Raw genomic sequence first — 144,179 nt, 5'->3', positions numbered from 1 at the left:
TTACGTCAAGTGCGGGATCCTTAATTGTCATACACTGTGTTGGTGTCTGAACTATTGGCTTTGTCATGTCTAATGTGCGATTCTGAGCAGTCTGTTTAGCTGTTTTGTCAGCTAAATCATTGCCTTGAGAAATGGTATCAGTAACCTTCGTGTGTGCTTTACATTTCATAATCGATATAGCAGTGGGTAGATGTATTGCATCTAACAAAGCATGAATGAGGGGCCCGTGCTGAATGTGGGCACCATGGGACGTTAAATAACCTCTCTCTCGCCACAGCACGCCGAAGTCGTGTACAACTCCGAATGCATAACGTGAGTCAGTGTATACATTAACTTTCTTATTTGTGGCTTGAATACAGGCTTGCGTTAGAGCAATAAGTTCTGCTGCTTGGGCTGACAGAGTATCTATACAATGTGTCTCAATAACTTCAGTGTCTGTTGTGACTGCATACGCGGCCACTAAGTCTCCTGTACTTGTTCTCATGCACGATCCGTCTACATACAACGTCAGGTCTGGATCTAACAATGGAACGTCTGTCAAGTCTTGTCTAGGTTTCGTCTTTATTTCAATGATTTCAACACAATCATGAGCTAGTGGGTCTGTTCCAATTACAGGTAATAGTGTAGCAGGATTCAATGTATTACACCGTCGGATCTCTATGTGTGGTTGAAACAATGTCAGTTCATAACCGGTAAGTCTTGCTATGGTCAAGTGTTGTGTTTGTGTTCGGTTCACAAGAACCTCTACTGCATGTGGTACTTGAACTGTCAATGGGTGTCCTAATACTATGGCATCGCTTTGTCTGATTGCTAAAGCTGTCGCTGCCACTGATTTCAGGCATGCAGGCAAAGCCTGAGCTACGGGATCTAATGTACTGGAAAAATAAGCACATGGCTTGCATGATCCTGCTTGATCCTGAGTGAGTACTGACAAGGCAGTACCTTCGCGTTCTGTAACAAAGAGTGTAAAAGGTTTGCTATAACATGGTGTTGCTAAAACAGGTGCTTGACATAAAGCTTTCTTTAAGCTTTCAAAAGCTTGTGTATGTTCCTGAGTCCAAGGGAGAACAGTCGATGTGGCTGCCTCCTGTGTGGTTAACTGAATGAGTGGTTTTGCTAGAAATGCGTACTGAGGGATCCACTGCCTACAATATGAAGTGAGGCCTATGAAAGCCCGCACCTCCTTCTGTGTCTGGGGTATTGACATGTTAGCAATTAACTGAATGCGATCTGGTGTAAGCTGCCTTCCCTCCTTGGACAGCGAGTGACCAAGATAAATAACTCGCTGAACACAGAATTGCAGCTTAGAAGGGGACACCTTGTGCCCCTTGTCGGCTAGGAAATGTAAAACTGTCAGAGAAGCCTTTTCACATTCTGGCTCGCTTCTTGCGGTGATCAGCAGATCATCGACATATTGAAGCAGTGCAGTATTGACTGGCATGTGGATACTGTCAAGTTCTCGTTTCAGTGCTTGGCTGTAGATGCTGGGGCTTTCCGTAAATCCTTGGGGAGCGCGTGAGAATTTAAAACTGCGCCCATTTAAACTGAATCCGAACAAGTATTGGCTTTCCGGATCTATTGGGACGCTGAAAAAGGCATTCTTGAGATCAATTACAGTAAAGAATGTTGCTTCGGAATCAATTGCTGTCAACAATGATGATATATCAGGGACCACAGGGAATTGTGGTACAATACACTTGTTTAGTTCACGCAAATCAATAACCAATCGGTATACTGGTGGAGCAGTAGGATCAGTTCGTTTAAGAATCGGAATTATCGGTGAATTACATACATTGGAGTCTGTTTCTACAACTACTCCTTGGGCAATTAGCTCATCAATGATTTTCAACAAAGCCACTACAGCATCATGCGGTAACTTGTATTGTCGCATTCGTGGTAGTACCACTCCTGCTTTCAATGTAACTCGATAGGGTGTAATGTTCATGCAGCCAACATCCGTAGGGCCTTGTGCCCATAGATGTACTGGTAAAGTCTGTAGTCGGGGATCCATGTCTCTGGACACATAGTGACCTTTAAAATCACGTAAAAACAACCTTACTCCTTCCGGAGAACAACATATTATGGCTCCTAGTGCTTTCAAGAGTTTTAATTCCTAACAGATTTTCTGGGCATGATTTAGTAAGCAATAAATCTGTAGTTCGTGTCAAAGGTCCTATCGTAAGTGGTAGAGGCTGTGATACTTCATTAACAATAGGTTTTCCCGAAAAACCAAGGGAAACATTTTGAGAGCCTGAGAGGGGTGCCCCTGGAACTTCACTACGTTTTATGGTTGTTCGACTTGCCCCTGTATCGAGTAAGAATTTTCTATCTTGACCTAATAATTCACTATGTACATAAGGTCCTTCTTGATCTACAGGAATCTCGATAAGCGGTAAGTCAACTTCCCTCTCTAGGCTGGTTCATGCGTAACGCTGATACTCAGGGTATTCATACTGTGCAGTCTGATACATTTGTCGTGTTGTGGTTTGTGTGGCAGTAGCAGGCAACGGTGGTGCAGCTGGCACAAACTGTATGGGTTGCTGTGAGGCTGGCATGGACTGTTGCTGAACTGGCATGGACTGTCCATGCTGCATAGCTCCTTGTTCATTCTGATCTTGTCTAACTAATCGTGGTCTCTCTTTTGCAATACCTGTAGCTATATTACGTTTCAGGACTGGGCAATCGTGTACATAATGGCCTAGTTGTTTACAGTAATTGCAGGTTCCTTTTACAGGAACTGCAGAATCACCAGAATGTGTCACACCCTTTTTGTGACCATCTGCTGGTACTGTCTGAGAAACTAGCATTTTCATTTTTGTATCCTTCATGCGTCTATGCTCGTGTTCTTGTTTATCCCTAATTCTATTGTGATGATACTGTAACATTTGTAGCATTTGCGACGGAGTGTTACTTTGCCAGGTACTCTCGAATTTCAATATTCTATTCTTTACTGGAGGTAATGCATTTTCCACTAATTTTGTCACAAATAAATGTGGATATGAATCACTACTTGCTTTTATACCACTATTTATACCAAAACATTTTTCAAATCGAGCATAATAATCGCTTGTGTCTTCATCTTGCTTTTGTTTACAGGCTGTGATTGCACCCCAATCTTCCTTTTTTGTAGTTAATAAACGTGGCAGTACCTGTACTAGTAAACCTGGTAACAGTTTAACTTTATCCCCGAGCCCCGAACCTGCAGTTCGGCTCCTTTCTTCCTCTGCTAATGCTGTCCAGTCTATCTTTTGGTCTCCCACTTCCCACTCTTTTTCTTTCAGTTTTTCATATATGCCAGCAGGCAAAAGCACCTTTAATATCGTCATAATATCAGGAAAGGTGTACTCTCCCATCAGTAACATGTCTTTAATTTCTCGGTGGAAACCCGCTGGGTCTTTGTCATGACTAGGTACTACTTTTTTCATTTCTAATAATTCCATTTTTGATATGGGTGTGTAAACAAATACACGGTGAAACTCATTGTCTTCGCCTTTTATTGGGTGCACTTCTCGTAGGGGATTTTGTCTATCCATATAGTACGGCGCTCTTTCTCTGTGGGGCAGCGAGAGAGAATCCGGACTTACAAAAAGGACATACTGCTTACGTGACACTAATATCTCTTTAATTAGCTTGTTACTAGAACCTCTCCATCTGTTCGTGAGTAGTTCCGTTAATATATCAGGTAAAGGACCAGGGTCAGCATGTTGGCTCTTATATAATATGAGGAGTTGCTGAATCATATATATTCCAGCTAAACGTTGTTCATCTGTACTGAGGTTAAAAAACGTGTGTGCTACGGTCTCATCACCGTATTTTTCAGGACTGTCAATCCAGTGAACGGCTGATCTGGCTAATTCTTGCTCATCCATGGAATCGAGGAGGTGGTAACCTCTTCGTTCTCGTAGTATTTTATCTGCGGCTTGAAACGAATGTTCAGGAGATTTCAGATTTATTACAGGCGTCGGATACGTTCTGCTATTATTTGGACATACAGAGTGTATGGGATCAGAAAAACATCTAGTATTTTCACAAGATCTTCCTCTGCCTACATAGGCTATGGTCTCTGACTGTCTTGCGGAATTCCCTGATTCGGACACTTCATCTTGCTCAAACTCGTCTGTTCCCAATCTTTCTTCATGAATACGCTCTATTTCTTTACGGATTTTTCGGCACATGGCTATTATACAATTTTGCTTATCGTGTCTCCCTTCTGATATATTCTGACTCCATTTTGTAAGAATAAGCATTGCATTCGGGTCTACCCCCGGACGATCTTGATTTCTGATTACACAGTTTATGAGGAAACGTAACAGTTCCCCCTGTATCTCTACTTTCTGGAATTCCATAGCTCTGTTAATACATCCTGGATCTCGTCCTGTTTGAACAAAATGATATATGTTATCTAGATGCGTAGTCATCCCTGGTAACCTTGCTAAATATTCTGCGGCTCGCCTGATACGTAATGATGCCAGGACCATTTCGTCCTCTTTACCAACCACTGGGTCATATCTACAATTTACAAGGAGTTCCTTAAGCGTACGTTCATTTACGAATTTAGGTGTACGTGAATGCGCTGACTCTTGAAAAACAAGTTTATTTATTCTAGGTGGTGTAAAAGTACTGCTAGCACCTCCCGTGGCCCCATCTGGGGCGTCGGGTGTGAAAGGATTCGTTGAACGTGACACAGCAACTATAGGTGTCGATACCCCTATAGGATCGACTGCGGAGACAGATGCGGAAACAGATGTGCTTGCCGAAGCTTGTATCGGAACTTGCTGTTGCACGGGGACAGATACCTGATCCTGACGTTGAACCCCTCCGCCAGACGGTCTATGTGGTGTGGCGTTAGCATACTCGGGAGCTGCATCGTCTAGATATGAGGAAAGAAAAACATCTTCTGCGGTTCTGGGATGCCCCTTTGGATGTACCTTAATTGGAAATAATGGGGGTGGCAAGTCTTTTGGCATCTCTGTAACAGCCTTAGGTAGTCCTTCGGCTAGAAGGGGATACATACCATTCATAAGAGCATTTCTTTGTCTATTCACTTGTTCTGATTTCACTCGGATACCTTCCTCAATTAATAGATTTTTTTGAACTTTATTTGAACTTTCTTTACTCCTCTCTTCTTGTCTACGTGCTTTTTCTGTTCGTCTATGAGATTCTTTACGCCATAACTCAACAGCGTCTTTCTGTGACTGTCTGACCTTTCTTTTCCATAACTCTTCCTCCACTTTCATGATGCACTCTGCATCCCAGGTTCCCGCTATGGGCCACCTTTGACTTTCCGGTAATCCTTTGGTATAATCTACCCATAGATCAAGAAACAATATGGCATCTAAGCCATGTTTATGGTACATAAAATGCCCTGGGGTGTCCCTAGGAGGAATAGGAACTGCTTCTTCAAGCACCCCTTTTCTGGTAGTAATCTGTCTTAACTTCGAGAAGAGCGGCATATTGACAACTGATCTGATACTTACTCTTGAATTTTCTTAATACGAAAAACACCATAAATGAACAGTGAACAATGAACAGTCATTCATACCACAATATGCAAGACATTTCTGAATACTTTAAACATTAAACATTAAACATTATAACAATGATCGACAATGATGACAGTCTGCCTAACTAATCACCACGCTGAATTCTTGACAATAACTGAATACTTCGGAATACTTGATATACTGCTAAACAGTACATATACACTGCTAAACAGTGCAGACCGGATTTGTGTACCCAAATCCGTCTTGACCGGCACAACCTATGTGCGCGTCAACACGCCTCCCCGGCGATGGTACTCACCGAGTAGCTCCTTGAAACGGAAGGCCTCAGAGAATGGACAGGACTCGATAACTGCGGACATCGGACCCTCTGGACGTCGGGATTTCGGAAAACCTGGTGGGCCTCTGTATACCTCGGATCTTGCTCTCTCAGCTAGGCTCTGGTCGGGATACTTCGCACTTCTCACCGCCTCGTCTGGGTTGATCGCAGCCTCAGTCGCCCCCGCTTGACCGGAGGGAGCTTACAGGAAATCCTGCTGGTACGCGTTTATGGTCCGTCCAGCTGTGGCAGGAGACCGGGCCTGCAACGCACCGCCGGCGCGTGAGATGAGAAAGTGTCCCTGTTCGGGCGCCATTATGTGGTAAATAAAAATACCGGACTGAATTTCATACGGAATCTTAAAATAAAGTAAATAGCTCAAAATACAAGAGGCAGAATCCTTGGTATAAGAGGTTTTCTAATGGGCTTTATTCCATTCAAAATGGCCGACTCGAGTCGCGGCCTTCAGGTTCCGTCACCACGAGGGTTCAGGAAGTGAAGTACAATAATTTATTAACAGACATGTATTTTTATAATAAGTACATTACAATGAAACGAATGTAGAAGGCGTAACATTTGATAAGAAAAGTGACAAAACAGTGACATAATCGAAACTAGGCGTAATAAGGAATAAAAGAAACATGATTGGTTAGAATTATCAGACATAGGTGGATCTATAAGATAATACTTGGCATAGATGCGCGCGCGGCAGCATGACGTGTAATTGACGTGCAACTAGGGGGTGAAGGGGACTTGACATTTAGCTCTACATGTGGAGACGAGAAGTCTGGGGGTCAAGTCAACCTAATCCCAAATCATATCTAACATCCTATGTTTAAAGAACTATGTTATCCACAAGGAAGAGACTCTCGGACAGAATCTATTCTATACTGACTGTGTACGTGTACAAGCGTCTAAGTGTCTATATGAGATGCGAGGGATAGAAAACTTTCCATGGCAACAGGGCTATGAATCACTTGCAGGAGGACGGAAAGGCTGAGTCCTTTGCTTGTGAGCTAAAGGAAATGTTTACCTAAATCACTGGACAGGAATGCATCGGCTGAAGAGCAAAATAGATAATTCGAAGGTGAAATACAACTTCTTGGCAGACAGGCGAAAACTGGCCGAGGCAGGCACCGTTAGCTGCACAGGGAGTAGGACAAAGTTCATGGATACAGATGCGAGCTCAAGCTGAAGCTGTCAGAGACAGAGAGCAGGGAAAGGCTTGAGGACAGAATCGGGCCTACTTGCCTGAACTGTAAAAATGAAGTAACTTAGCCATATAAAGTCGGTGGCCTTTCATACTTAGGAATCGAATATCCAGCCCATTGATGGCGGATCTGACAGAGAACATGTCGACGGTAGACACACATATGTTTGCGTCTTAGAAACTGGAACTGGAGGGAACATACATGTACTTGTAACATGCATATAGAACCGTTGGGGTCCAAGATAGGGGACATAACTGATCAGGAAAATCCACATTTCCACAGTAACACCAATCAATGTAACAATTTAACATAGGGAGCACTTGCACTGTGGCACTGATCAGCAGTGGCACAGTGCCCAAAGCAATAATCCAGCAAAAACATCGTAAACAGAGGAGGCAAACAGAAGAAAATGGAGGAGAGACTCATGCCAATGATGCCAGGTCTAACACGTGTCCCCTCCAGCTGAAATGTGGGGAGAACTACCCTTCACCCAGGGAGTCCTCATCACTAAGGCGGAAAAATCTGGACAGACCATCAGCATTGGCGTGATCTGTACCAGGGCGGTGTTCCACCGTAAAGTCCATCCCCTGTAGGGAAATGGACCACCTCAACAGCTTTGGGTTCTCACCCCTCATCTGCATTAACCATCTGAGGGGCCTGTGGTCTGTCTGAACCCGGAAGTGAGTCCCAAACAGGTAGGGTCTTAGCTTCTTCAGCGCCCAGACCACAGCAAATGCCTCACGCTCTATCGCACTCCACCTTTGTTCCCTGGGAAGTAACCTCCGGCTGATGAAGGCTACAGGTAAGTCTCGGCCCTCCTCATTCATCTGTGCTAGAACAGCCCCCACACCATGCTCTGAAGCGTCTGTCTGAACAATGAATTCTTTTGAAAAGTCGGGTGCCTGGAGGACCGGTGCTGTACACATTGCAGTTTTCAGGGTGTCAAAGGCGTTCTGACAGGCGTCAGTCCAGATCACAAGTCTCGGCTGCTTCCTGGAAGTCAGCGAGGTCAAGGGGTGCACAATGTTGCCATACCCCTTGACAAACCTCCTGTAGTAACCCGTGAGACCCAAGAAGGCTCTCACCTGAGTCTGGGTTTTGGGCGGTTCCCAAGCCAGGATGGTATCTATCTTGGGTTGCAGGGGGGCCACCTTGCCGCTCCCTACTTGGTGCCCCAAGTACACCACTGAACCCTGCCCAATCTGGCACTTACTAGCCTTGATTGTGAGGCCTGCTCTGCGCAGGGCCAACAACACTTCCTGGAGGTGGCGCAAGTGTTCCTCCCAGCTGGCGCTGAACACTGCTATATCGTCCAGGTAGGCGGCGCTGAAATCTTCCAGCCCGGCCAATACCTGGTTAACCAACCTCTGGAATGTGGCAGGGGCATTCTTCATCCCAAAGGGCATCACACGGAACTGGTAGTGCCCATCTGGTGTGGAGAATGCAGACCTCTCTTTTGCCCCATCAGTCAAGGCGATCTGCCAGTACCCAGACGTTAGATCAAACGTACTAAGGTACCAGGCAGCCCCCAACCGATCGATGAGCTCATCAGCTCTGGGGATGGGGTGCGCGTCAGTCTTGGTGACCGAATTGAGTCCTCGGTAATCCACACAGAACCGAAGTTCTGGTGAAGCACCAGGCGCCGCAGCCTTTGGGACCAAGACCACTGGGCTGGCCCAAGGACTGCTAGAGGACTCAACCACCCCTAAGGCAAACATCTTGGAGACCTCCTCCTTGATATATGCTCTGACCTTTTCAGTCACCCTGTAGGCCTTGTGCCTCACAGGAGTGCTGTCCCCAGTGTCCACATCATGGACACACCACTGAGTGACACCAGGGATTAAGGAGAACAGATCAGGGAATTGTACCAACAGCTGGCGACAATCTTGCTGCTGCTCAGGGGTCAGTGTGTCAGAGAGGACAACACCATCCACTGACCCATCTTTTTCTTTTGCACACAGGAGGTCAGGAAGAGGCTCACTCTCCTCCTCCATCCCAGCATCTGTGGCAAGGAGCATGCCCACTTCGGACCTTTCTAAGTGGGGCTTTAACCGGTTGACATGCAGGACCCTTAAGGGGTTCCTGGGAGACTTCAAGTCCACCAAGTAGGTGACATCGCTCTTTTTCTCCACAACCTCAAATGGTCCAGTCCACCTGTCCTTGAGCGCACAAGGTTCCACAGGGGCCATGACCCAAACTTTCTGACCAGGTTGAAGCTCAACCAGAGTGGCATTCTGATCGTACCACCGCTTCATCTCTTCCTGGCTGGCCTCCAGATTGGCCTGAGCAAGATCTCTGAAGCGCCGAGTCTGGTTCCTAAAGGCCAGCATGTAACTATATACATCCTGGGGAGGTTTCCTGGGAGATTGCTCCCAGCCTTCTTTGACCAGACTCAAAGGTCCTCTTACCGGGTGACCATACAAAAGCTCAAAGGGGCTGAACCCTAGAGACTTCTGGGGCACCTCACGGTAAGCAAACAGCAGGCATGGCAAGAGGACGTCCCATTTACGCCTCATTGGTTCTTCAAGACCCATGATCATGCCTTTTAGGGTCCGGTTGAATCTCTCAACCAGCCCATTACCTTGAGGGTGGTAAGGAGTGGTAAACTTGTAGGTTACCCCACACTCCTTCCACAGAGACTTCATATAATTCGAAATGAAGTTGGTGCCCCGGTCTGACACCACCTCTCTGGGGAACCCCATGCGGGAGAAAACACCCATCAGTGCCCGTCCCACCACGGGGGCCGTCACTGTTCGGAGAGGGATGGCTTCCGGGTACCGGGTGGCATGGTCCACCAAGACCAGGATGAACCTGTTGCCCATGGCTGTCTTGGGGTCCAGTGGCCCCACAATGTCAATTCCCACTCGCTCAAAGGGGGTACTGACGACGGGAAAAGGTTGGAGGGGAGCCTTCTGCTTCCGCCCACTTTTCCCACTTGCCTGGCAAGTTTGACAGGTCCTACAATGGATATCTGAATCCCTTCTCATCTGGGGCCAATAAAAATGGGTGACAAGCCTGTCATAGGTCTTGTCCTGCCCCAGATGTCCAGCTAACGGAACGTCATGAGCCAACCCCAGTAGGAAGGCTCTGAAGCGCTGGGGTACCACCAGCACACGGGCTGACCCAGGTTCAGCAGCCTTAGGCTCGCTATACAGGAGGTCGTTCTCCCAGTAGACCCAATGTGATCCTGACTGATCACCTGTCGTTTGGGCTGAGGCCTGCTGCCTCATACCCACAAGAGAAGGGCACACTTTCTGTTCAGCACAAAATTCCTCCCTGGAGGGACCACCATCCTGCTGCCAATGGGTCAGCTCGGGCAGGTCTCCCAGTTCGGCCACTTGTTCTCCTGTCGGTTCCAGGGCATCCCCCTCAGGGTCTGCTCCCTCCTGGACCGCGGGAATGATGGGGGACGGTTTCCCGCGCCCCCTGCCCCTTCTCTTCACGGTTGGGACCTGGGCCATACTTTCAGGCTCCAGGGCCCCATCAACACCCTTACTGACTGACATGGACCGGGTGGTCGCACACACCCACTCAGGCAGACCCAACATTTCCAGATGCGATTTTCTCTCCACCTTAGCCCAAGGGGAGTCCTCCAAATCATTGCCCAAGAGACAATCAACAGGCATGGCGGGCCTCACAGCAACCTGAAGAGTACCTGAGACCCCCCCCACTCAAAGGGAACTTGAGCTACCTCACACTGACTCTGTGAGTTGTCAGCAGCTACAACGGGGTAGAATGCATGAGGGACCACCTGCTCTCTGGACACCAAGTGACACTTGACAGCTGTCACACTCGCTCCGGTGTCTCTGAGAGCTTCCACCCTATGGCCATTAATGGTCACCCACTGCCTATATTTCTTAGTGTTACTAGGCAGAGGGGTTGGAGGGACCATTTCCACGTCTCCTAAAGAGACCAGGGACATTTCTGCGGGACCCCACCCACCGGGGGCACCCATCTCATCCCCTCCCAGGGCTACACTCGCTACCTGACGAGGGGGTGCACGCGGCGGTGCATTCGAATCCTTCATGGGACACTGGGGATCATAATAACGGTGTCCCACCTGCTTACAGGCATAGCAGGTCATGGGGCCCCTGTGAACAGGTTTACCTGTCGGGGCCTCTGGCTTCTTTACAGGGGGAGGCTGGGAACCCTTCCCTTGGTTCCCTTGGGGACTACTTTGGGGCCCTTTCTGAAACTCCCTCTGTTTACCCCTGTCCCCCCCACTCTTCTGCTGGGGACCCTGCCCACCTTTGGCTGAGTCTCCCACTGGACCCTTCTGGACCCTGGTACTGACCCAGCGGTCCGCCTCCTCAGCAAGTTTTCTAGGGTTAGATATCTTGCTATCAACAAGGTGCTGGCGTAGCTCTGGAAAACAGTTATTAGACAAGTGCTCCCAAGCAAACAAATCATAAAGAGCATCATAACTATCAACCTTGCTACCCTTTATCCAACCATCCATGGTTCTGCAGAAAAAAGACACATATTCAACCCACGTAGTACCAGGCAACTTCTTACATTCTCTAAAGGTTTGTCGGTACTTTTCTGGAGTTAAGCCATATCTCAGCATTAAAGCATCTTTCATATGAGTATAAGACATCCTATCCTCCGCAGGAAGGCTCAACAAGGTATCTCTCCCTTCATTTGTAAAGCGGCTCCACAACCCCGTTCCCCAATCTTTCTCAGGGACCCGGTGGGCCAATAACGCTAACTCATATGCTTTAAACCATTGGCTAATATCTTCATTCTTACTGTAATCTTTGATCACATCTTTTGGAAAATAAAACCTACTTTCTGCAGGCACAGATGGAGTGCTGCCACCAGAGGGATTCAACTCTAAACTCTTAGTTTTAAGCTCCATCTCCCTCACCATCTTCTCACGTTCAAACGCTAATTTCTCTCTCTCAAAATCTAATCTTTTGCTCTCCATTTCAGCTTCTCTCTTGCTTCTTGCATTCTCTAATTCCAACTGCCCTCCTAATTTAAGTTTTGCCATTTCTAACTTGTACCCCCTCTCCTTCTCCCTGTCTTCTAATTCTTCGGGGGAAAGGCTCCTAGAGGACGCACTACTGCCTGGAGATGACACTGGCCCACCTGTGGGCTCTTCCTCTTCCTCTTCTTCTTCCTCTTCCGGTACCACCACCGGATCAGAGGGATTTCTGGCCTCTAACCAGGCCTTCAGCGCTTTGAGGAAGCCCTCTTTCTTTGAGACACCTGTGGTAGGAACTTTAAACTGCTTGCAAAATCCTTTTAGATCTTTTAGCGTGTAGGAATCTATCTTCTCCTTATCAAATTCCCCCACAACAATCTCCACAGGTGTAGTAGCTCCGGCATTCTCCATGTTCAAAACTGGCAGGGTTTAAAAAAATAAGCTCCAGGAAAGCGGAGAACAAAAATAGAATATCCTACCAAAAACAGATTGTGGCTGCGTTATGGTCTGCTTTCACTATGTAGCGTACACTAATCACTGCACATGAGTCATAAATGCAAAGTTCAAATCCCACCGCTGCCACCAATGTTAGAACCGGCGGTCTCTAGTTGGCAGAGGTATACACTTCTGACAAATAGGGACCAACCAACTCTAGTCAGGGAAAGGGGATTACACACTCAGATAACCCCTGCTACCCCCTCGGTAGCTTGGCAGAGCAGACAGGCTTATCTCAGAGGCAGTGTGTTAAGCATTTATGACCACATACAGTAATAAAGTGAATACACTACAGATGGACACGACACAGAAGTTATTATAAAAATAGTATTTTTATATAAGGCTTAGCACAAGACCAAATAACGACAAAAATATACCACAGTCTTAATAAATACTCTTTGGCAGGAAAAATAATAGTTCAAATAAGGTTTCTTCTGGGCAAATAGTTCTTTAGCAAAGTATTCTTCTGAGCACAGTTCTTTGGCAACAATGTAACCCCCACAGGAGTCACACGACGTCGAGTCTACAAGATTCCCAAGGTTCGGCGTCGACCGCGAGGAGCGCTACGTCGAGCCTGGAGTTGCAACAGACCCCACAAGTACAGTACCTTGAGAAACGAAGAAAACGATGATCAACGGCGTCGAGATGTCGGCGTCGAGGTCGGCGTCGATCGTGCCTCGGAGTCGGGTCAATCCGCAGCGGTGTCGAGGGATGTCGGGCCGGAGCAGCGCTCACGGCGTCGAGAAGGGTGTCGAGTCGATGCGATCAGCAGCGGCGTCAGGACGGGGTCGCTTGGAGGTAGAGCCGATACTCACTCCTCACTGGCGTCGATACCGGCGTCGAGACGGGGTCACTTGGAGCCGGGGCCGATACCCACTGCTCACTGGCGTTGCTGCTGGCGTCGAGACTGCAGATTTTCCCTTGTGTACTGGAAACAACACTTTCCAGCAATTCAGCAATTCAGTAGATGGTGAAGTCCTTTGGCCCTGTGACTTCAACAGGAGACTGGCACTCTTCCAGTCCTTGGAGATTTCCTAGCAAGTGTTCAGAGAGTACACACCAAGTTCCTCTCTCCGTGTTCCTTGGCAAAAATAAAGAAGCAGCTTTCAGGTTCCTCCACAGCAAAACAGCACTCTGGCAGAAAGGGGAGGCAAGTCCTTAGATCAGCAGGCTTCTTGTCCTTGGTACAGGTTTCCTTGTCAGAAGTGATCTGAGTTCTTGGTTCAGGGGTCCTTCTCTTATACCCCTTTTTCCCTTTGTTCCCTTTGTCCAAGCAGGGAGATTCCCACCATCTCAGGTTTGTTGTGGGTGTTGCCAGGCAGAGGCACCTGGCCTATTCACTGAGCAGGGCAGAGTCCTCAGCCGCCCAGCAGGAGGCGGAGCCAGTATTGTCACTGGCAGGAGCAGGGCTATCAGTCGCCCAGCAGGAGGCGGAGCCAGTATTGTGTCAGGCAGGGCAGGCTACTCTTCCCTCACTCTACGTGTAAACGCCCCATTCACCCCACACTGACTCACCCAGACCTCTGGAGCCACCCAGCCCCTGACACACACACCAAACCAGCAGAGACCGGTAGATAGTTGGACAAGAAAATAGCCACTTTCTAAAAGTGCTATTTTCAAACATAGAATTTAAAAACCATCCATCCTAAAGGGTGTGTTATTAAATTCTGAGTTCAGGGATACTAAACTCGACATGCTACCATGCTCCCTGAGTCAGATAGATTATAATGGAGTTAATAATCAGTCTGCCCAGTCTGGCCTATTGGAGGCAGGTAGCCCTTCAATAGTGAAAAACGAAAATGGCTGTAATTCACTATTAGGTCATGCCATACACATCAGGGCATGACCTACCTTTTACCAACAATGCACCCTGCCCTAGGGCCTACCATAGAGGTGTCTGAAATGTGGCAAAGTGAAGGTTTAGAGACTGGTAAGTAGGTTTCCTTACCAAGTCGACATGGCAGTCAGGGACTGCGCGCAGGCGCTGCGGTGGCAGGCCTGAGACACATTTTACACGCTGCTTCTGTGGGTGGCACAACCCGTACTGCAAGCCCACCAGCAGCAGTTAACTTACACGCCCTTGGCACACGCAGTGCACTAGACTAGGGTCTGAACAGTAAGTCAACCAAGCCAATCATGGTAACACCAATCAATGTAACAATTTAACATAGGGAGCACTTGCACTGTGGCACTGATCAGCAGTGGCACAGTGCCCAAAGCAATAATCCAGCAAAAACATCGTAAACAGAGGAGGCAAACAGAAAAAAATGGAGGAGAGACTCATGCCAATGATGCCAGGTCTAACACATACATAATTACCTAGAGCTGGTTTTAGAGCCATTAATAAGCATGAAATGAAATTAAATGAAATGAAAGAGCATTTGTAGAGTGCGATGGCTACCCTGAGACGTCCCAGCGCTATGTACAGTTGAGTGTGAATAGACGGAGAGAGGACCTAATCTGAGGTATTAAACAACAGTGTTAATAAGCATAATCAAATGAGAAAAAGGAAACAAGCTTTTTGTTCATGAGCCCAATTCTTATTTATATCCAAATTAATATTGTGTGTACTTTCTTCAGTCACTTTTCATAACCATTTGTATTCTCCTGGGTACCTTCAACACTTTCAACCTCTAGATGAAGGTATTAGAGATTTATTGATGTCTTTATATGTACAGGATCCTCAGTAGAGATAGTCTCCTTCCTTTTATACGTTTGTCAACATATTTATTTCAAATTAACAAATTCCATACCTCATTGTTTGACAGCTAATAAAAAATCTTTAATAATAGAAGTGTAACATTCACATTATGTGTGCTACTTAGTTATAGTGCTTAAGTGAGAAAAATGTAAGTATTGCTTTTTAGCAAAGCCACTGACTGACTGCACTAGAAAAGTACATAAGATAAGAGCAGATTATGTATTGCAAATGCTTGACACCGTAAATAATTTGAAATGAAAAAGCAAAGAAAGAAACTAAGATGTTCATAATTTTTGATTCTGAAGTTGAACTTCATCTTCAAGATCTTGACAATTCCTTATAAGAATATCTTCCAATGAATATGTACAGGTAAGTGCAGCTTAACATTGAAAATAATGACATTTTCTGCAGCAAAATCACATTCCTGATTCTCATAAAATGGTATTTAAATTTCACAATTTTTTTTATGAAACTGAAATGTTTATAAATTTGCTACCAATAGGGAGTTTGTGGGTATTCCAGGATGCGTCTATATGGTGAGCAGGCACAAAATTTCAAATATGTGGATATTCACTAAACCTTCCCTGCGTGGGGAAAAAAATTAAGAGCTTCAAAGTATAAATACTCTTTTGAATTCTAATTCCACATGCTACAATGGGAACCTTTTACTTTTTCACATGAGTAAACGGTTATGCCACTGAATGCTCCTTGGAATCCTTGCCTGTTGCAGATTCTGCAAAGAATTCAAAGTATGACCTGAGAATTGCTACAAAGTTGGTAATATTCCCTTCAAATGTAGCTGTAAGACTTAATTGCTCATTATGTTTCCTCCAATAATATGAGTTGGGTCTACTGTGCCACAGTGAGCAGATAGACCAAGTGTAGAGCTATTGCTGGAGTACCTTATTACTCAAACACTCTGACCAAAAAGACTCTCCAACTTCTTTATGATCGAAAGGGCGCACAGGGCGCCCTTTCGATCATAAGCCTGAGACCCCACGAGGACCATTATTATGACATGGATTGAGATGCCATCTTGTAGGCTACTTGAATGATGTTGGCAGGGCAATGTCAGCACCCCCAATATGGAGCACCAAGAGTAACAGTCGATCCAGGAATGACTTTAAGTGGGGGTGGACACACGCATTGTACACAGCGGGGTTATCCTGGATTTTCTAGACATTGCTGGAGGTGTGTCTGCTGGAGGTGTGTCTGCTTGTAAGTACACCCTAGGGGTGGAGGATTCCTTGCACTACAATGCGTCAGAGGCAGCACTGAACTGAACACTTAGGGCACTATTACAAGTCTGGCGTTTCGAGGACTGCCAGACTCGTGGTGGTGCGGTGGTGGCGGATCCAGCCACCACAGCACCGCTGGTCCGACCACCCAATTATGACTCGGGAAGTCAGACTGCGCTAGGACCGCCTGTTCCACCACGAAAGATGTAGGAGTGGCGGTCACAGGCCGCAATATGTTTGGCAGGACCGCCACGGTCCCACCAAGCATATTACCAGTTTCCTCTCAGCCAGGTTTCCCATGGTGGTTCCACCACCGTAGAAACCCTGGCAAAGGGGAAACGATGGGGGCCCTACAGGGCCTCCCTGTGCCTCAAACATATGTGGATGCACATACGGGGCTATAACATGTGTCCCACTGTGTGCATGCACATAGGTTCCTGCACAGCATGGACTTTCGAGTCCATGCCATGCAGGAGCCTTGTAGTGTGGTCCCATTGCAGTGCGTTATTTTAATTGCCCGCTGCCTTTAAAAGAGTCAATGCCATGGGACCACCACACTGTCCGCCTGCCAGAATACTCAAAAGTCGCAATCTGGCGGGTGGGCAGCGCAAGCTTCAGCAGAGAGGTGCTTTGCACTGGTGCGCCACCCGCCGCCAAAAACTCGTAATTAATACCTTAGTCAACTACTACCTTCTAAACTTGCTCATAGGGTACTATTGGATATGGAGAGGGATGTCATATTTTTGCTATGCTTTTTTTTCCTAAGTGGCTTAAGCCACACCTGTTACTCACTTCTGATGTTATTTCGGTGACAAGCACTCTGCATATTGGGGTGGTGAGCATTTTTGAGCATTCTTTGCATGGGGGTAGGAGGGGTAGTTGGATTATGCAACAGTTGTGGTTTTACTGTGTTTACAGATGTTTCTGTTTTGCTGGTTTACAGTGCTGCATGTCCTGGATGGGTGAGGGGGGTCCAGAGGAATGACAGGGGCCCTAGGCCTAGCTGCTTCCAGACTTACTATGGCCAGCAGTGAGAGACAATCACTCCCTTCCTCCTCTTTGAAACTGCCTTATGAGAAAAAGTTAAATGTCTTGAAGCGGAACATGAATGGGCTAGGGAGTAAAATCAAAAGGAGGATGATAATGCAATACCTGAAGTTGCATTCCCTAGAAGTAATACTCCTACAAGAGACCCATCTCAAGAGAAATAAATTCAAGGTTCTTGACAGGTATGGCTCTATACTAGGGGACAGGTATCATGTTTATAAAAATCTGTGCCCTTAACTTTACACCACACATGGTATGATTCCCCGGGCAGGTTTGTTGCACTGTCTGGCACCTGGGAGAACCTTGTCTTGAACATTTGTTTGGTGTATATGCCACTACGGCTACAGGCACAGACACTAGCCAACCTAGGCACGCTGATATTGGATAATCATGGGAGGCAACATAAATGCTGTTATTGACCCTGCAATACTTAAAATGCAGCAGACTGGCTTTGGCTGAGACAACCAGTCCCCTGTTGGCGTTCATGAGAGCCCTCAGGCTGGTGGACCTTTGGTGGGATCATAATCCGCTCAAACTCCAATACACTTACTTCTGGGAAACACACAACAGCCTTTGCAGGCTAGATCATCTCTTTACACAACACCTGCATGCACAGCGATTTCATAATGCCATGCATAAAGGGCGTTGTATATCCAATCATTCTCTGGTGGAGGTAACATACAAGAAGGTTATCAGGGGTAGGCACTCTTAATGATTGTGACAAGGAAGAGGAAGCAGTGAACCTCCTTCGAAACACTTGAACGTGACATACACAAACTTGAGCACTGTTTCCTTACCCAGGATGAGACGTACCTCAAGCACCTGCTCTGCCTTAGCCAGCACATGTTTTGAGGGGTGGCAGAGCAGGCGGCATGGGCACATACCTTAGCCACCCAACGACGACTATATGACTTGGAAATAAGGCTGGTAGATAACTAGAATGAATGGAGATACACAACCACTTGGGGAGACTATATGAAGCAGCAACAAAATTGCAGACATATTTGCAACCTAATATGAGATTTATATCTCCACTATGACACACAGGAACTGTGCAGAATTCCTTAAAGATGTCCATCTCCAGCCCCTGTCTGAGGAAAACAAGCCGGCCCTTGACAGTGATCTCATGGCATACGAAATAGCTACGGCGCTGCAAGGACTGCAGTCAGGAAAGACGGTGGGCACAAAAGGGCTGTCTATTGAACTTTATAAAAGCATGGCCAGTAAACTAGACAAGTACCCCCTGGGGATGTTTCATGAAGCTTTGGAGCAGGGATAGTTACTGTTAGATCAATGCACTGCAACCACAGTGGTGATTCCCAAGAAGAATAAGACTGACAGATTGCACATCCTAAAGGCCCATCTCCTTGCTCAATGTTGAGGCCAACATCCTGGCTAAGGTCTTAGCAACTAGGCTGGGGAGAGTAATCACCACAGTGATTCACCTGGACCAATCTGGATTCATGCTGTGCAGGGGTACCAGACTCAATCTGAGGCATCTGTATGGGGTGCTGTATATGAAACAAAACACTGACAGTGACCCAGCAGTGGTGATGTCATTAGATGCAAGAATTACATTTGATAATATGGAATGGACCTACTTATTTATAGTTCTTGAATGTCTTGGCTATGTCCTGAAATATTGTGGCTGGGTTAAGCTCCTATACGATAGGCACATGGCCAGGGTCAACAACACACTGTTGCTACCCTTTGAACTTCATGAGGGGCACAAGTCAGGGCTGTCCATTATCACCGATGGTTTTTGTGCTGGCCCTTGCGCCCTTGCCAGTCTGGGTACATCAGGACCCCCTAATACAAGGTGTCTTTGGTCGGGGGACTAGGAGGAAAGCATATCCTTATAGACAGTTGACATACTGCTGTAACTCCTGCAGCCCGCCCTGTCAATCGACAGGGTGCTGCAGATATTCAGCACCTTTGGAGTCCATGCTGGTTACTGCATCAATTGTGATAAATCCTGCATTTTCCCACTGGGGGGGAAGAGTGTCTGTCTTGGTCCTGGCCCTAAGGATCTGTATCCCTTTAGCATGGGAGGGCTTTACCGACTTAGGCATTTATGTTGCTCGGGAGGGCACAGATTAAAAAAAAAAGAAACCTCTTTGTCATCCTAGCCTGGGTTCTGCTATGACATTACCCATTGGAGGTCTCTGCCACTGTCTTTGAATGGTAAGGCTGCTTTCTTTAAGATGATGGCACTGCTACAATTCCTATTCATTCTTCAGATACCTCAGGCCTTCTTCTGCAGCGTATGTCAAGAGGTCCGTCTGCTTCTTTGAGACAGTGGTGGGTCTCGGATAGCTCTCGATAATCTCCAAAAGGGGTGCATGACAGTGGCCTGGCTATTCCAGATCTCCTTAAAGCTTATTGTTCGACCCAACTAATAGTGATAAATGACTGGGTTTATGCGAACCAACAGGATCCAGCAATACGGGCCGATATAGACTCAATGGGACTGAGGAGATATCCAGGACTATGGTACAGATGTGGATGGAGATACAAACTCCCAACCCACACATGGACGGTGATTGATGTGTGGACAAAAGCAACAACATTTTTAGGATGGGCGGGAAAATTGACAGAACAGACCTCCCCTGTATGATAGCAACCAACTTAACAAAGTGGGGGATTGGAGGGATTCTCTAGGTGGAGTCTCCTGGTCACAGACAGTCTTGAACACTTAATGAGAGGGTCCACTCTCCTGATGTTTGAGGTTTTGCAAAAAGAGTAAAGCCAAGCAGATACAGAGCACTATCAATATTTGCAGGTGACGCCCTAAGGGTACAAATACCAGGAGAAGAGGAAGTGACAGTAATTGGCTCCTTTGGAAGATAAACCTCGCCTAGATCTGATGCAGGAGAAAGTCCTCTCCCTTTACTACAAAAAGATCTTAAACAATGCTCCTGATGCCGTAGGTGGGCTGCGCGACAAGTGGAGTACAGATCTACGGGAACTAGATGATGGTGAGTGGACAGAGGCTTTACAGGGACCATGAATCATTCCAATACACACATGTTTTCAACTTGTACAGATCTGCATACTACACAGATCCTACTACGGTAAGACATTGCTACACAGGATTTGGAGGGGAAGCTCCCCCCTTCACTTGAGAGGTTGTGGGAAGGAAGGCACCTCTCTTCATACCATATGGAAATGCCCTGTTATACAGGAATCTTGGGAGGCGGTAACACAGGTGATGTCAGGGGTCCTAAGCCTGAGGGTCTCTTCAAATGCCAAATGGCTTGTTCTTCACATATACGGGGAACCTGACTGGTCCAAATACCCAACGCTGTGGTTGGGGGTGGGATGGGGGTAGCAGAACAGAATGTGGCATGATGCTGCTGATCCCCTATGTCTCCAATAATTGCTGTTTGGGAGAGGGACCTGGACTGGTGCCAACAGGCAGAGAAAGTGGTCTGCCAGTGTTGGGGCTGCCCCCCAAAATGGGCAAAGTTGTGGGGAAGCTTGAATGAATATTGTAGGGGTGGGGGTCTCCAGATGCAGGTGAAATGGGTGGATGCACTAACTGCCCTAGATAGATGGCTGGGCTGTGTATGTATGTCGATCTCTATGGCTCCGATCTCCTAATGGCAACCAACCATATACCAATATGTGTTAAGTACTATGCCTCTCTTCTCTACTGGACAATTGCACTGTGTTTTAAAGACTTGTCATGAAATAGATACAAAGCTTTTTTTTTAAAGAGAGATGGTGAGCCAGTTGGCTTGATATGCAGCGGTGCTTGCCATGAATCATGGTTCGTATATGAATTAGATAGTCATATTCATTCTCTGACCATATAAGGCAACTTGGTTAAAGAGCACAATTGTATGCTGGTGACACACATTACAATATTAAGGTGATTAAGAGTGCCCTCTCCTTTACATTCAGACGTAATTATTTATTGAAGTGAATTATTTCAAGGATGGGGCAAAACGTTTGTAAATGCAATACCAGCAAGAAGCATCTACTTCTGACTGGAGATAAAACCAAGCAACGTCACACTCTTCCAAACCAGCATGCACTCTCCACCAAGCCTGGTAGCTCCCACAAAGGCCACTACAGTCTTCTTTGACCACCAGGTAACAAAAAAAAAATTGGGTCGGTTTATGTTTCTAACTGCTCTAGGTGTTAAGAATAGAAATTGAGAGTCAGACACCTTAAGAGAGACTTTGAAAGCCACCCTGTGCTGTTACATTTGAACTATAATGCTATAATGCTTTAATGTCCCCAGGGCTATAATAATGTTTGGGCTACAAGCACTTTACAAATAAAATACAATTAATTCCAATTCTTGTGTGTATTTGATTTGAAAAGATCCATCGAATTAAAAGTTAGTTTCTCATTAATATCTTGGAAAGTAAATGCAGTTGACAGGGTAAAAACAATATATTTCTTCCTAAAGTATTATTTGTCATGTATGCTGCAGCCCACAAAAGCCAAATTTTCAGGATCTCACTCTATAATAAGTAGAATTGTTGGCTTGCTGTTACAATTGGAGATAGAGGCGGTAGAATGAGAAGCTACAACATCATAGAAAAATATTAAAGAAAATAATAAAACACATTTAAATCAATAATTAAAAGGGCTACATAAAGACTGGAATCATGTTAAAGATCAGCAAAGATATTTGTAATCTATAATTCTATTTTCCATTTTCACGATCTATACCTCATTCAACAAATGACCTATGCAGCAATAGGCATTAATGTTTGCAAACAAAGGCTTAACAAGACATAATACATTCATTATAAACTGATAGCCATATGTTGCCATTCAAAGAGGCAATGTCTTTAGCCATTGCAAGATATCCTTCATTATTAATGTAACACCAAAGGTGAAAAGACCAGAGGCAGGCCAAAATCTAAGATAACACTCATTTAAGTACAGTGTTTTATGGTTTACACGGTTGTAAAAAACATATTCAGGGTGTAAATAACATGGGTTGACAGTTTAAGAAGGAAAAAAGCCACCCTGTGTGTTAAAATTCCTAAAAATGTGAAATATATCAAAACTGTGATAAATTACTCATAAGTCACACCTGTTCAATATTTAATAATAGCAACCTGCTGTTGATCTATTTGTCTTATGCACTCTATTCTGTACCATCACTATGTAAAATCAAATGCGATTCAACATTACTGTAAGAAGTAGTACCATTGCTTGAAAAGCACAACCCGGGCCACATCTCTATCCATATTAATTTAAGAAAATTTAATTTTTGTAATAATTTTGAGGGTCTATGACTGAACATATCTTTGTGAAAGTGGTAAGTCCGTAATTGTATTTCTTTGGTATGGATCTGATTAGAACGAGAAGAAAATGTTTAAGAGTTTGTAATCTTTCATAAAAAACAAAAGTCTTCCTGTTGATGATTTTCATCAAGAAAAAGTGTCTAAATCTTGCCCTTAGAATGAAAGGATCATTGGACTTTGGAGCAAACCCTTTACGTAATTAATTTGAATATCCTTAAAGATGAATGGTATTCGTTTTTGTATTTGCTTCAGAATTGTCAATAAAACACAAATACAATTCTTCTTTTGGTTATAATTCTTCAGTTTCGTTGCTGATGGGCAGATTGTAATTGAAGATAGCACATACACATTAATAAACAGATTGGGGAAATTAAGTTTTTGTCTTACTATAAGAACCTTATGACGTATGTACTTGTAGCGAATGATTCTTAAAACATTTTAAATTTTAAGTCGAATTGTGCAAGAAAGGTTGAAATTCTGTATGTAAAAGTCAATTCTTGAGTTAGGAAATTCGGTGGTTTCAGATTTCTCTGGGCAGTGCTGTCCTGAAAGCAACCATTCAGCCACAAGTGGAATTTTTCGTGCATGTAAGATGCAGGATAGAACAGGTGGGGCTGCAAGTGTGGGAGACATAAAACCCATCTAGAGAGAGTCACAAAACTATCTGCATTAGTAAGTGTAGCTTACACATCCACCTAGCCTTTCTGAGCGTAAAACCACATTTGAAATTCCATAAAGTTGTTTTTCAACTTGAAAAAGGATTTTACTCACACAAACACTTAAGTGTAAGTAAATCTACTGCTAACAGAAGGCTTTTCTGGAGTTGAAAGGCCCTGAAACTGTGGGCCCAGCCACTATATGTAATAATCAGAGATTTGCTTATATCAGTGGTGGAGGAAATCCCTTTCCAGGGTAAGAATAGCCAGAGAACACCCTCAAACCTGCTTCAAGGGGTTTTCTTCAAGGTTAGACATAGTTTTCCAACTGAGAAAAGTAGTAAACAAAAGGTTGGCACGTTCTCACCCTCAGGAATTTGATCAGATACACATAACTATATATTCTCATGTCAAAATGCAAATCAGAGAGGGATTTCAAGTGTGCTCCTGGGAAAATTGTGAAAGTCACAGTTGCCTAGTCATTGTCCTTAGATCCTTTCTCTAAACAAATGAGGATATATATCTTCAGGAGTAGATTGAGACTATTTTGTGACTCTGATATCCAGTTTTTAAGGTGGACGACATTTCCCATTTAAACTAACCATAAGCTTGCAGATGTTCATGTTTTTGACGTTGTGAAAATTACACACAAACCTCTTTCAAAATTTCAATTGTAGATTCTCTGTCTTATTACTCCCGTTCAAAAACATTGTTAGAAGGGATGAAACTTCACAGGTCCTATGTGGACACTGAGCTGCTGACAATTCGGACTTCTTTGTAAATGAGGTCTGATTTCTACTTACACAGTTTTTTCTTTCGTTTTTTTCTATTACTGGTACAACTTTTATATAAAAATAATGCTGTTGAGTGACCACTTCGGATCCCTTTAGCATGGCCAAGTAAAAGTGAGTTATCGCGGAGCCGGAGTAAATCATTTTTCACAAGGGGTGTTTTAATGAGACAAGTCTTGTAAGGCAGTCAACTCTAATGTATTCTCGAGCCCTTAAAAAAAGATTTGTTTTTTGGTCTTTCCATCATTTTATATAAGGTGCTTTGAGGCAATTACATAAAAGTATGGGTGAGGAATTTCACAAAGATTTACAAATATTGTGAATTTATAGGGCTGGATTCCATTCTGTGAGCAAATGTTTGTGCACAGCAGTAATAAAAGGAGTCATATTTGTTTGCAGTAAAAACATATAGACCCATATTTACAAACGCTTTGTGCTGGGTCTGAGTCACAAAAGCTCACATGCATTCCTGTGAAACCACCCATGGATTTTGAGGCAAATTCCTATATACTATCATATCGGAGGCAAGAATTACAAGAAGGAATGTTTTCATTTTTTCTAATTGTTCTTGTTATGTGTGCGGCATTGTACAGTACTCTTACAAAGTGATGGCACATGGCGGCCAAAGTGAGCTAGCACTAAGGAGAGAAAAATGCACCCTATTTTAGCAGTATTCTTTCTCAGGGGTGGAACTCGCTCAATTTAGCTCCATGGAATTTCGCAGAGTTGCAGAAAAACTCCACAAGATTCCAAAGAGTTCTGCTAATGGGCAGAAATAGGCATGTCATGTTGCTTTTGCTTGGAGCCTGCTCCATGCAAAACAAAGTGAGCACAAAGCAGCGCTCCAGAGGTCGCAGCTACTCAAGTTGATTTTGCTGCCGCTCGAGTAGATTTTTTACTTGAGCTGCAGCCTTCTGACTGTGAACGACCACCAGCGTTGGAAACATCCTGCGAGATGCCCAAAAATCATGCTAGGGGACATCAAATCACACCCAGCAATTTACTGTTTTGGCAAGTGCGTGTGAAAAAATTCCACCACACAGCCATTGGCGGAATTTGGCCAGAACTCTGCATTACAAGAGTAACATGGAGCCTCCATAATTCCGCCAATTCCATCAGCGGAACAGAATATTTCACACACGCCTCTCTCCGCTTGACGCAAGACATCGTGCATCTTTGGTTGCTGTGCCGCATTGCATCAAATATTAGTAGATATGGGCTATACTATAGCCACAAAATCTGCCCAATCTGTGGAGGACAGGCAGAGTCTGTGAAACAGAAACTGCTTTAGTTGGCAGTTCATAAAACATTGGCACTTCGGAAATAGTTTCTTATTTTAATGCTAAAGTGCTGCTCTTCAATGAATGCGAAAAACTTGTGTTTTCGACGTATAATATTTTTGGTGTTCATTTGGTAATTCGGCATGAGAACTAGAGATGTCCTCCAGTAGCAGAACTATTTAATGAATTCTAAAGTAAAATAGCTAAGCATCAGCTGCACTATAACTTCCAAGAAGTTGTGCAAAGCACAGGAAACTATTTCACACCCAAGTCATTGCTGCAGTTAATTTTGTTCTCAGATATTTCCATCTAGTCTATAAACCGACCCCCGAAGACTGAAAACGAGGACTGTCAATACACCCCAAAACATATGCGGCAAGGTATGAAAAGCACAAACCTCACCGCAATGTTTGACATGCAGGATCGATGCGGCATGCCTTACGTCCATTAAATACGCACACGCCCCCTAGAGAAACTGCACGTGCAGGTGTGCAGGTGGCCTATGATCATATTATCAATGAGATGAACACCGTGAAACATGGTCGCTGCGGCAGGACATTGTGTTCAGATGATCTTAAGAAAATACGGACCACTGGCCCCGTTTCTAGAGCCTGAAATAAATACCTGTGCATTCTCCAGAGTCGGGTTGCACGTGCGTGCCTGGAGAGACGCAGAGGGCAGGATGCTGTTCCCAAATAGCTGAGGGCAAAGCTTCATTTCCTCCCCACTTCATGCAGTGAAAGGGATTTTCCTTTCTTCTTCACCACCTATAACCTTAATAGTTGTCAGATTATGCTTTGTATCCGCGTTACATTCTCTCTGGCTCTCGCGGTGCATTACATGGGCTTGTCCCAAAGGGAAGTAGCTGTTCTATGAATGCTGTATCCAAGAGTTCGTAGCTGCCTGAGACTCGTTTCTATGCGCTATAGCCATTCCATCACTTCAGTCAACAGATGTACCGAAATACAGCTTCTTGTAGATATTCGATGAAACTTTGCAAAAAATTCAAACTTTTAGCATCACTCAAAAATATCTCTGTGTTTACTTCTCTGAAGTCGAGTTTTTGAAACTGATGTTCGTAAATACCGATGCGGATAAAAATGTCTGTAATTCAGAAATTTGAGTTCGTCAAATTGCATTAAAGTAGATACTTGAATATAGTTTAACATTTTCTGTCTTTGGTATTTGACTGTTTTAGAAAAGCCGTTTCATTTATTAAAACAAAATAAATACAAGTAAAAAATAAAGAATACATTTCTAAGAAAATCCAATGATAAGACCAGTACATTTTCCATAATGTGGAAAATGTTGAAAATTGACAGATGTTATGTGCACATTTCAGAAGCCTAATAAAAATATAATTACATTCTCCGGTAAGGGTCAGGTGTACAAACGTTGCATAAGTACAAACCCCATAGTGACATGCTCACTGCCATCAATGACTACTCAGCAGACATGTATGCAGCAGATATAATCACTGTTTGGCCCTAATAACCTGATGCAAACTTTATTACAGAGATCACACTGATCTCCACCCAAGTCCTTGACATCCTGGTTCTATAGGATTGAAACATGCTGCACCTCGACTAGTATATTTATTCACTGTTCCTCGGGGGACGCACACGTCAGCTTCAACAAACCTTTGACACTTTACATTCCTCTCCTGACACTGGATGTTATTGCCACATCCGACATCACACTTCATCTTGGTACCAACAACTCACCAGCACCAACCAAGCATGGAGCTCCGAGATCTCCCAATCATCGCAGCAGGCTCCACCATTCATACACAAATATCGTCCTCCATGACTTCAGTCTTCGAGACAAAATGTACACTGAGACAAAGAAGAATACCCTTTTCATCCTGTTTGCCACCTGTTGTATCCAAAATTTCATCTCAAAGGCCACACTTACCGGTGGCCCGCAATGTAAGTCAAATAATGAGCAGTTGGCAACGTAGAAGGTTCAAGCGTTTATTGGCCAGACAGAAAACTCTACATAGAGGAGCCTCATTGATCCTCACCCAGGAGGTGCGCCGAGGAAGACTGCTGGCTCCTTGACAAACTCATACTTTTATACATTACAGCGCAACATACAAAGCCTTACAAGTGGAAAAGTACCAGCCCGTCCAGGCGCTCCTAATGAGCTCATCCTATATCTAGTTTCAGCGATACAAAAAGGTTACTATCTTTAAGAATAGAAGGTCGGCCGGGTGACTCCCTTCTCGTCCCAGGTTCAGAAGGAATTTTGCTTGGTACTCCCTTTTAGCAAATGTGACCTTGCTTCTCGGTCGTAAATACAATTCAGCCTGTCTTCTAAAACTGGTGTGTGCTAAATGAGGGAAATACGGGCTCAGAGAACCACGTGATCGTAGTTCCTACGCTAAAAGAGAGTTAAGGGCCAAGATGGCCGCGGTCCTGTTTTCGGCCCTTTTCGTCGTACTAACTTATAATGACGAAGAGGGGCCTTATTACGGGACTAAATCAAATAAGCTAATTTTAGTTACGCTATGCTAATCATATATTTTAATTTGAATCCTACAGAACGGTCCTTTTAGCATAGTGTAGCTAAAATAAAAAAATGACTATTCCTCAAAAATGCCCTCATCTATTTGCATAATATCATGAATTTCTTTCTGAGTCATCTGGGCATTAGCTTGAGCATGGGTAGGTGGGGACTTAGGTATTGCAGAGCGAAATTGGGTGGCACAATAGGAACAACAAGAGGACCGCACTGGATACAAATACAGCAGGTAAAAAGGAAACCCACTATACCCAATAGGACCATGAATAGTTTCCACCCCCAAGTAGTCAGGATGTCCCAGAACCAGGTTGACAGGGACCAGGTACCGGTCTCCGTATGGATTACCGATGCCAGTCGGTGGAGTTTCTGAATGGCTAAATGAACCGAAGGGGCGGAGTCAGGTATATATACACAACAGGAGCTCCCGATCACCCGGCATGCTCCTCCGCGATCGGCCAATATGACATCTAGAACAAGACGATTTCGAAGGGTCACAAGCCGGGTCGCCTGAAGCTCAACAGTGATATTAGTCAATATCCCGGCAGTGGTATTGACCACTCCTTCCACCACCCTGGACAGCCTCCTAATTTCCTTACTAGTTAGGATAGGGCCCCATATAGGTAGGACCCCTTTCATAATATCTACGAAGTGTTGGGCCGGGGTATCTGTTTGATCAGTGACATCATTATCAGTGGACGTGGATAACAGACTTCTTTTGTTCAGTGAATGGGACTTGTGATAATCTGATGGGGCAATATAAACAGGAGGATAGAGGAAGGACAGATAACACCTGCCTGACCATCCCCTGGGAAGCCAGGTATAAGCATTTTCCCCACATACGAAATATATGTTCGGGGGAGTCAATATTGGCGGACTACTAAAAGTCCGTAATCGATAAGTGTAATTGCATCTGCTAAATCCCACGAACAAATGGCCGGCACCCTGGATACAAAAGGAGGATGACGTATTTAATACAGGGACGGGTATAATCTTGTCTTCTGAGACATTGCGTTCCTGAAAATATCTGAAGTATTCAGTAAAATTGAAGGATACAAAATCTAATATCTCATCCCTTAGCCAAGTATCATTCTCATGGTCCATGTACACATTCATGCAGGCTGTTGGGTCTAAAGTGCCGTCAGTACCCTCTGCATTTGGAGTGAACCCCTGATGCCTCTCTATGTAGGCCAAGATTAAGTCATAATCTTTTTCTGAGAATCGATGTGCGTCTACAGTATAATGCTCGTATATCATAGACAACAATCTAAACCAAGCTTCACAGCTCCCTAAATGTGACAACGGCATTGAAATAAACAAAACATGTTTATGCATTACTGAAGGGAGGAGGCCACATACCCAGCAATCGGTAACATTCGTGGAACTGTGGGTTTGATGTAACATTTCTATGAAGGCATTTTGTACATAAGTCTGGCGATGCCTCTCTTTGTGAGGGGCCAAAGTCTGAAAATGGTGTTCCTTAGGAGTGGGGGTAGATAACACCAGGGTATGGACTGGGTGGCGGAATTCTAGATAAATTAACAATCCTAAACACAATAGAAATGACACAGTTATTATAGAAATAAACACAATTTTAGCACGCAAACTCCATGCTGAAAACATTGGTAAATATGGGTATCTAGGGCGAGGGATTATGGGACATTCTTCTTCAAGGGCAAAACGAGCAATGGGATACATTCTCACTAAAAGTCCAGTTCTAAGCTCGGGAAACAAAAAAAATTTACAGGCAGTCCAATCTGCCGGAGGGTGCTTCTTTCCTGTGTCCGTGTTAGAGCCTCACAGGCAGACTCTTAGCATTCCAAACAGTAAAAACATAAAATATAAAAATCAAGGGTGCAAAAACTTCTCGTGTGGGAGCTGCACTTGACGCAACTCTGGTCGAAGAGGAAGGTCACCTGGGCCCCCTTTACTATTAGTGTCTCTACCTTCTTTCTGAACAGGGCTATCACTTAAAGTTCCACGCCCTCCACGAGTTCAGTCCAGGGTTCATATGATCCCTAGGTCCCTTAGTTTAGACTTCACCTTTTATTGTAGGCCGGACCGAGGGATCTCATTCCGTTTGCGGGGCCGCAGGTGGTATCGAGTGTGACCAGGGGTTTCAGGATTCATGAACAAGATGGGCACAGTGGGATCAGATAAGGAACAAGGTGTGTGGCCCTCCTGGTCACGCGTTTGGTCCCCAGGCAGGGCCTTATCTGCCACAGCTGACCCCGAACTTATGGCCCTCTCTCCCTGCCCTTCCGTTTCTCCGTGGGCTTCGGGGGAGGGTGACTCTTCGGTGTCGTGCTCACCTTTGTGTCGTACATTTTCCTCCTGGTCCTGACAATCCTCGGGCAAGGGAAGCGGGACACACTTCAAATGGGAAACATGAATCCAATGCTGTCTCCCTTCGACCTTTACCACCGTCCTTGTGGCCAGAAGCACTTGATGTGGCCGGGTCCAGCGGGGTTCCAAGCTCGACTTCCGCTGATAGTTCCGAATTAGGACCCACTGACCTGGTTCGATGCTGTGTCCGGGGCCCTCCGGCAGAGGCTGCAGTACTGCTGAAATCTGTTGGTGGATAGAACGGAGATCTTTAGTTAACGCATAGAGGTAGTCGGCTAACATAGGATACTCAATATCCCTGAATGACTTGAGCCGGGGCACCCCCCCATACATTGGCAGGTCTCCCAAAAACCACCTCGTAAGGGGAAATCCCACTCCGAGAATGAGGGGTCGTTCTTGCAGACAACAGGGCCAATGGTAATAGATCAGGCCATTTCAAGCCGGTCGTGTCCTGTAGTTTGGCTAATTTTAACTTCAGGATCCCATTATATTTTTCAACTAGGCCTGCCGATTGAGGGTGCCGCGCGGCGTGGAACTTCTGTCGTATTGACAAACCCTTACATACATGTTGAACTAAATTGGCATTAAAGTGTGTCCCATTATCACTCCAAATTACTCGTGGTAACCCATATCGGGGAAAGAACTCCTTTATTAAGGCTCTCGCAGTTGCTATAGCTGTGTTTTCTCTAGTGGGGTACGCTTCTACCCATTTACTGAAGGTACAGACTACAACCAGAACGTATTTGAGGTTGTTAACCCGTTCCAGCTGTATATAGTCCATTTGGAGTACCTCGAAAGGCAAGGTGGGTGGGTCAAAACTACGCGACAGAACAGGAGTACCACCCCCTGGGTTATGCTGAAGGCAGACCATACAATGCTGGACCACATTCCTGGCCGTTTTTTGGATATTGGTATCGTACCATACAGGGTCCAACATTGCACACATGCCTCGTACCCCGACGTGGGCGGGACCATGTGCCATGGCCACCACCGCATTTACAAATGCATTCGGTAGTAGCCATCTGCATTTTTCTGACAGGTCCGTCCAACACCCATTCTCGTCTAACCGCCCCACCTGCTCCCGCCAATACTGCAGTTCCTCTGGGGTGACCTCCTGTTGCAATTCTTTCACACTATCTACAGTGTTTCGAAAAATGTCTGCTTCTACCAGCCTTCTGCACTGACTAACCACAAACATGGAGGTGGTATCGGACTGGGCAGTTTCTTTAGCAATCTTATCTGCAAAAGCATTTCCCCTCCCGACATCATCAGTTACAGCCTTATGGGCGCTACATTTTACAATAGCAAGGGCTTCGGGCAAAGGTAGTGCAGCCAGCAGTCGCTCGACCAATTGTCCATTCTTTATCTTTTCACCATGGGATGTAAGAAATCCTCGTTCTGCCCACAACCTCCCAAAACTATGGGCTACACCGAAAGTGTATTGGCTATCGGTGTAGACATTCAGCCTCAATCCCTTACCCAATTCACACGCCCTCAGTAGTACAATTAATTCAGCCGCTTGGGCTGAATGATATGGTACTTTGGCCGTCTCGACCACGGTCTGCAAGGTAGTGATTGCATAAGCCGCAACCGTAGTACCGTTGGGCAATCTAAAACATGAGCCATCAACATACAATTCCCCTTGGGGTTCAGATAAAAGGGTGTCTGTTAGATCTATCCGGCCCTTTGTTTCTTCTTCAGTCCGAAATATGCAATCATGTACATCCTGGCCACTTTCTCCTGAGGGGAGGGGTAGCAACGTGGCAGGATTCAGAGTGACGCATCTTTTGATCGTTATGTGAGGTGCAAACAGGGTCAATTCGTACCCCGTAAGACGCGCACTGGTTAAGTGCTGCGTCTGTGTCCTGTTTAACAATACGTCCACAGCGTGTGGTACCATCACTGTGAGATCCGTATTTAGGACTAGCCCTTCCAATTGCCTGATCGCCACCGCTACAGCGGCCGTGGCTCTTAGGCAGCTGGGAAGCGCTCTGGCGACATTGTCCAAAACCGCCGAAAAATTTGCACAGGGTCTTTGCTTACCTCCAAAGTCCTGTGTTAACACTGAAAGCGAACAACCGTCCACCTCATGCACGTAGAGCACAAAAGGCTTCCGGTAGTCTGGGGTGCCAAGCACAGGAGCAGAACATAAAGCAGCCTTCAAAGAAATAAAAGCCATTTGACACTCATCAGTCCAGGGTAGGGGTTCATGCACATCTTTGGTGATTAGATACAAGAAAGGTTTAGTGATAAGGGAGTAGTTAGGGATCCATTGGCGACAGTAAGAGGTTATACCAAGCAAAGCACGGACATCACGTTGCGTGCGAGGAACAGACATGTTAGTAATGGATGCAATACGCTCCGAGGTCAATCACCTTCCCTCCTTCGACAGGAGATGACCGAGATAGGTCACCTCCGGTCGACAATATTGGAATTTTGACAATGACACCTTGTTACCATGTTGTGCCAGATGCTGTAGTAAATCCACTGTTGCCGTTCGGCAGCCCTCCTCAGTATCAGAGGCCACCAGGAGATCATCAACATACTGGAGTAATACATTACCTGGCGGCAAGCTCAACGTGTCTAGTATCTTTTTCAGTGCCTGACTATAAATACTGGGGCTTTCTGTAAACCCCTGGGGGGCGCGACAGAATCTGAAGATACGGCCCCCCAATGAGAAGCAGAAAAGATAGCGGCTATCTGGATGTATGGGGATACTAAAGAAGGCATTCTTTAAATCTATGACTGAAAAAATTGTGCAGTTGGAGGAATCATCGTCAAGATGGAATTAATATCAGGTACCACAGGGTACTGGGGTACCACGATCTTATTGATCTCTCATAGGTCAATCACAAATCGATAAGTATCAGCATAATCAGGAGTCGGTTGTACCGGGGCTCGCTTAAGAACCGGAAGAATAGGGCTATTACACGTGTTAGAGGCCGTTTCTTCCACCACTCCGGTCTTAATCAAATCATGAATGATAGCCATTAAAGCTCGTTCCCCAGCAGGGGCAATTTTATACTGGGGAATTTTCGGCAACTTGGCGTTCTGCTTTAGGGTAATCGATACTGGGGAAATTTGCAAATGGCCAACATCGGTGTCTCCAGTCGCCCAGAGGGTTTTCGGGATGCACGCCAGTTCTGGTGGTAGAGATTCTGTTTTAGATAAGCTTTGCGTGGAGAGGGGTGAAGGGTCTTTTATGGTCAGGTAAACCCCCTCCGGGGAACAATAGATGCGAGCATGCAATCTTTTCAATATGTCCATGCCTAGAAGGTTCTCTCCACACTGGGAGGTCAAAAGGAAAGGTGAATTTATTGATACTGACCCCAGGGTAAGGGGAACCGGTTGTGAGATGGGGCTTACCACCGGACTTCCAGAAAACCCCACAGACACATTATTCTGGCCAGACAGAGCAGCCCCCGGGACTAGGGCACGTGAAACAGAACTGTTCATGGCCCCTGTGTCAACTAGGAACTTACCTGATGCGTTCAGTAATCGTGCATGGACATAAGGTCCAGCTTGATCAATTGGAATCGACACCTGCCCCTGACTCTGTCTTTGGCTGTCCTATGCTTGAGAATAACCTGATCCCTCGCCTGTCATATAATCATCATTGTAATACTGCTTCCCTTGACCGTGATCAAAACAGTTCTGACCCGTCTCACCTGTCGCCGAATGCTCTGGTCTCGTAGATCCCCCTCGCTGTCCACCAAAACGTCCCCTTCCTCGACCTCTCGGAACACTGTTCTGTTCATATAATAACGGACACTGGGCTCGCCAATGCCCCTCCTGCTTACAGAAGGCACATTGATTTATGCCCAAGTCGGTCCGTCCTGTCGTCTGCGCCGGACCCGCCCCTCTTGGAGCAAAATTCTGCGACCCTCGCCCTCTTCCCCGTCCTCTCTCTACTTGCTGTAACAATACTCGAGTCTTCAAGTCCTTCGACTTCTTTTCTGTCCTGTCCTTGCTTTCATTCTCACGATGTTCATAGTATTGGGCCATACTCAATATTGTCAAAGGGGTAGTAGTTGTCCAGGTGCTTTCAGCAGCCTGTAATCGAGCCGATACCTCCGGCAGCAGATTGGTCACGAATCGATTTACAAACAAACGTACCCCTCCTTCAGTGGCCAGGTCCTGTCCACTGAAGTCAATGAAAACTCCCTCAAATCTCGTAAAGAAATCTGATACACTCTCATCCTTCTTCTGCTTGGAGGCCGTCAGCTTATCCCAATCCACTTTTCGAGGAGGGATCAGTGAATGCATATAAGTTATTATCCTATCAGGAAGGGCCAGTATTTCCGCCCGGGGTTTATTCCCTGGTTTACGATCTCTATCCCATTCCCGTAACTGTTCCCAAGTTCCCACCAAATTCGGTTGCATGGTCTTGATCATGTACCTGGCGCCAAATGTCCACCGGTACTAATAAAGCGAAGAATAGTTCAATGTCCGCCAACGTCATTACTGCGGAGGAAGCCGCTTCAGTAAGCTCTTTGTAATACGCGGTAGGATTCTTCCTGGGATCTGGTAATTGACTTTTTAGTGACAACACCTCACTTCGTTTCCAGGGGGTATACACCCATTGTTCCTGGAAACGCGCCTCCACTCTGGGACGAGTAACTACCCCGAGGGCGTCTACCACTTCCGTAACTTCTGGATGGTAGATGGGGTGTACTTCCCGCATAGGGTACTGGGATAGCCCCGTAGGATTAGCCGACTGCAGACGGGTTCTATACGCCACCAGGGTTTGCACATTCCCATACACTTCTTCTGGGGTAAGGCGGGATTTATGGGCTTGCGTGACGATATCGTATAATATGGCTGGGGCCCTTCCCTCCGTGTGTGTCTGCTCCCATAATGATATAAGGCGGTTCGCCATATGTTCTAATGCATGCTGCTGCATTACCGGCTCGTAATCTCTCATGGTGCTCCAAATATCTGATAATGAATAAATGGGTTGCCGCATCCATTGGGATGCCTGTACAGCAATAGTGTCTTTCTCTTCGGTTCCCAAAGCCGAACGAGTAAACAACCTTTTACCCTCAGCTAAGGTGACCGGACGCATCGGAGTGGTAGCAGCTGCTACTGGCGTAGTACTCGCGGAGGAGGAGGGCAGGACAGAAGGGGAAGTCATTGACCCGGATGGCAGCTGTGTTGTCCCAGCTGCTGCGGCAGTTAACAGTGCTGGTAACATAGTAATCACCTCCGACACGGATGTGGACAGTCGGGAGAGTTCTGTCAAAGGAGAGGAACTGGGGGGAGCCGGAGGGGCTGAGGCCCCCGAGGTTCCTAAGGACGCAGCCGTGGCCGGAGCCGAGACTCCGGTCACCTCCGGATACAGCCGTTGAGGCACATAAGGGGGCGGTGGCCGTATATCCAATAAGTCTTCTATCTCATCTTCAGCATTGGGTCGAGTCACATAACTCTTATCTACCTTCAATCGGAATTCACGGTTCATACAGTCTATTCCCTTTTCTGCTCGAGACCTATCATAAGCTATGGCCTTCTGAGTCACATTCTGTCCTGCCTTAGCCCTGGATTGCTTTTCCTCCCTTATCCGCCGCTGCTTGGACTCTTTCAGCCACGAACCCAGGGCATCAAACATAGCCTGGCGGCTACGCCTGGAGAACAGTTGTTCCTGTAAGAAAGCAATCTTTTTCTCATCAAACGAGCCAGTCTTTGGCCATTGCAATTCTTCGTTACTTTTAGTATATTTATGCCACAGAGTACAGAACAATAAAGGGTTAATTCCATGCTTCACATACATATAGTGGCTAGGACTGCCTTCCAGCGGGGCAGGCTGACTCTCAGCCAGCCGAGAGTCACCTGTCCGACAGCAACAGCTAAAACATTTCAACTTACTAAAACAAGGCATGGTGATTGGTTCAATACAGACACAAATAACATAAACCACAACCAAGGGTTACAACTCTTACCACCACCGTCAGTGAGCCAGTCTCACACTAATCCGTAATGTTTCCAACAATAGACATGCCCGACTACACCACAGATCCGCTCACTGCCTTCCTGGTTCACCACTGAGGCCTGTCCCGGGGAGGTCTGTGCCTCACCGCGGGTATGTCTCGTGGCTACCCAGCTCGGGTCGTGAGTCTCCCAGGTGCAATCGGGCTACATTCTGCGCGCGGTTTATCAAATCAGAAAAAAGGGCCCATCAAATCGTACCAACTGTACATGTACTTTCAAATCAATGCCCAGCCATACCATTCGGGCTTCAAATCAACAGTGGCACCGCTCTCCAGCGCCTGCCTCAAAACCAATGCACCGCCCTAGAGCCTGTGCTTCAAATACAACTACACGCTCTACCTCGCGTGCTTCAAAATCAAAACGGGCACTGCTTATACTCAGTGCTTCAAATCAAAATTCTACTCACCGGGTGCACCCTGGTATGAATGTCCGTTCTTCGCTGCCAACTCCTCTCGACCAACACGGTCCGTTTCTTGGGTTGAGCCCGTAGGACCCCGGTGAAGGGTGACTAGCAGCAGAGGGCATCCCACTCGAGCGTGCGGAGCGAAACCCTCGAGCTCGTTCTCCGCCCGCCCGGCTAAGACGCCCTCGAACCTACCACCCGATTACGGGGGAGGTCAGGCCCTATCACGGGGTCTCTTCGTGGTCGCCAACTGTTGTATCCAAAATTTCATCTCAAGGGCCACACTTACCGGTGGCCCGCAATGTAAGTCAAATAATGAGCAGTTGGCAACGTAGAAGGTTCAAGCGTTTATTGGCCAGACAGAAAACTCTACATAGAGGAGCCTCATCGATCCTCACCCAGGAGGTGCGCCGAGGAAGACTGCTGGCTCCTTGACAAACTCATACTTTTATACATTACAGCGCAACATACAAAGCCTTACAAGTGGAAAAGTACCAGCCCGTCCAGGCGCTCCTAATGAGCTCATCCTATATCTAGTTTCAGCGATACAAAAAGGTTACTATCTTTAAGAATAGAAGGTCGGCCGGGTGACTCCCTTCTCGTCCCAGGTTCAGAAGGAATTTTGCTTGGTACTCCCTTTTAGCAGATGTGACCTTGCTTCTCGGTCGTAAATACAATTCAGCCTGTCTTCTAAAACTGGTGTGTGCTAAATGAGGGAAATACAGGCTCAGAGAACCTCGTGATCGTAGTTCCTACGCTAAAAGAGAGTTAAGGGCCAAGATGGCCGCGGTCCTGTTTTCGGCCCTTTTCGTCGTACTAACTTATAATGACGAAGAGGGGCCTTATTACGGGACTAAATCAAATAAGCTAATTTTAGTTACGCTATGCTAATCATATATTTTAATTTGAATCCTACACACCAGCCACACTATCTTACACATTAAAGCAAATCTCCTGGACTTCATCTGCACCACTTTGTCAAAATTCACCTCCCATCTACCACAACTCATTTAATAGACTGGCTGTTGGACCCCCTGTTGGCATTAGGACCACTGCTAACCAGTGATTGTGCTCTCCCCTTTAAACATAGTAAAACGTTGTCACACTCTTGCCTTAACTATTTGGTGCCTGCAGCATTTTTCTGGGTCACATGGCTTGCTGTAGTTGGTATTTGGGCTTTGTGTACTCCTCCCAGACAGCCACACAATAAAGGGTCTAGTTGTTGGCAGGATGGGCATCCTTAATTGAAATGATGGGAGTTTACGGCGCCTAGATCCTACGTGGCCCACAGTGTTCCATTGGAGCGCTGGGTCTGCGATCTGGCCAAATTTTTCACGGATAAAATAAAATCTATCCAGGACTCTTTCCCAGTGAGGTCTGTGGAGGTGTGTTCCAGTCTGATGGCTGGACTGTCCTTCCCGCCCGCGCAGGGTGCGGTTTTTGCTGAGTTTCCTCCTGTCTCGGCCGATGCTTCTCTTGCTCTACTGACCAACCTTAAATCGGGCTCACCATTGGATTCTTGTCCTGCCAAATTTTTGGCCAAGATGGCGGCCGTGGTTAACCCACTAGTCAACCCTTTGGTGAATCTTTCCCTGAGGGAGGGGAGGGTTCCAGTGCCATGGAAAAGAGCTATGGTGATCCCCCTCCTCAAAAAGCCTGGGTTGGACTCGGAGGTCTTGGCCAATTATAGGCCGATTTCCCTTTTGCCGGCCTTGGCTAAGATCACAGAGAAGCATGTACATGGTGTTCTCTCCAGCTTTCTCGAATCCAATGATTTGTTCCATCCATCGCAGTCCGGTTTCCGTCCTAATTTAAGCACGGAGACGGCACTGCTGGAAGTGTCGGAAATCATCAGGGAGACACTGGATTCTGGAGGAAGGGTCATGCTCGTCATGCTGGATTTGTCGGCGGCCTTTGACACCGTCCCCCATGAGGTGCTCCTCTCCAGACTTTATGACATCGGTCTGAGGGGGACGGTGTTCAATTGGTTTACATCTTTTCTCGAAGGCCGCCGACAAACGGTCTGGGCCTCTCCGAGCTCCGCCGAGATGTCGCCATTGGGAGTCGGTGTTCCACAGGGTTCTGTGTTGAGCCCGACTCTCTTTAACATCTTTATGACACCTTTGGCGGCACTGGTGGAGTCCTCTGGGGCCCGGATCGTATCCTACGCTGATGACACTCAACTGCTTTTCACGTGTGGGAAAGGCCAGGCTTTTGATGGAGAGAACATCCGGGGTTGCTTGGAGTTGGTCTTTGGCTGGTTCCAGCGAAACGGCCTTAAGGCAAACTCCAGTAAATCGGAGGTGCTGTTCTTCGGCTGCTCTCTGGACCCTGATTGGCAGGCCTGGTGGCCATTAGGTATGGATTGCCCTGTCCAGGCATCGCTTGTGGCTAAGAATCTGGGAGTGAAGGTTGACAATAATTTGTCACTGAGCTCACATATTTCTGGCCTGGTGGGTACCTGCTTTGGTATGCTTAAGATGCTCCGGAAGTTCCTGCCTTTACTCTCAGAAGAGCACAGAAAAATCACTGTGCAAGCCTTGATAGGCTCGAGATTGGACTATGCGAACGTCCTTTATGTAGGTCTTCCGGAATATCTGGTTCAGCGGCTGCAGGTTGTGCAGAACTCCGCGGCCCGGGCCATCTTTGGCCTTCATAGGCGAGCGAGAGCCTCGGGTCTGGTGCGATCGCTTCATTGGTTACCTATCCGGAAGTGGATTATGTTTAAAGCACTGACCCTGGCGCATAAAGCGCTATTTGGCACAGGAGCGAGGTATCTACAGCAGAGATTGTCTTTCTATCGCCCAGTTAGATCGCTGCAGTCGGAATCTTTGTTTCTCGCGGTGGTTCCTCGGGTGAGGAAGGCCCACACTGGGGGTCGCTCTTTTCGTTTGAGGGCCCCGCAGTTGTGGAACTCTTTGCCTTTGGACCTACGGTCCTCTTCTTCTCTCCTTCTGTTTAGGAAGAGCCTCAAGACGTGGCTTTTTAACCTGTAGGGTGTCTTTGTCTTTTTTTTGTCTTTTTTTCTTTAGTCTGTTTTTATGCTTTCGGTTTTACTGAGCTGCCTCGATAAAGCGCCGGGACACTCCACGGAGTAGCCGTGTGCTATAGAAATAAAAGTTTAACATAACATAACATAACATAACATAACATAACATGATGGGGGGGGCGCAAAGCTTTCACCTGTCACACTTGCACTTGAGAGGCACTGCCTCAGCTCACACACAAAGGACTTCACATTACCCTATTGCACCTGCAGACAGTCTGGAACCTGGGTGGGTGGGCAGGACATTGTAGACACCTCTGTATGTGGAAAATCCAGACGTTTCATCCACTTCAAAGTTGGCACCAGGTATAAAAAGGGAACCAACAAACCTACTTTCCAGTACACTCCTAGACATGTTGATACTACAGAAGAAGGGATGCCTTGCTGCTAGAAGGCTACTCTGCTGTCTGAGGCCTTCCCTGTTGTATGAGCAGGAAGACTCAACCTGCTCCCTTCGTACCAGGCTGCGTGACTCCAAAAGTCAGCTGGCTGACATCTGCTCTGAGCTACAGGGATACAAGACACTCCAGAGGCTTACCTTCAACTGCCTAGCTGACCTGATGCACTGGACATGCCTGGACCTGAAACTGGACCTGCCTGAGCCCTGCTTCTCTCTGCAGGAGTGTGTTCCTGATCCTCAAGTGGTGCCTCCTCAGGTCCTGGGCTCTTGGGTGGGATCAGAGAGAACTCCTCTTGCCCTAACTGAAGGTTCCACCAAATCGAGTACAAAGCGACTCCCAGCAAACCCTCGCTGTACAGCTGCAAGCTTCATCAGAGCCGGGACAAAGTGACACAAAGCCCCGCAAATCATCACCGCACGTCTGCAAGCTTTACTGGAATTAACAACAAGTGACATAATGCCCTGCAAAACCTCTCTGCTCAGCTCATCAGAACTGACGCAGAGTAACGCAAAGTCCCACAAAGCCTCACCACATATGTTAATCGTAACTTATGCTGGACAAAGCGAAGCCTTGCAAAGCAATGCCATGCAGACCACACACCAAGGACATAAGGTACAATCCTCATCGGGACGGAGCACCAAGTTGAAGGCAATCTGCGGATGCGGTGATACTGACGATTGCAGTTGTCATTGGGACATGCAACAATTTGGCGCGGTACCCACTTAGAAGTGGTTCGCAGGTACGAAGGATGACAGCAACAACTCGGTCTGGTGTGATATACAAGTAAGGTAAAGACCGGTTTCCCCATCAGCCCTGATGAAGTTGCCTAAATAGGTTGGCAACAAAACTTGTTGGCCTTTCTCTCCTGAAAACGGCCAAGTCTACACCATTCTTTTAATTTGAGGACGCTCATGGCACCTAATTAAATTATGTTTTGCAAGTGAGTCATACCCCATTTTAATTCTGAGAACTGCATTTTTCTCACAGCGACCAGTGGGCACTGAGTGACACAAGCAATGACAGTGCATCTACACACGGTTTCACTGATTTTCTTTCTTTTGATTTCTCACCTCCGAGAAATTTGAAAACACACACTCTTTTTCTTTATGGTTAAGAAAGTTACCGATGATAACAACGTGGGCAAGATGGTGAGTACCAACCAGCAGCCCCTCTGGGTGATGCTAGCGTGAGGTACTTTCTTACCTTTCTCACACTTTTTGGTCACAAATCTTTTGTGGTTACAAATTTCCTCTTGATGCTTGTATGTATTGTGGTGTATTGACGCTTTTTTTAAATTGAATAGTTGGACTAACAGGTTAGCGGCAGTGAGCCTGTCCTGTGAGGGAAGTTTTATGCTTTTTTTAAAAAAAAACTCCCCCATGTCTTAAAAATACAGTTAACTGTTCAGTGAAAGTCGGGTCTTTGTGTGTTTATACATTATTGAGTGGGGGCGACCTTACTGTTTACCCCCTGCTGCTCCTTTTGTGTTTTTGACAATCCTCAGTGGACCAAACTTGGTCCTGTACTTGGCCTGTGCTCCATCGCGGTCAGACTGAACTTGTGACTTTGTCCGGGTCCAATGTGACCAGAGACCCTCATTTGGGGCTCTGACCTTTTGGCGCTGTTTCTATCTAAATGTTTAAAATTGCATGTCTCCAGATCTACTGATTGGATTTTTGTCAATTTGGTCTCAAACAATTTACTAACTTTATATAAATTGTTGTTGGATGTTCCTTCTGTTGTAGTTTCACTTTATTACTGTTTGAGTGTGCATACATACATTAGACAGTGCCTCTAAGTTAAGCTTGACTGCTTTTGTGCCAGGCTACCAGAGGGTTAATTTAGTAACTGTTTGCAGTTTACCCTGACAAGGAGTATGACTTTTGCTTGAGAAGCACTCATACCTTGCTCAACCAACAACCTAGTTTCTCACATCGTCCATACTACCATTGGTTTTAGCCTTCTCCGTGCATCTCCATCCATTGAGGTCAACCAACACAAGCAAAGACGATAAACAAATCCCTAAAAAAATTACACAAATGCACACCTTATCAGTTAGATATTCCTGGCATTATTCAAATTCAGAAGGTTGCCGCTCCGGTGGAACGCACTCGCCGGAGGTCAGGCCAGTAGCAGGGCTGCTCTCTCAGATCCTCTCCCCACACACAGACGCTGCCTACGCGTTTCGGGACACCTCCCTTCGTCTGGGCAGTCTAAAACACAATGAGAGGCATCAGCTGTTATTTAAGGTAGTCCCTTCTTTATTTTGCATATTCAATCCTAATGTAAAATCAGGTAAGTGACTCTGTTGCATGATGGGACTGGAAGTCCTGATTGCAATACCCATGTGGGTGCTGGCCTTCAAAGCGTGCTAAAATTTCCTCGTGGGACAATCAAAGTTCACATAGCTGACCTCAGCACTGATGTAGAGTTTGTCATCCAAGAGTTTAATCCCACCATCCAGAAGACATCAGACACCCTTGCCATTTTCAGGTCTACTAAAGGAACACCAAGCAACCTGCAGATTCCAAAAGACTTTGCTAGATGGCAATAAATAATGGAAGTGAACACAGATGTAAGTAGATCTGATGGCATTAAATATTTCTGCACCTCTGTCATAGAGGCCACATGCTTTCATTTGTATGTTTTCTGGTGTAATAGCTTTTGTATAGCTCATACTACCCCTGATAAGGCATTGAATTGCTTTATGATGAGTAGGACACTATTCTGGAACCCAAGATTACTGATTAATCCAGAGTTATTTTTGCTTATTGAGATTAGGCATGCATTCACTCCTTTTTAATTGAGGTAAAATAAAGTAATATTATTAGGCAGGTATGATCATATTCGTTAAGCGTCCAATATAATTAAGACACTTTGACAGTAAATTGAACACTGTATAAACCCTGCATTCAACCCACTTCTCACAGACTCAAAGGAGAGATACAGAGCAGCAAATACTTTAAGGACAAAATCAATCAACTCTGACAACCCATTAAGAGCACAGCTACTCTGTGCTTCACCACAACAGACCCACCCTGCAGTCTACCAAATTATACCTCTCCATGACGACTTCAGCGCCTACCATTCATTGTCAAGTTTATGAAAAAAACGAGTATGCTAAGGGTACCCTACATGCCCCATCAAGTACCATCCCAAACCTGAATAAATATGATCGCATGACCCTCATATTGATGGAAATACATTGGCTCCCCTTTCAAACCTGTACCATCTTTAAAACCAGCTGCATCATTTATAAAGCCAACCAGCAACTCTGTTTATCTTGTAGACAAGCTCAGTACCTTGCTGGTTCTTGGCAGGCATGCAGCCAGGACACCATCAGACTGCAGTTTAACCTCTTCCATGCTCATGACGGCTCCCGGCCGTCATGAGTCACAGTGGGCGTGTGCGAACGACGGCAAGCCATCATGACCACGCCCGCGATTGGAATGTTCAGCATGCTGCGGCGGAATTTGCGCCGCAGCGAAGAGGTTAAGAAGTGTAATAAATGAGAAAAAGCAAGACAATAGGTTTTTTCCATCTTTGCATCTAGGACCAGGAACAATAAACCCCTATCCATCAGAGCCGGCTCAACATTACTCCGATCTAGGAAAGAGTTGAAGACTGACCTCTTTAAAGAACACTACATAGCAGCGCATTAATCATTCACAAACCAGCTACATCTTCTAGCACACGTTGACTTTATACTTGTCTTTGACCCTATACAGTGCCTATTGGCTTGACTCACGCTATAGAAATAATATATGCATACATAAATACCTCTCACCTTTTCCTCTACAGAACAGGCATAGCTCCTCGAAACCCTGAAAGCTATACCACATAAAGATCCAATTATCTTATCCACAATAGTGAAAACATTCTTTGGTGGAGCCCTTTTTCCTTTACTGCACATTATCAACGTGTCCCTCACACAAGGCACCTTCCAGGTTGCCCTAAATATGAGATGAATCCTGCTTCTCCCTGAAAAGCCAGAACAAGACCTTCATGACTTTACAAGCTAAAGCCAAGTCCTCTAAAAGGCATTCATCTTCGCCACCATGCTGTACCAACATTAGGCCCTGGAGCGACAAGCACAAGTTGTGCAACAACAGCATTTTCATATTGGAAACCCATAAAATGCAGAAATAAAAATAGGAAACACCAAGGAGCTCATTACGATGGCGATCTGATGTTTTCCGGCTGCCACCGTAGCGGAGATTGGGTCCGACCGCCAGGCGTGCGGTGGTCCCGCCCATGGTATTATGATGTGACAGCACAATGCATGGCGGTGATTGGATCCGTCTGCCATGCTTCCAGCGATCCCGCCCGTTGTATTATTATTGGCCCGCCACTGCAGCGGTCGGATTCAGCAGCTTTATCATTGTGGCGGGCGGTGCTGGCAGCATCTCGAAAACAAGCATGTTGTGTATTTCACTGCACTACTGTGCCTGCCACTTGTAGTAGTGAAATGTAGGGGGTACCATGGGTACACCCCCAGTGCACCCACACCCCCCAACATGAGGGGGGCCCACAACGGGCCCCCAAACACAATCCCCGCCAGCCTTTCCATAGCAGAGAGACTGCCAAGGAAAAGCTAGCTTCCGCATGCATCCTAATTCGGACAGCGGAAAAAGCTAGATACCATTTTGGCAGTCCAGCTCCGCCCGCCAGGCCAGCGGGCGGATTGCTACTGGCGGAAAAGCGGTGGACGGATTTTCACACCGCCACGGTCACCACCACCATCATAATCTGACTGGAGTTTTTCAAGGTTACGATCGCGGTGCGGAGGCCACCGCCGGCCCGGAGGTGGCGATCTGCCGCCATTGTAATAAGTCCCCAAGCTTCCTTCTGCTATGTTTCAAGAATGGGGAGTTCCAACCCTGTTCAGTTATGTCAACTCCATTCAACATGCTCTCATACACCCTGATTATCCCTGGGTTTCTGACCAAACTCCACCTCACTCAGTTCTGTTCCTATTAATTTATGCTCTTGCTGATTGCTGAAAAATAAAAATTAAATTATTTTGAAAGTTTAAATTGTCTATTATGAGAAGTTGTTTTTTATACTAACACATTAATTCCTTAAACGCTCCATGAAAAAGCTTGCACTTGAAGGGTTGTTCTTGGTATATTGTGATGCATGGAAAAAAATATGGAATTTGCATGGATATGGTGAATTACACAGCTGCAATCCATCTGTATGGATTGTTCTTGATCTCATATATGACATCATTGATGACATCACTGGTGACTAGGGATGTGCAAAATGTGCATAATTGCACAACATTATGACACAATTATAGAAGACATTACAGACCTGTCTTGTTTCACTATATTCTAGCTTGAAATACATCTTTCCATCAATTTTTAGTGCAAGTAAGCATTGAAACAAAAGCTTTGCAAAATAGCGCCTCACATTCTCTTGTCCCCCTTACATTCACTGTAAAATTTCACCATGAATGGAGCCATTCACTGTAAACATTTACCATGAATGTCATGTAATTACGTTAAGTGACATATTGGCGTTAGCTCACATAAGGAGTGTAATGAAAAATTAATTAAATTACACAAATTACGCAGAGTAATTTAAATTTCACCCAGGACCCGTGGTGACATGATAAACAATCAATGACAGTCAACAACTAGATTTATCCAGAAATTATATAGCAGAAAATCTGCAACCTTACAACGTGTTTTTTAAATAGGGATTGCAAAGAGGTTAGAGCCTGGATAACTGCAGTTAACAACAAGTCCTCCCAGAGCTTATAGGGACGAAAGACTGCTTCAGTTACAGTCAGGAGGAATACATAGTTTTACCCATATTAAGATGTAATGCACTCATTGTGCCACCCACTAAAGTAGCTTTCTCAGACCTGCCACTGAAGTCTTTTGTGCAGGTTGGAACTTACATATTTACCAAGCAAAATAAACCTTTTGCAAGGCCTAAACCCTCCTTTTTAATACTTTTAAGTCACACCTGAGGTAAGCACTAAAGGCTAATAGGGTGGGATGCATGATATTTTAAAAGTAGGACATGTATGTTTAAGTCTTACATGCCCTGACAGTGAAAAATTACCAAAGTCGTTTTTCACTGTTATAAGACCTATCTATTTCATAGACTAACACTAGATTACTGTATTACACTTAATAACTGTTAACGTCAGATTGTGAACAGATAGAGATATACTGATGGTAGTGTTGTGTAATCATGTGCAGTAGGACCCTTGTGGTTCGTGCCGGAATCCTTAAATAGTTACGTAATCCATTGGGAGGTATCTGGATGTGTCTGAATGTGGTCAATACATTTTATGATGTAGTGCGTTCGGTTAACGATTGCATGTCGAAGAATAAAGATGTGTGTTACAGAGCTCCGTGTGAAACGTGGTCATTTGAATGCTCCAGAGCTGGGGTAGATGTGACAACTGGTAACAAGCAGGATACATGCCCTGAAGAAATAAGACTTCTGTCCCTGAGAGTTTGCTAAGGTCCAGCAACCTGCTTCGGCGTGCCACGTGCGCCCCAAGAAGCAGTTCACGGTTGGCGTATGTGGAGTCAAAGCACTGCTCTAGCGGAGAACAGTTAAAAAGCCCACAAGAAGCCTACTGGTCAACACCGTCAGATCACATGGACTCAACATCATATCCTACTCTGACGACACCCGGTTCATCCTCTTGCTGTCAGAAGATCCTTCCGCCACCAGAGCACATGATGAAAGTCGCTGAGTGGATAAAAGAAAAATGCCTCAAGCTGAACACAGATAAGACAGAAGTCCTCATCTTTGCGTACAACACCTCACCATGGAATGACGCATGGTGGCCTGTGGAACTCCGCCCACCCCGACCCAAAAGATCACGCCCACAACCTTGGCATCATCTAAGACTGCAAGCTATCCATGAAGCAACAGTTAAACACAGTCTCATCGGCCTGCTTCCACACCCTAAGCATGCTCCACAAGGTCTTCCGGTGGCTCCCAGTTGACACCAGAAGGACCATCATGCAGGCCTCATCACCAGCAGGCTGGTCTATAGGAACACAAGCTATGTAGGATCACCACACTCCTCCTGAAGAGACTACAGACATTACAAAACTCTACAGCAAAACCCATCCTCGAACTCGCCAGGTGGACCCACTTTACACTCCACCTTAAGCAGCTAAACTAGCTTCCGATCCAGAAGCAATGTGAGTTCAAGATGCTGAGCCATGCATACAAAGCCCTGCACAATGAAGGACCAGCATACATCAACTAATGCATGACCTTCCACCAACCGACCAGACACCTACGATCCGCCTCCCTCTTCCTCGCAGATGCCCCCTAGATCCATCGAACCAGTAGTGGAGGATGCTCTTTCTCACATCTGGCAGCCAAAGCTTGGGACAACTTTCCTCTTCATCTCAAAACCACCTCATCATTCCTTCAATTGAGGAGAGAACTCAAGACCTGGTTGTTCAACAGAACACTTAGGTACTTCATGTACCTCATTGTGGCCCCCACACTCTGTAGATTATACTTTCATTTCCTGGTGGCAGTGGTAGCCACTTAATATTCTCTGGTGGCAGTGGTAGGCACTTATGTTTCACATGCTTATTCCTTGTTCCCTGGTGGCACTGAAGTACTTGTGTAATACTGATGGTATGATTTCAAACTTTGCACCGCCCCTAATAACTGTTTACTGTATTTCGCCATCGTAATGAGCTCCTTGTTGTTTCATATTTTCCTTTCTGCAATTCCTGCATGCGTGACATGTGCAAACTGTTGCTTTCACCAGCGTGCATGGGCGGATCTATTAAAAAGACTGTTACTGCAGTACACGTGCAATGGTGCACCTGGGCAGCTGGCAGGTATTTAAGCCTCTCCTTAGAGACACTCCCCGCTAAGCCTCGTTAGCAAGGGAATTACCTGCTTCTCCAGCTGTGCAGCAATCTCCAGCTCGGAGATTCCACTTCAGGTTATTGGCTTCCTCTCAATGTCTTTGTACCACCCACCAGTGTTACTACCACGTCATTGGCATCTCAGCACTCTGACAACTTCCTGGAAAACAAAAGCACAGAAACTGAAGAAGGAATAATACGAGAGGCATTCAGACTCGGAGCGTGTCTCTCAGAATGTGGGGAACTCTACTATGGTAAATACTTGCATTTTGTTTCTCAGTCAAAGATTGGAGGACAGCAGCTATTTCTTACTTTGATTTAAGACTTTAAAAAACTGATGCATTGCTGTGAAAAAACAAGCATTGGACAACTCTTATTACTGTATTGGCAAATTGTTTATGGTGTCTGCAATATAGACAGAGAACTGGACTCCATTAAGCTTGCATCTGCTGAGACTTACAACTTGTAATACTACCTGGAATATGCTTCTCTATTTTCATAAGCAGTGGTTGGCAGAAACCTATCCAAACATAGAAAGCCAGTAGGCAAAGCGTTCTGAGACATCAAGGAAGTGTAATGCTGAATCAAGCATTACTTTTATGCAAAAAAATCATATGTTGTAATATGTTATAATTTTATGCTTCCACCTTCTCTTGGCTAGAGTCAGGGTTAGTTTATATCCATGTGTTAATATTTTGTGTTTATTCATTGATACTCTCAAATCCGACACTGGAAAGTTGCCTTATGTATTAGCCAAAGCAGGACACACAGAACATCCAGAACCTAGTGACATAGACCAGAGATAAAGCAGTATTTGGCAATGTTTCTACCTCCCTCCTAACCCCTTTCCCTTTGTGGGGCTACTGTTGTCGCAGTTTTTCTCAACCACTGCTACCTGCAGTTAGTCTTGAGAAGGATTTAAGGATTGTCTTTGCCCAATCGGAACCACTTGGAGTTTCATCAAACACTAAAATTTCAGAGAATTCAATGAAGAAAAACCCATGCATCTCATGGTCATCGATGGCTGCCTCTCCGATTTGTTCAGATGACGCGTGCTGAGAGAGACACTCAGTCTAAAAAAGGTACTCATGGCTGAGGAATGTGCAGATCAACATGCTGTTGATATGGAAGCTGTAACAACCCAGTATAAATCAGCGTTGATCATGAAAAGTAAGCAGAAACATAAAATGGAGGCCCAAAAGATGGTGTCTCAGAAGAAAAGGAAACTGTGTTTCCGATGTGGATTCTCGTTTCCACACGAAGGTAAATGACCTGCCATTGGACAGATATGCAAAGGTTGTGGGGGAGAAAACCATTCTTTAATTGTCTGCAAAGTGAAAGAGAAAGTAAGTGCATCACTAGGAGAAGAGACATTGGCACCAGGAAGTTCCAGAAGCATTCTAGTCATGCCCAAAAGGCCAAATTGAAATATCAATTAAGGAAAGTAGAGACTAAGTGAGGTTTACTGCCATCAAATTCATATTCCAAAGGTTCCTCATCATCGTCATCGAGCAACAGTGAAGAAGATGGATTGTAGAGAAAACACACTGTCCATCAGCCTGGAAAATGGTGGGAATGCTGTTGCATACTACTAATGTGGAAGGGGTGGCGCCTACTGGGTGAAACCTGTAGGTGATTTTGCACCTTTGCACAGTCAAGAGCAATTAAAAGGGAGAACTATGGGCCCTGCCCTCAAACCAGAAGACAACAAGAAAAAGCCCACTTGCCTTGGACAGTCACTACAGAAGAGATTGTACTGCAATAAATCAATGATGCACTAACCTCCTTCAAGGATTTCAGATTTCTTTTCAGTGTGCAATTGTAGAGAAAACTCGCTGTCCATCAGCTTAAAAAATTAAGGGAACACTATTTCATACTACTAATGTGGAAGAGGTGCGGCCAAACAGGTAGAGCTTGTAGGTGAGTTGACGTGGTTATTTTAAAGAGAAGGGGGGCCACACAGCCCCCATCCCTGAGCCTATAAAAGCCCTGGGGACCCCATCCTCCAGGGCTGTGTTTTTTTAAGGGGAGGTTGGCCACACCTCCCCATCCCTAAGTCTATTATGGATCCGGGGACCCCATCCCCCAGGCCATGTGCTTGATATACGTGGGTGCCCTGGTGCCCACCCAGGGCACCCACCATACACAAGACTCACCCCGTGGATCCAGCCAGCTCCGCTCATGGCACTGGAGCCATTGTTGCTCCCACCTGCAGGGAGCAGCTATTTATGCTGCTCCCTCCAGGAGGGAGCAATCTGTTAATCTGTTTCCCTGCCCACATAAATGTGGGCAGGGAAACAGATCAAAAGACTTCTCCCAGCCAGTGGGAACATTTTAAAAGCTCCCACCCGCTGGGAGCAGACTTTGTGTTTTTTCCGGCTTGGCGTAAGTTTTAAAAATGCTCCCGCCAGGCATTACAAAACTCAAGTTTCCCCACCTGCTCGGGTGTGGACAGGAAAACTGCTGTTTCCTGAGGTTGGGCTCCCCAGGAAACAGCAAGTGAGCCGGCCCTAGGGGATGGGTTACCCGGGGCCATTAATGGCTCAGGGATGTGGGCTGGATGGCATCCCTCCCTTTTAATGGCAATAGTGGCCCAGGTGGAATGTGTCCCCCCATAGGTCCTAGGGGGACAATATATCCCTACCCTGACCCCTTATATTTTTTTGATGTAACATTTCAGAACAAGGGACTATGTCCCCGAATCCTGTAATGGCTGCCAGCAACATTTTCCTCATGTTACTGGCAGCCAATCAAAGCGCATGGACCCGCAGGAGCAAATTGATCCAAAGGATAAACACGCTTACAGGGCCAATCAGTATTCCCCATTGTTGAACTGCTCCCAAACCTCTCTCGGACCCAAACGTCCAGATATCTATATTTTGTTTACCCTAATTTCTCAAAAATAACCGAACCGATTTACACTTAATTACAAAAAGCACAATCTGCGTACCCAGATCTAACTTCCTGCCATATTTGGTGTAATTCCGCTCAGCAGTTTCTGCCTTAGCCCTTCTAAAGAGGTTTATGGAAAATGCATGGAGATTTTGCGTTTTGGGAACCCCTTTTATTCCCTGCACCCCCTGGACAGATCAGCCCAAATCTTGCATGCACAAATTAGTCAAAAAGTAGCACCTTTTTTGAAAGGTTTTGTGAAGATTCGTCAAACCGTGCCAAAAAGCCACCACTCTGCCGCACATTTGGCTGCTACATAATACATTGAATAAAAAAAAATGAACAACAAAATATTCTTTAAAATGTTCAACCACTGACGTAAGTCTGACGGCTGACAGCTTCTGAGTAATTGTTTCCGTATACTTTTTTTTAAGGGCGGTTAAAGTCCCATATTTTATATCCTTGAAACTTCATATTTATTGAGATATTGAATAAATGCATTGAATTTGCTATCATGTGTGTTTAATCGCTCGAGTTGAAGACAGCTCATGTTCCAAAAGGTGCTAAATAGATGGATGCACTCTTTAATCTTATTTTTTTTTCATCCATACACATGTTAAAAGATATCATGTGCAGAAGGAAAGGTTAGAAAAATCATTACAAAGCAGGACCCTGTGGACTCATAACAGAAGTTGCAAACCGGTGTCCTCTGTTGACCTTTGCAACTGTATGTGTGCAAATTGACTGTACATGTTCTTTAAATCAATAATACAAGCTGATAAAATAGAAATATGAGACTAATGGACGGAGAATTAAAGTGACAGACTAAGGGTCCAACATTTGTACAATAAGGACAGCTAAGACCAGGGCACTCTGTGAAACAAAGGCCAGCGGGTCACGGTGACATTTGTCCATGGCTAATGGAGTAATATTGACTGGACCACATGCAACCGCAAGGAACAGCGGACATCACTTGGAAGGGTGGTGTTCTTTATTGAATGTTCACATTTTAAAGGTCAGAATAAGAGGTTTCCTTTACCTTTTTTAATTTACTTCAAACATTTCTTGAAAGAAAGACAGCAAATCTTTAGAAGCAAAAGTTAATCTACATATATCACACATTCTTCTATGTATAGGTGCTGGCATATCGAATAGTAATATGCACTTCACACCATCTCTGAAATAAATAAAATCAAAACAGTGAATATACAAAAGCAACATCATTCTGCATTTTATCGTTTACTCTGCACACAAACTCAGATTTGCAAGCATGGATTATTGTCGGAATCTATATGGTTCATAATTAGCTGTTAACTTGTCATCCTTAATTAGGGAGTGTATTTCACACAGTTGCTGTGCATCAGTATTACTTATAGAAACATGTTTCTGTCTTACTTATTGAAACATGTTTTTGTATTACGTATAGAAACATGTTTCACAGTTGACACGTAAAGAAATTGGAAGCCTCGCTAAACGATATTACGGCGAATGGCTGTGAGATATACGTTTTCAAAGTAAAAATAAAACTGTCTTTTAAAGTACATAGTAGCAATTTAATTTGCAATCTGATCCATGAATCATCTACAGCTAATAAATAAGCAAAGCAAAGCTAATCCACACCTCCTTGCATTGTGCCATTCTCCACCAGTTGAAATGTGACCACTTTGTGAGACATTCTTTAATGGTTTGCATGTGTAGTATCTGATCTAATTAGGTCTTTATCGTGCATCATGCACACATTACATTAGGTAAACCTATGTGATCAATATGTCGCAATAGTACAATAATATAAATTAGTAATCCTTTCCTAATAATAATGCCTTGTAATCATTTTTTACAAGTACTACTTCCAAAGAAGGTGTTGGTATATACAATTACTGCAAGTGGTAAGTGCTCATGTTACCAAACCTTTACACATTTAATTTATTGACCTCAGAATGATAAAAGTCTGAGTTGGCCTTGCTGGGATTTCCACTTATAACTTGTAGGATACACCTGATGTCAGTAATGAGTGTTTAACTCGCAGAGTTATCTTACTTAGCAGGTGTAGCTTTTTAAAGGAGTTCTAAGACAAAACTTTAACACTCTCCTAACTTAAATCATGTATTGCTCTTAATCACTTAAAAATATATTCTTATTTCACTGAGATGCCAGTCAGATCATGATGACAATAAATATTTACTGAGAACGACACTCATGAGAAGAAACACTTAGAGTCTGATTCATAAAGGGCCTCCACACTCGTGGTAGAGGCCCAGAGGAGTCTCAATACTTAGGGTGGAATCCGGCAATGAGAATTCTCAGTGCGATGATTCCGGCCCTAGTGCGGAGACTCCCCCACAACTGCGGGGCCTCCACCATGAGCACCGAGTTCCTTTGTAAATCAGGCCCTGGCGCGCAACACTCACCGCCCCTGTCCGCTGCCGTCGGCTGAGCTGCATGGGCTGGATTTGGTGCCTAATTTTTGGGGCATTGCAGGGAGCAGCACTGTTCCCCTGCATGAAGCCTCAGCTCATGGGGTCGCCTCGCACTCCTCCTCTGAGCACAAGAGCAGCCCCACCCGAAGCCTCAACTCATGGGGTCGCCTCGCACTCCTCCTCTGAGCACAAGAGCAGCCCCACCCGAAGCCTCAACTCATGGGGTCGCCTCGCACTCCTCCTCTGAGCACAAGAGCAGCCCCACCCGAAGCCTCAACTCATGGGGTCGCCTCGCACTCCTCCTCTGAGCACAAGAGCAGCCCCACCCGAAGCCTCAACTCATGGGGTCGCCTCGCACTCCTCCTCTGAGCACAAGAGCAGCCCCACCCTGCCCATTGTCATTCTGTATGTGGGTTGATTGTCACATACAGAATGACAGTGGGCCAGTCTGGCCTGTTACTGCATGCGGTGGGCCTCCTCCAGCCTCGGTCTAGGGCAGGAGATTCCGTTTTAACAGTACATAAAGGAAAAAGTTGCACCAGATGGAAGAAATGTAGAGAAGCAAGCAAAAGAAGTTAAAAAGAAGGGGTTACAGTTCTTTCAGAGTCTCATCGTTTTAGAACTGAAGCATTTTCAATATTAAAGTGAAAGGGGCATGGGGAGTGAAAGGAAGGATGGATGGATGAGTGAAAGTATGGATGGATTGATGATTGACAGGAAGCATTCGCGAATGGATGTGTGGATGAATGAAAAGAAGGATGTAAGGATGGATGAGTGAAAGGGAGGGTGAACAGCTGGAAGAAAGATGGATGGATGAGTGAAATTCTGAATGGATGGACGAATGGACGGATGATTGACCGGGTGAATGGACAGATGGATGAGTAAATGAAAGGATGGTTGGATGGGTGAGAGGGTAAATGGTTGGATGGATGAGTGAATGGATAGATGGGTGAAAGGATGGATGGATGATGGATGAATGAGTAAAAGGGTGGATGGAGGGATGGATGAGTGAAATGATGAATAGGAGGATAGATGATGGATAGGTTTGGAAATTGTTGAATAGGTTTGGATATCGATGGGCACACAGATGAAGGACAGAATCAATGGTGAAAGACTGGATAATGGATGAAAGACAGAATGGATGCCACACTCCTGGGTGACTCAACCCACCATCCCAAACTGACACATGACGTCAGGCAGCAAGAGTGGAACTTGGGCTTAAAATGCTCCTTCTACCTGCCAAAAAGCAGAAACGAATTCCTTGTATGGCGCCGTGGTACCACAAGAGATGTTCCACTGTTGTGCCACTGGGTGGCGCTGCTTTTTTGCCACCGGGAAACAGCGCAAGCAGCTCCCACCTGCCCAGAGGCCATGGGAGATGCATGAGGGCACAGCTCTGTGCAGCCATTCTGCAGGGAAAGGCAGGTAAGAGAACATAACTTGCACTTGCAGATTACAGCACCGACGTGACTCGAGTCCCTTTCACAACAAGTGTTTTCTTTCTTGTAACATTTTGCACCCCTAACAATAGTGTGCCCGGGGAAACCACCCCTCTGGCCCCACCAACGCTACGCCATTGCCGACCAGTATGGATGACATCTGACTCTTACACCTTGTAGCACTCAATGTCTTAAGTAACATTTCATATACATTGACTTTCACATTTATGAGTCATTGTCTCTATATAATATGTGTGTGATGTAACGCACTCTGACACCCTGCGGGACATACTTCAGATGAGTAGCTCTCATTTCGATTTAGATGCCAAGCAAAGCCACCTTGCATGGCTTTGAGTGGCCTCATAAATCATGACTAAGGCGATGCAGCACAAATCGCTGCGTCGCCTTACTCTGCGCCCCAGAAGCGTTCGATGCGCGTTGCAGTGGGTTTTCCCATGCAACACCAATGGAATTTGATGCCGCCCCATTTTTACAAACTCATGTTAACCTGGGGATGAGCCAAAATGCTACGCTTCACATGATGATGCGTAACGAGGAGAAATATGTTAATTTCTCCTCATTGTTTCCTCTTTCTATGTGTGCGGCGTTCTGGAGCACACATAGAAACTATTAGCATTGTTTTTGTGCAGGAAGGTGGTTCTTCCTGCACAAAAACAATCCTGCATGCAATGGAGGCACCCTTGCACCTTTGTGCAAGGGTGCCTGCGTTGGCGCTAGGCGAAGAAACGGCACGAGTGCAGGGGGAAAGGAATGCACCATATTGCAAAAATATGATGCATTCCTGCCCTTTCACTTTGGCATAGGGCAGCACAGCAAGGTGTCTTGTTGTATTGCCCTATGCCAAAATCCCATAAATAAGCCAAAAAGAGGCAAGACAGTTGTCATGTGCACCCTAAATTTGGCCTAGATTTTAAGGAATAGCCAGGTCTTTACTGCATCCCTGAATCTGAGGTGGTTTTGGATGTTTCTTATCTTTTCAGGGAGTGTTTTTTTTTTTTGATAATCAAGTTTCTTAGATATTTGAAGAGAACAAAAAGAACATTGATAGCAAATCAGACACATTATTTACGCACATTGCAATCAATAAGGAACGACGGAGACTCATAAAGCATTCATGGGATGAGTATAACCCCTGCTTATAGATAATCATATACAGGATGAACACAAACTCCTCAGACCCGCAATAAGTTGAACCATTTGCCCAAAATTTTGCCAAAGAGTTCGGGGCATCCCCGGGCTTTGAAGAGGGGCTCCTCCTGGGTGCCGCACCAATCCACTCCCCTCCTCCCCCTCCGTAGTGTAGGGGATTTAGCTTGGGACCAAAGTGCCGCAATGTCGCGTTTCCCTACCGCCAGTGCCGTTCCCAAGAAGCGCTTATCAGCCCGGGAGCCACCAAGGCCGTCAAACACCCCCAGGAGCAGGCGCAACGGGTCGTGAGGTACCACCCACCCAAGGGTCTGCGTGAGCTCAAGCTTCACCCCTGCCCAGAATGGTGCGAGGGAGGGACACTGCCAAACCATGTGATAAAAATCTGCTGAAGCTTGATGGCAGCGCGTGCAGGATGGGGAGGGTCACAGGCGGGCACTGTACAGGCGTGCAGGGGTGAGGTATGCCGTGTGGAGATAATAGAGTTGGACTAGACGCAGCTTGGAAGAGGTCGTCAATGTTTTCAGGGCCATTAGGGCGTCCCTCCAATCCGCGTCCTCCAAGGGACCCAGCCACCCCTCCCAGCGGATACGAAGCAGGTCTATGGCTGTGGGGCCGTTGTTCACGAGGGAGCGATAGATCCACGCCCCCCCCTCTACCCAGGTCCCCATCATCACTTGGGCCTCCAGGGGGCTGAATTCTGGGAAGGATGTGGGGGATGGGACGTGAACCTGGAGGGCATGCTTCAGTTGTAAATACTTGTAGAATTGGGAGGAGTGGAGGGAGTAACAGTGTTGTAGGTCTCCAAATGGTCTGACATGGTCCCCCACCCAAACGTCTCCCAATAGCGAGATCCCTATGAGGTCCCAACTGCGAAAGTCCTGGAGAGACGAGACCCCGCCAGCCACGTCCCACTCCACAGAGGCATCTGCCTGGTGAGTTTCCGGTCCCACTTTACATGTCTTAGTGCGGCATGCCAGGTCATAAGCACCAACCTGGTGACGGGGGGAAGAGCCTGCGGCACAGGGCTCCCATACAGATAAGTTTGGAGCTTCGAAAAGTCCAATGTCCTGAGTTCCGCCCTGTACACCGGGTCGGACCAGCCGCCCACGAACCAATCGTGGATCACGATAAGCTGTGTGGCCAGGTAGTAGAGGTGAAGGTTAGTCGCCCCCATGACCCCATCATAGGGGGGTATGCAGCAGTGTGCCAGGGACATTCGCGGCCTCTTTCCTCCCCACAAGAAGCGGGTAAGGACCCCGTCCAGTTCCCGAAACCAACTCCCTGGGAGATAAATGGTAATGTTTTGCAATATGTACAGGAAGCGGGGACGACCATAATTTTAAAGAGGGCACTTCTGCCAAGGAGTTGAGAGGGAGAGATTGCCATTTCTTAAGGTCCGCCTTTGTCCTGGTGACAGGGAGTGGGTTTTAAAATGTTACTTTGTGGGCAGAGAAGGAAGTACCATCAGTGTGTAGCTTCCTGAAGGAAATCAATGAGGGCTTGGATGCCAGATTTGTGGCCAGAGTTCTAGTCTGTGATTTGATTTGATTGTGAAATTTATATAGCACACAAATGCACAAGGGCATCTAGGCGTCTAGGGTCTGTGTCTATCAGTTAAGCGTTGTTTAGATTCCCCTGTTGGTAAAGAAAAGTGATTTGAAAGAGGAACATCTGACCAAGTATCTTGAGAGCAGGAGATACAAGTGCAGGCCAAGAAGAGCCCCTTGGAAGCAGGAGCTGCCCACCTTCTACATAGGGGCCTCAAGGCCGAACTCTCATGATCCTTGCTATAATAGTTACATTTAGCTTGAGAGACAGTAGAAGGGAATGTGGAAAGGAGAGGTGACTTCTTTGAGGACAGAGGCCAGAATGGGTGTTTTGTCTTCTGCAAACGTTTATAGGGCAGAAGGCTATGTTAGCAGGAGGGGCAGTGCTTAAAATGGATAATACTTTGTGAAGGTATTTTCTCTCTCTGCAGTAATTGCTTCCTGCACAGATGAGCCAATATGTTAACTCAAATGAGGTTGGAATTAGGTTTGCAGGGACTAGCAATTGTGCCTAATTTCCAGTTGCCGCTACAAAGCAGAGACTAGTCAGTCTTCAGTCCAGTCTTTTTCTCGCACTATGATTACTCCAAAATGTTATGCAATTGTTCTAATTTAGCCCCATCATTCTTATTAGATGACAGACTCATGCATCCACAGTTCTTTCTGGGATTACTTTGTCATACTGCCACTAAGCTTCCACCCTAAGAAGTCTTATTTCATACGTCATTTGCTTCACACAAGAATTCAATAGAAATCTACAAACATTCTTATCAGTGAATACATTCTCATTCTTCGAGCGCACTGTTGCAAATTATTTTCACGAATGTTATTGGTATTTAATAATCTGCACCCATTTGTGTTCAGGGGTATGTTGCAGGTTTGAATGTCAGCCCTGAGATGCAATGGCATTTATTCACTAAAATGGCAGCAATAGCTGTAGTGGCATCAAAGGTTGATCCCTTTACTCATGCTTAGCTCCACAACAGCAACTTATTTGCTGCGCAGTGGTTAGGTAGAGGGACTGGAATGTAAAAAATACATAAGACATTTAAAGCACTGTTTATTTTCTGATCCTTTCACTTCAAACATGGGTTGTGTTTTCAAACATGGGTTTTGTTTCTTGCTAAATGACTACCAAAGCATTTCAAATTCAAAAATATTTGGTGAGAGTTGTCATAAAGTAACAAATAATATATATTCAACATTCTTTGTGCTTAAGAGCTAGGATATGCGTCAGCTTCCCCCACACAGCGACTGTTTACTATACTAACATAATATCCAGAAACTAACATAAAAGTATTGTTGCAGGTAAATGAAGGATGAACAGAGCAGTAACTAAATAAAGGTACCTAAACTACATCACTTGCTTACAATTTTCAAAACCTTCCTTTGGTGGAAGGATGGTGAAATATCTTGTAAATGATTATTTTAAGACTAGTTAGGTTGACACAACTGGCCCAGAGTGTTTGGAGTGGACGATTTATCCAAGATTGTGATGTAAAATAGAATCTGGTGTTTCACATTGCACCTGGTTTACTGGCCTAATGTGTATTAAAATCGAACATTTGTCATTCACTGTGCTAAAATTCCTTGAGAGCCCCAAAATCATGTTATGGGGAGAATAAAGTTACTGACCGTGTGTGCATTAAAATGCACTATTTGCCCCATGTAGTCTCAAAGAATGACTCAGTGTTTTAAACACTACATCAGAAAAGCGAAGGGAGCCCACCACAAGTAATTTTGATTCGGCTCTTATGATGTCTCTGTCTCCACTAATCCATGTGTTAGACCCCCCCCCCCAAAGTTTGAGTCTAGTTGCGCCCCTTATCAGGCCCTTATTTATTTATCAATGCAGGACTTTTAGAAGGGTGAGGGGGGTCCATTATTACCCAGACCTGGGGCTTTACAGGGTTCTGTGTTCCTAATACATTTATATTTCTAGATTTTTAATTTAAGCAAAGCCTGCTGTCTTTATCAATGATGACGTAGGTTACATGGACATTCCACAGGATGCTGGCAGATGCAGCAGCTGTCGGGGTTTCCTGATGGACATGTTTTCTAAATACTTTGCCATCATTAAGTGTGACCCATTACTCCTCCGGTTACTTTGGCCCCTCTGAGATAAGAGAGGGCAGTAGTTACTGAGGGATTACAAAAAATAAGAAATTAGGGTGGGAATTTATGTAGTTCTAGGTCCGAGTCCCCAAGTCATTTCTCACTTCTCCCTAGAATTACTGAAAATAAACATTTCCACGGTCTTTTTCAGATCTCATCTCATTGTTCCTTTGGGGTGACTAACTGCTGCTATCAGTATAACCAGAACTGGGAAGCCTATGTTAACGGGGGACTTAAAATCAGGTGCTTATGACACTTGACAAAACTGGAAGAATTAATTTGGCCCACAACAGGCTTTTGACCCAGGAACACAGGTACATCTGACGCTGCAATTCCGGTCTTCAAAAATACTGATGCTCACTGCAGCACATAATTATTTTTGAATGCAAACAGAGAGGTGGATTTAGAGTTTGCAAAATGCGAGACATCCACCAAAAAGCAGCAGATGTCCCATCTGCCCCATTTAGAGTACCTATGTGCCAATCTGAGTTGTTGAAAGTCAGAAATGAACAGTTCAATTATACACTTCTCAGAAAAAATAACAACCTAAAAGAAAGGGAGATGAATTCAAAGAACATGAAACTTGGAGAAAGTACTGCATGCATTCTTCACACTATGGTTAATTATCATCCACAACCCAATGAAATTTCAGTTTTTAGTCTTACTGCAGGCAAACATAACAAAAAAAACGCCAGCTCACCTATAGCGAATAATAAATTTATGTGGAGCCCCTTGTTCTTCTTTAAAAAGTTACATAAGAAAAGGTATTTTCTTCAGGCTGCCATTGACGAGCCCATCCAGACAATAGCAGAGTCTTAATGAAAAGTGAACCCAACGATAAGCATGCCCCCACATTGGTAGGGGATAAATTGCGCTATGCCGGCAGAGTTTGCGGAGTTTTGTTCACTCCGCATTACGCCTGCAACATGGAGTTCTGGAACAACTCCACCAACCACTGTGTGGTGGAGTTTATTCTCATGCGCAGCTCGCCAACGTTAAATTGGTGAGCGTCAGCAAGAATTTGTGTCCCCATGTGTGATTTTAAGACGCTAGAACAGCATCTGGTGAGATTATCTCAACACAGGCAGTAGCGAGCGGTCGCGGCTGTTTGCGTTGAGAAAGCTGCTGCTCGAATAAAAAATTTACTTGAGCAGCAGCAAAGTAGCAGCGCCCTCTGGCATACCGCTGGTGCAATTCACACTGATTTTGCAGCGGGAAACTAGCTCCTGGTGCTAAAAATCAGCGAGGCGTACTGATTTCCACCTGCTCGCTGAATTCTGTCGAAGTTTGACTGACCCCATTTCTGTTGTCTATTGCTATGTTTGCATCTCAAATTGCTACACATGAGGTGCAACTTATGCCAAGACAGTGTTACCAAGTGTAAATAGGGTAAAACAATGAATTAAAAAATGTGCTGCATTAAAGCTCATAATTTTGCTTTTCTTGCCGCATAATTTTGTCAACCGTGCCACATAATTTGGACCTCTCCTGCGGCATCATTTCAATGGCCCTGCCTATGACTGAACTCCCAATGTTAGTGTCTCAGCTCTGTACACACGTCATGGCTGCTGAAAGAATAATTAAGAAACAATGGGTGGTAACTCCAGAAAGTGAAATCAACTTATTGAAGCGTGAAGGAAATGGGACCCGTGAAATGAAGCAGGTAAGTAGAAGTGCTTAATTTATGAGAAGATAGCCTGCGGAAGAAGCGTAGCTCATCCCTAGCCAGCTGGACACCAACTGCCGGCTCTGGAACCACGGACTCCAGAGTGGTACGTGGAACGCACTAGGCACAGTGCTTCACACTCCAGGTAAAAGAATAAGCAAGGTTACAACACATCCCCTTCTCTTACAATAACACATGAGATGAAAGACAAGAGAGACATTAGAGAAGTGAGAAAGAAAGAAGAGGAATGGAGAGAGAGAACAGAAGAAAGCATGGAGGAAAAACTGAAAATCAACAATGTGAAACATCAATACACATTAAGTAACAAAGTAATCGGTGAGGTAACCAGGAGGATGCCGAACTCTATGAAAATCAACAATGTGAAACATCACTACACATTAAGCACAAAAGTAATCAGTGAGGTAACCAGGAGGATGTCGAACTCTATGAACATCAACAATGTGAAACATCACTACACATTAAGCACAATAAGCACAAAAGTAATCAGTGAGGTAACCAGGAGGATGCTGAACTCTATTAGATCTCACCTCCCTCTCAACAGGAACAGTGTGTTCAAACTCATTGGAAGAAGCAATGTATTCAAACTCATTGGAGGAAGCAAAGGCATCCCCACCCCCTTGATTTGTTAATGGGCACTGGGCACAGCATGTGATGAACCAGTGAGATCATTGTCAGACATTGAGAAAAAGACATTGCTGGAACTTTGATCCTGACGTTTGCCCATAACATTGTCACAAATACTGCCTTTCTGGTACAGAGCAACTCGTCTGTAATTCCATTTGTCACCATTATTAAGAACCACACCATGAGGTAATGCATGCCTAACTTTGTGAGGTCCTAGAAATTTGGACATGCATGTACCAGGTCTCCCACTCCGTACTTTCATCCAATCACCATAGCAAATCCGTTTCCTCAAACTCTTCCTTGCACACACATCTTAGTGAGACGTAATAGGAGAAATATTTCTGGAAATGATATCTTTCATCCAAGTGGGAACAAGTTTAGTATTGGGGAGTCTTCCACGCATCATTTCAAAGGGTGTCTTGCCAGTTACACCATGGAGACTAGAGCGGTAAGCCCATAACATTTCCAACACAAGTAAGTCAACTTCGCTCCCAGAAGACAAGGCCATCTGGATGGTACCTTTGATAAGACGGTTTGCCCTCTCAACCATGCCATTCCCTTGTGGGTTGTAAAGCGAGGTGCGAATAAGCCTAACACCACAAGAAGACAAAAAGGAAGGCATCTCAGAGGAAGTTAGCTGGGTACCATTGTCTGTGATTAACACAGAGGGTACACCTTCTTCTGCATAAATTTCTTTCAAGGTGTTCACAGTAGTTAACGTAGTGATGTCTTTCAAAAATTTCAATATCAACCATTTAGTACGGACATCAACTACAACTAAGACAAAGCAAAGGTTAGACTTAAGATCATTCATAGGACCAATGAGGTCCAAGCAGATGGTATGCCACTGTAAACCTGGATCAGTTATGTGTCCCCTGGAGACTTGTACACCCAATTTCAAACACTTGTTACTCTCTTTGCAACCCATGAATCAATGTCAGAGTCCATTCCAGGCCACCACCAGTTCACTCTCAATCTTTTTTTAGTTCTAGTTTGACCCAAATGCCTTTCGTGAGCCAATCTAATAAGATTGTTTCTCAATGCCAAGGGAGGAAAAAATAACTCCCCCCTCATGATTACTGCATCACCACAGACAGACAATTCATCTAAAATTTTAACGTGGTCTAATTGAAGGAGAAACTGAACTTTCCCTTCTATTGCCTAGTAGAATTAACCGTTTGAGTTCCAACATTGAGTTGTCTGTGGACATCTCCTTAATCCATTCAGATTCAGTTAAAGCTCGTGCTTCAATCACACTCAAAACATCTTGAACTGATGCAAGAGTGCCTTCTGTTTCTTTCAGCAGATTTGTCAGCAGTCTCCCAATCCCTCCAACCTTGAATGTATACAACATTGTAGCAGTATTCTTGCAGCCGAGAAGCCAGTCTAGCCAACATCGCTGAACATTTGGTAGTTCTACCTGGTAACAGTAATTTGATCAAAGGCTTGTGGTCGGACTTCAATGTGAATTTTGAACCCTACAAGTAAGTTCTAAAATATTCACAACCCCAAGCAGCCGCTAACGTTTCTCGCTCTATAACAGAATAATTATTTTCAGAATTAGTCAATGTCCTGGATGCGAATGCCACTTTTCTTTCATGACCATCATGAATCTGAGCTAAAACAGCACCAAGGCCAGTAGCACTGGCATCCACAGTGAGAAAGAATTGACGTTTCGTATCAAATGGGGTGAGAATACCTGCTTCACATATATCTTTTTTAATGTCGTCAAAGCATGACTGTTGTAAGGGACTCCATACAAAAGTGACACCTTTCTTTAAAAGAGATCTCAAACCTTCTGTCTTAGAGGAAAAATCTTTGACAAATTTAGAGTAATATTCGATGAGTCCTAAAAAGGATCTCAATTTGTCCTTTTCAGAAGGTATAGGGGCCAAACAAATGGCATCTAAAAGGTTTTGTTTGGGTTTTACTCCTTCATCTGAGATTTCATACTCAAGATAATCAATTTTATCAACAAAGAATTTGCATTTCTCACGTCTGAGGGTTAGACCAGATTCTTTGATTCTAAATAATGCTTCTCTGAGAGTGCAAGTGTGTTGATCTATAGTGTCACCAAATATTAGGAAATCAGCTTGAAAATATACAATGTTGTTGACATCTTTAAAAAGTACACTCATCATACGCTGGAAAATACTACCAGCAGAACAAAGACCAAAGGGCATTAAGGTGCATTGAAAAATGCCATCCATTGTGATGAAAGCTGTGAGTGGTTTAGACTCTTCATGGAGCTTGATCTGGTGATAAGTGTTTTTTAAATCTAGTTTAGAGAAGAATTTACCACCGCTCAATGCTAGGATCAACTCATTGATGTTCGGTAATGGATAAGTGTCAACTACTACATTCTGGTTTAGTGACCTCAGGTCAATGCAAAACCTAAATTTCCCATCCGATTTTTCTGTAATAACAACTGGAGAAACCAACATGGAGCTCTCCACTGGTTCAATTACTCCAGAAGAAACCATATCTTTTAACATTTCCTTAGCAGCTGCTCTGGCAACTAAGGGTATTCTGCGTACCTTATGTTGAACAGGGACGGCATTGGCTTTTAATATAATTTTGTGTACATAACCTCTAAAACACCCTAGTTCATCTCTAAATACATCTTTTGCTTCTTCTAAAAAAAGATTCTAACAACGGATTTTCCACCACCATTCCCTGGATAGGAGCTCTAGGATCAACTATAATACAGAGCTCATACTGGTGCATCCATCCAAGAATGGGTGGTCTATCAGTGGCAACGTATACTTTACCTTGCACAGATCTTCCACCAAATTCCATGGTGGTGTGCATATATCCAAAAAGATTTATTGTCTCACCATGATATCCTCCAGGATTTATATCTTTAGGTTGTAGAACAACATCAGACCATGACATATCAAACACGTTTTTGGGTATAATTGTATACATGGACCCTGAGTCCACCATTAATTGTACATATTTCCCATTAATCTTGAAATCAGCTTTAGGTCGATTTCTTCTACCCTTGTCATCAGAGGGGCCATCTACACTTAAGATTCTATCTACGTGGCAGGCGTGGCCAACTGCAGAGGGAGATGGCTGCACGGTAGAAGAGCTCCGTTGCACCACTCCCGATTAATTTGTCTAAATTTCACTTGCCCCGGCCATTAATGCCTGTGAGAGAGCCTGGCTGCTTCTGACTTCTTGCCCCGTGGCTGATCTCAATTTGGCCTCAATCGGAGTCGTCGGCGAGGAGCGATGCCCTGCGGTGAGTAGTGAAGGATCCCACAGCCCTGTATGCACCCCTTTTCCTCCTGGGCGTGCACGAAAATCGACATCGCGGCTGCGGCGTGGTGTGCGGGCCTGCGGCTGTGCTGACGAGGGTGGAGCTGCCTCTTCAGGCCTGGCGGCCCTGGCGGGAAGAGAGAGGTCTCCGCTCACGCATCTCGCTCTGCGGCCAGAATTCCCCCCGCTCCGTAAGTGGCTGTGCTCCGACGGACTCCGAAGGCAGGCGCGTACTCTCGGAAAGGACTGTGGAACCTCAAGGCCGGTAATCTTGCGCATCGCGCATGGCCCAACCACCAAGAGGCGCCTCCGGGGACAGTGGCAGCAAACGACGACGCCGGTGAGTCCAGTGAAGCCACCCAGTGACCAGAGTAGCCCTGCCTGGCCCTAAGACACTGTGCTTGTCACTGAAGGGGCCCCATGCGCATAGTGGGAGCTGCCCCATAACTCTGGAGGGGTGCCTTGAGCTAGTATTCCCCCTGCAGCACAGGGGTGGAGGCGAGACCTTGGGGGTTGAAGTCGCGCCTTGTGTCCAGTGTAGGGGACGGGGACGTACCTCCATCCTCGTCAGGCGGTGGAACATCCCTTTGATGAGTGGCGGCCACAGGCCATCGAAGTACAGTGCTGGTCGGAACCCCTTTGATCGTGCGGGAAGAACACGGCCGGTGGAAACCGTCAGGCCAGTGTGGGTTACCACCCACTGCAGGTGGCGGTGAGCAGCTGGCTGGGATTGGCGTCTACCCCCCTCCCCAGCAACCTGGGCCCCTCATTGGCGTGATGGCGGCCAGCCGAAGTGGTTGTACTGCCGTTCAGGCGCAGCTGGAAAAATTTGCGTGGCAGAAGGGCCATGAGGGGGAGCAAGAGAACCCCAAGCCAACAGGGGAGCAGTTGGAACCTACGCTGCAAGACATTCTACCGGCCATAACGAAGGTGCGCACCTCACTGGAAGCCCGTATCAATACAGTCGCCACAGAGGTATCTCTAATAAGGGCAGACATGAGGAAGATGTCGGACCGCTTCAGGGTGGCCGAGGAAGCCACAACGGAACTGAAATTCGATACAGACCTCCTCAAGCGTCAAGTGGCTGACATACAAACTACACAGGAGACACTGTCCCTACAACTTGATGACTACAAAGGCCACATGAGGTGCAACAACGCCCGAATTTTAGATGTTCCGGAGCGGGGTGAAGGTCAGGCGGCTGATCTCTTCGTTGAGGACTTGATTCTCCAACAACTTCAGCCAAAGGGCCTCTCCAAGTACTTCTCAATCGAACGGGCGCACCATGTGCCCGGGGGCAGACCTAATCCTGGGGCATCCCCGCGGCCTCTCCTGGCAAGAGTGTTTAATTTCCGCAATAGAGATGTAATTCTCCAGACGGCGAGGGCGGCCCCACCAATAGTGATAGATAACAGCAAAATCACCTTCTTTCCCGATTTCACCCTGCGTGTTCAAAAACAGCAACGTAGCTTCCTGGAAGTGAAGTGTGCACTGAGAGAACAAGATATCAAGTACACCATGCTGTTTCCGGCTAAGCTGCGGAATCGAGTTGGATGGTAAACTGTGGTTCTTTACTAGCCTGGAGGATGCATTGGGACTGGCTTGAAGGATGGAGAACTGTTGGCAAACGCCCCCACAAGATCATAGGTGGCGCTCGGGCTACCAGTGGTCAAGGAGGGTGGCAAGGGCCCCCGCCTGGGGGCGACTCGGCGACTCGGAGCCCGGAGGGATGAAGACCACGAAACAGCAAGTATAAGTGACTGCCTATGGAGTTGTTGGGATCCCTGAACAGGCAATGCGTAGTTGCAGACTGCTTTGAAATGCATTATCTTTAGTAATGTCCCGTACATCGTATATGCATACTTTCTTTCAAACTTTGGCTTGCTGCAGTTGTGTTGCCCCTAATAACATGTTAATGCAGCAGGTTCTCTCGAGATGTTGGAGCTATACGTTAAGGATCTGATGGCCGAGGTTGTTTGCGTTGTCACGCATAGCTGCTTCAGGGAGTGGGGTTGTATCATGTTCTGTAAACTGTTGAGGGTGGGAGATAGGCACTCTGCAAGTTGGGGGTGGTGGGTGTTTCTGAGCCTGTTATGCAGGGAGGCAGGGTGGGGGGTAGATGTTGGGGATTGGGGGGGTAGGTGGAGGGGTGTTATTTTGTTCTGTTTTTGGTTTTTGTGTTATGGGGATTTTGGATTGTTTGAGTATACCAGTCACAGGCCAAATAATGCTGTGTCTCATTTCTTCTATTGACAGTACCCTTACAGGGAAGATAGACGCACTTTGCATAGCTATATATGTGTGCATCTGTTCTGCCACATATGGGCAGAGTGGCTACATCTCCGAGTTGCGGGCGCTGAGCCCTGGAGAGCTATGGGGTACACAGGTCCATTTGTACTGACATCAGATGATGGGGGTTCATATGGAAACGTCCCTCTCCGTGCTAACCTGTAATGTGAATGGAATGGGGGACAAAATTAAACGGGGTATAGTGCAGCAATACTTGAAACGACAGGCTCCAGACCTGGTGTTATTGCAAGAGACGCAAATGGTGGGCAATAAATGCAAAGCACTTACGTGGTGGGGATACATACTACTGATATACGCTGACTATAGCTCTGGATCCCGGGGACAGGTATCGTGGTCAAAAAAACCTGGCACTCACCCTGACGGGCACATGGGCGGACCCCGAGGCAGGTTTGCAATGTTGGAGGTGCAATGGGAGGTGAGGGTGCTCAATGTGGTTTCGGTGTACCTCCCGCCGGCATTGGGTAAAGAGGCGCTGGTAGACTTGGGGAAGATCTTAGCCGACCTTCCCGTGGGCACACTGATAGTGGGAGGGGACTTCAATATGACTATGGATGATCGGAGAGACCGATATCCACAGTGGCCACTGTCTCGACCCCATCCATATATGGAGGAGTTCACCACAGCCATGGGTCTCATTGATGTGTGGCGTACACTACAACTGGATGGAACTCACTATACCTACTACTCCAATGCTCACAAGAGCTCCTCTCGCATCGACTATTTCCTAACACATTCGGTATCTATCAGTCACTTCCGCAATCCCCGAGCCTTGCCAAGAGGTATTTCAGACCACTCTCCAGTGAGGGTTGAACTTACAAATTTAGACTGCCAGCCGCGGGCTACCATAACTCTCAGCCCCTGGTTGCTAACGGTCCCTGATATCAAAGAGGAACTACTCGCACAGACCGTAAACTACTTCAAGGAAAATATGGGGTCAGTAGACTCGGCACAGATAATGTGGGAAGCCTTTAAGATGGTAATGAAGGGGAATATGCCTCTTCACTCTGCATACCATTATCCCGCATGCCTTCAAAACACGGTTGTAACAACGACCGCATTGTGACAACGCATACCATTACCCCGCAAGTTGTTACAATGACTTGCAGAGGGGGTCGCTGGATGTTGGAATAGTAAAATATAAAAATCCAACTCCAGTCTGTGCGGACAGTAGGGAAGGTGTTGTATTTTAAATTCAACACTTTCCCCCCCCTCCTCAAGTCGTTGTAACGACTTGCGCAGTAATGGTATGCGTTGTCACAACACGGTCGTTGTTACGACCGCGTTGTGACAGCATGCGGGGTCACGGATGCAGGGTGAAGGTAGTTTACCAATATAGGAATATGCCTCTTCACTCCGCATACCATTATCCCGCATGCTGTCATAACGCGGTCGTAACAACGACCACGTTATGACAACGCATACCATTACCCCGCAAGTCGTTACAACGACTTGCGGAGGGGGGGCACTGCATGTTGGAATAGTACAATTTACTATTCCAACTTCAGTCTGTTCTGGTCAAGCCCTGGCCCTTAAAGTAGGGTATACCAAAAAAAGGCAGCAACAACTAGTCCACTTGGAAGGTGAACTCCTGCAATTAGAAGGCGAAAGTATTAATACTCCCTCGGAGGAGGCCATGCATCGTCTGATGCTTAAACAAGAGGAATATAGCTTCTTGGCTAGAAAACAGATGAATTGTAAACTCCTCCACACTAAGAATAGAGTGTACGAACTGGAAGATAGGATGGGAAAATTATTAGCGTGGTTGGAGAAGAGGGAACAAGGTGAGAGATGGGTGCCTAAGTTGACTCTTGGGGATGGGTCGCAGATCACGCACGAGAAGGATATAGCGGATGCTTTTGCGCACCACTTGGAACAAATCTACACCCCATCCACGACAGAGGACTCCCGCCAATTCCTCTCGGATAGTGACCTGCCGACACTCTCTGATAGTGACAGAGAAGTGCTAGATGAAGACTTGACGGACCACGAAATCCAACAGGCTATGAGTAGAATTCAGTCGGGGAAGGCGATGTGGCCTAATGGGATCCCCATGGAATTCCTAAAAATGGTTGCCACCCAGACGGTGCCACATTTGCGGGTCATGTATAAAGAGAGCTATGAGGTGGGGACCCTGCCTGAGGATCAGTGAATAGCCTCTATCATCGTGATCCAAAAGCCAGGGAAACCCGCTGACAACTCTTTCACGCAGAAGCAAAAATCCTAGCGAAAGTACTAGCCCTACGCTTGGTCACGGTTATTTAATCGTTGGTCCACCCGGACTAATCTGGCTTTATGCCAGGGAGAAATACTGCGCTTAATATCCGGCGTCTTCACAACGTGCTCGCGCGTCGAGAGGTTTTTGAGGAAGATGCAGTGATACTATCCCTTTATGCCTCAATGGGCATTCGATTCTGGCCATACTTATTCAAAGTTCTGAGATGGATGGGCTTTGGTCCGAAATTCATGGGCTGGGTGAAGCTGCTATATACGGATATTCAGGGGCAATTTCGAGTAAATAACTACACGTCTCAAATCTTCTCACTAAACAGGGGCACTAGGCAGGGTTGTCCCCTATCCCCCCTAATCTTCTCCTTAGTGCTGGCAGCGCTAGCCTCGTGGGTCAGATGAGACATCATGGTGAGAGAGTTGAAGTGGGCGGAAGGGCATGATGACCGAATATCGTTATATGCTGATGACATATTCCTTTACCTCGCCTCCCTGTATAGATCCCTACATGGGGTATTAAATATATTCACGAACTTTGGGAAATACTCCGGCTATGCTATAAACTGAAGCAAGTCAATACTGTTTGTCCTCAAAGGCCAGGTCCCCTGGCTCCCACCGGGGTGCAAGGTAGACGTAACCACAGAGGGATTTCGATACTTGGGGATTTTTATAACCCCGGACTCTCAACTCTTTTATGATCGTAATCTCACTGCTCCTCTCGCCCGGCTACGCTCAGATGCTAAGCACTGGCGATCTTTGCCCCTGTCTCTCTTGGGTCAAGCGGCTCTTTTTAAGATGCTAGCCCTTCCACGTTTCCTCTATATCCTTCTAAAACTGTCCTCGCAGGGTCTCTGATGCGTACTTCTCAGGGGTGGAGAGTGAAGTCTGGACACTACTATGGCACGGTAGAGCCCCTCGTATAGCTATGAACAAGTTAACCTAGGGGTGGTATGATGGAGGCATTGCCCTCCCAGACATTAGACTCTACTATTGGGCATCGCAGCTAATGGTAGTGAATCATTGGATCTATCGCTACCCGATGGAGCCAGCCTACTTGTTGGACAAATACCAAATGGGAAGCGCGGGATACTTGGGGCATTGTACTCTAAGGCTCGAAAGGGAGAATATTTCTGCCCCACAGCTCATACAGTGGCAATATGGCACCAAGCAAACTCCCATCTAGGTTGATCAAATGTCCTTACCAAAGCCACACCATTGTGGTTCACCCAAAGATTAGGACTTCTGTGTCACCAACCCGGGTTCGATAAGTGGGATTTAATTGGGTTTCTATTATAGGAGATTTGGTGAAGAAGGGCGCACTCCTTACATTTGGAGAATTAAGAGAGAAATATGACATGGCCCATGGGGAGGTATTCAGATACCGACAAATCTAACACGGCCTCACAACTGCTCTTCCTGACATGACGATTATACCAGACTCGTTCCCCCGGGAAGATAGACTACTCGACGGACAATTGCTCACCAAAGCTGTATCACTAACATATAAAAACTATGTAAGAACTTGCCCGACACGTTCCATAAACTCCGGGAGAAGTGGCAAGTGGACCTTGGTCCCATTGATGACGACGATTGGCAGGCAGCATTAATGTCCCCCCGGGAGGCTGCTATCACCCTTCGTTACTGACTTATCCAAATTAAAATCTTACATAGATCTTGTCTAACTGGACTAACCCTAGCAAGAATAGGTTCGCGGACGAGTGCGCTCTGCCTTCAGGGCTGCCAACAAGATGCAACTTTTTATCATATGATATGGGACTGCCCAGGGGTGAGACCACTGTGGGAGGGGGCCACTGGTCACATTTGGGATGCCCTGGGTAAGGAACTCGCCCTCAGGCCACGACTAGGGCTCCTCAACATGTGGGAAAAAACGGACCTAATGGAGGTAGAACAACAACTGACAACACTGGGATACACTTTGGTTAAGCGTGAGATTGCGAGGAGGTGGGGGGTGGCGGACAGACCCTCACTCAGACTCTGGGTCAGAGAATATGATAAATGCATGTTGGCAGAAAAAGAGGTGTTTAAAGCAAGAGGGTGTCCTAAGAAATGGGACAAGAAGTGGGGCAAGTGGAACGCCAATCGGGGTTACAAATGTGTTTCTCCATCAGTAGGAATGGAATTGCAACGCACTAGAGAGTGATACGAGACTATACCATGATTGTAACTGATGTCTTTTCCCTAATGGTTTTAGTATACTGTGTAATCTGCCAAACTGTCAACTGACATATGTATGTGATTTCTATTAATGTGAAAATTAATAAAAACATTAAAAAAAAAAAAAGATTCTATCTACTTCCGTTTCAATATAGGATGCATCAATGTTGTGAGGCATGGCTCTCACATTCTCTTCTGCCATGGCAACTCTCTGTTTACAAGATTGTCTACACATATTAGAAAAATGACCTCTACACCCACATTTTTTGCAATTTTGTCAATTGCAGCACGTTTGCGATAATCTGCATTATGAAAAGAGCTGCCACATCTATAACAAGATCTGAACTGTGTTTTAACTCTTTGGGCAGGTTTGCCTGACTTAATTACAGCTGCTACATCATTGTCTTCTCTAGATACAACAGATAACCCTTCAGAATTAGTATCTTGTTTTTTTACCTATCTCACGCATACAATATTGAGAGTGTTCGACAACTTTGGCAATTTCTATTGCATCTTTTAGAGAAGGATTTTTGGCAGCCCAGAGTCGTTCTTGTGTTTTTTTGCATTTGCATTGCACTATTATTTGGTCTCGAACTAGTTTGTCTGTCATCGCACCAAATTTGCACTTTAAAGATAATTCTCTGAGTTTTGATACGAAGTCATCAACAGATTGATTTTCTTCCTGATGATGTGTATAGAATTGGTAGTGATTCATCACAATGTTAATCTCTTTGGCAAATCTGGTTTCAAGACGTTTCTTTGCTTCTACATACACATCCTCGATAGCAGTGCCATTAGGCAAAGTGGCGACAGGTAAATATTTGAAAATATGTTGTCCTTCTTTGCTATTCAATAAAAGCGCTTTCTTCCTCAAGGCACTGAATTTAAAACCATCAAGAGCTTCTATATAGTTCTCAAACATAGGTAGCCAGTCTTCCCATTCAATAGCTAATGGTCCAGGAGAAGCTAAAAATATAGTTGGTGAGATAATTGCTCACTGGGATTTCATATTGAGAAATATAGGCAAATGTCAATACAGTTGAAAATAATGACAAACAATTGATACGGTATTATATGCACATAATAAAATTTGGCAATCTAAAATTGAGTAATTAAAAGCTTACACATGGAGAAATGTAGTCCTGAAAGAAGTAAGAGCAAACACTCAGCAGGTGTGTGTATCACCGTTGGAGAATATTAATGAGCGTGACACACTGTGAAGTAAGAGATGACAGGTGTGTGTATCACCAATGTTGAGAGATAAAATAACAGTACAAAAAAAAAAACAAAGCAAAGTTCATCAAGTGTGGTACCTGAATGCACACAGTTCAGCGCTTTTATTTTGCAGAGATTTATATAGCGCGAACTTGACCCGAATCCAATCAGGTATCAGAGCGCTTTATATAGCACCAGTTACATTCCATGAGGACAAACATTCATTTTTTTTTTTGTTAGACACAGGGAGATTAAGTGATTTGCCCAGAAGCACAGAATATTTAGCGTCATTACCGAGACTCGAACCCAGTTCCCCAGGTCCGAGGTCAAGCGCCCTAGCCGTTAGGCCAACTCCTCTCCCCTGCTGCTATCGTCTTTGTTTCCGTTGATTTGTGTGTAAAAGTTACACACTCAACAGGATCGATGAATATGTGAGGATAACTGTAATGAATGCAAAGGATTGCTGCAAGATGGCCGCCAACGTCGTTTGGACATGTTTTTTTGTGGATGGCAGCTTCACCTGCATCCGACCAGCCAACCCACACACCGAAGAACCAAACTTCCTCAGATGTATCGTGCTCAACACCCGCTCTGCCCGCAAAAACGCAGTCGAACTCTGGGACCTACTCAACACCAAAGTCCCAGACATCGCCTTCCTGACGGAGGCCTGGCTGACCCCCTCCTCAGCACCCAACATCGCCATAGCCATCCCAGAAGGCTACAAGATCACTTGCTAGGACCGCACCAACGGAGTAGGAGGAAGAATTGCCATCGTCCACAGAAACACTCTCAAAATCTCGACAGATGCTGACGACACCCTCAGCACCGCTGAACACCTGCACTTCCAGATCCACACCGACTCCAACACCACCCTCAGAGGCACCCTCATCTACAGACCCCCTGGACCCCGACCGCAGTTCAGCGACTCTATCGCCGACTTCATCAGCACACACGCCCTCGCCTCCACGGACTACATCCTCCTCGGGGTCCTGAACTTCCACCTCGAGAACAACAACGACTCCAACTCTTTCACCCTGATCGACAACCTCACCAACCTCGGACTCAGACAACTCGTCACAACTCCCACCCACTCTGCCAGCCACACGCTTGACCCCATCTTCTCAGCAAGCACCCACGTTTTCTTCAACCGCACCACCGAACTCCACTGGACCGGCCACCGCTGCATCCACTTCACCTTCTGGAAACCCACCACACACCACCGCACCCAGTAGATGCCTCGCCGCAGCTGGAGCAAGGTCACCGAGGACCAGCTAACCACCACCCTTGCCCAGAACCCACCCGCAGACCCGACCAACCCCGACACCGCAGCCCGCAGCCTCAGACAATAGATCGACGACTGCGCCAACTCCCTCGCCCCGCTCAAGAAGCCCCCCAACACCCACACAAGCAAGAGAGCCAGCTGGTTCACCGAAGACCTCCAGGCCTCCAAGCGAACCTGCCGAAAACTAGAAAAAAACTGGACCCGCAATCGAACACCGGAAAGCTACACAGCCCACAGGAATGCCACCCGCCGACACCACCACCTCATCAGATCCGCCAAAAGGACCTCCTTCAAAGACCGCCTAGACAACAACGCACACAACAGCAAAGAGCTCATCAGCATCGTGAAGGAACTCTCCAACCCCAGCTCCAACACCAACGACATCCCACCGTCACAAGACCTGTGCGACTCGCTGGCAACCTTCTTCCATCGCAAGATCGCAGACATCCATGACAGCTTCGATGCCGTCACCACCCTGGCAACCGCCGATACCACCGCTCCCACGACCAGCACCCACATCAACCACCTGATCGCCTGGACCAACATCAACGACGACGAAACCATCAAGATCATGAACACCGTCCACTCCGGATCCCCGGAAGACCCCTGCCCACACCACATCTTCAACAAAGCCAGCAGCACCATCACACCCCACCTCCGGAAAACCATCAACATCTCCTTCGAGACAGCAACCTTACTGGAGAGCTGGAAGCACGCAAAGATCAACGCCTTACTCAAGAAACCCAAGGCGGACCCCAAGGACCTCAAGAACTTCCGACCCATCTCCCTGCTCCCGTTCACGGTGAAGGTCATCGAAAATGCCGTCAACAAACAACTGACTAGCTTCCTCAAAGAGAACAACATCCTGGAGAAACGGAGAAACCGCGGCCCTCATCCTTCTGGACCTGTCAGCCGCCTTCGACACGGTCTGCCACCGCACACTAAGAGCACGCCTCCATGACGCCGGAATCAAAGAGAGGGCCCTGAACTGGACCACCTCCTTCCTCTCCGGCAGAACTCAGAGCGTCTGCCTCCCCCCCTTCCGCTCTGAAGCCACCGAGATCATCTGCGGCGTACCCCAAGGCTCATCGCTCAGCCCAAAGCTGTTCAAGGTCTACATGGCACCGCTCGCCCACATCGCCCAACAGCACGACCTCAACATCATCTCCTACGCCGACGACACCCAGCTGATCCTCTCCCTGACCAATGACCCCCACACTGCCAAAACCAACCTCCACGTAGGAATGAAGGCCGTCGCCGACTGGATGAGAAACAGCTGACTGAAGCTGAACTCGGACAAGACGGAGATCCTCATCCTCGGATCCACACCCTCGGCCTGGGATGACTCCTGGTGGCCGACTGCACTAGAAGCACCCCCTACACCCACCGACCACGCACGCAACCTAGGGGTCAACCTCGACTCCACACTCTCCATGACGAAGCAGGTCAACGCTGTCTCCTCCTCTTGCTTCAACACCCTCCACATGCTTCGCAGGATCTTTAAGTGGATCCCCACCGAAACTAGGAGGATGGTCACCCAGGCCCTCGTCAGCAGTAGACCGGACTACGGCAAAGCACTCTACGCAGGAGCCCCGGCCAAACTCCTGAAACTGCTCCAATGCATCCAGAACGCCTCCGCATGCCTTATCCTTGACATCCCTCGCCACAGCCACATCACACTCCACCTGAGAGACCTGCACTGGCTCCCCATGAACAAGAGGATAACCTTCAAGCTCCTCACCCACGCAAACAAGGCACTCCACGACACCGGACCAGCATACCTCAACAGCCGACTCTACACCCCTGCCCGCCAGCTCTGCTCCACAGACCGCGCCCTCGCTACCATCCCCCGCATCCGAAGAGTGACTGCCGGTGGCAGATCATTCTCCCACCTCCCCGCCAAGACGTGGAACACCCTCCCCATCCGCCTACAGCAGATCGAAGACCTCCTAACCTTCAGGAGACTCCTCAAGTCCTGGATCTTTGAACAGTAGCAGCGTCCCCCACCCTCCCTAGCGCCTTGTGACCCTCACGGGTATGTAGTGCGCTTTACAAATACTATGATTGATTGATTGTTTTGAGAACGTCCTCCAACGTTCTCCAGCTTTTCTTTCTTTGGGAATTTGGGCTCAAGTGGAGATGACGTGGATGGTGCACGTGTGAGACCTTGAGCGCTACAGTGGGAGATGTGCGCGTAAAGGGTGGTCTCAAGTGCAGCCAACCATCACTCACTTACCTAGAGCCTCCCAAACTCTGTCTCCACGAAGTCAGAACCGCCCAAAAAGTATGAGAGGACTAAACACTGCTCCCTGTCGAACACAGAGGAAAGACTTGCTGAAATCTGACCGAGGATGAAACAGCTCGGGTCCAGAGCCACCGCCTCCACAATATTTGAAGCGTGAAGGAAGTGGGACTCGTGAAACGAAGCAGGTAAGTAGAAGTGCTTTATTTATGAGAAGATAGCCTGCGGGAGAAGCGTGGCTCATCCCTGGCCAGCTGGACACCAACTGTCGGCTCTGGAACCACGGACTACAGAGTGGAACGCACTAGGCAAAGTGCTCCACACTCCAGGTAACAGAATAAGCAAGGTTACAACACAACTCTTGAAGATTTATGATTGACCGCCGTTTCTGGTATGTTCCCTGTAACCTCTGAGGCCAGGGAATAAAAAGACAGATCCTGATGCACCAAAGGGAAAGCAAAGAGCCGGTTCCCCTACTAGAGCCTAAATGAAGTTTGTGTTCATTCCCATGTTAATTAGTATTTGTATGGAGCCAGTTGGAGTGCTACTTTGCGACCAATACATCACTCTATACCAACATGTACAAAAGTCACAACTCTATCTAGTTTAAGGCATCAGCAAGAAACATACCTAAGTTCAGATCTTGTCTGGACGCGATTAATTCCTGGATGCACAAAGTTTACCTCCAATTTAACCAAAGTCTGATTTTGACTTAATAAATAGTGGCACACTCCGGCCTCAAATCCTACCATGGCTCGACAGCATAAACTTCAAATTCATAGCTCTTTGACTTTCGCCATGCACTAAATCTGTAGGATTAGTCAATGAGGTATGCCCCATTAAAGATCATGAGAAAATAAATATCAGTCTGGCTCCAAGTCAGACTACTATGCACAATCAAAGGGGCCATTTGGTGAATGACGTTGCAGTATGTCTTGAAACAAAGCTGACATTGTTAAACAATTGCACTTTCTAAAATGCCTACTTTTGATGTTCAACTGCAATACAGAACTCGGTAAAGACAAACGCCTTTTATGTCTACACTAGATGGAGCCTTTAAGCCTTTCCTTGGACTAACATTTTCCACACTGGTGTTCTATCATAAATTAGTAGGTAGAACACTCCTTATTGCTATAAAAAGGCGATTCTCTATTTAGCTTCCCTTGACCATCACCATGCGAGGGAAATGTAAACATTCCTACTGACCACCGAAAGCAATTGCATTAGCTTCATCTTCATGAAACTCTATTTCAAGCATACTGTGTGGTCTCCAATATCCTCCTTTCAAACAAACTAAATTGCCAAGACAGCGAAACCAGCATCTATTGTGGCAAACACACACTACACAATTACTCTGACACTCGCCCTTCCCTGCAGTGTTACAGGAAACTCAAGATAAACTTCGTTCGCGTCTTCTTTCCACCCAGCAGCATATTCACTCATCGTCACTCCATTCCACTACTTTTATAAGGTCTAGCTGCATACAGCTTTAGTTGTCTGATGGAGTTAATGTCAAAACCCCTAAAAACATCTAGTGAGAGAGTGTTTGGGTCCACTATCACCCGCTATTGCATTTTGACACGTCTTTCACGTTTGCAGTTGCACAACGGAGTGTTTCACAGATTTGCTGATGTTGCATCCCTGAATGAAGTACGGAGTCCATCTCTGCATCGTTTGTGAGACAGTCAGTGCAGATGATTCGCCGGGAAGCATGTTAAGGGGACCTTCAATGATATCTGTGATAGTCAGACAAATGTGCCAGCTGTAGGCTTTTCATTGACATGGTCCGGCTGGCGAATCCCATTGGGACAGGAATCCCCTCATCCAAGATGGCCGTCGTATTATGAATTATGATGTTGGTGCAAACTTCCGTGTTTGTGGTCTAGAATACGACACACATAGGATAGCCCTTAACCCCTTCGATGCTATGCATCCCCCCCCAAGCCTTTTTTGGGCTATTTGGGGTAGTGCGTGCTTAGGCCCCTGTAAATATTTGACCACATAAGGTATCCACGCCAAATTTGAGTCCTTTTCTTCCAACATCATGGGTATTCTAAAGGTACCCAGGGTTTGTGGATTCCCCTGGAGGGGTCCCAGAAATTAGCCAAAATATAACAACATTTAGTTTTTTGGGGGAAAAAATGGGAAAAACGGGCTGCAAATGAAAGCATCTGGGATTTCCTCTGCAAATGGTATCAAAAAAGGTTTGTGGGGCTGAAATCACCATTTCCCCAATTTTGGGGAATGACAGGCTTTTGTCAGAAAATTAACATTTTTTACGCAGTTTTGGCATTTTTCTCGCACATAGACTATTTTTGCTAGTTTTTTGTGCTTTCAACCTCCTTCCAGTTAATGGTAGAAATGGGTGTGAAAGCAATAATGGATCCTGGAAAAGCTATGCATTTTAGAAAAGTAGACAAAATTCTGAATTCAGCAAGGGATCATTTGTGTAGATCCATCAAGGTTTCTTTATAGAAAGTAACAGTTAAATGTAGGAAAAATTGAAAATTAGTTGAAAAAAACAGCCTTTTGTATCAACGTTTTCACCTGTAACTTCTTCTAATTATGACAGCTCTTTAAAAGCAATACACCATTACATCCGCTGGACCTTCCTGGTTGTGGGGATATATGGGACTTGTAGGTTCACCAAGAACCCGACGAACCCAGAGTCAAAAACTGACCAGCAATTTGCAATGGTTTTTTATTATGTTCCGGGTATATAGCAATTATTGTGGGAAACTGTATACATGGAAAAATCGGTATGAAAGACACCTATGTATTTCTGAAATGGGAACAAATTATAAAGTTTAGAAACAGTACATATTTGTACATTTTCGAAATTGGGAATACTCATACTAGCATGAGAATTATCGGTCATTTTTCAAAATGACTTCTTTTTTACACAATGTCTTTCATTTGGAAGGCAGAAATGCATCAAACATCAATAGGTAATAACAGTTGCTTTACAAATCTGAATTACCCTAAGTCTCCCAATAAAAATGGTACCTCACTTGTGTAGGCATAGTGCCCACGACAGGAAATGGCTCAAAACCCAACGTGAACACACCACATTTTCACAATGAAAATTTACCCTTTTTTTGCGAAGTGTCTACCTGTAGTTTTTTAGCACTAGCTCTAAGGAAACCTAGCAAACCTATACATTTTTTAAAACTAGACACCCAGGGGACTCCAGGATGGGGGGACTTGACTGCCTTCCACCAGGTTCTGTTACCCAGAATCCCTTGCAAAAAAATATTTAAAAAAAACACATTTTCCCCACATTTCTGTGGTGGAAAGTTCTGGAATCTGCATGGATTCACAAATTTCCCCACACCCCGCTTTCTCCAAAGTCTTCAGAGAAAAATGGTACCTCACTTGTGTGGGTCGGCCTAGTGCCCGCGTCAGGAAACGGCGCAAAACGCAACGTGGACACACCTCAATTTCGCAGAAAAAAATGACCTTTTTTTTGGCAAAATGCTTAGCTGTAGTTTTTGAACCCTAGCTCTACGGGCATCTAGGGAAACCTACCAAACCTATACATTTTTTAAAGCTAGACACGCAGGGTAATCCAGGATGTGGTGACTTGACTGCATCCCACTAGGTTTTGTTACCCAGAACCCCTTACAAGCCTAAATAATTTACAAAAAAAAACACATTTTCCCCACATTTCTGAGGTGGAAAGTTCTGGAATCTGCGTGGATCCACAAATTTCCACCCACCCCGTGTTCCCCAAAGTGTTACAAGAAAAATGGTACCTCACGTGTGTGGTTTGACCTAGTGCCCACGACAGGAAACAGCGCAAAACGCAATGTGGTCACACCTCAATTTCGCAGTGAAAAATGACCCTTTTTTGGCAAAGTGCCTAGCTGTAGTTTGTGAACCCTAGCTCTACCGGCACCTAGGGAAACCTACCAAACCCACACATTTCTGAAAACTAGACACCTGGGGGCTTCCAGGGAGGTATGGCTTGCATGGATCCCCCAACGCTTCCTTACCCAGAATCCCCTGCAAACCTCAATTTTAGCTGAAAAAATCACTTTTTTCACACATTTTTGTGTGGGAAAGTTGTGGCATCACAAGGCTCACACAAATTTTCCACCACCCAGCATTACCCCCGGTCTCCCAATAAAAATGGTGCCTCACTTGTGTGGGAGGCCCAAGTGCCCGCGTAAAAAATAGTCACATTTTGAGGTTTGCAGGACATTGTGGGTAAGATAACTTGTTGGGATCCACAAGAGAGACATCACTACGTTTTGGGCCCTTGCCTGTCGTGGGTACTTGGGCCTCCCACACAAGTTTGGCACCATTTTTAATGGGAGACCTGGGGGAATGCTGGGTGGTGGGAAATTTGTGTGAGCCCGGTGATGCCACAACTTTCCCACACAAAAATGTGTGAAAAAAGTGATTTTTTTCAGCTAAAAATGAGGTTTGCAGGGGATTCTGGGTAAGGAAACTTTGGGGTATCCACGCAAGCCATACCTCCCTGGAAGCCCCCAGGTGTCTAAATTTCAGAAATGTGTGTGTTAGGTAGGTTTCCCTAGATGGCTGCCGAGCCCCGGGTCAAAAACACATGGTAACCCCCTGCAAAACCAGGTTGGTTTGTGATAGGTAATTTTGATGTCGCCTCAGTAGATTTTGGGCCCTTCCCTGCCACCGGTACTTGGCTCACCCATACAAGTGAGGTACCATTTCTATTGGTATACTTGTAGAAATGCGGGGGGATTGAAAATGTGTTGTTACTTTCCACCGTGTGAAAATTTGGGCACAATAATGCAAGGAAAATGTCACAGTCACATTTTGAGGTTTGCAGGACATTGTGGGTAAGATAACATGTTGGGATCCACAAGAGAGACATCACCATGCACTCCCATGGGTGTTTAGTTTACGACAAAAACTACAGTTGTTAGGTTATTCTTAAATGAAAGGTACAGCTTTGTAGAGAGACAAAACAGACAAAGATTACTGCACAGCCATCTATTCCTTAAGCACACACATATACTGGTTGGATTTGGCACGAGGGTGAGTGATGGTTCAGTATATAAAATTGTGTTAACAAGAGATTTCACAAAAATGAAATGCACTGTCAATAATTGAATGGACAAAAATCTGAACCAGTGACTCGCAGCGCGTGAGCTGTAAAGCCACTTCAAGGCACCAACCGCTTTACAGGCCATTCACACACCTTTGATACATGATACACACTAGACCATCTACTCCACCAGGCACAAAACCAACACATTACAACATTCACAAAAAAGGACAAGGTACACCCTGCTTGTCTAAAACAGAAAAAACACATTTTTATGCACAACCACCAATTCCTCAAGCACACATACATACTGGTTGGATTTGGCACGAGGGTGAGTGATGGTTCAGTATATACAGTGGTATTAACCAGAGATTTCACAAAAATTAAATGCACTGTTAATTGAAAGGACGTGAAACTGAACCATTGACTCACAGGTCATGAGCTGTAAAGCCACAACAAGGCACCGACCTCTTTACCGGCCATTCATACACCTTTTATACGTGTGACACATAGAAAACCATTTACAATGCCAGCCACGGGCCCAGCACATTACAACACTCACACCAGCAGACAGCGCCATTCAAGGGGCCAACACTTTCACACGTCCACATTCCTGACACAGCAACCACACCAGCTCATGGATTAGGTTGAGTGGCGTTTGGCTAGCAGTGTGTGTAGTGGCCAGCAGCTAGTCACTACTCACACACCGCCAGCCAAGCGCCAGTCCACTAACACCACACCGTCAGCCAACCACCAGTCCATGCACACCGCCAGCCAAGCACCAGTCCACGCACACTGCCAGCCAAGCACCAGTCCACGCACACCACCAGCCAAGCGCCAGTCCACGCACACCACACTGTCAGCCATGTGCCAGTCCACGCACACCGCCAGCCAAGCGCCAGTCCATGAACACCACACCACCAGCCAAACACCAGTCCATGCACACTGCCAGCCAAGCACCAGTCCACGCACACCGCCAGCCAAACGCCAGTACAAACACACTGCCAGCCAAGCGCCAGTCCATGCACACCGCCAGCCATGCGCCAGTCCACACACACCACACCATCAGCCAGGCGCCAGTCCACGCACACCACACTGCCAGCCAAGCACCAGTCCACACACACCTCCAGCCAAGCGCCAGTCCATGCACACTGCCAGCCAAGCACCAGTCCACGCACACCGCCAGTCAAGCGCCAGTACAAACACACTGCCAGCCAAGCGCCAGTCCATGCACACCGCCAGCCATGCGCCAGTCCAAACACACCACACCATCAGCCAGGCGCCAGTCCACGCACACCACACCGCCAGCCAAGCGCCAGTCCACACACACCTCCAGCCAAGCGCCAGTACATACACACCGCCAGCCAAGCACCAATCCAAACACACCGCCAGTCAAGCGCCAGACTACGCACACCGCCAGACAAGCGCCACTCCACGCACACCGCCATCACATTTAGGATTTTTCTTTATATAAATAAGAATACACAAACAAATTGCAAATAGACACAAATCTACTAACACAAAAACTGAAACTAAATACACTACACAAATGCCAACGTTGAAACTGAACAGAAGATATTAAACAATAGAGGCCAGGCAGTTCACTTTACCACTCATGGATGCTCCCAAAAAGTCTTTTGTGTGTGGTACATTATAAAACAAGCAGGCACACACAGCCCAGGGTTTGAAGGACACTCGGGGCAGTACATACCAGTCTCCTTCCGCATACCTCTTCGCCAACAGACTCTACATCTCCTACTGGGAAAGTCTTTTGAGGGTGTGGGAGGAATGTGATCAGGGAAGTGGCGATCTTTCAATCTAGCAACATCCTCCACCATTCCAACTCTAGGAATACTTGCCTGTGCCACTAAAACAAGGCTGCCTATTACAGACTCCTGAAACTTAGCAAAAGTCATCTTTGACTCAGGACAAGAATTCTGGAACACAACAAAAGCATTAAAGGTTGCCAAGTAGAAAAGATGGATAGCCAACTTCTTGTACCAAATGTAAGCCTTACGAAGAGCAGCGTAAGGTTCCAACTTCTGATCTACTCTGTCAACACCACCCATGTGCCTATTATAGTCTAAAATGCACACAGGTTTGCTCGCTTCAGCAACCTGACCCCAAACAGTCACAGGTGCAGTGCTTTCATCATGGATGGTAGTCAGCATGTAGACATCTCTCCTGTCTGAAAACTTCACAGCTAGAAGCTCCTCGCAATGCAACGCACTGCCCCCGCACAAGCTTTTGAAAAACAAGTTCTTTTGGAAACCTTTATGGTTAGAGCGGATTGTGCCACAAGCAACAGTGTCCACTTTGGCCAATTCCCTGAACAACCACACACCAGTGTAGAAGTTATCTACATATAAATGGTGGCCTTTGTTAAAAAAATCCTCTACCAAGTTCCCACACAATTTTCTCAGTCACTCTAAAAGTGGACGGACAACCAGGGGGGTTAATCCTGGATTCCTGGATTCCTTACCGGTGTACACCCTGAAATTAGAGACATATCCAGTCCTACTGCCACACAGCATATACCGCTAAATTCCATAGCGTGCCCTCTTACTAGGAATGTATTGCCTAAAAAGCAAGCAGCCCTTGAACAACACCAAAGACTCATCCACTGCAATTTCTTTCCCAGGAGCATAGATCTCAGAACATCGATCAACAAAGTGATCAATGACAGACCGAATCTTAAAAAGACGGTCACAATCAGGGTGATCTCGTGGCAACACTAAACCATTATCGACAAAATGCATCATCCGAAGCAGAAGCAAATACCTATCACGACTCATGACTGCCGGAAAAATAGCAGTTGCCATCAAGGGACTAGTAGACCAATATGAAGACATTGATGGCTTCCTTAGCAAGCCCATCAAAAAAGTTAAATCCAAAAACTTCTACATCTCTTCCAGATTTGTGGGAGTCCACCAGGTAGCTCTAGAGTGGGGCTTAAGACTGGCACTGTTGTCCCTCAAAAACAGTTCGGCATACAAATTAGTCTGCTCAACAATCTCTGCCAAAAACACATCGTCCATAAACAACTGAAAAAAATGTATTGGCAAAATGTTTTCAGTATTCACTCTACACCCTGGAACACCAGTAAAGTCTGGCAATGCCGGCTGCACCATGCCTGGGGCAACCCAGAGGTCAGCCCTTTCAACGGGAAGACTTGAAGCCCCCGGCTGCAGCCCAGATGCCTCTTGCTGCACTATACCAACGGGAAGCCTTGCAGCCCCAGATGCCTCTTGCCGCACTAAACCAACGGGAAGCCTTGCAGCCCCAGGCTGCAGCCCAGATGCCTCTTGCCGCATTATCGGCACATCAATCTCCTCCTCTAACACAGGCACTTCATCCGCACTAAGAGTATCTTCATCATCCGATGATTCCATGTGGAGAGAAAACTCACTGCCAGAATCGTCCCCTGCCTCCTCTGCCTCAGACGCAGAGTCACTCTCTGAACCATGGTCAGAGGAAGACTCAAAAAGCATACAAACAACCTGCTGAGCAGTAATCCTGCGGCTAGCCATTATCCTTACTAAGAAAGGAGACTGCACAAACAAGTCAACAACAACCAACACTGTGCAAAACAAGTAAATAAAAACATGTGTGCCTTTATCACAAAGATCTATATACTCAAAAACTATACAATTCACTTACAAGAGACAGCTAAACTCACCAGCACCTACTCTGCAGAGACACAGCAAAAAGCAACGATATCCCACTAGAAAGAAAAAAAAAAAAAATTACTCACAAGACAACAAAATACACATCAAGCACAAATGCAAAAAGTTGCTGACACTCAAAAACCAGAAGCCAAACATACTTCTATTATTAAATAACGAAAAAACAAATATGCGGCTGACCAAGGTTCTGCACCTCAGCTTCTTCAGTGAACAATTAAATATAATGTCTGCACACTCTCATCCGGGGTATGCCACACTTATACTCCACTGGAAACCAGATCAGAAAATTCAAAATTGAAAAGATGGTGCACCAGAATAAAGTCCAATAGTTCCAGGTGTATTCCAAAATATATACTTTATTTTTTACTTAAAATTTGGACACCAGCCATCGCGTTTCGTTCCAAAAGGAACTTCGTCATGGCTGAAAACGCATACAAATAAAAAACACACTGAGTGCAAAGTACATAAAACAACACATACATAAATATGAACAAAGTACATACAAATATAAACAAATATATAACATATATATTAATAGCATTGGAAGAACGGCTCACTAGAATAGCAAAAAAGGTTTTTTTCAAAAAGAACACCTAATTAGGAATCATTTCTTGTGATCAGTATTAATATCCTCTGTTGGAAGTGTTATACACAACAGAAGAAAGAAAGAAGAAAGAGTGGAAAGAACCACAGTAGAGAACATTAAATAAAAAGGATAATCGAAAAATGGTCAGAAATAGCCAAGCCAGAAACCATCTTAAGTACTATTATATAAGTAAAAATGAAAAATCCCAAATATACCAATACATTAAAAGAAGAAGGACAAGTAAGCAAAGGGAATAGATTATTGCTTCATTTGATTCAAGGGGTATGTACCCAACATGATATACATCGAAAGACAAACTAATAATCTCACCAAAAGTTTCTATATCCGGTATCACTTAGAAGATATCCAACAGTCAGTGGGTTCCTCAAGAGTTATTATTCATATATATCAGGTTTCTTTGAAGGACTTGGTTCTGAATAGAAAAGATACACAAAAATCTAATAGACAAGCAACAGGCACACTGTCGGTGGTTAACATGATTATCAAACCCTACGGCTCGATATAAAGACCCAAATTATATTTCAACCATTATGCCAAAGTTTTACCGAACCTAGTATAAGTCACGCAATAGTTTGAGATTTACCACAAAGCGTATGCCAGTTACAAGTACAACACCCCACTAACTTTCAATTACATCAAATTCATGTGAGGGATAAGAAGACAAGGCTTTACCGTAAAGGAGAGGGGAAGGATCCAACATTATACCATGCCGTCAATGTTATATACATATTAACTAATACCATTATTAAAGATGCATAAGTTACATCAAAAGCCACCTTCATCACCAATAACTTTGGTTCTATCCAAAAGACCAAATTATATTTCAAGGGTGGACAAAAAGCAGATAAAAACATCATCTTACCTTCATGTACCTCAACACAATCTCATCAGAATATAGGCAAAGTCGAGTATCAATATAGTAATTAAGGGTCCTAAGGAGAAAAAGTACATGTTTGTTTAAGACCCTCATTGCTTCCAAATTAGCTGCATTTATTTATATGAATTATTATATACAATCACCAGATCTCACAAGGTTAAAAAATGATGAAAACCTCCTCTCAGGCCAGCAATATGATTATGAATTCAACGGACCCAGATAGTATACAATGGTTCCCATTAATGTACAACCCAAAGCAACGAAATAATGAAATAAAACCATGTGCTTGTGGGTCATATAATCATATTTACCATGAATCATATACTCGGGGCTGTGCCACGGAAAGGTTATTACAAACCCTCACCCATCCTAAACAGTTACCGCAGTTGCCATATCACTATCGATACCCACGTTCACTTTAGTCAGTGACTTAAAAAAACAACTAGGGAGACCTCCGTTAAAATCTCATGTTTGGCACTATATGCAAAGCATGGTCCCGCTATTAGATCATGTGTTGGTGGCTATATGGAAAGAGGAAAACCTTCACAACCCCCCCACTCATCGCGACTCCTTACCTCGTCAATGTTGACGTTCGCACCACACGTCCCTTAATTCGACTATCGGTAAAACCTGCCATGTTTCAACAAACTTCTTAAGTAACACCATCTGACCATGTGATACGCCTCACGTGACCACCACCTTCATCACGTTTGTTTACTGGCGTACATGGGCGCCATATTGGACTAATAAGTCCTCAATAGGACCACAACCGAATCATGTTGATAGCCATATTTCAAAAATAGAAAGAGACTATCAAACTAAACATTAGCGGTTAATTCATTCAATTAATTTATTATTATCACTGTTACTCAGTTCTATAAACCAATAACACCCAAAATCAGGCTATTCTGAATAAACCAAAGTAGCCCCACCGTCAACACCGCTCAAGCCATAAAGGTCATAAGTGGCCATTCAAATTCACGGGTACCATATTCAACCAAAATTACAGAGAAGGAAATCTTGCTCAACCATCAGCGGATCATAAAATTAATTGCATAGCGACCACATGATAAACCTAACGTGATCGCCACCTTCATTACATTTATTTACAGGCGTACATAAGTGTCATGTTAGACTAGTGAGTCTTCACTAAGACTACAACCGAATGATTATGGGTACACATCTGCTAAGGATTTTAATTTCTTAATATCCGTATTCATTAATCACCTATCAACCACGTGATAAATCTCAAGTGACCGCCACTTTCGTCACGTTTATTTACGGGCGTGCATAGGCGCCATATTGAACTAGTGATTCTACAGTAAGATCACAACCAAATCATATTAATTGTCATATTTTAAAAAGGAAAGAAACCAACGTACTTGATAATAACAATCAATTCCCTCAAGAGATTATTTTCATCCCTATATCAGTTTCATAAACCAGTAGCGCATATGGGGCTATAATAAATAGATACAAACCAACCCCACTGTTAAGACCACTCAAACTACATAATTATAAATGGCCAGAAAAATCCACGAACACCATATCCAACAAAATTTTCAAGATGGATATCATACCCAACCAACAAAGATTGTCAAGATAAATCGCATCACGACCATCCTTTACATGGGTAATATAGCATTTGTTACCTCAAACATGTCAAACAAAAATTGGACAGACAAGCGCCATATTTACAAGGTAGTTCAAATGGGCTCCAAGAATTATAAGATAATAGTGAAGTGGACCTGATTTCTTCCACTCAAAGGTCCACAATTACACACATGTTGGAACAATATACCGTTTCCAGAGGAATAGAGAAATTCGACCACCACAAAATAAGTGAGATATAATCAATCCTCTGAAAGATAATTAGAAAAAGAGAACCATAAAAGATAAATAAAAAACCAAAACCACCCCATGAATCAAAAGTGGCAAATATAGATTAGTAAAATCAATCACTGCAAAAAGCATATCCTTCCCATTTGACACATATTTCCCAGTATTACTTGCAATGGGACTGTGTTTGCACAAAACATAATACAATAGTTTGTCCTACTTCATGATTGCACCTAATACATAGATAGACGATGTTACCAAACCTCTCAAAAATAAGAGGTGTATTTCAAATATATCTATAAAAAATAGTGCATTTCTCCATCGGTGTTGTGTCCCAGATGGGTTGCCCTTAGACGGCAAATCCATATTGACTCCAACTGTCTTAGTAACAGGTCCCTGTTACCTCCTCTTATTTGTACCAGCACATGATCCATTGCATGAAACCAGAAGGACAAATCATCCGGGTGTTCGTTAGAGTAGTGATTTGTAATTGGATATCTATCGTCCCTGGGTTTAATGGCCCGTCGATGCTCCTGTATCCTCAACTTAAGACAACGGGTGGTGCTACCAACATAAATGGTACCGCACCTACACCCCAGGATATAGATCACATGTATCGTATTACAGTTCAAAAAATGGCATATATTGTATTTTTTTGATGTGTTGTAACAAAAATCCAGGGTCCTATTTTTACCAAAAGGACAGACAATGCATGACCCACAAACAAACAAACCTTTCGGTTTTGCCGGTAACCACGTAGGATGTGTTGTTTTAGGTGTGGTTACATAGCTGGGACAGAGAGAGTTTTCCAGAGACACCCCCCTCCTGTAAGTAATAGATGGTTTATTCTCAATCCTTTAGTCCCGGGATGTCAGTCAAAAGGTGCCAATGCCTACGAAAGATGTTAAAAATGACATCACTATGCACCGTGTCTTGGGTTATAAATCTTGCTTTTAGGTTCACTCTATCTGAGATGGGTTTTTCCTTAAGTGTATCACTCCTATTCAAATTACAAGCTCTATATTCAGCTTTATCAAGGACACTCTGTGTATACCCTCTCTTAGTGAAACTATTCTTCACATCCCTGATGTTTATTTGGAAATCCTCATCTTCACTGCACGTTCGTCTAATCCTTGTCATCTCACCGAAGGGTATGTTATTTTTTACAGAACTGGGGTGTGCACTTGTGGCATGTAATACTGAATTACATGATGTCGCCTTCCTAAAAAGGGTGCTCTGTATCTGACCCTGTCGGATGTAGAACTGTATGTCAAGGAAGTTAATACGTTCCCTGTCATACATCATTGTGAACTTCACATTATAGATATTCTCATTTAGGAAGGATACATATTGATGTAAAAGTTCCACTGAGCCGGACCATAAGCAAATAACATCATCGATGTACCTTCCCCAGTACACGATGTAATTAGTCCAGGGGGAGGTGCATCTGCCCCAAGCATGCTTCCTCTCAAACCACCCCATAAAGAGGCATGCATAAGAGGGAGCAAACTTGGAGCCCATTGCAGTACCATGTACCTGCTGAAACCAGCTGTTGTCAAAAAGAAAAACATTGTTTGACAAAATAATGTCAATCATAGCAATGATCATTTCATTATAGTCAAACAAAGTCGCATCCTCCCTATCAAGAAAAGATTTGACCGCTTTAATCCCAAAATTCTTATCTATGCACGTATAAAGACTCTCTACATCGAGAGTAACTAACATAAGATCTTCAGTCCAGACAAAATCCTTGAACTTCATAAGAATATCTTTACTGTCCCTAATATAAGATGGTAAATTAGGAACATACTTCTGAAGTCTCAAGTCCACGTACTGGGACAGTTTCTCAGTAGGTGATCCAACGCCAGAAATGATAGGTCTACCTGGGAGAAACCGCCCGCCCTTGTGTATCTTAGGTAGAATATAGATACACGGGAAAGACGGGCAGTCCACCCACAGGTACCTACATTCATCTTCTGTCAGGGGGCCGATTTCCCTCCATTCTGTTATGTAACCATGGTGGTGATGGTAGGAACAGGGTTGGTCTTAATTTCACGATAATAAAGCTTGTTACTGAGTTGTCTTGAAATTTCCTGTATGTAGTCAATGTGGTTCATGACGACCACATTCCCCCCCTTATCAGCTTCTCTGATTACAATATTGGGGTCCTTATTCAATCTTCTCAGGGCCATCCTTTCCGAAGCTGTGATGTTATGGGGAGATTTAAAAGTAAACCTGTTAGTAGTTTCTGAGTGATATAGATCTTCCGTAACTTTTCCATAGAAAGTGTCAATATTATGATGATAAGAATGCATAGGTACAAATTTAGATTTGGGACGAAGTCCACAATCAATATTTGCATTTCAGGGAATGTCAAGATCTCCAAGTATAGTTGAGATATCTAGGTCCTCCTCATTATCCATAGTTGCTAAACAGTGTACATCACAGACCTCACAAATAGTATGAGTCCCAAGACAATCATTATTAGGTATTCCCTCTGGGTTGTCCGGCCTGTTTTAAAAATAATCCTTTAATTTGAGGACCCTGATGAATTGAAACAAGTCAAGATGTGCATTTACCAGCTCCCCTTCCTGAGTGGGGCAGAAATTAAGACCTTTGCTCAAAATATTTATCTCATCAGTATCCAAAACTTTATTAGAAAGATTGACAATTTTAAGGTCAGTATTCATACCATGGGTAGCATTACAATCGGGCATAGTACATGAGTTCACTACAACTATTTCTTCACTTTCGTGCCCGGATTCATTTTGTTCACATAACCCCCTCTTGTATCTGCCCTTTGATCTCCTCCCACCCCTCCTTGTTTTGATAGATCTCTTTTTTGTTGTAGGTGATTGCTTATTCTTAATTTCGCCAATTCTTTTTGGAAGGAGGAGGCCCCTTCCCCTAAAGGGACCTCGGGCGTTGCAGTATTTTAGATCGAACTGCTTAATGAGGAGACAGATAAATTACTGTTGGAACCTGTTCCCTCACTCTCTTCTCTGTCATCTCTTGTTCTTTTCTTATTTCCACCCTCAAGTCCCTGTACCCCATCAAATGTTTGGCAAAGGTATATACCCTACCGTCTTTGTAATCTTTATCGTCCCTTTTTATTTTTCTTAGTTTTTTGTCTTTCAAGTATAGCTGATGGTTTTCCATCACCTGTTTTAGAATTGCGTAATTTTTATCAATCAGATCTTTTTGTAACATACTGTTAATTTCCTTTTCCAATATCTCAATTTCCTCTTGTAATTTCTCTCCCTTTTCAGCAGCATGTCTTACCAAGATTTTCATCATGATAATTGATGCCCCTTCGAGATTACATTCCCATTCTTTCAATAAATCACTACTTAGGTCTTCGAAGGTGGAAAAAATCAGTATTCGCAAACCTCTTAGGATTTTGCTGTTTTTCATATACTGTTCTAAAGTCACCCCATCCCATAATCTACTCAGTTCTTGTTTGCGTAACTGTTCTAGCCTTTGGAAAAGTGTCTTAAGACTTGTAACATTATTGACTGTCTGGTCAGATACAATATTCTTTGAAGTACTAGCCCCAAATAATTCTTCTCGACCATCGTGAAATCTAGGCATCTTACAACAAAGAAAAATGTGACTACAGTATAAACATATATAACAATGGAAACGAGTGCAGAACAGTCCAAATTAAACAATGAAAAAACAAATATGCGGCTGACCAAGGTTCTGCACCTCAGCTTCTTCAGTGAACAATTAAATATAATGTCTGCGCACTCTCATCCGGGGTATGCCGCACTTATACTCCACTGGAAACCAGATCAGAAAATTCAAAATTGAAAGGATGGTGCACCAGAATGAAGTCCGATAGTTCCCGATGTATTCTAAATTATATCCTTTATTTTTTACTTAAAATTTGGACACCAGCCCACGCGTTTCGTTCCAAAAGGAACTGCGTCAGGGCTGAAAACGCATACAAATAAAAAACACACTGAGTGCGAAGTACATAAAACAACACATACACAAATATGAACCAAGTACATACAAATATAACCACATATATGACATATGTATTAATAGCATTGGAAGAACGGCTCACTAGAATAGCAAAAAAGTTTTTTTTCAAACAGAAGACCTAATTAGGAAACAGTTCTTGTGATCAGTATTAATATCCTCTGTAGGAAGTGTTATACACAACAGAAGAAAGAAAGAAGAAAGAGTGGAAAGAACGACAGTAGAGAACATTAAATAAAAAGGCTAATCGAAAAATGGTCCACTCTTTCGTCTTTCTTTCTTCTGTTGTGTATAACACTTCCTACAGAAGATATTAATACTGATCACAAGAAATGTTTCCTAATTAGGTCTTCTGTTTGAAAAAAAAAATTCTAGTGAGCCGTTCTTCCAATGCTATTAATATATATATATGTTATATATGTGGTTATATTTGTATGTACTTTGTTCATATTTGTGTATGTGTTGTTTTATGTACTTCGCACTCAGCGTGTTTTTTATTTGTATGCGTTTTCAGCCCTGACGAAGTTCCTTTTGGAACGAAACGCGTTGGCTGGTGTCCAAATTTTAAGTAAAAAATAAAGGATATATTTTGGAATACATCTGGAACTATCGGACTTCATTCTGGTGCACCATCCTTTCAATTTTGAATATACTGCTATTATTACACCATTTGAAAAAAACAAATTCATGCAGAGAAATGAAACTCATTTACATTGTACAAAAAAAAGTCTGTTACCAAACAAATGCAACTACACAAGCAGCAGAACCACCAGTAATGAAACCGGAACCGGGAACAGTCTAAAGAGCATAAGCCTTCACCTAGAACAAAAAAGGAAAAATAAAGCATTACAATTGCAATTCACAAAAAATAAAACAATTAACATTATAACACGCTATGTTACTACCCAAATGGTCAATCGGCCAGATGGGCCTTTAAATAGGGCTGAGGAAAATAGGGGGTGATCTTGCCCAAGGGATCGGGTGAGGTCTGCCAGGCCAATCTGCCCCTCAGCTGGGGCAGAAAACAGCAGACAGAAATTTGCCCCCTTGCAAAAGTAATAAATCCCTAGTGCCTGGTAGGGTTTTCTGCCTCCCTCCTCCCACCTAGGGCAGAAAGGCCAAAAAAGGGGCAGATCTGTCGCCAGGAAGCAACCATGTCACTTCCATCACTCACAAAATAAAATCCCTGGTGCCTAGTGGGGTTTTCTGCCCCTCCCGGGGGCAGAAAGGTCACACAAATAGGCTGATCTGCCCCTTATCTGCCCCCAGAGGGGACAGAATACACATATAAAAAAATCTGCCCCCTGGAAGTGACCCTTGGCCAAGGGGTTGCTTCCATTTTAATTTAAAATAATTTCCTGGTGTCTAGTGGGGGTTTCTCCCCCCTCGGGGGCAGAAAGGCCAAAAACGGGCCGATCTGCAACCGGGGGGGGGGCAGGATTCCCATTACAAAATGGTCCCCTGGAAGTGACCCTTGCCCAAGGTGTCACTTCCATCATATTTTAACTAAATGCCCTGGTGTCTAGTGGGGGTTTCTGCCCCCCCCCTGGGGGCAGAAAGGCCAACAAAACAAGGCTATCTGCCCCCAGAGGAGGCAGACTATCCAATCAAAGAACATTTCCCCCCTGGAAGTGACCCTTGTCCAAGGGGTCGCTTCCATTAAAATTACACAACTAATCCCTAGGTCTAGTGGGGTTTTCTGCCCCCCCCCCTGGGTCCAGAAATGGCCGAAAAAATGACTGATCTGTCCCCATGGGGGGGCAGAAAAGTCATAAATACATTTGGCCCCCATAGGAAGCGACCCTTGCCCAAAGGGTTGCTTCCTTTTTTAAAAAAACAACATCCCTGGTGTCTAGTGGGGCATTCCTGCTCCACGATCGTGACAGTGTGCGCGATCGTGAAGCAGGAATGCCCTGCATTGAGACATCAGGGGAGAGGAAATACTCTTCCCTCTCCCCCGATGCCTCAAGGCATCCTGATTTGGCCCCACCGCCCCACTGGAGGCAAAACAAGTACCTCCTTCACTGGACGCGCTGGAAAGAAATGATTTCCAGCACGTCCAGCGCTTCCTGATGACGTTGGCGCGCGCTGTGCATGCTGACATCATGGGGAAGCGTGGGGGGGCTCGGGGGTGGCAGCGGAAACTCTTCCCTTTCTGCTGCCATCCCCCTATGTGGTGCCAAAATCGATGCCCCGGGGGGGAGCGCCAGCGCTTCCCCCAGGGGCTGTGCTCATGACGGAGTGGTTCCGTCATAAGCACAGCCCAACCGATGCTCATGACGGAACCACTCCGTCATAAGTATCGAAGGGGTTAATTTACCTATTTCCATTTTTAAACAAACTGATACAGCCACCATTACTTTGAGATTACTTACACAGGCAAGCTCTTGCATATGTAAACAGAGACTGTTGTGAGGAAATATTGCATTGATTTGTACTTCAGTTAACCTGTTCCCTACCTATGAGCATGCGTGTTATCCAGCGTTCAGGGATCAATCATTTTTCATTAACATAGGCCCATTTATACTACCCAACTAATCCCTTCACGCTGGGGTTCAGTGTGATGCAAGTTTTACCTGAGTTTAATACAAACCCTGTTGAACCTGCATTACTTCTCATATGAATACTATAGTTGAAGAGTTGATGATAATAATTATGTACCGAATTCTATTCTACTCAATAAAAACAGACTCAATGTATAATTATAATGTTTTATCGTAAATAATGTAAAATGAATGATCAGTATTCCCATTATACGATGCAAAACCTGAATTAATCACAGAGAAATAAATAATTTGCAATGTAGAGAAAACAAAACTCATATCAAATAAACAATGCATTGAAGGAGCGGATAGGTGAAGAGAGAAAAGTTTCAGGGACAAAGTACATTTGCAAATGAATATGCAAATTAAAAATATTATCTATCCTAACCCAAGTTAGAAACGGGGAAAACTACCCTTCTGGCCAAAAAGAGCAGCAAGGTCACATAAGAAGAGTCGAGTGGAAAAGATTAAGTAAGGAATCAGGAAAACAGGTAGGCCTCTAACTGGAAACAGCAAAAGGACGACAGCAATGATCTCCCACTAACTCTGGGCAACACCTACTCTAACCACACCCACCAAGGCACTTCAATTATACCCTAAAACCTAAAAGTCCAACACACATTTGTTTCAGTATTCGTAAAATCTCCGACTCTCATTGGCTAAGAACGGGGGTGTTCTGTCACACCGCTCTCTGCATGATCTTTAAATTAAATGTCCCATTGTCTCGAACATTCAGTATTGCAACATCTTCTAACCAGGAAACATTTTTAACACAATCTCAACACGTATTTCCTAGAGTTTATTACATAATTCGAATGTATAGAGACTTTCACGCTTTATTTGTTTGCCTCTGCCATCTCGTGAGGAAGTTGCATCGCTTCCACTGATATCTAGTTTATTTCTTCCGTAACTTGGCAAACAGTCAGCACATCATGAAGGCCATTCTATGCCTTTGTGTTCTCACAAAGTCCATTTCATTTAGTTTTTCTTTTCTTTTCTTTTAAAAATATTAACCCCGTACTGGCATGCAGAAGTGTAGGCCCATGCTTGCTTCTCTACGGAGAACATAACACAAACATTATTACTTTCATGAAATGTAATTTTAAATTGCTCACCATCCCAGCATTGCACTAACCCATGCTCAACCCATGTTATTCCTAGCAATATTATTAACGTGCACAAAAGCAGCATTTGTTTTTATTTACTTTAAAGCAAAAAGCAGTTGCGGCCTAGTTCCATGCATTAGTTTCAAGCATTTGTTCACGCATTTGCAAAAGCATTTCCCCTTATTTTAGTTGTGTTACCGAGGGTTTAATCCGAGCAGGTTTTATTTTCTCAAAACCCTGCTCCATCACATGCCTATTTTAAATGAACCAGATTGCAGCTAAAAATCATCTAAAATAACTGCATTCACCACAGCTGGAAAGCATATCTCCCTTAATTCTTCAGCACTGTTGGATCTCATTGACTTCCAAAAGAATAAGATCCCATGCTGCAGATGTACATGCACAACATAAACTCTATAAAGAAACATCTCATCAAATGAAATAAAAATCCAATGGAACGCTTAGAATTTAATTTTATTATACATTTCAAAAACAAACATGTTATAACTATACATAAGAAAATTAAACTGTTTAAAGCACTTGAACACAAGCTAAACAAGCATTCACAAAGCCAAGAGGCCTGGCCGTGACACAGCTATTTTGTTTTCAAACATATGAACTTAGGCATTAAAAGTTATAAGTAATGAAAAGCAAAAATGCTGCCTTCTGAAGTTGGTGTGAAAATATTTGCAGATAAACATAAAATGTGTCCTCCACTGTGCTTTTTAGTGTCATAACATGGTTATCAGTTATGCTCATTGTGCTTAGTTTGCATATTTTTCAGAGTTGAAGTTTAGGTCATTGGATTCGCTGAAATCCAGGATCCCGGGAAAGATATATTTAACTGATATTTGACTTGTCTGTTAAGGTTGAGGTGTTGGACTGTGAGGCACCACCGCCACACCAAAGATAGGGACTTATTAAAATTCCATTGTGAAATGATAATAACTGAGATTGGTGATTGGTCGATCCTTTGTGCACAGGAGTAGACCACACTTTCATCAGGTAAAGATGACATGGATTGAGGTGCTTTTTAAATTTTGTTTATGTGAAGCAGATCAGAGTTAAGTGAGAATCTATGGGGTATATTCACAAGAACGTGTGATAACTACCGCAAGAGTAGCGTAAAACAACTTTCAATATCGCAGCCTATCGTGGGAAAATAACCCCTTGACAACGTGGGATTCACAACAAGGCGGTAGCATGCGATAGTCACCAGATAACGCGCCAAATATCCGCGTCAAAATCAATGCCACACCACATAAATTTGATACGTGAACGCCAAAAAACATGCGATGAGGCCAACCGCGGTACATAAAGTAGCGAAAACCAGCCACAGGCCTGCAAATCCCAGGCGTCTGGCGGAACAATGCACTATAAAAACCACAGACAAACTACACCAAAAACAATCCAAAGTGCGTTGCAACATGGATGCACCCTGACACAGCGCAGGGGCCAACCCGAACCCCACAACCCCCCCAGACTACCAGCAAGGAACAACGGGACTGGGGAAGGCTTGGAGCTTGCGCCGGCACGTGGTGGGCCCTCCTTGACACACGCCGCTGTCGGCGGGTGATCAGCGTGGCCTGGCTACGTAGGGGCGGGCCTGACGGGTTCGTGGTCCAGCGTGTCGGGGTCCGGCAGGCGCATGGCATCGCCGGCAACTCCGTTCACGAGGACGGCCTCGGCCTTGTGGCGGAGTGAGAGGCACCATCCTGGCAGAGACTTGTGCTTTACTGAAGAGGACCACGCCCAGGGCTATGTGCTTTTTATTCACACCCCTACGCTGGCGTGGCGTAGGCCGGGCCATCCCACTCCGGTCATGCTTGGGGGGGCGTAACAGGCAACATTTCCACAAGGTCCCCCACTAGCTGGGGTGAAATGGTTGCGTCCACTGTCCACTAGACTCCATACACCAGAGGTGTGTGTTGCCATGGATATGGGTGTGTTCTGCATACTGCGGTCTGTCCAGCACATCCCCGCCACTCTTGGCATTGTGTACTTTTCCAATCATGGTTCTCCTGCATCTTTCACACATGCCTGGTTGCCACCTTTCCACACATTCGGATGTTGTGTGGCTGAGGTGTCATGCCGTTGATGGCTCATGTTCACGGCTTGGCCAGATAACCATTGTGAGTTGTTCTGTCATGTCTGGTGGGTGGTCATGTTGTTGTGCATGTTGGTAGTGATTTTGTGTTGTGTGCATTGCCAGAGTTTTGAGTTGCATGGTTGTGGAGTTGAGGTGAGTAGGGTGTCCATTTGAAACTTGCCATGGGGCTGTGCATTTCCATTGTTGCCATCCTGGGTAGGCTGGTTGATGATGGACTGTCAGAGGGTATAGGAATCATGCACACTGGCTGTGTTTTAGGAGGCGACATTGTTGGAGGTTCCACGGTGTTCTGATTTTGCCAATCTGTCTGGTCGTTGAGAATGGTGAGGTGTGGTGTGGTTGCGGCTTTTGGCATGGGAACGCCCACTCTGCATCTCACTAGCGCTAGGTGCGGGGGTCCTCTGTGGTGATGTTTTGTGCGGCTACTATCGTGGGTAAACTGGTGCTGTGGGCTGTTAGCACCAGCTTGTGAATGGGGAGGTACATTTATTATGACTTTCCCTGCGATAATATGCCGTTAATTCGGCGATCACTCCTTGTGAATATGACCCTCTGTGTTCTGTGCTACATCATTAGGTGTTGTGGTGTTAAGAATGGTTGTTCAGATTGGTGTGCTTTGATGAGATTGGTCAATACGTCTTCTGGCGTTTCATTTACAATTGGTTGGTTCTGTGGAGTTGCGCTGGGATTGGGAGTTTGTGTTATTGAGTACCACATGGTGATTCATTTGGAACTGTTAGTTATTTTATATGGAATTTACAAATTATGCTTATATTTTGAATGAGTAGCTAAGACGACGTTATTGAAGAAAATAAGAGCTAGGTTGAGAAATGATGATGCATCTGTTTGTCAGAGCAAGATAAGTCCTCGAGAGGGCAAACCTACAAATGTTTGGTCTCTAATGTCAGACTTCACACATGTGATTGGGACAAACAGTGGAATAAGATCAAAGCAAGAGATGTGTGTTAGCAATTTTACCTGCATTGCAAGCTCAATGTGAGAAAAAATGAAAATTTGGGAAGAATGATATAGGAGATCAACCCTCAACTGACACCTGTATGGTTTGAAGCAGTGAATGCATGCTGCATACAGAAAATGAAAGACATAAATATAAATCACAAACAAGCAATAAAATTCATAGTTGGATGGAGCTAAAATGGAATGTGGGTGGTGAGAGAGTGAGCGTGAGGGTATTGGTGCTTACTCTGTGACTCTAAAGGAGAAGAATGGGGCAAAAATCTCACAAAAGGGAGGAGGGTATGACAAGAGAGATGCTTGGAGTGACTGTAATACAGATGATGAGCTTTTGGATGATTTGGCTTTAATAAATTCCAGATTTCTTCCATACCTCAACTGCAACATCCACTGCAGGTAGGGGAAGTAGGAGTGGGACAGGCCCTGTAGAAAGTGCAAGTGCGCCTTTTCAGCAAGGAGCCAGGACGGAGGTCTACTCCCTGAAACTTCCGGTAAATCTTTGGAAATCGTTTGAAAGATTAATGAGAACTTCATGTTGGCACAGACCAAGTTGGCACAAAAAGGATGTCAGAATGGTCTGTATGTGGCAGGTTCATGTTTTAATTCTGTTCCTGGTGTTGGTGTAGAGATGCAGGAAGTTTGTTTTCAAGGTAGTGGGTAGCTGATACAAGCATGGAATTTTGGTCCGAAAGGCAGATGCCAAGGTATGGCCACGAACTCAAATGTAGGGATTTGAAGTAAACCTGTTGAAGTAAGCACGGCTTGTCATATTTGTAACAAGGTGGGCCGCTGGAAGATAGAATGTAAATTGAACCCAAATCAAGTACAAAATTATGTTCAAATGCCAAATAAGAATGCAATGGCAATGCAGACGATACAAGTTCAAGGGTCGTATAGTGTTAATGTTCCTCAATTCTCAATGATGAAACAAAACGTGGTAAACAGAAAGGACTGTCTAAATCCAAACTCCAAGATTCAGCAAAACCCTTTTATACCTGCTGACAACCTCCAACAGTCCTATGTTTTTTACAGTCCCATTGGAAGGATTCTGATCAATCACAATGATGATGCTTGAGAGGGGAGGAGAATCATGTATGTGGCGCAGTTCAAGAAGTAGGTCAGAGTGTGCCATATGTGAATGGAGAGGTGAATGGCCACCCTGAATCATTTTAATTGATAGTGGAGCCCCGCTCTACTGCGAACACAGAAGAGATCCCTACTCTTCTTGGGAAAACACGTATAAGTTGTAGGCATCTCTCATAGACAGCGTACAAACACAGTTTCATCTAGGGTAGGGGTGGGCGGAATTCGCGAAATTCACTTTCGCAAATTATCGTGAAAATGTTAAAAATCTCCGCAAACGCGGAAATATCGCGAAGATGCGGAAGTTTTTTTCCCGCCCGTTCGTGGTATTTTCTGCGTGGTCGCGGCTCGCCAACTTACCCATGCGGGTGCTCGCGGGCGCGGCCACCTTGTTTTCACTTGTCTCGCGGTGCATGATCGCGAGAAGGAGGACGTGATTGCGTGACGAGTGACGTTACTGTGGGCGCGAACTGTCGCGAGACAGCGCAAATGGCTACCAACATTCCAACATCTCGTGGAGAACTCGACCAGATCGGGAAAACTTGTCAGCGAACGCGGGGATTCAGGTAAGGCGATCGCACGCACGCGAGAATGTATTATTTTACAGCGCGATCAAGCAAAAGATTTCCGGTAAAATGCGGATTGCGGAAATTTTGACATTTTCGCGCTCTCCGCGGAACGCGAAAATTTCAAATTATCGCAATTTCCGCTAGCGGAACGGAATTTTAGCCCAGGCCTAAACTAGGGTTCTTTAAAATATGGGTTCCTTTGAAAATGATCATTAATTTATAATATGTGACTCAAGTTCAGTCAATCTGTTGAGCAGGAATTTAATGGTGATATATATTCCCCATCGCATGAGAATACAAGTACCGTATGAGGATGTACGACTCAAAGAAGATGTAAACTTTAAGTAGAAATCATAAAAAGCAACAGTTGGGTTGTTCCCAGTCCTCGTCAAGGAAGAATTACATTTGACTTAAGATGTACGGTGAAGGAGAAAGTCTGAGACTTTGCAGGAAAAGACACTGGATTGATTAAGGATGTCGAACTAGTGAGAATCACGGGGAGAGGTGTTGGCTTACCAGCTAGGGCGGTCGACCTCGAATCTGGGGAACTGGGTTCAAGTCTTGGCAATGATGCTGAACATCCTGGGATTCTGGGCAAATCACTTAATCTCCCCGTGCCTAATAAAAATGAATGTGTCCTCATATGATGCAACTGGGTCCTATGTAAAGCGCTCTGATACCCGATTCAAGTCAAGTTTGCGCTATATAAAACTCTGTAAAATAAAAAAATAAGACCCAATGCAGTCTATCCCCAATGCCTCAATATAACCACACATCTGAAGCAGTGGCAGGAATTATGTCTGTTATCAAATCTGTTAGAACATGTCATCTGAAGGAAGTGCTAGGATGTCCCTGCAACTCACCAGTGATGGGTTTGCAGGAAACACATAAGAAATGGAAGATAGTTCAGGACCTCAGAAAGGTAAATCAAAAGTCATTCCATGTTGTCCTGTGGTGCCAAAAACCTGCAGAGAGCATCTTCCAGATTCCGTGTGATACTGAGTGGTTCTTGGTCATTGATTTGTGTAAAGCATTCTTTTCTCTTACTTTACATAAGGATAGCCAATCCCTTTCAGCTTTCTGATTTTTAAGGAAAATCCATGTGTGGTGTTGAGTCCCACAGGGGTATGCAGAGAGTCCCTCAATCTTTATCAGATATTGAAGAAAAATCTCAGGACCCTACAGCCGCCTTGCAACTCAGTTCTAGTGCAGTACATTGATGACTTATTGTTGGTATCTATATCTCAAGAGGCCTGTAAGTAAGACACAATTGCTTTGTTGAATCACCTTGCAGAGAACAGACACAAGGTGTCCCCTACAAAACATCACTACTGCCAGGGGGAGGTTCTCAACTTTGGACACCACATTAAGTAAGGTGCTTGGAGAGTTTCCTAAGAATCTATCTTCACATTACTACAGTTGAATTCTCCCATGACAGAGAGATAAGTGAGGAACTTGCTGGAAATGGAGGGCTACTGTCATCAGTGGTTTTCCTACATTTTCCTAGTGTCTAAATCTCTGCAGAAATTTACACACAATGATGTGACTGATTCACTCCCCTTAGACAAATGAATACACGAGGGCCTTCCTAGAGCTCAGAGCAAAACTGCCACAAGGAATGCCCAGTTATGACAAGGACTTTGCCCTTTATTGCCATGAGAGAGCAGAGCGCTCATTGTCTGTAACTATTGACCCATGGGCAAGCAAAATGGCCATTGGCTTATTTCTCTGCTATGTTCTATCCAGTGGCTGCTTCACTTACTGGATTCCATAAAGCTGTAGCCACAGTGTGCGTTAGCATCCAACAGTGTGGGTGCAGTTATGGGTTACTCACTTATTGAGATGGTCCCAAATTCGGGCGAGATCTTAGTGACACCCACTGGAACTCAGCACATAACAGGTAATATAGACAGGTGATTTTCAGAAAATGTATTTCTCAAATGGTGCAATGTTCTAAAACCTGTTAGCCTTGTTCCTCCCAGAGAATGACCTAGGCCGTGATTAGATTTACCACAATTGCATCAAAGTTAGTGAGTTGTGTACCAAGTCAAGACCTGCAAAATGTTCTGATGAGCCTTCAAAGCACTCCCAGTTGAAAGACTGGAGTTTCACTGCATGAAGTACTGATGGGGAGAGCCATGATAATAACATCTCTGCCTGCAGTTGGGCTCATGAATATAATGGAGTCCATTGTTCTTGACCACTTCAAAGGATTGGCTGATATGGGGCATCTGTTTCTCATCAGGTTGACTTGAGGACCCCATCTGGAAGACAAGAACTGTGCCATGACCTCAGTCCAAGTAGTCTGGTTTGGTGAAGAAACATACCAGGAAAACGTGCCTTGAACTGCATTTGAAAGGACATTTTCAAGTGATCCTTGTGGTAGACACTGTTGCTAAGTGTGGTGAATTTCCCAACTCAATTCATGCCTTCCATACAAAGAGAGTGAGACAAAGCAGTAAAGAAATGATGACAACAACCACTGTTTGCAGAGTCAAACTCAAGATAAGAACAGATATAAAGAGGAAAGAGAAGGTAGTACAGGAGGGTTGCTAACCCATGTTGTGACAATAGCACAGCCTTTGGTGAATGAGCAGAGAATAACAACAACAATAAATCAAACCAAGGGTGTGCACCACAAACTGAATCAAAGTGCAAGGACTTTGGATGGTAGAGTGCAGACAGGAGAAGAAGTGACTAAAAAGTGGAGAGAGACTGAAAACTATTTTGACAGAAGAACGGATTCCAGAAAGAATCAGGAAAGAACCAGAGCCAACCGAAAAGAGTGCTATTGACAGTGAATAACCAGATGCGAGAAGAAGTAATAGACAAAGAGTACCAAACCAAAGGTATTCAGCCTCTCAGTGGACCTACTTCATTAAAAGCGACCCTCTAATGAGAGCATATGAAGCCAAAAAAAGGTCCAAGTGTTTTTGAAAAAAATCCCATCAACGATGCTACCACCGTTTTGCACTTTAGATTCCAGATGACGATATCAGTTTCCCATTACAGACCTTACAGAAAGATTGCAAAATTAAATTGGCATTAGCCATTGGTATATTATTAGCAGGGTTATTCATAAGTCTTAACTCTCCTATCAAACATGCTTCAACAGACATAAGAACTTGCCTGACCTATTTAGATGAGAATACGAACATATTACACAAAGATGGCTCAGAAAGGAAATTTCCAGATAATGTTTGTTTTAAATTGTTAAATGAGAATTCAAAAGGTACTTTTGTCAAGGATTGTTATATTTGCATGTATCTACCTGCCGCTACAGCACCGGTGTTACATAACCATGATTTGCCTCTTACTCATTCTATTTCATGTAGTATAATTATGAATCATTATTACGGTTAAGATCATTTTGTGTATTATTTAACCGATATGCCTTTAGATGATGTTCTTATGTTTAAATCATTAAATCCGCAAGCACGGGTGTTGCTGGAACCTAAAAAAACACAAAGACAAGAGGCGTTTGGCAAAACAGGAACAGTTGGTTTAAACAAACACTACGGCTGGGAGCACAGTTACGGAGTTGGGAGTCTGAGGACTGTCTCGAAGTACAGTCATTTTGAGCAGAATGTAGGCCTAGTCATGGAGCCATAAATAATTCCCACCTGATGACAAAGGCAGGTGGGACTTGATCTTGCATGGACACAATGAGGGCCAGTCGGTAACGTGTCCAGATGTCTGGCATGGGGAGCGTATGATCACTGTGTGTGCTGTGTGTGTTGTGTTCTGATTGGCTGAGTGTTACTAATTTCATGTAGCATCTAACTTTATGGTGTTTTGGGAACATGCACCCCTCTGACAGCCATGTACATTGTATTGGGGCCAAGCTCCCTGGACCATTGTGGTGTCACTGCCTATCTGTGGGACTAATCTGTTTTTTCTGTTTGCGCGTTTGTCCTGCTGGTTACATGCCACCGCACCTGTGATCTGTCAATTAGTATCCTCAGGCCTTGGTTGCAGGGCCTGCCTTACCACGTATTTCCTACTCGGTGTTGATGGAGAGGTCATATAGGGAGATTTCGACAACAATGATTCGATTTTGTTTTTGTACATACACGGATCATTGCGTACATTGACATTAATATTAACAAGAATGTAGTCCGGGTAGCGCATGTTTCATTATATGAGACCTATCCCACAAATTAAAACAACCAATCAAACTAAGACTTCATATACATTGTATAGGGCTGAGAAAGACTTGAATGAATGAATATCAAGTGCTAAATAAAGAGTAAAGAAAGGAGACAGGATTGGTTGGCAAAAAGAAGAAGCAGTTAGAGAGAATTGGCTCTTAATTGGTCAATTTATCAACCATGGACCTATGTATATCTCCAACTAATTGAGTGTATGATTTCCAAAACTATCCTTATCAGACAACCCCTTGTTCAATGAAGCATTGTTGAGAATAGGGGCGTAACACAAGCCCGTGCAGTGAAATGGGCCTGACCACTTCATGGGGCCCCCCAATCAGGCCATGGTCAATGAATATCTGTAAGATATGGGAGACTCAGGAGCACCTCATCAGATTCTGCAGGGGGGTCCCAACATTTTATGTTATGCCACTAGTTGAGATTCAAGTCCTTTGCTAATCTCTAAATAGCATGAAGCCATTATCCTTCTTCTACCTTTCCATTCTAAAGTCATGAAGGGAAATGCGGCAATACAATTTAATAATCTGTGTTGCCGTAACTATGAAGATCCTGGTCAAAAACTCACCTATTACAGTAAATAAAGAAAGTGGAGAAATAATATAACCTGATATTGGGCAAGGCCAAGCCACCTGGCACTTTTGAGACACAAATATTGCTCATGTTCAAACTCAACCTTTTAGTCCTCCAAGTACATTTACTAAAGGCCTTGCTAGCACTAGAGAACAATTTGGTGTGCAAAATAATAGGGTGGGTGGAATTTCTTTTCTTTTTTAAATTGGCAATACAGACATTTTAATTGTAGATTTCCTCTGACTTTTAAGAAGATGATAAGGCTCATCATTACTCTATATCTAAATATCTTATAGGGTGATTAAATAAAATATTTCAGTTTTTTAAATGATTGATTTTATATATTGCTATATGGAAAATATTTCCTTTAAATCCAATGCTACTAGAAAAGTTTGTTTATTTGCTGTAAAATATAAGGCACTGTTGTCTGCAATGAGTATGTTTTTTTAAATTGCGTTGGAGGCAGTGTCATGTTGTAAAAGTCATTATATGCACCAGATCAACAAACTTGGCATATAATATAATAGGAATTGGACAGCCTTATTTGTATGCATATGGTATTTCTGTAGCACAAACCTAGCCATCAGCCAGTGAAGTGAACCTCTTGTATAACTTTAACCAATCTGGCTTATGTTAAGTTTATTGTGATCACAATTTAGAATTCCTGTATACATTTTAGATCAACTTTGAGAGCTTGGGAATGATGCTTCTAAAATGAGAATAAGGTTACTCAGTTCACAAGGTCAAAACCCTTTTCTGCCTTTAACAATATTACTGCAGCAGGAATGTGTTTGTTTCTGTAAAAATCATCTCTGATTTCTATAGGGAAGTTAGTGATTGTGAATAAATGCCTGCACAAGGAACAATGCTATTGTAATCTCGTTGAATTAGTGAGATAAATGTGCTAGAAATCCGACTTACGAGTTCTTTCACACATATTTTCTAATCAGAATTTAGCAATGGGATTGGGTGATAGGAATTACATCTAAATGTTTTCCCCAGTTTAATGAAACTTACTACTCCTTCATTATAAAATGAAGATGGAGGTTGTGTCCCTTCCAATAACCCATTATCAAATTTCATGACCAATGGAGATAAGGATTTGGAAATGTCTTCAAAACTTTGGATAGAATCCTGTCCCTTTCACATGCCTTGCACTTAGAATGCTACTTATAATTTCCTCAAAATCCTCACTTCTGTAGCGTGCTAAAATATTATTGACCTCAGAATCAGATAGTTGCAGGAGGGTAACTACTGATAAATAATTTAATACCTCTTGTGTTTTGGTCATATGATCTTTTATCTACATTTTTCTATAATGCTCATTGAATATTCATTGCCCTTCCTCTATTTCTGATGTCTATTTTTCAGTTTTAGGATTAATGGTTGTCATTATTTTATACTTTCTGCTTTGGAAAACCTTACAAATAATTTTCCATTGTGATTGTCTTCCTCATACCACTGCTGAGCTACTGTTGCTGGGTTCAACAGATCTGTCCTATAATAATGCTCTTAAAAGGAGCTTTTCGCCTCTTCCTATTTTTCTTTATGCTCTATGGATTTCAAGTAGAGGAATTGTTTTTGTGACTCCAGCGTTTGGAGACTTATGTTTATTTTCTTAACCTTGATTGCCTCTCAGGCTATCCCTAATTCAGTTGTACCCATATTCATTTCAAATTATTCTTTGAAAAATGATTTTATTTTAAAGATCCAAGCTTCATCATTAAATACTGATTTATTTATTATTTATTTATGTATTCTTGTTTCATGTGTCATATAGGTATTCAGATCTCAGTCTCAATTCCACTATGATCAGACAACCCATTCCTGATAAATCTGAGGCTACTGCTTTCACCATTGAGGAAGTAAGAAAAAAATTGATATGAGTATCTGAGTTAAAGCTCTATAAAATGCAAATCTAATTTATTTGTTTCTGATTATTATGTCTCCAGCGAGCTAATACATCCATTTCTGTTTTTAAAGCACTATTAACAGCAACTATTTTGAGTTTGCTACTTTTGCTTTTTTTATTTGAGGCGTCAATCTTAAAAACTTGAATTAAATTGAAATCCTCCGGATAGTTCTCCTCTTTTTAAAAGTAGGATAGAAATCAATAGGCACTGAGAGGTTGGGGATCATATCACGTCAGACCATATATATTTTTTTTAATACTTTATTTACCAGTTTCGAAAGTGTAACAACGCATCTTCAATATCTAGTACATTTATGTAATGATAGTGCCCATATAGCAGAAAATAAGTAACTCACCGGTTCCACATAAAATCTCTAGTCACAATAGTATTCAGCACAGTGTGAACATTTAAATCAGCAATTGTGTGAGCGACACTCCAACCTATCATCGTTTCGTACAACCTGTATGAAGTTACCAAAAGAAAATACTTTTAGACATGATTAATAATTACATTTCTGTACCCTGTAGTCAATGTACTATCTGCTCAGCCTACCCCAGTTGGTACAAGTCTGCGTTCAAGTTGTGTGGCAGGTTGCGACTGTGCTGCTGACGTATAGTGTTTGAATGGGCCCCAAATGTCCTTAGGGCATCCGAGGAAGCATAGTGGAGTAGAGATCATAGTTTGTGTTGCAATACGCAAGACTGTTTAGCCAGTCCTTTAGTGTTGGAGCTGATTTGCGCCCCCATTTAATTGGAATTTCTCTCTTGGCCAGAAGTAACCCTATAGCAGTAAATTTCCGAACAGCCTTTGGAATGTTTGTAACATAGCACAGCAGTGCCACTTCTTGGGTGGGTTCGATGTCTAAATCTATCATTTCCCCTAGTGTTTGGAAAATTGCGTCCCAGAAGGTTTTAATTTTGCCACAGTTCCAGGAGAGATGGGCAAAATCTGCATGTGGAGATTTACACTTTAAACAACAATGGGATCTGTCCGGATCAAACCTATGTTTCATCTCGGGGGTTATGTATGTTCTCCGCAGGAATTTACAGTGAATCAGCTTGTGACGACTGTTCAGGGATCACTTCTAGGTCTTACTGCAACATACTGTCCATTGGTCGTCCAAAATGGGGTGCCCCAGATCCACCTTCCAGGAAGCCCTTAATTTGGCATCATTTATTGGGATTAACGGCACACCATAAATGATCACTTTTGCATATGTTTTTTCTTCTATCAGACAGTTGACCTAGTCTCATCTACCTTCATTGGAGCTCATGGACAAATTAGCAACAATTAACCACTTTGAGAACTCTATCGGTGGCTTCAAATAATGAATAAAATCTATGTGCTACCATCTCTCAAGCATTTGATTTACCTTTGGATTAGATTTGATCCAGCGCTGCTTGTAGTAGTGTAATGGAGAGTTTATGGCTCAAAGTTTATGAAACTATAGACTTGGGCGCTTGGCTAGATGTTGAGGCCTTAAAGTAAAATGAATTTATTTAGTTGTATTCATCTCCACAGAATTTGTATGATAACAACATAAGAGACTCTAATTGACACTTTTGTGGCATTAATTTCTCTAAATGTAGTTTTTTTCTTCCAGATAATGCCTTACATTATTCTTTTAACTCAGACTGACCCAAAAAAACTTCAATTGATTCTTTAGAAAGATTGGAGCTTTTCAATAAAGAGTTGAAAATGCATTTTGGTATGTTTTCTTTGTGGCACCTTGGACATAGAATAGTGACTAACAAAAGGGTTAGATCTGTTTCCATGAATTCGTTGGAATTCGGAGAGGTCATGTATGTTCAAGGTTACCAATAACATTTATAACTCTGAAAGGTTTGTAGTTTAGATATGTGGTATTGTGAGCTAGCCAAAAATCAACATTTACTGAAGATACTAGTAGACAGTTTCTATAATGTGCAGTTGTGTTGATCCAATACACAGTCCTATTAAATTAGTAGGAACCATATAACAGTAGGGATGGAGGGAGTTAAAATATGGCTTAAAGTTTTGATGTGAGCAATGTGTGAGGGTCTGATTAAGATGCCGGTCGGACTCTCGTCCAACCGGCACCATAGCAGAAGCAGGACTGCCCGACTAAAAGTTGGCAGTCCAGCAGCCCTGATTACAATGCGACCACCTTCAAGGCGGTCGCTATGTGTATATTTTCTATTGCGGCGTGTGTTGTGGACTGAAGAACATGCCGCAAAGAAAATAAACACTTTAAAAACATACCTGCACCGTGTGGCAGGCACCATGAGGTGCCTGAAACATGGTGCAGTGATGGTTTGGGTTGCACTAAAGGTGCCCCCAGGCCCTATAGCAGAGGGCCAGGAGAGAAGGGGGGCCTGCTAAGGCCCCCCAAAGTCACTTTGCGCCTACCTTTTCATGGCCGGTGACCCTTCATGAAAGGGCAGACGAAAAAGGACATTGTAATCCCTACTGCAGTGCCTGAGCAGGTATCGCTCTTATTTATGGGATTATTGACACTCCGAATCACCGACTGGCTCCTTGAGCCCATCCCAAGTGCCGCGGACAGTCCCTCCACCCGATGCCTCTGCCCGCTGCATTGTAATGCGCTGGGGCAGATGTCAGTGGGTCAGACCCAACAACATTGTAATGAGCCCCTGGGTTCCCATAAAGACCAAAGAATTTGGGCCACAAAGTGAAATTGACTCACTCAACCCTTGCTTACCTTCAGTAGCTTCACACAATCAACCAGGATTTCTTCAGATAAAATGCATGAGTACAATTTGTCAATACAATACACTCATTACATACATTTAAAAAATGGCCAAAAATAGTAAAAATCCACAATTTATAGGAAGTGATTCAAAAATGAAGAAGAGCTATAGGGATCAAAATGTTTAAGGAATGCAACAACTGTCCATAGGATTCAATGTTATTATACAAGAAATGCAATTTTTTAAATAATATTATTGTGCCTTCTATTTTGGTGAACAAAGCATCCTTTGTACCAATCTTCAGGACATTGTAGGTCTGTAAATGATGGTGGTTGTTTTTTACTGTCACACTTAGAAAAGTTTTTGGAGGCTCCAAATCTTCGGTGGAGCTAGTCTGGAAGCTGTAGCAAGGAAGGCTTACACAAAGTCCTACTCTAAGATTAAGTAGCTCCATTATAACTAGGGCTATATGAATTTTGAATTATATCATGTAATAAGGTCATTCAGGGAATTTAAGTACAAAGTTCCCAGATTGTCACAAGATGAGGTAGATAAAATATGCCCAGAACTGCTGCCTGATGTCGAAGCCACCACGGTGGTATATAAAACTGAAGGGATTTGTTTTGTTAGTGTTGTTCTGCTGTGTCTCAGGAAGGAACTTAATGGTTTGGAAGAAGGAAATGACATGACCCTTTTTGCTCTCTGGATGTTACTCATATGGGTGAAATACAGTGGCATTTGCTCATCCACGTTATCCTCATACCCTGACCTTAGAAGTCCACCTGCAGCAATTCTGGGATTGGTGAACTGTGAACTTCGGGCAAAGGGGGATACATTCTTTAATGCCTCTGAGGGATGTATATTAAACACTCCTTCTGGCACTTTTCTTTTAAATGTCTTCCACTTTTTATATACTTGAAGGAATTATAAAAATGCGTGGGGGTACTTTAACTCCATGGGAGTGGACGGAACTAGATGTCACAGAGAAGCAGGGACACCAAGAGTATTTGCGGGGGATGGAAAGCACATAGAGGAAAGGCAAAGGGCTGCAGGGGGTGGTGGCACACAGTGGAGCAGCAACGGCATGGCAGTGCAACACAAATGGATTGCAGGGAGCCTGGGTATATAGAACAGAAATAGTGGACTTGGAAGGAGACTGCGGGGTTCTGAGGTACTGTAATGGGGTGGGAACAAAGAAGAGCACAAAAGAGTCAGTCAGGGCATCACACAGAGGGGATGCAGGGACTTGGAATTTACATCAAGTTCTGCATAGGGATGACATGCAGAGAAACTGTTCAGGGCAAGCTGAGGACACACAAGTAGGCTGCAAGTGCAAGGCAGAGTGGCACAAGATGGGTTAACAGGGAGCATATAGGGGAGTTACAGGGGTGTTTTGGGGCACACAGAGGTGCACCAGGGTTGGAACAGGACATACCACAGGGACTGCAGTGGAGCAGTTGCATGCAAAAGTGTCACAGAGGGGCAGGGTGCACATCAAGGATATGCAGGGGAAGTAGAGAGCACATAAAGGTACTTCAGGAGTTATGGGGATCACACAGAGAAACTCCCGACCAGCAGGGTCACACCAGCTATCATACATCGACACAGACAACATCATATGCCAACATAGCCACCATCATGCATCCACACAACCGACATCTATATATCCACTCATCTTGCTCATATATTCACCCAACCACCATCATAGGCCGATACACTATGCACCATACATCTGCATAATCAAAGGCATATGCTAAACCATACATATGGACAACCAAAATCTTATGCTAACACACCAATTATATACCCACACAAATGACATCATATGTCAACAAACTCACTATTATACTCCAAAACACTCCAACTTCATTGATGAATTTTCAGATCTCCTAAACACATCATCCATCTGACATGCTAACACCACCCTCTGGGACTTTAACCTCCCAAATAATACAAACACAAGAGACACTCTCTTCAACCTCATCAACACACTCAGTGTGACTCACCATGTTACACAACCAACACACTCCAAAGGCCACATCCATGATCTTATCTTCTCAACATCATCAGCAATCCAATACAAACCACCGATACCCGTGGACTTGATGAAATACTTGGCCATCCCAATCTCCTTTTTCATTGACCTTACAACAAACCAAGGTCAACATAAAAAAGACAAGTGAACCTTCAAAAACTTCTGCATAGACAAGCTTATGCTTGATTCATCCCACGCCCTATCAACTCCATGTCAACGCACTTCAAAAACACTTCAATAGCTTTTTGGGAAATCGTGTGAATGTCCACACCCCATTTAAAACATGTGAGTGCAAGCCGATGCCTTTAGCACCTTGGTTATCTAAAGACCATGCTGGCAAAAAAGTATCCACCGGTAGACAGGACAGAAAATGTAATTAAAACAGAACTCCTAATTAACTTTCGATACTGAAGTTCTTCTGTGCAACATGCAAACAGCTCATCACGTCAGCCAAATCAAAGTACTGTACAACACCATCAATGAAAACACCAATAGAAGAAGAACGCTTTTCAAGACAATCAATCACAGCTTTAACCCCCAGCCAGATACACCTATTCCTCACTCCACAGAGAAGAGCAATAACATCAACCTCTTCTTCAGGGAAAAAATGCAGATGATTGGACAGCACATTGACAATAGAAAGCCTGCTTCACTTTTTACACCCGCCCCTTTGCATAGAATCCTGCAATGGTCAGCCTTCAAAGCACTATCTCCTGTTGATCTCACTGATATACTCAACTCCCTTACAAAGATGAAGATGACATCTTACCCTGGTCTTTCATAATAGCTCTCTCCAGGGACACTCTCTCACTCTTATTCACCATTGTCAATGCCTCACTCACTGAAGGCATCTCCCAGAACATCTTGAGACAGGCAAGATTCTCCCACCCCTAAAGAAAGAAACCTATACTAGACCCTGATGACTTCACCATCTATTGTCTGATCACTCATCTTCCATTCATTGGCAAGGTCATTGAAAAAGCAATCTATGGTTAAAGCCAGTATCACATCAATGATAATCATCCCCTGCACAATTACCAGTCTTGCTGCAGATCATCCCGCAGCATGGAGACCGCTAACTTACATACTGTAGACAATACCTTCTTGAGTACAAATGGAAATGGGAGCCCACTGCCAACTGATAGTCCCATGCGTCTATCTCAAATATACCAGGGGAGCCGCTCGCAGCTTCAGACCTTGGGACATATCGGAGCTGAATCTTACCTTACCCGTGCTTTCCTGATCTGAGGGGAGGCCACGCCGCTACTGGAAGGAGTCCTGCAGAGGCCTAAAAGCCGGGACTGCGAGGACCAGGGTGCCTGCCGTTCAGCTCACACAGCACACCTGTCTCCTCTTCCCGGCCCCGCCTCCACTGACTATACCACCTCTTTAAGGGCCCTCTTCCCACGCGCCAGCGGGACGCGCGCGGGGTGAAGCTCGGGGCGAAGACCGGGCAAAGAGCGGGCTGTTTGAGGCCGTTCGAGAACGGACGAGCTCGGACCTGGGCCACCCTCATTTTATCGTGTTCATTTGTGCTCCCTGGTACTGTTGCTAAGCTTGCCCCTGGACAATGTCCATGAGAGAGACACGAAGCAAGACTCTGATGGCTGCTGGGCAGTCCCAATGTACCCTAGACAACTATTTTGCAAAGGCTGGAACATTACTAATTGAAGACATTACTACATTGGAACGACGTATCTCCCAAGAAATTGACTGGGTAAGGAGATCGTCTCTGGGCCCCCTAGCTTCTGCAACTACCCCGAATCATAGACTCGAATGTAGTCCACCAGCAGCTGGGGGAGAGGGTCCAGTTGATATGCTTGATATACCCAGACTACACTGTTCTACTATATCTAGCATCCCTGATGTAGATTGTACCATTCTGTCTCAGGTAGATCTTAGTATAATACCCCTACCTTTACCAAAGCTTTCACAACCTAATCCTACCCCTAATACCATCTTGCAGGGCAGGGAGGAAAACACCGCTGGATCTAAAATATCCGAATCACATAAGTTAGGGCCGAGAGAAGGAGCGATTCCAAAAATTATTAAGAGGCCCCAAAAGCAACCAGGGGAAAAACGGAAAAATGCTAAAAATCAAATTTCAATAGAAAGGGAGAAGAACGAGATAAGTAATAAACGGCAAACTCCATTAAAACATAAAGGGAAGTTAGCCTAGGAAAGATTGAAACCTCCTTACAGTGTATGGAAAAGGAAATGGGCCGTATATCATCTGCCCGCGCAAAAGACAGCAGATTACCAGATATAGGGTCGAGTAGAGTGACGACCAAAATACTCCCCCCAGCTATAATCACGAGCTCTGCTCCTGACCTTCCAAAGTCCCAGACCTCCCCTCCTCATCTTAATTTACCGGTCATAGGTCAGGTACCAATTAGTAGCGCGAAGGAGAAACCGTCTGTGTCCGGCAATGAGGGTTTGAAAAATAGTAACTCTGGTAAACAAAGGCTAATTAATTTACCGCCTGAGGCCAGTCCATATATAGTAATCCTAGCTGGTATCCCTGTACTCAAAGAATCTATGCAGGAGTCGGTGGAATCTCTTAAAAATAAGGTCATTAACTGGCTATCCATTAACAGACCGCTCCCTGAAGGAATAAGAAGCGAAGTTCTGATGGTCAGAAGAACTCCGTGGCTGGGTGGTACAAATAAATCAATTGATGGAGACTGTGTCCTGGTCAACTTTAGGGACCCCAGGACCGCCTCATACATATCCAATTGGCCCTACCGTGATAGGGGAACCTCAATTCAAGCATTACCATTATCTTTCTTCTATCCACCCCCATTACAAGATCAGGGAGATGGAGGTTGGGAATTGGTACAGGGCAGAGGTTCCAGGAGGGGCAATGGGGAAAGGAGAATTCCACTTTTGACTGAAAAATCGTATTTTGATTATTTCCCTACCCAGAATAGGTATAGGAATTTAGATATGATAGACTGACAGTACAGGATAGGTAGCAATGAGGATCACCCCACAATCTCCCCCACTGAGGAAGCCAATCCTGTGAAGGCTGATATCAAGAATCAGACACCTATTCTCCTTGCTCCCCTCGATATTCCTGTTTGGGAGGTGGAGACTTCTCAAGTCCCTAATACCGGTACCAGTATACTCACGGCGCATCAAGTCCGTAGGCCTTCTGTTTCAAACGAACCCACTGTCAGTACCACCTCCCCCGCATTAAAAATATTATCATGGAATGTGGCGGGCCTCACTAACAAGCTGCACTGCCCAGACTGGAATACATTTGTCAGGAGTAAAGACATATGTATGTTTCAAGAAACCTGGGCATGTCAAGAGGTGATTTATCCAGGATACGCAACATTTTTCACAAAAGCGAAATGGGGAGGGAAGGGACGCCCTTCGGGCGGACTTGCAACTTGGTTGGCAGCAGATCTGGGATGTAGTGCTGTCTTACATCCACTTACGACGGAGGACGTCCTTGTTGTATTATTGAAATGGCCTAACTTAAACAGATTCATGTTGGTAAACGTTTATTCTCGCCCAGTTAATAATGGGTTCGAATCCTGCACTATAGAGGAACTCGCTGTAGTTTTAAGCGAAATTCCCGCAGGTACTCCTTACTTAATTGGGGGTGATCTAAACTGTCACTATGAGACACTTTATGGCTCACTGGACGGTCTGGCTGATGAGGAGGATGTGCTCTGGTCCATACCTCCTCTTGAGGCGCCTGGCCCAAGAGCATGGACACCTCTTGCTGTCCAAATTACACTATTAACCTTAAGATTTGGTCTCCGGGCCTGTAATGGCCGGAAAAAATCGGATATTCCTCCAAAACATACATTTCATAGAGGTGGCAGGGAATCCAGATTGGATTATATTCTTGTCCCCCTGGCATCGTGGTCACTTATCAAAGACTTTCGGGTAACCTCGAGGATGGATAGTGACCATGATGCCCTGGAGACGGAATATACTCTTCTCCACCACAAGGCTATAGGGGATCAGACGCTGACATCCCAGTCGGGCTTAACTCTTTCGAGTAACAGACGGAGAGTGAGATGGGAGAGACTACTTTTAAATCCAGAGAATTTACCTAGGCTCTACGCCCGGGTTATCCCAACACTCACAAAAGCCCATGTGCTTACTGAACAAAATACTACCCTTGACACCCGGGAAGAGTGGGGAATGCTCCATGAAGACTTAATTTTAGCATTGTCTGATATCCTCTTTTGAACTCGGCAAGGAGTTAATAGACGCCCTTATTGCCCCACGTGGTATAATCCCACATGCCGGAAGGCCAAATCGGATCTCTTGGATGCAATGAAAAAGGGTATGGGGATGGAGGTTGTCCGGGCTAGGCGATCGGCATACAAACGTCTGATCGGTCTCGCTAAAAAGGAATGGGAGCACAACAAATGGGAGAAATTGAAAACTACCTTGGCACGAGGAGACTCACGTATATTCTGGCGTCTCGTGAATACAGGGTCAGAATCACAGCCCGATGCAATTGAGCCAAATATTTCAGCCATTGTATGGCAAAATTATTTTAAATCTCTATATAGTTCACCTGATGGTGCCATTCCAAATTCAAGTAATTTTAATAACCCAGAATCAAAAGGCTCTCCATTTACAATAATGGAGGTTCAAGAGGCAATAGATAGGCTACCATCTGGTAAGGCACCTGGCTTAGATGGTTTGCCAGGTGACCTATTTAAACAAGAACCAGCTGTTTGGGCTCCATATTTACTGAGCTTATTTAATTCTATTTTGGGTGGTATGGAGGTTCCAAATACTTGGTTGGGAGCAGAGATTGTCCCAATATTCAAAAAGGGATGTCCTCTGCTCCCTTCCAATTATAGACCTATTAGCTTAATAGATGTTCCCCAAAAATTGTTTGGTAGATTGTTATTGAACCGGCTACAGGCCTGGATTGCAGAGCGGGAAATACTGAGCCCATAACAAGCTGGGTTCAGAGAGGGTGTCTCAACCATAGATCAGATCTTCCGATTCAACCTTTTATACTGGAAGACGGCGTTAATAGGTAGAGGCACTCTGTATACGGTTTTTGTGGACCTACGAGCAGCGTTCGACCTGGTTCCTAGGGACAAATTATGGACAGTACTAAAAGATTTAGATGTCCCGGTTGACATCTTATCAATGCTGATGAGATTGCACCAGGGCAATTTTGCCAAGGTGAGGTGCGGCAGAGGGGAGCACTGTCGGATGCCTTTCCCGTGGACACAGGGGTCAGACAGGGCTGTGTTCTCGCTCCGACCCTGTTTTGCCTCTTTGTGGACGGGGTTATAAACTTTCTGACAGGGTTAAGCAATATTGATGCCCCAAAGCTGGATGGCAGCAGGGTACCCGCAATTATGTTCGCGGATGATACCCTGCTGCTTTCCAAATCCCCAATGGGCCTTCAGAGGGTTTTGGACGGGTTCATGAATTTTTGTGAGCGGCGTGGTTTGGAAGTGAACGCGACTAAAACCAAGTTCATGATTTTCAACCCACCCCCCACAACCCGCCCTAACCCTATGATTGGTTCCGCTAGATTAGACAGGGTTTTTACTTTCGAATATCTGGGAGTAACCTTAAATCCAACCCTGACTTGGGACTCGCATATAACTAAGGCAAATCTGAAACTTGCCCAGCTATCAGGTGGCATATCACGGATGATATCTAGGTCCTCGTATAAGCCACTAGGCCCACCTCTCCACATTTACAAAACCCAGGCAAGAGGGGCAGTAACTTTTGGGGGTGAGTTATGGGGCCATATAGTGTGCCCGAAACTACAGACAACTGAGAACAATTTCATTAGGCAATTGGTTGCACTACCATCTAGCACCCCCCTCCTCCCGTTAAGACTTGACCTCGGTTTAAGATCAATTACCGAGGAGTTGAGTCTTAAACCCCTGACTTACTGGCGCAGAATATGGAGCTCATTGGAGCTATCAAGCTATAGAGCAGAACTTGAAGACATTTTGCACTTTCCAAAAGTGTTACAAATATCTTGGTTTAAATATATCAAATACACTTTTGAAGCGATGGGGAGATCGGAGCTGTGGCTTGACCCGTTGAGAGCTTGCCCTAGGATCTCTCGTAGATCCCTAGCGGAGGCATACTATGAGTACAAGCTACGGGTAGCAACAGAGCCCTTACGCCAGGATTCACTATCCAAACATTTTCTTGCCATCAAAGATTACTATCATTTGGAATCATTCTTTGATGACATGGGTCCACCATTAACACGGAAGTTGTATATGCAGTGGCGCTATGGAACTCTCCCCTTGAGGGCCCACACAGAACATTGGCATAAAATCCATACTACCCCAAATTGCCAAGTATGTCCTCTTTTGCGAGAAGATGAAGTGCATGTTATTTTCTTTTGCCTTGCATACAATAACCCACGGAAATACTGGCTTGTCCCACTCCTTAGAAACCTAGGTTTTAGGGAACACCAACCCGCATATAGAATTCTAAAGTCTGATCTATCTGCCCCAATTGTATTTGCTGTAGCCAAATTTTTAACTGTGGTATGGTTTATTCGTAACCGTTTTATTATGTCTAAATAATAATGTATTTCAATTTTAAATGTTTTATATCGAGCGGCACATGAGATTTTTTATTATTATTTTATGTGTAATGTTCAATTGACAATTGTATACAGATGCATTCTTTTATGGTCCATAGTGACCGAAATAAAGATTTGGAATGAAATGACCCCTCCCAACCATCCCACGCTTATAGTCTACCTGGAGTCTCAAATGGAACTCACTGGCAATGTTTTGCACCTGCACCCCTCATACCTTTCCAAACGTCTCCAGTTTGTTCACATAGGCATCTCCAGTTCCAAAAGATCTCTATTGCCTGCAGAATTCTCCTTGGTGAAATACTGTCTCTTGTCGGCGTCAACCTCTAAATGAAGGTACTTGGTGTTCTACTCACATATAACAGCATCAACGTTCACTAATATGCCACTGTTACACAACTCTCCGTATAGGTCTCCTCTGCTTCAAACATTGAAATGCCCTAATCACTGGCTGCACATCATCCAGACCTGGATGTTCAGCACCTATCTGAAGTGCAATCCAACCAAGACACAATTCCTGTTATTAACAAGTACAACAAACAAGAACCAATACAAACCTGGCTCAATGACATGAACCTTAATGGCTTCAACCCTGAACTTTCACTGAATACCAAGTCTCATGGATTCATCCTAGACAATACCTCACGCTTCTCATGGAACATATTGCCAAAAAACAAAAAGAACCTGGTACTAGCTCTCTCTTCTAAAGGAAGTGAAAAAGTTTCTTCTAAAAAGTGACATCAGAACTCCTGTTCAAGCCCTCATACTCTCTTCTCCCTATAGTGGTAACGCCATTCTCCATGGCCTCCCAGACTTCACACTGCCATACTACATGCCACAACATCGAGGACCTGAAGAAACATGATTACATAAACCTCATCAACCCTATCCTGATGAAACTCCATTGGCTTCCCTTGCTGTCCCATATCATCTTCAAAACCTGCTGTATCCTATACAAAGCCACCATGACCAGCAACCCCACTTATCTTACCATTTCTGGTGGTTTTCGGCACTCCAAGAGCTGGGATACCATCAGACTTCAACCTAACAAGTGGAGAAAACAAAAAAAACAAGGCATGTTTTTATAAAAGCAGCACTGTGCATTTAAGGAACATGAGTTAGTTTAGAAGAGATTATTATGGAATTCAAGTGCAGGATTTGAGGTCTACTAGCCCTTGCAGGCCACCATCCATGTGTTCATAGCCATTGACAAATGGCCACAAATAGGATCCTCATAATTAATAATTATTATGCAGGCTATTTTGGGAACTCAATAAATGGACATTTTGTGATGAGACATATTAGTATAGTCCATATCACGTATTATATTCCTGTTTGCAATTGGTACATCATGGAAGAGTATGAGGGTCCCATGTACACCTTTCATCTTGCATCCTCACAACCAACATCATACACTAACACATTCACCATCAGTCAACACAAGCAGCACTATAGTTCCACATACCAATCATCACACATCCACATATCCACCATCTGAAGGCAAGAGATCCCCACCACACACCCACATAACCTGCATCATATGCCACTACACCCATAGTCAGACATCAAGATAGCAACCATCTTACACCAACACACCCACCGTCGTACTCCCACAACTGCCACAACATCAGTCTAAATGTATGCACAAAGGCCCTCTATCAAAATTAATGCACACATATTTTAGATCCTAATTGGTTTCACTGTCAGTTAATTTTAGAAAATTATGCTAAATTTGATAAAACACTGTATTGTAGCTGTGCCACAATTGAGTTGGGTTATGTTTTTATGTAAAATGCTTTTAAAAATGAACTGATCTTTCCTCTTTCTCTGCACCTACACATTTTGTTTTTTACACATGATTTTTGGCTTGTTTGCTTGTTCGAGTTATTTCTGATCAGTGGGAGCCATCTTGAGTTTCTTTTTAGTTCTCTACCATAGTCAGACCAAACCGAGAATGTGCAGCAACACCCGACACATGCTTGCTGTGCCAGCTGCATGTCAAGGATGCACAAAATGCAAGCCTGTCTGTCCCTGTCCAGCCGCCAACACCCCTGCTCACTTCTAATCATGAGAAACTAATATTCACTATAACTCTGACCCACTTTTGCAAATTGTAGACTCATCTATCATATCCTGCATAGCCATGGTTTTCCCTCTTTCCTCAGAGAATTTCTATCATTGTATTCTTCTGCGTTTGGGTTGTGTTCAGTCTCATGCACTAACCTCCTCCAAACTTCATCCTTCGTTAAACAACTTTCTGCTAAATGCCAATTTGGCTGCAAGGCATAACACTGAAATTAAGGAGTTGATTACTGAAACAATTTGAATCTGGTCTCTTTAAGAGAAATCTGCCCAACAAATGAGACTATCCCTATCTCACAGATATAGTCCCATCTGGTTTTAATAGTTTTTGAACCAAGCCTCCATCTAGCCTCAATGTGGCAGTGGCATCAGCACACAAGTCCCTGGCACAGACTCCGTGCCTTCATACAGATTGTAGCCTGATTAGACAGAGGGTTCATAATCGAATTAACCCAGAGCACACAGGTGCTTGATTAAACAATGGGTGCAGGGAAGAAACAAAAGGCCTGATTACAAGTTTGGTGCAGCGGCGCCAGCGCAATGGATCCTCACCTCCACCTAAGCAGCGCAAGGTCCGCCCACCATATGACGAGTTGAAAATGTTCATCTTGTAATACGGTCGATTGTCCTTTGACCGTTCCCAGGGCGGTGCCCTGAAAACAGACACTGCAATGGGAACGGCCAAATGGTTCCAGCACACCATGGACGGTGGCGTCCTTGACATGCTGGAACTGGGGGTAACACAGACAGGGGGGCACATGTTGTGCCCTCCTGAATGTATCCCCCTGGTGTGGAAGATATGGGGGCCCTGTAGGGCCCCCTTTGTTTTTGCACCACCAGCTTCTCATGGTGGGGCTCCGCCATGAAAAGGCTGGTGGTGCAAGAACTTAAAATATGCTGAGTGGGACAGCACCAGTCCCAGCTCAGCATAATGCATTGTGGCGCTCCTGCGCCACTGCCAGGGAAGAACTGTTCCCTGGCACAGCAGGCAGACCACCGCTGATACGACTTTGTAAGTTGTAATCAGTAAATCAGTGGACTGCCACTCATGCACCATCGTGAGTCTGGCAGACGCAAGGCCGCCAGATTAGTAATCAGGCCCTAAGTTCTGAGCACATGAACGTCTCAGGCAAACAATGCTGCCAGCACACACTTCAAGTAAATTGCATCTACCATGAAACACACTAACATTCATAGGCCAAAGAATGCCCTGTCATTAAGCATTGTCAGCAGTATAATGAAGAATGTGAAATGGTTTTGTTCAGGAATTCAGGGTTATGAGGTCACATGTCTTTGAGTGCTTTCCATCCTAAATGTGTAAGTTGTAGGTCAACTATCATTTACTATGTGTAATAAAGTATTGTATTGATTTGTATAAAAAGGCCTGTCTGTGCAGAGGCATTTGAGAAAACCCCTGGAGATAGCCTAAGCAGTTCTGGGGTGCAATTCGTTGTGTTTTTCTCCCTGTCGCAACAGTTAGTAAATACTGTCTTTGCATTGCCAAGAAGAGTCTGCTTGTTTATTCTGGTATTGGGAGTTTTGTTACCCCACAACTGTTGGCGAGCCAGCCAGGAGATTCCTTTTGCCCCACCACCTAACGGCTGGCCCTGGAAGACCGCCTTTTTGATGAGGGAAGCAGATGCCGTATTTAATCAGAAGTTCTGCCTGTGGTCGGGGTTTGAGAAGGATCCGGGGACTGCCATCTTTTTAAGGTGAGGACAAAGTGGATCTTGATCCTTGTTCATGTATTAGCGTGTTCTTCCTGGCAATACTAAACACAGATGCACTGTAAATATGATGTAAATATAAGGTTTACAGTTATGTACATGTGTTGCACATTCAGCAAGATGCCTACATAACTATAAAACATGTGATTCCCAACAAAATGTTTGAAGTGGCCTCTATGGGTAATTTAAAATTGGAAGGTGCCAAAAAGTGTTCCATTTGACACAGAGGGACAGCTGAAAGGCTGGTGTCACTATAGTTTACCACCAGTAAAAATCTGAACACTCAAATTCCCAATCCTGGACCTAATGTCTGGCAGTTTCTCCATGGTTTCTGAGATGGATGGTTTGAAAATAATCTCCTCTGGGGCATAAAGAAAGGTGGCCTTACATGGAGACCCCCCTTAGAGCGTATGCAGAAGGTATTCCCCAATGACAAGAAGAAATTGGAAAAGCATAGCCTGGAATGGTTTAAAGCCACACAAAAGCATATGTATCCTTGGCCAAAAGACGTAATGTTCAACGATAGGATAATTAAGCATGTTGTCACATACTCCGAAGTAAATATGCAGGAGCTATATTAAAGGAAGGGGATGCCACCGTAGCCATATGGAGAATATTTGACAAAAAATCTAAATACTTCTCACAAGGAGATACCCTCAGTACCCTGTTTGTTCCCCCCACTTCTATATCATCCTATGAGCGTCCATGGTGCCTAGCATCTACCCACTAGTGCAACTGCAAGAAACCCCAGTGGGCTTTGAGAACCCTGAAATTGGAACCCCTCCACACTCCCCGACAGCCACCTGCAAAAGTCAAAGAAGGCAAGCACCCCTAGGCAGCATACTAGGTTATGGGACCACCAATTTTCTGCCTAGTGAGAGGCGCAGTTCGTAATGCACCTAGATCCAGCCTTTCTGCAGCAGGATAAGAGTAAAGAACAGAGTTCAGGAGATAATGATGACCAGTCACATATATTGTCAGCAACATTGCGGTTGCTGCAGAAAAGGATACTACAGGTAAAGTAATTAGAGAACAAGTGTCCACCCCACAGCAAAGGGATGTAGGGAATGCAGGTTGGAGTGACTATGTGTACAGGAGTGACATGACAGCCAATATCTCGAAGAAGGGCAACAAGAGCATAGAAGAGCTGAGGATATTTCATCCCCTTGGCAGAAGGAGAAAGGGGGCATAATAGTCTCACCAGAGAGTGTGCAGGATTGTCTGTCATGCAGTGGAAGTAGGAGAGAGACAAGTCAAGTGAGGAGAGAAGGGTATGATAATAACTTTACAGGATAAACTCTGAGAAGTTTTGGGAAGTTATCAGACAGGATAGAATCCATACACCAGCTTGAAGAAAGCATGGGTAAACTGTTTCAAACCCCAGAAGCAAGTCACCCTACCTATGATATCCAAGAGAGACCACTCACTGACTTAGGCTACACAAGGTGTGCATGCTTAAACCAGCTGACACAAGGGAAAGAGAACAAGATGTACTCCCTAGAAGTAGGAAAATCCAGAATGACAAATCTTGAGTGGTTACAATCTTCCCCTTTATAGGGAAAAAATAACATTGATTTGTTTGGCTATTGGTTCAGAAAAGATTCCCTTTCCAGAAAGTCTTTCACCCCCTGTTATACCTTCCAGCACTACAGATAGGCTAGACCCCTTTTCCCCTTTGTAATCCAAGGAAGTTACTACTATCATCATACCCTTCAGACTCCCTAGACAACCCCAGACTTGTGTGTGTTTTTAAAGAAGTGGGTGCCACCATTACTGACCATGTCTGTTATTGATAAACAGATTTCCAGTGTCATTCCTCCTGTCTGGAAGGCAGCTGTGCACTTTTCAGAAAAAATGCTTTATCCCACCACTACAGCCAACTTCAGACCAATTTCCTTTCTTTCTTAGCAAGGTAGAATACTGGCAGAGGTGGTGGCTTTTCAGTTTCATAATTTTATTGAAATGTAATTTTCTAGACTAGGTAGGACTTCACCTTAGCCCTGTTAGAAGAACCGAATTGACCATTCGGTAATGCAATTATGACCTTCAGATAGGGTTTGATAGCAGTGGTGTAGAGACACTGATTTTTAGTCTCTCAGCTGAGATTGACACTATCATACATCACCTCCTTGTTCAGAGATTACGCAGCATTGGTTATGAAGTCAAAGTGCTGGCTTACCTAATTCTTGTTGAATATGTTTTAAAGGATGCATTTTTCTTATCTTCACATTTGTTAAATTGGATTGTCCCTTAGGGAACTATATTAGCACCTTTCTTTTTAAAATTTATATTCAACCCTTGGTCATCTAATGCACACTGTTAGTGTACAATTCTACATGTATGCAAACGATACACATCTCATGTTCAGCCTGTCCTATGGATTTCTTTACCTTCTGCCTTGGCCTCAGCTTACCTTACTACCGGTTTGGCCACTATACGCTCCTGGATGTCTGTGAATGTCTGTGAACTTCAACCAGTCACAATCACAAACAGACCTTCTTTTGATGGGCATATCTTCTACTCTTTAGAGTACATTAGAATGGCATTTGTTGATGAGGTCTTTCACTTGTTTTACCAAGACTGTTCATAATCTTGGCATTTTTCTGGAACAAAAGTAATCACATGATGAAGCAATAATAAATTGCTCCTGGTTTTACAACTGAAAATCTTGCTGTCCATCCTGCGTTTTCTTGAGTCACATTTTCACATTTAGGTGGTTTATGTCACTGTTGATTGAGTACCAATAAAGAGATTCTATGAGAGCCTCTGAGAGATATCGTAACCGCTCACAGCGTCTTAAAAAAATGCTTTAGCAAGGCTATTAGCAGGACATATGAAATTAGATCATATTTCCCACACATTACATCAGATATACTGGCAACAAGTTTCTTAAAGAGTCCAGTTTAAATTGTGAACAATTGTTCATAAAGCAATCTATTCTTCTTCCCTTTCCATTTAAGGCACAAAGTACAGTTGGTATTCCACCTCATTCCCTGAGACCTTCTAATTAACCACTTTTGTTGATATCCATTCATGAAAGATCTGCTCCAGAGATAAAGCTTTTTCTATAGCTGTGGTCACGCTCTGGAACATACTAGTGTTTGTGCTCAACACTTGATGACTATTTTTGGGAAACATCTAGAAACCTGGATTTTCCCCAGCACTATTTCTTTTATTCATCTCTTTTGTGGTAAAATCAGGCTATGGCATCATTGCACTTTCAAAAATAACCCATAAAAGACTTCCATTACCCCCTTCACAGTTCCGGTTCAAACTTTTCTATTTTCATCGTTTTGTCATTTCAGACTACTGTTTCCATTATTTGCCTCTTTTAGACTCTTCTATTTCTTTCACAGAACGTGTGAAATTTTAAAAATGCATACAAATGCTATAAATGTCTGCATCCTATGCACCTGTTTTCTGTATTGTTTATAAACTCTAAATATATCCTCTCGATATGATGATCGAGCTGACAGATTTGTCACCAAAATTGTGGGTATTATTGCTGATTTAGTGTCTGCTAGTCTCATCATTGTTTTATAAAATAATAGCTGATAAAATATAATATTGATAATCAGATCCTATTAATACCCAGGTGTCGGACTATTGGTGAGAGAAAGTCTTCATGCCAGGCCTATAAAGGCACAGGTAACACCAGATTGCAGCATTAACTCTAGAATGAGTTGACAGCAGGAAGACCTGGCCTTCAGCTGGTCACTGTTTATGTAGCAGCCTCTTATAAGCTGCAATAGGAAATAGTTTCCTTGCCATTCCATGACAAAAACACAGGTATGCTGTGCGAACCATCTCTGAAATTCATGAACAAGCTTGCTATTTACTGCCTTAACTTCAGTTAGCATAGCGCCTAGAAATAGTAGGAGGCTGTTGGGAGCAGTAATAATGTTAGGGTTTTTATTGTTCCTTTCATTGTCCAAGAAATGCTTCTTTGTCTTGCTTTGTATATTCTGTGTGGTTAATATTCACATTGTCTGCACTAGCATATGATTTTAAATCAAACATTTTAAAAAACATATCCTGTTTCTTAGTGCCATTCTGAGTGTGTTGTATCCATTAACAAAAGAGGGGTTGGAGTATCACTGTCTCCCTGCACTTATCTTGAGGGACTGATCATTACCCGCAAACACTTCCTACATAGAATAGGTCAGTGGGATGTGTATGGATTGCAGTCAAACTGGATTTCTATTTCATATAGGCACCTACACTAAGAGCTACTAACATAGAGTCTGAACTTTGACAGAGGAGGATAGAAAGGGAAGTGCATACAGTTGCCTTGGAGACCAAAAGAAGGTGAGCATATCAGAACCCCAGGTCCAAATGCTCAGTAAAAAAAGGACAAAGCATCTTATGTGCATGCTATGGTAAAACAAACTCCTGGACTCCTCTTTGGAAATCATGTCCAAAGATTTAGCGAGTATCAGGAAAGAAATACATTGCTTAAGTTGTCAGCCACTTGTACTTTGTGCTCCTTGCAAGATATTCCTTTCCATGACCCTACACAGAGTGACTTGCCCTACTGCCTGTTCTCATCAATCAAGTCTAAGGGGCTGAATAAAATGTTGACGGAGGGAGTAATTACTGTCATCGGGCCCGATTTACAGAACTAACTTAAGACAAAATCCTAAACTTACTACCATTTTGGTATTCATGGAAGGCACTTACTCATTTTGGTATTCACAGAACGCACTTACTCATTTCGGTATTCACAGAAGTTAGGAGTCCTAACTTTAGGACTCCTAAATGCCTTCTGTGAATACCGAAAGTCTTAAAGTTAGGATTTTTCTCAGTTTAGGAGTCCTAAAGTTAGGAGTCCTAACTTTACTACTGCTAAACTGAGAAAAATCCTAACTTTAAGACTTTTGGTATTCACAGAAGGCATTTAGGAGTCCTAAAGTTAGGAGTCCTAACTTTACTACTCCTAAACTGAGAAAAATCCTAACTTTAAGACTTTCGGTATTCACAGAAGGCATTTAGGAGTCCTAAAGTAGGACTCCTAACTTCTGTGAATACCAAAATGAGTAAGTGCGTTCTGTGAATACCAAAATGAGTAAGTGCCTTCTGTGAATACCAAAATGATAGTAAGTTTAGGATTCTGTCTTAAGTTAGTTCTGTGAATCGGGTCCATCATTTTGAAGTACTTTGGTCCCGCAACGGCAAAGGTACTCATTTAGAAATATCTGCTGCTCCTTCGGGTATCTCTTGGATTTCCAGGAACCACAGGAAAATGCATTCATTGGGCCCGATTCACAGAACTAACTTAAGACAAAATCCGAAGCGTACTACTTTTGGTATTCACAGAAGGCATTTAGTAGTTAGAAAGTTAGGATTTTGTCTTAAGTCTGTCTTAAGTCTGTCTTAAGTCTGTCCTAAGTTTGTCTTAAGTCTGTCCTAAGTCTGTCTTAAGTCTATCCTTTAAGTCTGTCCTAAGTTTGTCTTAAGTTTGTCTTAAGTTTATCTTAAGACTGTCTGAAGTCTGTCTTAAGTCTGTCCTAAGTTTGTCTTAAGACTGTCTTAAGTCTGTCTTAAGTCTGTCTTAAGTCTGTCTGGAAAAGGTATTTGTATCCAGAACAAAAGTAGATTTCCTTTAATTTCAAATAAATATTGTGATAGACATTGATCATTCAGCGACGAGCATCGGGCTATGATATGCCCCTGTCTTTGTAGTTTTGAACGTATACCTAGGCCGTCCCAGATAATTCAGCAAAAATACCTTTTCCAATAGGACTAAATATTTTCGCTGGAAGAGCTGAATTTTATATGGAACAATTTGAGAATTCATCTATTATTTTTTGAAGCTGTGAAAAAGTTTCTTTTGAAACGAAACACGTGTCGGCTGCCGGTCCAACGCTATGTGGAAGGATCACTATATCAAGCTTTCCATCGTTGAAACACAATGTTATCTGCTTCAAAACATATGGTCACAATGTGTTTGCTTGATGTGTTTACTTTATTGAACAGCAAGTAACAAAAACTTTTGATTTGCTGGTACTTTGAATTGTTCCATGAGACTTATTGTTTGTTGGTACTTTAAATAAAAAATCTTTTTGTATGAATCAAAATTGAACTGACTTGAGTGCCGAGGTGTATCTATGGTCTTTGACATTACAACTGGGTTCTTTTGAGCCACAGTGGATAACACCTTAGGTAGTGGGGTGTAAATCTTTAACCTTGAGGGGCAGCAATACTGTGAATCAATATCTAATGCACATAGAGAGTGATGTGCTACCAATAAGACTACCACTGCCATTTGTAAATATTGTAAAGCTAATTTAACCGTGTTTTTGGGGTCACACACATGCACTGAGGCCTACATTGCACAGTTAACCAACTAGCAGGATCAGCCCAAAAATAAAATGGGGGTAACCACAAAAAATGGAGTTCTTTCTCACAGTGATTTTCTGAAGTGTATCTATCTTGAAAAGGATGCTCTACAAATAAAGGTTCACCCCCTCTAATTAATGCTAAGGCTGAACCTCCTCCCCTTTTTAACTACAAGCCACAGGTGTACATATACCCCTAATCACCACTCTGCTGGTGAACAGGAGAGTTGCCATCAGTGTTTGCCAAGGGGCTGCCAATAGGCCTTAATGTGGCTGCTGAGATTGTCTAGTATCCCTAAATAAAATCAAAAACAGAATCAAATGCCAGACGTACAGGATTATCAGGAAAGATGAAAGTGGTGGGAGGAAAAGTCAACAGAAAATTTTAATGCTTGACCCCACTGTTTTCCCCTGAGTCAATCATCTCCAACTTTCTAAAGGCTGGAAGAAGGATGATGCAGATGCCTATAATGAGCCTTCCGGTAATGGGATCTGGAAGCCCCAGAGCCCGTGGCACCCTCCTTAAAAAGCAGCAAATGCTTTAGATTTTATTCAGATTTTGTGAAGCAGGTCATCCAGTTGAGGATCAAACAAGCTGCAGCCTAGAAAAGACTTATGGAGAGCCTCAATCTTCTAGTTATTTGTCCAAAGATAATGTTGGCCCCCTATTTCACCATAAGCAATTACAGTAGCCCAAAAGGTACAGGGAAAACATATGCCAAAAAATGCACCTTGCTTTTCATTTTGGACAGAAGTTCAACATATTAATCCCAGGCATACATAGCCAAGAAGAGAGACTGGAAATCCTTGAGCAGGCTCTGAGAAGTATATGTGGAATATGTAGAAGTCCTCAGGACCAGGTTGATACCACAATGAGCCTTTCGCAAGGCCCCATCCAACTTCTTGTCAACTAAATCATATGATATAGCATCATATAGCACCAAAGTGGAGCAAGCTGTCAAGCTGGGCAACATCAAATCTAGCAGCAGCATTTGTGAAAAGCCTTGATCTTCTACCTTATAAATCATAGCAAGGAACGTCTAAATTGTAGTTTTCTACATCTCCTTCCATTCTTGCAGGATGGCATCCTTCACAACAGCGGTTAGAGCCACCGACTTTGAAGCATCACAATCAAAATATCCACCAATATCCCTGCAACAAAGCTTAACTCCCCTTGTCCATTAACCTAAGCACAGAGGGGGAAAAGACAGATGAGCCCAAGAGATCCTCCCTCTCTTTAGCCATCAGGTCTGCAAATATCTCAGGCAGAATTCATGCTGCAGATGCCTGAACCCCACCAGAAGAAGATGACTCTCCATCAGGGGATGTCACTTAAACCCTCTTGCAAATTGTGTTTTCCTCTAACAGAAACGGGAAGTAATGTCAGCAAAATAGAAACCATTCTGAACAAGGAAATAAGCACATGAAACACAGACTCTTACCTCGAACACAGACATAGTCTTCCAACCCACATTTAAAAAATATCATGCTGTCAGAATCAAGAATCACTGTGTGCCTCATTGATTGAAGAGCAGACTTCCCCCATTCGCCATGCTCTGGTGGCAGAGCAACAATATGAATCTGTTAGTGCAATTACAATAGACATTAGCAGACAGGCCAGCACTCAGCCCCAGAAACCAGCACCATCTGCCTTTTACCACAGGCCCAGTAAGAGAGTAGGATAGACTCTAGATGAGTGCTAACTCGGGGGGAGGGGGGGGTGTAACTCACATAATTTATTGTAGCATATTCAAGCAGAATTACCTAAGAATTTTGCGAGACTATGCATAACTATACAAGAAGAGTAATTCTGTGTTTAGAACTATTTCTTAGCATAAAAATGCCCCTGGCTTAAAAAATGATCTCAAGGATGTATTTAGCTCTAAGAAACAGTGCTAAATGCAACAGAACACATATAGCAAGCGCAAGCAATAGGTTATGCTCTCTAAATGTTTTCTGGTGGTAGAATTTTCCCCTAATTTACTCCCAGCATTTCTGCATGAGAATGTATTTTGAATGAAGAAATAGAGTTATATGTGCTCTCACAGTAGGCTTTCCCCTCCAAATTACTCTTACGAATGCGAGCAGGAGTAATCACATTATTTTCAGTAAATCGTAATATAGTAATGCTGAATTACCTAAATTACTCCAATTACCTTGCCGTAATTGAAATTCTGCCTGAGCCTAGTGCTAATTCTATTTTCTCCTGCACTTGACCACTACAGCATGATACATGGGGGGTAGGCAAAGCCAAGTTTAGAGTTTGCCAAACTCATTCAATGGAACCCAGCGCGCCTAGAAATCTCCATAAGTGAAGATTAACAGAATCTGGCCGGGCAGGCAAAACCGTGATGGGTTTCCGAATAGTGTTCTCATTTTATGGGGCTCGTCTTGCAGAGTGCAGGGGAAGAAGTGTTTGTAGCTACATGAATGTCTGTCTGGAATGTGGGGCGTACACTTGACAAATAAGGACTGGACGAGCAAGGCGTCTGACAAGTAGGGCTGGACTGGCAGTAGAGGGCACCGCGCACTTCCCCGGTAGGCCGGAGGGGTGGGGGCCGGTTTCGTGGCCCCAGGTAACCGCTTTTCTTACAGGGTGCCGGCAAAATCGGCCCTCAGTAAGAAAAGCGGGAGCAGTGCTTAGCGGCTAACATCCCCCTCCCCTCCCATTCCCAGGGCCGGTTGGAGAAGCAGCATGCCAGGGCTGGTTGCAGTTTCCAGTCCGGTCCTGCTGACAAGGTAATGTACATGAATTACCATATTGTGCTGTCTAGGTTTAGGAATAGAAATTTTATTAACTCAATAATCATCTGTGGATGTTGAGATGTGTACCCCACCACAGAGAAGTACACATATCTGCCACAATAATTCTTCCAGGCAGGTCATTGTATAGCTACTGAATAAAGCTGATGGTGTCCCTAAAAAGACACAGAAACTTTTATTTAACACGTCCTGTACCTGGATATTGTTGTCAAAATACCCAGACTATAAAATATGGAGGGGAATAATATTGAGGGTAGGTATATTGTTTTTATATTTTTGTCACCAGTATTGATATTATTGACTGAAATATGGTTGCATTTAATATCGTTATCTTTATTGCGGTAATTTTAACGTTCACAAGGATATATTAATTAAATAATTGTTTTGATAAGTGTTTTCTTTTTGTTATGTCATTTTATTTAATTCTTACCATTTATTTTTTTATTTTGAGGATTATTTTGAGGGTAGAATGGCTACTGTTTATAGTAATTATTTTTAAATGAAATATCATCCCATTTTAAATGATTAAAACAAATATTTACCTTTTTAATTAGATTTTTAAGAAAGTTTAAATTTGTTCAAAAAATTGAGCGCATTTTGTTTTCTTTTTTAAAGCTGGGTATTTTTTCGGGTTGTGTCTTTGTGAGCTTTTTGCTTGAACTGTCAATTAAATTAGCTTTAAGGCTGTTGATCTGTGTGCACAGGTGAATGATCAATTTATGTGTGGACATTGGTTATTGTATGTCAAGTTGTTGGTGTGATTGGATGCCTTTAAGTGTATCAGAATGAATACCTATAAGTAATTTATAGTGCATGCATGTTTTACTTAGGTCAATGTGTGCCAGAATAATGTGTGTCTGGGTGCATTCAGTGCACAAAGAAAATGACTGACTTTGCCAAAGCTCTTTTTTTACGGCAGCAAATAAATGTTGTATGATAGGTAATTAAATTATTCTAATTTAATCACATTTCATTTTTAGAATGAAAAACGTTTCAATAGCGTCTATGTGAGTCATTGATACATAATTATACTTACAAGATTTAGTATTGCAAGGCAAAAGTTGAAAAGCATTGAAATATTGAACTAAACCATTATAAACATATTACTTTACATACATTTGTTCTACTAAGCTATTTAAGTACACCTTAGGTTGGATTAAGTTATAATAGAAGCTTCTTTTCCCTTGTGGTTACCCTTGAGAGAGCCATACCATACTGAGACTCACCGAAGACTGCCATGATGAGAATATAATATTTCATTGACTAAAATGATCTAAAAATACTCATATGTTTCGATTTAACCCATGAACAGGGACGGTTTCTCTATGAAGCATAGAAGCATCACAAACCTGTATGTTACCCACTTGTATTAAAAAGGTTTAAAGCATTTTCTCACATTTTATACCAGTTGCGCAGCGCTGCTGCTGACGGGGCTGGGAGCACACAGGTGGATGCCTAATCATGAGTGTGCGTTATACGGGCAGGGGTGGGGCTAAATATTGACAGGTTGCTTGGGTCTGCAATAACCTGCAGTGTTAGTGCGCATGTCAGGTTGGACGGGTGTCTTTCTATTCCAAACCCGACATGGGCACCTGAGGCCTCTTCTATCTCCACACTGTTAGTAAGCTGGGGATTTTAGCTCAAGCCTCACTGGTCTCCTAAGGAGCGGTTGTGTAGCCTGCCCCAGCCAAATCTGGCTCTGCTTTTATGTTGCTTTCTAATTCATACAGCATGGAAGCAGCGTCTGGATTGGCCCAAAAGACTTGCTTTTTTATGAGGGAGGCAGCGCAGCCATAGGCATGCCCAGTGCACAGAGCGGGAGGCCTCGGGAATGTTGCCACAGACAAAGTGTCCCCACACTACTTCTGTGGGGCCTAAAAAATGAATCGATTAAAGAGTAATATTTTCAATTGTTTAATACTAATGTATGTTATGTAGGATCCACGAAAGAGCACTGATCTGTGGTTTTCTTCTATATGACAGGTCTCCATCAATATCATCAATCACAGTGCCCAGATGTGTCTTCTCTGTATGTGTTTCTTTTTCTAGCAGCTTCTGTTATCTTGTGATCCTTTAATATAACTCCCCCTAAATGTAATCACCATTCATGCCTGGTGATTGCAAATTCCCATGCATTCTGCACTAAATTCCAAGAGATTCTTTAGGTGGTAAACTGGCAGAGGCTGCACCCTCTTCCTTAGTGCTCACGTTCCTCCATACCCCCGCATGAGGAATGCAGGGTTGGGTGAAGGAAGTTGCTGGGGTCTCCCTTACAAGTGGACTCTAACTGCTTTTGTTCTGGGCTCTTCCCTTGACTTCTCCAAATCCAGCACCCTGTAGTATCGGTAAAGCACTATGCAGCATCTCATAAAATATCTGAGTTACTAGATGTATAAGCGAAAGCACCCATCTGGTTGAGGCGCACAGTGCCCTCTGCACAGACATGCTTTCTCTTCAGGCTGGCACCGCCGGCAGGATGGGTCAGCGGTCCATACACCTTCTGACTCAGAAGACCCAAGAGTGGGGGTGGGGGTGAAGCCTTGGCACAGCATTGGCAAACAGGCATTGGTTTGGTTTAGTGGGTAAGAGTCTGACACAATGTTATAGAACATGGATTGTGTTTATCTTGGTTAAATGAAGAGTCTGGATAACAGGCTCTCTGTCTAATGCTGTGAAAGTTGCCACCACTTGAAGAAGTCACCAGCCGCCACTACCCATGAATATTGAAAATGTATGTTTTAAAACCTTTTGTAGTGAGTGTGGAATGCACTCTCACTACAAAAATGTTGGTCACACTGCTAGACATCCGCACAACAGTTTAATATGATCAAGAAAATTGAAAGAGACAGGCACTCTCAGGCATGGACTCCTGCAACAGCACCGGACTGCATGGGCTTTCTGACTAACGCCATTTAGAACATTATGGCATACTATAAGGGGGTGTCCTATTCATGCTATTTCTTTTTATGATGGCTACTGTGCAGTAGCAAAAATCATTGTGCATTTTTTGTAGGGATGGGTGGAATTTGCGAAATTCACTTTTGCAAATCATCGCGAAAATGTTAAAAATCTCCGCAAACACGTGGAAATATCGCGAAGATGCAGAAGTTTTTTTCCCGCCCTTTTTGTAGTTTCAGAGGAGCAAGTTGGTCCAGGATGAGCATCATATTTGAATTGTAGAGGTGAGTTCGGTTGTGAGGAGATGATCAGTGATGTTGGAGAGGAAGGAGCTCAACCTTTCTTCTAGTTCAGCTTGAGGGATCTGAGCTGTACTTCTAATCCATTTGGGGGGGTCCTGCACGGGGTGTTCAGTTGGGACAGATTGGATGATGTGAAATAAAATGATGTGGTGGTCGGACCAGTCTACGGGAAGGATGTGATCGATAGTAATTGCATTGCTTTGGTCGATAATTGCATCAAGGGTTGCTCCTCTGTGATTAGTTTCTTCTGAGCAGTGTTGGGTCAGATTGTTATCTTGTAGGAGGTTGTTTAGGGTTTGAATTAGCGAGTTATTTGTTTCATTCCACCATAGGTTGAGGTCGCCAAGAATTATTTTGTTTGAATTTCCGAGTGAGCAATGGGCAATCAGGTCGGAGAGGTGTTCCCCGAATGCGGAGGTGTTGCCTGGGGGTGATACAGGAGGTGGCAGAGTGTTGGCCTGTTGTCACTTGTCTTGATGTTGGCTGTGAGACATTCAAAGAGCTATACAGGCAAGATTCAGTTTCCGTAAAAGAGATGTTGTTCTTGTGTATGATTGCTATACCTCCTCCTCTTTGAACTTTTCTGTCTTTGTTGATCATTTTGAAGCCTGGAGACACAAGCGTGCCCAGGCTAGGGTAAGAGAGATTGTTGAGCCAAGTCTCCGTGATGAATGCTATGTCTATATCATGGGAGAGGATGGTTTCTGCTAGTTCGGTTGCATGTTTGGAGGCTTATCTGCAGTTTAGGAGCATGCAGTTGATGGGGGACCCTTCCTTGCTCTGATTCTTTGTAGAAGGGGCCCTAAGTAGAGAAATGAGGTGGGTCGGGGGTCTTGGGGCTTTCGGCAGGGGGTGGTCTCTTCCGACTCCCGTAATCACTTGGATCTTGGATTTCGGGTGGTGGTGGTGGGAGAGTCGAAGGTTAACTCTAGTAGTAGTAGTAGTAGTAGTAGCAGAAAATCTTTATTTCGGTTATGAAACCATAAAAGACAGCATTTCATGTGAACGATTAAAAAAAGATTTTGGCAGAAATATTTAAAAGAGTAAAATACATTGATAAAAGAAAAAGATCTTTCGCAATTTGTCAATGACCAAAGATAAAAAAATACTTTTGATTAAGGTTTTAAAAATTGCAGCCGAGCCCACCACATTGCAGCAAGAAATCGTGAGGTAGCAAATACTATATGCATGCTGGTGTCATGTTTTAAGAGCCTAAACACATCTATGCAATGGATAGCACCTAGATTCTTAAATAATTGCTGTAATTCTCTTCTTCTGATCTTTGAGTAGCCTTGGCAAACAAAAAAATCATGCAGTTCTGTTCCCTCAGCTAGACCACAGGCAGGGCAGGCCATGGGAACATCCTTAGACCATTTATTAACAAATGAATGCAGGGGGAGACAACCATGACGAAACTGCAAATAGAGTTTCCTGGCAATGGTTGGACGTATAAAGTCCAAGCACAGCTCTAGTTGGTAAATGGCTTTTATATGCAGGACTGGCGAGTTACAGATAGGGGTGGGCGGAATTTGCTAAATTCACTTTCGCAAATTATCACAAAAATGTTAAAAATCTCCGCAAACACGCGGAAATATCGCGAAGATGCAGAAGTTTTTTTCCCGTCCGTTCGCGGTATTTTCTGCGTGGTCACGGCTCGCCAACTTACCCATGCGGTTGCTCGCGGGCGTGGCCATCTTGTTTTCACTTGTCTCGTGGTGCATGATCGTGAGAAGAAAGACGTGATCGCGCGACGAATGACGTTACTGCCGGCGCGAACTGTCGCAATCCAACATCTCGTGGAGAACGCGACCGGATCGGGAAAACTTGTCGGCGAACGCGGGGATTCAGGTAAGGCGATTGCGCGCACGCGAGAATGCATTATTTTACAGCGCGAGCAAGCAAAAAATGTCCGGTAAAATGCGGATTGCGGAAATTTTGACATTTGTGGGGGACGGCTCCAAGTTGTGGTGGTTATTGGTGGAGGAGCTACCTGAGTTATCTCTGGAAGGGATCGTGGGCAGGAGGAGCACTGGCTCGTGTTGTGGTTTAGTCTTCGTGTGGCCTGAGGGAGGAGCAGAGTTATAGGGAGTCTGTCATTGGGAGTATGGCTCATTCCTGGTTGGCTATTTGGGATGGAAGGGAAGGCGAGGGTGGTCCGACTGGGGGGTTGGAATCGTTATTCATAGGGGTAAAGTTGCGGGAAGTGTCTCGCGGGGAAGGGGAGGAGGTTCTCGCAGAGGACGGGAAAAGAAACGGACGCCTCACCTGGTGAGACAGGCTCACCGAGGGGCAGGGAGGGGTCAGGCCAGGTCGAATAGTGTGCAAGGGGATCTTTTTTAGCGAGGGGAAGAGGGAACCAAAAACCTCAAGATTATCATTATTAGACTGTGCCATTCGAGTAGATGGTTATGGAGGTGTTCCCGCTCTGCGTCTGGCGGTGAGAGAGAGAGGTCGTCAGTTTGCAGCTATGGGATGTGATTGTAGTTTTGGAGATGATGAGATGTGTTGTGAGGATCTCGTTCCAGTTGTTGGGTCTTTCAGTATGGAAGATAAGATCAATTTTTATCTGCCTTTTGGAGGAGCATTGGTAGGTGTCAGCGAATAGTGTTTCAGGGTGCTGTCTAATCAGTCTGTGTGAAATTTCTCTTCGCTTTACTTGAGAGGTTGGAGGGGAAATTGATCTCAAAAGAGTTTGGCCCGTGAAGTTTCAGGTAATTCGGTGCTCGGAGGTTGGCAACAAATAGCGTGGCCAGTGGCATTTTATTAATGGGAGACAAGACCAATTAAGCTGTGAATGGGAAGGCCAGAGCAGCAAACTGACATCCAGCTTTCAGCGGCCAAATCTGCTGACTTCCAGGGACCGGGCCTTCTGTTGGTAGCACCAAAGGTCTGACGCACAACTATTAGGCCCTGGTCCCATTAGATTTACTAATAAAATATCATGGGCTTGTTTTTGGTCCCATCCCCGGTGCAAAGGGACTGACTGCCATTACTTTTGGGCCTGGCTGCAGGGGATGGCTTTCAGCTACGCCTCGCTCCCTACCCAGGAGGATACTGTCTATGAACTTCAATTGTAACCAGCAGACTTCGATCCAAAGGCATGGACTTCATCAGCATTCATTGCCCTATGTTCTTGCCCCCAGGTCCCTTTTAGTTGGATTTTTTAAGAATAGTGGGATGTGTGTGTGCACGGTCTGGAAACAAATCTGCACTGGCAATGTTACAAAAGCTGTGCAAAGGAGCTATAATTTACAGTTTCCTTTCTTTGAATGATGATGCCAGTAGTTACTGGACATATGATGTCCCCAGCTATGGCAGTATTTGTGTTATTTTGATGGCAGACCATATGGAGTACCAAGAATGCTTTAACTGCACTCACTAGCTTAGCATATCTGTATTGACATTAATTATATTAGGGAGGCCACAACATACAGATGTCCTGACAATTGATCCATATTTAAACAAGCCTGCATTCCGACTGTCAACAAATAGATCAGAACATATGGGCTGTGCATCCTTTAAATTGGTTTCAATGTACAATGTGGGTGCAGGGTGACTGGGCACACAATATGGCTGATTACCACATCCTACCCTCCAGAGCCCAGTGGGCACAGCATAACGCCACGCCCAGTGGACTCTGAAGCCGAAGGGATAGACCACTTTGCTTGGCCAAAGCCCAAATGCCCTCCCAGAGTCTGCTGGGTACGACCAAATGCTTGGATTCTGGTGGCACCGAGTTGGCCTGTCTATGAAAGTGATGTTTGCAATCATATTCTTCATTTCAGACCACCAGCAGCACGTTTTCCATTAAATACTTGAATGTTTCATCTTAATAATAAATATGTTTGTAAAATAGCCCCTTTGTTTTTCAAAGGATTTAGGAAACAAGTGTAACATATCGCTCCAAAGTATTTAACAAATAAGTCATACAGTGGTAATTCTAGGAGGCTTTAGATAGATCCTCTCCATATAACTAAAATAGATATATATTTTTGAAATTACTAAAAACAAACACATACTGCCATCCCGCAGCCGGAAGAATGGAAGCAAAAATATACAGCAATTAATGCTATAAAACATGCTCAACACTGAATAATTAATTTTCATTTTGAGATAAAACCGTTTACCATTGATTTACAATCCCTTCTGGCTATAAAGCCTTTTGGTGGAAACTGGATTATTAATTATTGTCACAGGAATGCAAAGCTTGTCAAAAAGCTATTTCCATCAGGCTTAACAGCTCCCAGCAATATTTCTGTCATGTTTAACAGCTGCTTCATCATTTGTGTTTTATTATTCAATTAAGGGCACAGCTACTGCGTGGGATATATTGTGCACAAAGAAAGCCTGTAATATTTCCTTCTGTTTTATGTCTACGAATCAGTTAAAGGACATTTGTCTCCAATATTAGGTATCATTCGCATGCTTGCAAGAGCAATCTACCAGTGCATCAGTAAGCCCGTCCAATGAAAGGCGACGAAATAACTTTAAGACAATGCTAAAATGCACAGCTGCAATTGTGTGCTTGCACTGCTGAGATATAGGAAACATAACTATGATATGGTTGCGAAAAATCATATTTCAGCATGTGAACATGTGCTCGTTTCCTCTTGCAAGGCCTACCTACATTTAAAAAAGCAATTGCCTGATGCATTACCCAATACATTATTTTATGAAACCGTGATCATTGTATAAGAGATGTATTAGTTTAAATAATGGTGTTACACAATGGAGACCTGTAACACATTATCTGCCACTAGTCTGGAATGCCAACAATTGGAATTTAAAGGCCCTTTAGTAAATCCTGAACTAACAGCAGATACCAGTCAACCATGAACATTATCATTCATAGGTATGTATTGTTCTCATTCAGGGGCGAAAGGCCCCTGCAGGCCCTGCGGCGTGGGGGTGGGGATCTACTAGGGGCCCCCCAATCTTTGGGGTGGGGATCTACTAGGGGGCCCCCACCCTTCAAAGGGATCCCATTCAACCCCAAGTCAATGAATATCTGTGAGATATGGGGACTGCGAGGGTCCTCATCACGTTGCGCATGGTGGCCCCATTATTTTGTAATACAACGATGTTCTAATGGGAGCCTTTAACAGGAAGTGTGTTGAGCATTTTTGGGTTAGAAATTGTCAGCTTGGCATTTGTCCTACTGCACAAAACCAATAAATGAAGAAAGGTCCTTAAGGAAATGCGCGAAACTGATATTCCCATTGAATTTACAATGGCCGTATTCTTACTGTCCACATAGCTAATGTGTGATTGGGGTGTTTTCAATGATATCTGTCCTGACCACACCCTCCACAAACGTGTTATTCTGTGCTTGTTTGCAGAACTGGCAGATAATGCCTGGCACTGCCATCAAGAATGCCAAGAAAAATATTGTTCCTGACAGTTTTGCTGGGCTGCCTGTGAAATCGACCGTGCCGCTGGTTCCCACCACTAGAACTTGTAGGTTGATGCAAGTTCTCAGTGCCATTAAACTCCTTGCCAGTATCATTTAATTTGAATAATATTCATGCAGACCAGTAAAATAAAATAAATTCTGTATAGAACATCAAAATAGTCAAAGACTCTCATAGGGAAGTAGCTATGGAAAAAGCTTAAATGCATCTTTAGCAACAGAGTAAATTCTATGACAGAAGCAGAAACATTGACAATAACATTGCATGGTGGTCTTTATCTGTCTCCGCTGTCTATACATGCATGCATTGTTGTATGTATTGAACTAGCTAACCTGGACTTTATAAAAGCTAAATGAAACATAAAATTGTGATGACGATGATGATGATGATTATTATTATTATTAATAGTAGTAGTATTAGTGGTCGTAGTAGTGGTAGTAGGAGTAGCATTATTATTAGCGTTGTTGTTTTTAATAATAATAATAATAATAATACATATTTGCCAACCAAAAGCAGAAAATGTTAAAGTTGGTACGTATGGACAGCTTGGGTATGTAAGGATGATATGGCACAGTACTTAAGGGTTCATTGTCTTTTAGGATGAAATTCATCTGTCATTCACATAATGCTTTTGACTGTTGAACATGAATCTTTGAAGACAAATAGTTCTCCATTTCGTGTGCAGGTGGACGTTCGCACAAGTTTTTCTCAAGATAAAGTGTATTTAAAGTGAAGTGGTGGCAGAAAGGAAGGTTTCACATTGACTCACATTGATATTTGTGTGCTTGCAAAAAACACAGCAAGCCGGACAGATGTACTAAAACCTTACATTGCTTGGGGTGGACGATGTTTACTCTTGTGAGGTGCAATGGGGTATTGATGATCTGTTCCCCCACAATGCCAGATTTTGGGAATTCTGCTCTTCCCCCTACACTGGATAAGTCTTCATGCACTGCAAAGATTGGGGGGGCATATGTACAAGAACTGGCGAAAACTATCGTTAACGTTAGTTAGCAGCAGTTTTCTTACCGCCGTGTACCGCTGAAAACTAACGCCATGTTAGCAACGTATTTACAAGCCATCGATACATGGAAATAGCTTCAGGAATCGGGGGCGAAAACTGCCACTAACATTAGCGTAATGGCAATAGGAATTCTGGCGTTAGCAGGCGAAAACCAACGAAAGGCCCATTAGCGGCAAAAAACCGCACGTTAGTCAGCCCAAAGTGATTTTTTTTAACTCTAATGGAAAAAATAGCCTACCAGTCGACCTCCAATAGAAAAAAGGCAAAAAACAATGAAATACAGAATGGAGCAGCCAGAGCCAAGTGCAGCACATATCAACAACCCCCTCAAGCCACCCTACATCCAGGATGACCAGGATGAGAGCCTGGATGCCTCGTTGGACCTGCGCTTGCAGCCTGGATGCCTGGCTGGACCTGCGCCTGGAGCCTGGATGCCTAGCTGGACCTGCGCCTGGAGCCTGGATGCCTAGCTTGACCTGCATCTGGAGCCTGGATGCCTCACTGGACCTGCGTCTGGAGCCTGGATGCCTAGCTTGACCTGCGTCTGGAGCCTGGAGTGGGATGCGGAGGAGCTGTGGAGTCGATGAGCTGTGGCGGTAGACATTGTGGCACGGAAATCGCCCGTACCTGGTGGTGAAGTCTGGCCGGTCGGGTCGCATGGAGACACATTGCTGACCTGTGTGAGAAGACTGCCTTGGGCACCTTGGAGCTGTGAATGGTAGAGGCGTCCTGCGCACCAACGTAGGGAGGTCTGCATCGCATACTACGATCCACCACTACACCGGGGTGCACGAAGGGGATTACCAGCGGGGTGTGGCTCCTCTCTGCATCACAGGCCGGATTATATTGCGCTGGCCAGATGCTGTGAAGGATGAGGCCCCTGAGCTGTGCGAAACATGTGTGTCAGGAGCGCTGCAACTTCAAGCCTAAGGGGGCCATGCTGCATCAACTGCATCGGGAGCTTAACCAGTGGACTTGACGGCGACTGTTGTACCCAGGCTTGTAAAATCCCACCTGGCTGAGGTTCCTACTGGCTGAGTCACAGATTTGGAGAGAGTGCAGCAGATTGTGCCACGGTTTCAAATGTCCAGGTAAGGAGAAGGTGGGATGCGTAGCGGAGGAGGCCCAGGGATCGAGACGCCCAGGCCTAGCACCTGTTGATGATGCACCCCCAGTGGCGGCTCATCCGCTATGGCGGAAGAGCGTCGCCCCACTGCTTTCAAGCAGGGCAAGACGAGGAACAATCATCACATGATGATAACTTCCTGATGTGATCGTGCCATGTTTCCTTTGAGGGCTTCTCCACTCATGGAGCAGGGCGGAGTGGCATGCCCACTCAAGTGCGCAGTGACTGTTTGGTCAGCCCGCTCAGGCTGCCCAAAGCAGTCATGCGGACTGCCCAGTTCGCAATGCAGGCTGCACCACAGCCTGCATGGAGAACATGCCCACCCCTCTAGACCCTGGCTGAATGCCTCGTTCCAGTGCCAATGACCAATCCCAATGCCGCATTGCAGTGTTGCGATTGGCTTAGAGGAGGGAGCCTGGCTACCTACTTCCTTTTCCTGGAAGCAGACTCAGGAGAGCAACAAAGACACGGGACCCGGCCTCGAGGTAAGATTTCTCTCATTTAAATATTTACAACACCTGCTCATACACATCCACATCCACGCCCCTTCCAGTGTTCTTTCCGGTGTTTCCCACATCCCAGCTGTTCGGTAACCCTGGCAGCACTTCTCAATGGCGGACGTTGTGCGGCCATGTGCAGCGGGCGTGCCACTGGTGTGCAAAAGATATATATGGAGTTACAACGCATACCATTACATACACTCAAAAAGGTTTGGGAGGTACCCTAGTACTTGGAAAATGGATGGGTGCAGATACTGAAACAAACACAAAGTTCCCTTCTCCTTCTACTCTGAAAACATGAGGATTCGATCCTCTAATTGGATTGGTTAACTTAGTTATAGTAAGGCCATACACTGAGATATAATGAGACAAATGTTACCAGGTTGCTAAATGTACAGACAAAACTATATAAAATCATACATAGAATAATCAATTTCTAATCAAACATATGAATTCAAAGGAATGTATTATCAATATTAAGCCTTGGCAAAGCACTACGCTACGCTCACGTAGTTTGCGAAGTTCGCGCTACTTCGCACTATGCGAACTGCACGTAGCACAGTGCGAACACGCGTAGCGTAGTGTTGCGTAGTGCTGCGGTCATTTTTTGCTTGCTCGCGGTCCTCAACGTCAAGTTGGCGACCGCGAGCAAGCAAAATGACATCCCGGCGAGACTTTTTCCTTGTTCGCGATCAGCAACATCAAGTTGGCGATCGCGAGCATGGAAAATAATCCTCCCGGCGAGATTCCCAACGCGAGCAGGTCAGGTTTCTCATTGCGAGTGGTCGCGTATGCTCGCGACCGCTCGCGATGAGTAACTACCAGTTCGCGTTGAGAAAGCTGCCGCTCAAGTAAAAATCGACTCGAGCAGCAGAAAACTACAGCTCGCACTGTTCAAGATGCCATTTTCAATGATTGCACAGTGCCGGTTGCTTGTCCGCACTGTGCAATCATTGAAAACGACATCTGGCACAGTGCGAACAAGGTGCTACTTCGCGAACTATGCCCAGGGTTAATCAATATTTTATTCAAAAGATCATGTTCT

This window comes from Triturus cristatus, chromosome 2_2 (genome assembly GCF_964204655.1).
Source record: "Triturus cristatus chromosome 2_2, aTriCri1.1, whole genome shotgun sequence".
In the NCBI taxonomy this organism is placed as follows: Eukaryota; Metazoa; Chordata; class Amphibia; order Caudata; family Salamandridae; genus Triturus; species Triturus cristatus.
The sequence above is the reverse complement of the archived record's forward strand: the minus strand, read 5'-3'. Positions refer to the sequence as shown.